The 144179-nt window shown below is 36.0% G+C and overlaps 1 protein-coding gene across 1 annotated transcript; it reads right to left on the bottom strand.

Annotated features, from left to right (window-relative positions):
* Window positions 1–28791: 28791 nt before the first annotated feature.
* On the bottom strand, window positions 28792–115620 carry LOC134540937 (protein giant-lens). The gene is made up of 4 exons (XM_063384051.1): window positions 115615–115620; window positions 115331–115507; window positions 86395–86619; window positions 28792–30069 (listed from the first exon to the last, which is right to left on the bottom strand). Exons 1-4 carry the CDS (start codon window positions 115618–115620, stop codon window positions 29860–29862), a joined length of 618 nt encoding a protein of 205 aa, XP_063240121.1. The 3' UTR covers window positions 28792–29859.
* Window positions 115621–144179: the final 28559 nt, after the last annotated feature.

A 144179-nucleotide genomic window follows, 5' to 3' on the forward strand; every position in this document is an offset into this window, starting at 1 on the left:
TGATTATAAGAATAGAAAAAAGAGGGATGCGTTTGAAAAAAATGCACAGCATTAGATATAACTGTCGCTGAAGTAGAAAAGAAAATTCACATCCTTAAATCCCAATTTCGACTGGAACAAAGAAAATTAGAAGAGAGTAAGAAAAGTGGCTGTTCCCCGAAGAAGTGCAGCTGGTTTGGATATGAGCCACTATTATTTCTTTTACAAGGAGATGAACGAAAAAAAACCCGAAACACTGATGGAAATGGAGTAGAAGATGTAAGTGAAAAAAAATTATTACAATGTATGTACAGTGGTAACGAAAACCGGGTTATTTATCAAAGACGTTATTTCAACAAAAATATAGGTAATAAAATAATAATTATTTTATTGCTGTTACTTTTTACTTTTATATAATTTTATAATTAATATTTAAATGTAAGAAGTAAATTATATTCTACAATTCCTAGCGCTTATCCCGATTTCTGTTTCCACTGTACATTTAAACTCATTTTAAAATTACATTTATTTGCTTATATGTAATTACAATAATATATATTATGTGCAAATACTGTTAATAAACTATAGTTTTAGTATTTTGTAGAATATCAGGATACTTGTAACAACAAAAATCCATGAGGTATTATGAGTAGGAAAATTGCCATGGAACTAATCATTCCGCAGACATAAAATAATCCCGTAATTCATCAAGAATTATCATTGCTTCGGTTATTGGCCTCCTGGGTGTATTCTGTAAAGGTATAAGGGCGTTGGAGTCCTCAACTTCTGCCCTCCATGTGCCGGGAATAAGATCATAGTCAGAATCCTCCGAATCAAATGTACCAAGAGGCGAGTATGAAGCACTTGAAGGTGCATTTCTTCGCAAAAAAAATTGTGTAAATAAATGCATGCCAAAGTTATACTTTCAAATTTGTTGGGATGCAAAGAAATAGCATTGAGAAGAATCCTAAACTTGGCACTCATTATGCCAAATACATTTTCAATTATTCTACTTGTCCTGCTCAGTCTGTACTTCAATACCCGTTCTGGAGATGAACGGCCAGGCTTGTGGCCAGGATATTGGTTCATAATGTTATCTGATAATGCAAATGCATCATCAGCAACTAAAACAAAAGGAACAGGTTTCTCTCTCGATTGTAGGACTTCTGCACCTGGCAGCTGTAACTTTCCTTTTTGCATATCTTTGTAAGTGATGTGTGTTTGAAGAACACACCACCATCAGAAATCCGTCCTTGACAGCCTACATATGCATATATGATGTAATTCGCGTCTGCAACAGCCGTCAGTACAATCCTGTATGAACCCTTATAATTGAAATACAAACTTCCACTATGCTCAGGCGCAATTATTCTTACATGTTTCCCATCAATACTTCCTATACAGTGGGCAAAATTGCATCTGTTTGAAAAATGCTGTACAATTGTTTTCCACTCATTGCTCGTTTTTGGCATCTGTAAAGAAAAAAAGATACCTTTAAAGCATATGGATTTATTATTAATATTATGTAAATTTGTGCTATTTAACTGGTTATATGATTATTTCCAGATTGTGTTGAGTGATGAAAATCAAAACGATACTGTTGACGTTGATGAACTTAAGACAATAGTGGAGAAAGGAGTGATTTAAGCTCAGGAAGCAGTGAATTTCGAACACCTAAATTGCCACTTGCTCATTGTTGTGGTGAGTGTTGGCTTGATTAATGTTCTGCGCATACCGGCCCATTCTGAAATTAAATTAAATGTTGTCTATAGGATTCTGGGCTATAGCAACTTCAAAATCACTCCTATCACAGCTTCGTAATTTATTTCCAACATGTTCTCCATAAGTGGAGAAGTTTTCACTTTAGGAAACACTGTCAGTGAGTGTTTTCATGCACTTATATGCTACCTTAATGGCTGCATCATCATTTTTTACTTTGGATGACCTTGACTTTGACATTGACCTTCGACCCTGACCTTGGTGTCCATCTTGGATCTGCCGTCTTGGATGATTTCTTCACGCCATTTGGTTTTCTGCTATTTTTAATTATGACATCACCATTGCAATTTCCGTTACGGCCGCCATCTTAATCAATCTTATTGATTATCCGATTTTAATGAAACAAATTCAAAAATTCCTAAAAAAATTCAATCAATAAAATGTTATTAAAAATATTTAAAAAACATATACTTACGCCATGGTGCTCGGAGTCTTTGGTTCAAACACAGCAAGGGCAAAAATAAAATAAAATGATGTTAGGTCCTTCCTCCACAAAAGCCACTGGCAGGCTAACCTCCCACCACTTATGTCAAGGTATATATATCGTCAACTAGTATGATGCTATGTCCGCCATCTTGAAAATCAGTAATTATTATACTATTTAAATAAAAAATTCTAAAATTTATAAAATATTAATTTATTAAAATTTATTAATTTATTACTTGAAAACCAACGTTGCACATACCGTTATGGTCGCCATCTTAGAAAATATTAATGTTGCATGTTTTATTATGCCCACCATCTTGGTTGAGTATGTTGTCATTGTTACACTTATCGTTACGCCCAACATATTGTATTCTATAAATGTTGCATATTTCGTTATGGCCGCCATCGTGAAAATCCGTAATTTTAAAGATAGATTTTCTGAAAAAAATCCCAAAATATTTAAAAATTTGTCTACTTCAAATGTTTAGTTAATTAAACGATTTCATAACTCGGTTCGATTCCCGGGAGTGTAAAACAATAATTTAATAAATTATAAAAAATTCTTGATAAAAAGTAATAGAAATGTCTTACACCACACCCGACATTTTTAATTATATAACCACTGTATCAATAATCATTAATAATGCCATCTTAAAAATCTTTATTTATTATCCGATGTATTTATAAAAATTCTAAAATTCACCAAATAAATAACTTATTAATATACTGATTGATTAGACAAATTCCCTTCCTTGGTTCGAACCTGGTAAGAGAAAAAAATAAAAACGACAGATTCTTTCTTCACGGAAGCTACCTGCAGACTGACCTCCCACCACCAATACCAAGGTATATCTCGTCAGCTGGTATGACGTGATGTTCGTCATCTTGTCTTCGTCCACTGGAGGCCACCATCTTGTTTTCGTGTGATAGAGTGTGCTAAAGCATGTTAGTGTAATTTTTGTTCACCATACCTTTGTCCTCGACTGTTGGGATTGAACTATGACCTTGACCATTCAAATTGACGTTGAACATTGACCTTGAACTTTGACCTTGAACTTGAATTTAAACTTGACCTTTGACCTTTGCCTTTGACCTTCACCATGACGACCATCTTAGATCCGCCATATTGTGTTCAGTACTCGATGCCAGGAGCGATAGTGAACATATATCACCTGCTAGAGGACATTGGCACCATTTTGTTTTCGTCTGCTAAAGGATGCCATCTGGTGTGTGTACTTGTCTGATAGAGTGCATTACCATCAGATTAGCTACATGGGAAAATGCAACCGACATATCGCAGTAGCTGCAAGGATACCGCGGTGATGAAGGCGAGCCATTCAGACCCGAACCAGATGCCGATATTACTGAAATGGTACCAATTACCGGTGTACTCTTATGCACATCGATGCATCGTTGTTGTATATAAAACCCTTTAGTTTCTGCCACGCTGCAGGGCCTTTGCATGTCTTCATGTGCGTTTTCATTTTATCTTTTCTGGCAAACTGCTTATGACATTTCTCACAACCAAACATATTGCGAAGATGATTCTTAGCACATTCTCTCTTCTCGTGTCGAAGAGCATTGCTGATGTTTGAGAAAATCTTGTCACAATAACGGCACCAATGTTCGTTAGTTGTTGTCGAATCACCAGCAATTGAAATCTCCATCAATGGCGAAACGACGTTCATCGAGGTTTCCTGTGCAGCCAGCACTGAAGTGGTTAAGCTCTCTTCCGCTGGTGGTACCACGACAGTTGAAGTCTCCTCTAGTGTTGACATCGACGTCGCTGACTTTAAGCTTTCCGTAGACGTTAGTACAACCTCCATTGAGTTTACCGTTAAAGGCGGTAAAGATACCATCGAGTTCACAACAACAGGTAATTACGCTACTTATGCACCAGATGAAACAAATTAGGTGATCCTTAGAACGTCAAAGGCAGTAACAAACTGAGAAAGCTACTGTCTAGGACTCACTTATATACATGCACCCGATGGAATAATATGCTAGTCAAATCAAGAACCATTTTACTATAATACACGATACAAAACAACATTAAATATAGAAACCATGTGAACAACAATTTCGATGCGGTGTGATACGATCTCGTCTCAGGAATTCGATCTCACCAATATACGCTAGGCTCCAAGAGCTCCAATTCGTGCCATCACATCCATTATAGTAGTATGTAAATGGGCATACTGGCACATGGCTTCTGGCTGAGGAGCGAGGAGACGGTCCGCCATATTGGATTGTGACGTCACGGCGGCCATCTTGGAGGAGTGTAACGGGACATAGCGTAACGGGACAAGTTTGACCTTGACCTTTGACCCTCAAAATTTTCCAAAATTGGGCAAAAATTGCCCAAAATTCCTCAAAATTTCCATTTCTGTGGAAAAAAATTCCGCCAAAAATTTTCAAAAAATTCCACAAATTAAAAATTTCTCTTTTCGAGGGAAAAATTCCCATTTCGAGGGAAAATTTCCCGTTTTTATTCTTCAAAAATCCCAGCGGCTAGAAATGTCCTGATAGAGGCTTAAGCATCCTTAACTCAAGCCTCAGTTAAGCCTCTGACGTCATCATGGATAATTACGTCACCGTTGCAATTTTCGCTACGGCCGCCATCATTACTTTTTTATTTATTATCCGATTTTAACGGAAATTTTTTTTAAAAATTATAAAAAAAATTCACTTAATAAATTTATAATAAATTTTTTATAAAAAACAAACATTTACGACACGGAGCTCGGAGTCCGCGGTTCGAACTCGGCGAAGGCAAAAAAAATAAAAATGGCGACCGATCCTTCCCCCCGTGGTGGCTGCTGACAGACTGACTCCCACCACCTTTTTTCAAAGCATATATAACAGCATCTAGTATGACGTCATGTCCGCCATCTTGTCCTCGTCTGCTGGAAGCCATCATCAGTGTATCGTCGGCGAGAGTGCGCTGACGCCATGTTAGTTTAATTCTTACCCGCTAGAGTTCAGTAATCATTTATTATTGCTGTGACACCCGACATCTTGTCATTTGGCCGCCATCTTGAAAATCCGTAATTATTTAGCTAGAATTTCGGGAAAAATTCCAAAATTCATTAAATAAATTTATAATCTATATACTGATTGATTAGGTCGACTAAGGTACTTGGTACGATCTAGGACGATGCAAAAAATATATAACATCAATTTAACATAATAGTAACAGGTTCGAGGAATTAAACAACACAAGTTCTATTACAAACATAATATTTATTACATAATTTCTATTCTACTACAGGATCATTTGCGAAAGCCAGCAATCTTATAATCATTTAGTTCCGCAGCGGTGTGAAATGACTAATTCTTAGCTCCAATCGGTTTATACTAGACAGAGTCCAGCCAGAACCTTTACAGACATAGTCCACCTCTTCTTGACAGAGTTTCTGGATACCGTTTTTAACAGTTTGCTTCACATCGTTAGAACTGTAAATTACTGCAGCCGATGTCTTGAATGCACACTTCTTCACTTTGTCATCGAACGGATATGGCTTTCCATATATACAGTCCAACCACAAGTTATATTTCAAAGGTCCGTTTGTTGCTACATCATCAGTAAGCTGATTGATTATGTCCTCTCTGATATCATCAAGAAAATTACAAATGTCTTTCGACTCACCTAACGTATTTAAATAATAGTAGTCTTTCAACGTTCCACGAAATGCAGACTGCGCCAAGTAGAATCCATTATCGTTCACTTGTAATGCGCCGAACACAGTCTTAGGTTTATTTTCATGTTCAGACGTCATAACAATCGGTTGCTGGGCATCGGTTTTCTTGCTTGTACGCCCACGAGCCTTCAACCTAAATCGAGGAGTCGAAATGTCGGCAGGTAGTTCAGCAGTAGGCACACGGACTTCACCTTTACAGTTTTTCGCATGTCGTCGCAAATTATCAATTCGAGTAAACCATTCATGACACTCATCACATCGAAACTTCATACGAGAAGGATTCTTCGTGCATTTGCTCCGATCATGTCTCCGTGCATCATGGGAAAATGCGAACGACGTATCACAGTAGCTGCAAGGATACCGTGGTGATGAAGACGAACCTTTCAGACCCGATCCAGATACTGACGTTGCCGCAGTTGCACCATCTCCAGGCATACTCTTATGCACATCGATGCATCGTTGTTGCGCCGAAACCTTTACTTTCTGCCGAACAGCAGGACCTTTGCATGCCTTCATGTGCGTTTTCATATTATCTTTTCTGGCAAACTGCTTATGACATTTCTCACAAAGAAACATTTTACGATATAGGTTCTTGGCACATTCTCTATTCTCATGTCGTCGAGCATTGCTGTTGTTTGAGAAAATCTTGTCGCAGTAACAGCACCGATGTTCGTTAGTTGTTGTCGATTCGGCATCCATTGAATTCTCCATTGATGGCGAACCAGCGTTCGCCGAGTTTCCCTGTGCAGCCAGCACTAGCGGCATTAAAGTCTCTTCTGCTGGCGGTACCACGTCTGTTGAAGTCTCCTCCAGTGTTGTCAGAGGCGTTGCCAACGGGATCTGCTCCAACATCGTCGACGCCGACGTCATGGTCCCCGTAGTCGATGGTACATCCTCCATCGAGTACGACGTTAAAATCGGTAAAGATGCCATCGAAGTCTCAAGAACAGGCAATTACACGACTTATGCACCAGAAGAAACAAACTAGGTGATCCTTACACCGCCGTCGTCAGAAACAAACTGAGCGTCCTGCTGTCTAGGACTCGCTTATATACATGCACCGTATGGAATAATACGCTAGTCAAATCAAGAACCATTTACAATAATACTAGAGTCAAATCTACAAATTAAAAAAAGAGGATCATTTTATCGAAAAAAATTCGATCTCTCCAATATACGCTAGGCTCCAAGAGCTACAATTCACGTCATCAGATCCATCTACATTTTGCTCCTATGCTTCAATTGACCATTAGCTTCAAGTGCTCCAACAGCTCCATCAGCTCCAACACGTAATGTACGCAATGTACGCGCAATACATGCAATTTACGTACAATAAATGTAATGATCACACAGTACACACAGGAAACGGGACGTACACACAGTACACACAGGAAACTGAACGTACACACAGCACACACAGGAAACGGAACGTACGCACAGTAGACACAGGAAACTGAATGTACACACAGTACACACAGGAAACGGAACGTACACACAGTACACACAGGAAACCGAACGTACACACACCAAACGGAACGTACACACAGGAAACTAAACGTACACACAGGAAATGGAACGTACACACAGGAAACTGAACGTACACACAGTACACACAGGAAACGGAACGTACACACAGAAAACGGAACGTACACACAGTACACACAGGAAACGTAACGAACACGTAATATTCACGCAATTGACGCACAGTACACGCAAAGTACACGCAATTTCCGCAAAGTACGCGCAATGTACGCAATGTACGCAATATATATGCAATGTACACACAATGACTACGCTTCGTTCGCGCAGGACAAAGCATTTAATGAAAACGAAGCACGTTTGGACGGAAATTCTATAAAACGAAAGCTCATTTAACGAAAAGGAGGCGCATTCTCTCGTTCATTCAACTTGGTAGGATGCGATCGTCAATGATAAGTTAGGATATAATATCTCCAACAGTCTATGAATCCAACAGTTTATATTTCCATTAGCCATCGACTCCAACCGTCATTGGCTCCAACAGTCATTGGCTCCAACAGTCATTGCCTCCAACAGTCATTGGTTCCAACAGCCTTTTGGTTCATCAGCTCCAATGATATTTGGTTAGAATGCTACGACTCTAAAAGACTATGAGACTACAATTCTACGAGTGTACAAGACTCCTCCAACTACCTTCAAGTGTACAAAGCTCCAACTACTTCAGCAGCATTATGTTATAAGATTACATGACTGCTTGTTTACATAGCTACAAGTCAACGAGGCTACTTGGCTACGTAGCTACAAGTCTACATGGCTACAATTGCGGCATCTGTCTTCGTCTGAATTTTCTCTTTGACTCCAACTGCTACAGCAGCATTATGTTATAATAGTACAAGGCTACTTGACTACGAAGCTACACAACTACAAGGCTCAAATTATCACATCTGTCTTCGTCGGCATTTTCTCTTTTGCTCCCACTGCTCCAACAGCATTATGTTATATGATTCCATAGATACTATGTTACGTAGGTACAGGTCTACGATGTTCCAATGCATCATGTTTACGAAGCTTCCAGAACACAAGGTTACGAGACTGCGAGGCTACAGGACTACGAAGCTTCCAGGACACGAGGCTACATGGCTACGAAACTACATGACTCTAACTGATTACAATAGCACCACTCAGTGGTGAGAGTTAGGTTATCTAATGCAAAGCAAATTGATACAAGTAGTTCTGGCTGTCATCAACAGATGTAGCCACGTGTTTCTTGAGGGTAAATATTAATTAGTTACTTTATGTGGGATGCGGGATGCTCACTAACGATCGCAAAAGAAGGAGGGCTTCGCTAGACATCATGGAGAAGGAAGTTCGTCTTACATGTTAATGCTTCGCTGATGTCTCTCATGGCATATTATTTGACTGAGTAATGGTTGTTTATTTCTTTAATTCCACCTGGTAAAATTATTGCAAGTGTCAAATTATTAGCAGAAATTCATTAATTAAATGTAACTCTGAATAAAATGACATGACTCATTAAGTAAATATCCTTCATGCAGAAATCGATTTCACACAAATAATCAGCAGCACTCGGAGAAAATTATTAGATGTCTAGCCAGGAATAACCAGAAGCACTTGGAGAAAAACATCAAATTATTAACAAGAATAATCAGGAGCACGCGGAGAAAACATAATGACAAGAATAAATGGGAGCACACGGAGAAAACCATACACATATTGAAAAGAATATTCAGGAGCAAACATAATAACAAGAATAATCGGGAGCACACGGAGAAAACCACCACGCGTTTTCTTTGATATCATAAAATTACATGGAAAAAAAATTAATAAATAACGAATAAATAATAAAAATTAAAAAATACAAAAATACATAAACAGATTCTGCTTGCTTGTGAATTTCTCATTGTTGAGCAAAGATATAGTTCTAGTACAAGCCAGAATCTGTTTATGAATTTTTGTATTTTTTAATTTTTATTATTTATTCGTTATTTATTAATTTTTTTTCCATGTAATTTTATGATATCAAAGAAAACGCGTGGTGGTTTTCTCCGTGTGCTCCCGATTATTCTTGTTATTATGTTTGCTCCTGAATATTCTTTTCAATATGTGTATGGTTTTCTCCGTGTGCTCCCATTTATTCTTGTCGTTATGTTTTCTCCGCGTGCTCCTGATTATTCTTGTTAATAATTTGATGTTTTTCTCCAAGTGCTTCTGGTTATTCCTGGCTAGACATCTAATAATTTTCTCCGAGTGCTGCTGATTATTTGTGTGAAATCGATTTCTGCATGAAGGATATTTACTTAATGAGTCATGTCATTTTATTCAGAGTTACATTTAATTAATGAATTTCTGCTAATAATTTGACACTTGCAATCATTTTACCAGGTGGAATTAAAGAAATAAACAACCATTACTCAGTCAAATAATATGCCATGAGAGACATCAGCGAAGCATTAACATGTAAGACGAACTTCCTTCTCCTTGATGTCTAGCGAAGCCCTCCTTTTTTTGCGATCGTTAGTGAGCATCCCGCATCCCACATAAAATAACTAATTAATATTTACCTGCAAGAAACACGTGGCTACATCTGTTGATGACAGCCAGAACTACTTGTATCAATTTGCTTTGCATTAGATAACCTAACTCTCACCACTGAGTGGTGCTATTGTAATCAGTTAGAGTCATGTAGTTTCGTAGCCATGTAGCCTCGTGTCCTGGAAGCTTCGTAGTCCTGTAGCCTCGCAGTCTCGTAACCTTGTGTTCTGGAAGCTTCGTAAACATGATGCATTGGAACATCGTAGACCTGTACCTACGTAACATAGTATCTATGGAATCATATAACATAATGCTGTTGGAGCAGTGGGAGCAAAAGAGAAAATGCCGACGAAGACAGATGTGATAACTTGAGCCTTGTAGTTGTGTAGCTTCGTAGTCAAGTAGCCATGTACTATTATAACATAATGCTGCTGTAGCAGTTGGAGTCAAAGAGAAAATTCAGACGAAGACAGATGTCGCAATTGTAGCCATGTAGACTTGTAGCTACGTAGCCAAGTAGCCTCGTTGACTTGTAGCTATGTAAACAAGCAGTCATGTAATCTTATAACATAATGCTGCTGAAGTAGTTGGAGCTTTGTACACTTGAAGGTAGTTGGAGGAGTCTTGTACACTCGTAGAATTGTAGTCTCATAGTCTTTTAGAGTCGTAGCATTCTAACCAAATATCATTGGAGCTGATGAACCAAAAGGCTGTTGGAACCAATGACTGTTGGAGGCAATGACTGTTGGAGCCAATGTCTGTTGGAGCCAATGACGGTTGGAGTCGATGGCTAATGGAAATATAAACTGTTGGATTCATAGACTGTTGGAGATATTATATCCTAACTTATCATTGACGATCGCATCCTACCAAGTTGAATGAACGAGAGAATGCGCCTCCTTTTCGTTAAATGAGCTTTCGTTTTATAGAATTTCCGTCCAAACGTGCTTCGTTTTCATTAAATGCTTTGTCCTGCGCGAACGAAGCGTAGTCATTGTGTGTACATTGCATATATATTGCGTACATTGCGTACATTGCGCGTACTTTGCGAAAATTGCGTGTACTTTGCGTGTACTGTGCGTCAATTGCGTGAATATTACGTGTTCGTTACGTTTCCTGTGTGTACTGTGTGTACGTTCCGTTTTCTGTGTGTACGTTCCGTTTCCTGTGTGTACTGTGGGTACGTTCAGTTTCCTGTGTGTACGTTCCATTTCCTGTGTGTACGTTTAGTTTCCTGTGTGTACGTTCCGTTTGGTGTGTGTACGTTCGGTTTCCTGTGTGTACTGTGTGTACGTTCCGTTTCCTGTGTGTACTGTGTGTACATTCAGTTTCCTGTGTCTACTGTGCGTACGTTCCGTTTCCTGTGTGTGCTGTGTGTACGTTCAGTTTCCTGTGTGTACTGTGTGTACGTCCCGTTTCCTGTGTGTACTGTGTGATCATTACATTTATTGTACGTAAATTGCATGTATTGCGCGTACATTGCGTACATTACGTGTTGGAGCTGATGGAGCTGTTGGAGCACTTGAAGCTAATGGTCAATTGAAGCATAGGAGCAAAATGTAGATGGATCTGATGACGTGAATTGTAGCTCTTGGAGCCTAGCGTATATTGGAGAGATCGAATTTTTTTCGATAAAATGATCCTCTTTTTTTAATTTGTAGATTTGACTCTAGTATTATTGTAAATGGTTCTTGATTTGACTAGCGTATTATTCCATACGGTGCATGTATATAAGCGAGTCCTAGACAGCAGGACGCTCAGTTTGTTTCTGACGACGGCGGTGTAAGGATCACCTAGTTTGTTTCTTCTGGTGCATAAGTCGTGTAATTGCCTGTTCTTGAGACTTCGATGGCATCTTTACCGATTTTAACGTCGTACTCGATGGAGGATGTACCATCGACTACGGGGACCATGACGTCGGCGTCGACGATGTTGGAGCAGATCCCGTTGGCAACGCCTCTGACAACACTGGAGGAGACTTCAACAGACGTGGTACCGCCAGCAGAAGAGACTTTAATGCCGCTAGTGCTGGCTGCACAGGGAAACTCGGCGAACGCTGGTTCGCCATCAATGGAGAATTCAATGGATGCCGAATCGACAACAACTAACGAACATCGGTGCTGTTACTGCGACAAGATTTTCTCAAACAACAGCAATGCTCGACGACATGAGAATAGAGAATGTGCCAAGAACCTATATCGTAAAATGTTTGTTTGTGAGAAATGTCATAAGCAGTTTGCCAGAAAAGATAATATGAAAACGCACATGAAGGCATGCAAAGGTCCTGCTGTTCGGCAGAAAGTAAAGGTTTCGGCGCAACAACGATGCATCGATGTGCATAAGAGTATGCCTGGAGATGGTGCAACTGCGGCAACGTCAGTATCTGGATCGGGTCTGAAAGGTTCGTCTTCATCACCACGGTATCCTTGCAGCTACTGTGATACGTCGTTCGCATTTTCCCATGATGCACGGAGACATGATCGGAGCAAATGCACGAAGAATCCTTCTCGTATGAAGTTTCGATGTGATGAGTGTCATGAATGGTTTACTCGAATTGATAATTTGCGACGACATGCGAAAAACTGTAAAGGTGAAGTCCGTGTGCCTACTGCTGAACTACCTGCCGACATTTCGACTCCTCGGTTTAGGTTGAAGGCTCGTGGGCGTACAAGCAAGAAAACCGATGCCCAGCAACCGATTGTTATGACGTCTGAACATGAAAATAAACCTAAGACTGTGTTCGGCGCATTACAAGTGAACGATAATGGATTCTACTTGGCGCAGTCTGCATTTCGTGGAACGTTGAAAGACTACTATTATTTAAATACGTTAGGTGAGTCGAAAGACATTTGTAATTTTCTTGATGATATCAGAGAGGACATAATCAATCAGCTTACTGATGATGTAGCAACAAACGGACCTTTGAAATATAACTTGTGGTTGGACTGTATATATGGAAAGCCATATCCGTTCGATGACAAAGTGAAGAAGTGTGCATTCAAGACATCGGCTGCAGTAATTTACAGTTCTAACGATGTGAAGCAAACTGTTAAAAACGGTATCCAGAAACTCTGTCAAGAAGAGGTGGACTATGTCTGTAAAGGTTCTGGCTGGACTCTGTCTAGTATAAACCGATTGGAGCTAAGAATTAGTCATTTCACACCGCTGCGGAACTAAATGATTATAAGATTGCTGGCTTTCGCAAATGATCCTGTAGTAGAATAGAAATTATGTAATTAATATTATGTTTGTAAAAGAACTTGTGGTGTTTAATTCCTCGAACCTGTTACTATTATGTTAAATTGATGTTATATATTTTTTGCATCGTCCTAGATCGTACCAAGTACCTTAGTCGACCTAATCAATCAGTATATAGATTATAAATTTATTTAATGAATTTTGGAATTTTTCCCGAAATTCTAGCTAAATAATTACGGATTTTCAAGATGGCGGCCAAATGACAAGATGTCGGGTGTCACAGCAATAATAAATGATTACTGCACTCTAGCGGGTAAGAATTAAACTAACATGGCGTCAGCGCACTCTCGCCGACGATACACTGATGATGGCTTCCAGCAGACGAGGACAAGATGGCGGACATGACGTCATACTAGATGCTGTTATATATGCTTTGAAAAAAGATGGTGGGAGTCAGTCTGTCAGCAGCCACCACGGGGGGAAGGATCGGTCGCCATTTTTATTTTTTTTGCCTTCGCCGAGTTCGAACCGCGGACTCCGAGCTCCGTGTCGTAAATGTTAGTTTTTTATAAAAAAATTATTATAAATTTATTAAGTGAATTTTTTTTTATAATTTTTAAAAAAAATTTCCGTTAAAATCGGATAATAAATAAAAAAGTAATGATGGCGGCCGTAGCGAAAATTGCAACGGTGACGTAATTATCCATGATGACGTCAGAGGCTTAACTGAGGCTTGAGTTAAGGATGCTTAAGCCTCTATCAGGACATTTCTAGCCGCTGGGATTTTTGAGGAATAAAAACGGGAAATTTTCCCTCGAAATGGGAATTTTTCCCTCGAAAAGAGAAATTTTTAATTTGTGGAATTTTTTGAAAATTTTTGGCGGAATTTTTTTCCACAGAAATGGAAATTTTGAGGAATTTTGGGCAATTTTTGCCCAATTTTGGAAAATTTTGAGGGTCAAAGGTCAAGGTCAAACTTGTCCCGTTACGCTATGTCCCGTTACACTCCTCCAAGATGGCCGCCGTGACGTCACAATCCAATATGGCGGACCGTCTCCTTGCTCCTCAGCCAGAAGCCATGTGCCAGTATGCCCATTTACATATTACTCATTATATTTAGATCCATAAATCCAAAGCTCCATAGCTCCAAAGATCCGACAGCTCCAAAGGCTCTAACTGCTCCAAATGCTCCTAAGCTCCATAGCTTCAAATGTAACGGTAAAGTCTGTGCGCCTACTGTTGAACTACCTGCAGAAATTTCGACTCCTCGCTTTAGATTGGAGACTAGTGAGTGTACGGGAAAAAAAACAGATGATCTGCAACCGTTTGCTGTGGCATCTGGACATGGAACAAAACCTAAGACTGTTTTCGATGCATTAAAGGTGAATGATAATGGCTTCTATTTGCGCAGTCTGCATTTCGTGGAAAATTGAAAGACTACTATTATCTAAATATGTTGAGTGAGTCGAAGGACCTTTGCACTGTTTGTGATGATATCAGACAGGACATAATCAATCAGCTTACTGATGACGTAGCAACAAACGTTTTATTAAAATATAACTTGTGGTGGAACTGTATGTATGGAAAGCCATATCCGTTCAATGACAAAGTGAAGAAGTGTGCATTCAAGACATCGGCTGCAGTGATTTACAGTTTTAACGATGAGAAGCAAACTGTTAACTAAGGTGTCCAGAAACTCAGTCATGAAGAGGTGGACCACTCTCAGTAAAGTTTCTGGCTGGTCTCTGTTTAGTATAAACTGTTTGGAGCTAAGAATTAGTCTTTTCACGCCTATGCAGACCTAAAAGATTATATAATCGCTAAATTTCGCCAGTGTTCCTGTAGGAGAATAGAAATTATGTAATAATTATTATGTTTGTAAAAGATTTAGTTGTGTTTTTTTTCTTCGAACCTGTCACTTTTGTGATATTTTAACATTAAATTAAATTTTTTCATCTTCCAGTAATCAAACCAAGGTTAGGAACTGATTGAATCAATCAGTATATTAGAAGTTATTTTTTTGATGAATTTTTAACTTTTTTCCTGAATTTCTATCGAAGTAATTACAAAATTCCTAGATGGTGCCAAAATTTCAAGATGGTGGCACATCAGTAATAAGAAATGATTACTGCACTCTAGCATGTAAAACTTAACTAATCTGATGGTAATGCACTCTATCAGACAAGTACAAACACAAGATGGCATCGTCCAGCAGACGAAAACAAGTTGGTGGCAATGTCCTCTATCGCTCCTGGTAGCGAGTACTGAACCCAGTAGGCAGATCTAAGATGGTCGTCAAAGTCAAGGTTAAAGGCCAAGATCAAAGGCAAAGGTAAAAAGTCAAGTTTAAAGTTCAAGTTCAAGGTCAAAGTTCAAGGTCAAAGTTTAAGGTTAAGGTTAAAGTCAAGGTTCAATGCCAGCAGTCAAGGTCAAGGGTATGGTGATCAAAAAATTACACTAACATTGCCTCAGCGAACTGTAGCTGACAAAATCAAGATGGTGGCCTCCAACGGACGAAGACAAGATGGCGAACATGATGTCATACCTGCTGACGATATATAACTTGGTATTGGTGGTGGGAGGTCAGAGTGGAGGTTGCTTCCGGGGAGAAGGATCTGTCGTTTTTTTTGTTTGTTTTTTTACTCTTATCGGGTTCGAAACAAGGAAGGGAATCGGTCTAATCAATCAGTATATTAATAAGTAATTTTTTTGGTGAATTATGGAATATTTTAAATTATATAGGATGGTAATAAAGATTTTCAAGATAGCATCTGTAATGATAATTGATGCATTGGTGTCATAATTCAAAATGTCGGGTGTGATGTAAGATGTTTCTTTAACTTTTTTAATTAGAATTTTTTAAATGTATTAATAAATTACTGGATTACTCTCGCCGGGAATCGAACCGAAGTCCGAAATCGTTTAATTAACTAAACATTTGAAGTAGGTAGGCAATTTTTAATAATTTTTTTTGGATTATTTTTTTTGGAATATTTTTTTTGGAATATCTAGTATTAAAATAACGGATTTTCGAAATGGTTGCCGTAACAAAACCCGAAACTTTTACCGAATCCAATATATTGGGCGTAATGAAAAGTGTAACGATGAAAACATACTTCATCAAGATGGCGGGTGTAACGAAACATTCAACGTTTATATAATCCAAAATGGCGAACGTTCGAAATATGCAATGGTGGTTTTCAAGTAATATATTATTAAATTTAATTATTTTTTATAAATTTTAGAATTTTTTTTATTAAAATCGGATAATAATTACTGACTTTCAAGATAGCAGACCTGAAGTAATACTATTTGACGATATATATATACCTTGGCATAAAATGTGGTAGGTCAGTTATGCCCGTGGCTTTTGTGGAGGAACGACCTAAAATCTTTTTTTTTTTTTTTTAGTTTTGCCCTTGCTGTGTTTGAACCGAGGACTCCGAGCTTCATGGCGTTAATATTTTTTTAAAATTATTTTTATTAAAACTTTATTAATTAAATTTTTATAAAATTTTTTGAATTTGTTTCATTAAAATCGGATCATAAATATTTTCAAGATGGTGGTCATAACGAAAATTGCAACGGTTACTTTATAATTAAAAATTTATGGAAACAAAATGGTGGAATGTTCGAGAAAACAAAATGGCGGCGATGACGTCTTCCAAGATGGCAGATCATAGATGGCCGTCAAGGTCAAGGATCTAGGTCAAGGTCATCCAAGATGGCCACCGTGACACCACAAATCCAAGATGGCGGTCGGCTCCAGGCTCCTCAGCCAGAAGTCTGTGCCAGGACATACTATTATTTACTACTACTATATTCTCACATACCTATATTCACACTAAAAATGTAAAAATAAACAAACTTTAAAAAATGTATATCTAACCGAGTTAAAAAAAATCCCTACACTAAAAATCGAAAATAAAAATTACAGATTGCATCCAAAATGCAACAATGCTCGTAATACTTTTTATTTATTTTTGTCTTATTTCTTTCAGTAGGCTCCACAAGATAATAATTACTTATTAAACAATATATGTATCTACATTTATAATTTATTCATACAATTACAATGTGGCAATTCCCTGTCCAAAACTATTTCCTACAATTTTAATAAAATATTATTATTCGTATGTGCTACCTACTGAAGTCGTGCCAAGCGCGAAACAAAATAAAACTAAAGATATAAACAGCTTAAATTCATACCATTATATAACTCCAACGAAATACCTAAATAAATATGTTGTTTTTGATTAAATATTAATCTACCTTAATAAATCTAAATAACTACGTATGTGAAACAGACGAAAGCAAACCTTATAAATAGCTTAAATTAATACTGGAATTAAAATCTATTGAAATACCTAAATATTTTGTTATTGATTAAATATCATCGTATAAATAGCTATGTGCAACAGTCATATTATGCAAATCTATTAAATACATTATTCGAGACGACCGTGAATGACATCTGCCTGCTCGTATCTGTCCGCTTGGGTTAACTCATAAAAAATTCAATCATTCGAGAAGACCATCAATGACATCTGCACGCTCGTGTCTGTCCGCTTGGGTTGTTTTGCTTACGAGACCGCCATACACGCTTACGCTAACACGCGCGAAGACACTTGCAAGGTAGCGGGAGCGGACTTAATCTATCTAACTACTACTTATTTGGCTTGTCACCGACTTCAAACCGATCAGTAGGTGCCACATACCAATAATAATATTTTATTAAAATTATAGGTATTAGTTTTGGACAAGAATTGCACATTGCAATTGTATAAATAAATCATAATTGTAGCTAGCTTGATTAATAAGTAATTATGATACTGCGTACTAGACGAAATAAGACAAAAATAAATACGATGTATTAGCTACGTGCTTTGTTTTATTTTGGATTAAAACTGTATTTTTTTTTCGCTTTTTAGTGTAGGGATTTTTTTTGAAGTTGGCTAGATATGTGAGTTAACAAAATTGGTTGTCTGTAAATCGGTTTACGGACGATAGTTTAACGTGACGTCATAACAAAACATTGATGAAATGATTGATCCAGAAGAAAATGAAACATCATATTCGTCCTGAGACTGAGCCGTAATAGGTATTTGCAACCAAACTTTTTAGGCATTAAAAATATTATATTTTTTGAGGAAGAATTTTTTTTTAATTTTTCTATCTTTTGTATGATAAAATCTACCTCCGCATACTTTTATGAATAAAATTGAATCATTTTTATTGAATTATCACTATTTTGTATGGATACAAAGAAGGAGTGAAATGAAATCTACAATTTAATTGATAAATTTACTTTTATTTGCATTCATTAATTCAAATATATTTATTACTTTTGCAGTGTCGCGCGCGCCGTATTTATTTTTACAAGTACAAAAATGAAGGTATCGCAGAGGCCGGGATTCGATCCGTCAACGTTTGGATTGGTAGTCAGTTCAGTTCAGTTCAGTTCAAAAGTGTTTATTTATGCATTAGTCAGCGATGCTAACCGCAGAGCAATGAGGCCATATTGAAAACAATTGTTTCAGATGTTATATATATATCTATCTATAAAAAAAGATTTTGTGTTGTGGAAGTTTTAAAAACGTATTTATACGCCATGTTTATTTATTATAGTGGTAGGCGGAAAATTAATAACCGTACCGATTGTGCTGAAAATCGGTGGACGATCGTTAAATTACATAATATTAATAATTCAAACGACGAAAATATGATTAAAAAGTCAAATCGATGGTTGTTCCAATTGAGTGGAAGAGAGATGCCACACATGCGTACAATGAGCATAACAGGACACATCCGTAGTGGGACATCCGTAGTGGGACAATGTGCGTTACGAGACACTTTATCGTGCGTGCAGCCGGCGTTCATCGATTTATTAGACGTTGTCACGTCAAAAGTTTGTTTATAATTTACTAGCTGCAGTACCCAGCGTTGCCCGGGCTGAACACAGGGTGAAGGGGAACTGTTTAGAGATCAGATGTAGTTAGTAATTTTCTTCTTAATTTGAATGTCAAGTGTGCAAAATAATTTATATCACTTTCAGATCCCGACAGACGTTTTTCTGCCAGTTTATAGTTATTTACCTGGTCTGTATGTAATCTAGACTCTATAAAGCAAAATAGAAAAAAAACTAAAAAATAAGGGATTACTAATATTGAAAAGATTCCATTATCTAGCTAATTCTCGGCATGCATTGCACTGCCTCATTCAGTTTGGTTTTGTAATATGTTTTAAGTAGTTACACATATACAAATAATCTATCCATGTCACTAAATATATATTTATCTCTATCTACATCTATAGTCCTATACATCTTTGTGTCTCTCTATCTCTTTTTATATCTTTATATCCACATATATACCTCACACTATCTCTATGTATTCTATACGAGGGTACTGATTGCTTCGTTATTAATATCACACGGGTGTTTTTTTACTTGTATGGGAAAATTAAGAATGATAAGGCATCTAGTGTGTGGCAACAATGTTAATTGGCAATAGGAAATAAACTTTTAGTGCCTGCGGCATTGTCACAACACACTTCGTACGTGTACTGCATGTTGTATCTAACCCCTTTCAACGCATTTGATTCTAAATTGGACTTTTAGTAAGGATCCCTAATGTTATTGATAATATAATACAGCCTTCCTTGATAAAAGTATTATCCAACACTGAAATAATTTTTAAAATCGGACGAATGGTTCCTGAGATTAGCGCGTTCAAACAAACAAACAAACTCTTCAGCTTTATAATATTAGTATAGTTTTCGTTTCATTGCAATAACATATCCATCAAACACACAAAACATATACCTACAATTTAAGTGAAAGCTTCTAGTGGTCGTTTTGAAGACACTTATATCATATTTATACTCAAGCCTTTGTTGTACCTAATCTCGAAGACAACAACAGAACTGTAATCGATCAATGCCAAATACTGTATATCAATATAATAGCCTATTAATACATGCTCTTTTTTTTCTTGAGGTGGGATCTTTATATAAGCGTTTTGGGACAGTGTTAATGTTGCACGCTGTGAGTGATAAAATTACTACGTGTTTATATTATTGTAACAAAAAAATTAGTTTTTTTTTAAAAATATTATTAAAGCTTAAAGATTTTGAATGTTTCTTCTGGTAAGTGAAATTATGAATAATTTGTATTTTTTTCTTTGAAATGGATCAATTTAAAGTACAACTGTAAAAGCTTTGTCAGAAATATTTCTGGCAAGTGTTTGTATTTATTTTGTATAGCCTAGGTTACAATTTCATGTGAAGATGAAAAAATAAATCTTTTAATTTTCTGCATTGCCATAGTAAAAAATTGTTAAGCATATGAAAATGTTCTCACAATAGTGTTATAGCTAAATGTTTTTAACGCTGATTATTTTTGTTCGATTTTAATATCTCACATTAATTTATAATATAAAAATGTACGGCAAAGATAAGATGAAAATAATAATTGTTATTAAATAAATTGGAAAATTTGGCAATATATTAATTTTTGTAGTCCCATCATAATACTTATTTCCTTAGTGGATGGTTTAACCCCTAAAAGGCATTTACTTTGCTTACCATCATCCCCACCATAAATATGTTCTAAAGGTAACATTTAAAAATGCTTTTTAAGAGCAGCTCAATTATTCAAATATTAAACAAATAATGCATTAAAATTTAGTAGTTATAGTGTATCTACGAAAACCTTTAAACTGTAAAAAAGTATTATTTAATGTATCTTAGGTCACTAGCTTCACTTCCAAAGAACCTAACAGACATAAAAATTGTTTACTTTAATTATACTTCCAACTACGTTTAGAATACCAATGTCCCAAGTAGTGACTATTGCAATGAATAAACTTAAATATAATGAAAAAGGAAACTAGACTTTGATTTCAGGAAAAAAACTTTTCATATTTTTCTAGTATATTTGATAACAATACAAATATAGTAAGGATTTAAATAGAGATTAAATTAAAATAATATTTACAAATTTGTTATTTTATTGAAAAGAATTTTAATTACACATGTATTAACATCACTGTAAGTAATTTAGATACATTTACAAACAGAAAATCACTGCTTTCTAACAACCCTTTAATAATAATCGTATACATCGTAAATGGTAGACAAATAATTTATTCTAATGTTAAAAAAATACAAAAAATACAAAATATTCACATCAGAATTTTTTTTTTGTTTAATACATTTTTTCATTCAAATAAAAATAACATTCATATCTTTGTCTTTTAAAAATCTTTCTCTGAAATATATATTTTACCCGTATCATTTCATACATGTTATTTACATTTATACACTCAAAAAATGTATAACCACCTACTGGCATTAACGTAAAACTAAACAAATAAGAATATTTTTGCACTGAAGCTAGTCAAATCTGGGAATGTCCTTCAAAACTAAGTGGACATAAAAGACGCGAAGATAGCAGTAAAGAACATAGCATGTTTGAATTTGTATCATTATAGAATTATTAATAGCAAATTGCGTTTTTTAAATAATGTTGTTAAAAATATTATTTCAGGAAATATCACACAATTACCTCGTTTACACACACATTTAATTGAAATTAATTAAATGGTTACATCTATAACGATAAAAGAAATCCTGGTGTAAAATTAAGATTTACATTGTAACGTTTATTTTATATATTACTATGTTTTTTAAAAATATTTGTAAAACATTATATCCATTTCGAAAATATTTTTACGTAAATAATAAAAAGAATTATTTTCAACTTTGATTACTTAGTGTGTACACAAAATACTGAGAAACCTTTTTCAACGAAAATTGTTCCTTCTTTGTTAGCCATCGTTGAAAATCAATGATTTCTTTTATGGTAGTCAGAGAATTGTTACTCAGGGATAAAGTATTATAATCACTTTTTAGTGGAACCAGTCATCGATTGCGCTATCTCACAAAGAGAATAATTTTTTGGCGTCAAAATTCGTATCCAGAAAGTATCACTTGCTGTGTGCTGTTTTACTATTCGTGGGTTTACGCTGTACTGAAGAGAATATAGATTGCTATAAATTATTACATCTTAATAATTAAATGACTGCTGTGTTTTTTTCTGACTTGCCAAATGTGTTGAGAAATAATTCAGGGCGTTTATTATAAAAATTAAAGTTTTCCTTTTAAAAATTAAAACCCTCCAGTTAAATACACGCATGTAGAAAAGAATGGCATAATACATTTTTATATTTAAGTTTTCTTGATGGTTGCGGGTAGCTTTCTCTGAATAAAAAAAATACTTTAATATTAACAACATGCAAAAACAAAAATGGTTTCTAGCTTTGCCAGATAAATTGAGATATTTAAAATGTTCGGATATAATGGTTGGGTTAAAAATATATATTGCGTTGTGAACTGTCTCATTTTAGAAATATTTTTGTGCTGCTTTGAAATTTGAATTTAGCGAAACTGTAAATGTGAAGAAAAAATTGATATCCTCAAAAATTGAAACCCAAGAGAAAACATTTGTTTTGCAATCTCATATTTTAATATTCATTCGTATGCAAACACAGTATGATAAACAAATATTGTATTTATGTCAAGAAATGAGCTTGGATTGAACGATGAAGGTACTGAATAAATTATTTGTCATAGTAAAGAATAAAACTTAGTTTTCCGGACATGCAAGCAAAAAAAACTTTAAATAGTTAATTTAATGAGCGATACAAACTGTTTTAAAATTTTAATATACTAGATAAAAATGATTATTATTAAAGCACTTAAAAGGCAATGAAAACAATAAATAAAAATTAATTGATTGCATTTGTTAGACACACATAAGGAACCATTACATTTTTTACCACAAATTAAATGTTTTTAAAATCATTATGATATGAATGATGAAATAATGTCACGTTTGTGTTGCTGGGCATATAAAAGCGGCATTTAGGTGGTTTTGTTAGAGTAAATGACAAAATCAAAACATTTCCTTAGAAAATTTGGCTAGTGAAGAAGCTAATAAATAAATTGCCTGGTTTGCAATAAGTACCTCGTTATAAATGATTTTAACAATATAACGTTATAACTACGGGCTAAAAATCCGTTAAATCTTTACAGAAATCATTTTGGCTTATAATGTGACAACATTATTAAACTGTATTACAATATCTAATTGCAGCTTGGTTTAAGGGTAGTATTTTTTTAACCTATATTTAAAAATTTTATAAGTAATGTCAGCTTTCATTCTCAATCGATTTTAAACTAATATTCTCTATGAAATGAAATACCATTATTTAAAAAATAAGTTTTTTCTTACTTTGTTCATATAGCACAAAAAAAAACTCAGAAACTCACAGAGGTACCAGAGTTTATAATTGTAGTCTTTCAAAAACTTAGTTTTATTCTGAGACATAAATAATATTTTTCGTGCGTTTTTCACATGGTTCCTGATAATTTTGACAGTTATATTTAGTGGCAGGCTTTTTTCGCAAAAAAAAGAATGTCACTGCAACAAGGTATACCCGCACCAGCTGTTTCTTCTTTGTGATTGGCAACTATCTGCGAGAGAAGTCGTTGCCATATTATGCCTAGCCACTCAGGACACATTTTTTCCCGCAATGAATTACTGTGATTGGTGTTGTAACCATAGAAATGTACCTGGAAGAAACTCAACCAGTCACGTAACACAAACGATGCTACAGTGTTTTTACTTTCAGCTAGATTTCTTGAGCCGACTATTTCTATTCAACATGATGTTTCTACTAGTTCCATTTTACGATATTTATTGTGAATGCTTTATTATAATTTATTTACTGTGGCAAATATGGGTCAGACTCGGGGGCTTCGAAAAAAACCATTTGTACACTGAAGTTTAGAACTCTCGGGTTGCCACTCGTTTTTAACTGTTATGTTACAATAGTAACTCAGGAAGTTTAATGTAATATAGACGCACGTTTTACCGATTTGTAGATCAATTCATTATATGTTTTTATTAAAAAAAATATCGACATACACTAGGTCTATAAAAAGTTTTTAAATAATCTTACTCTCCCTCCCCACCAAAAGACAAAAAACATTATGAACTTATAGTTTCTGTATTCTAACTCAACAAAATAAAACAGTTACTATTTCGTTTTTAAAACTTATAACATTTTTAAGGAAATAATCAATGAAAAATAAAAATATTTTGACTGTAATTATTTTTAAGTCTTCATTTCAAATAGTAAACTCTTTAATTGTGGATTCTAATTTTTTTTAATGTTGTTAAAAACAGAAAAATATGTACTGTTAATTCATGCCAACTTATAATGTTGCAGTGTTATTAAATAACCGGAAACAGAATTAAAATTTCTCTAACTGATCGATTTTATAAATTGTTTAATTTTCTTCGTCAAATGAAAGTCTGAGGATAAAACCTTCATATATATTCTGTTTGACTTAACTTGTTTGACACACTTGAAGTGCTGCTCACCGACTCAAGTGTAACCCGGGATAAAAATGGCATCCTTTCCATCTTTCCTCCTCACTTCTTAAACCTCTACTTTACTTGACTGCCGCAGCTACGTATGGGCAGTGGGGAGGATAAAAGTGATGGTACTTGTTGGTCTACCTGAAGTTAGCAGTATTGTATATTTTTCAATGAAATATGTACGTTCTTCCTTAGACGTTTCACGCAAGTCTGCTATCTTGTAAAAAAAATTATTTCAACCAAACTGTCAAAAATATTGTGTAATTTTAAATTAAAGTTTTGTGGCAGCAAAGTCTTTTCCGATATTAGTTTGATTTTATATTTAAATATGATGGTGTCCTTTTACTCCTCAGCTCATGTATATTAACTCCTGTGTACAAGTAAATATACTATTAAAATAGTAAAAGTACAATGGCTATGAGTTTCGTAAATATGTCATACTTTAACTCTGTGATACATAAAAGTGTGTGTGCGTGATGTGTATATTTACCACAACACTCAGTAAATTTTACTACATTGTGAAGTATATTTACATTCACAATGAACATTTTTATTTAAACTAAATCCTTAATAATTTTCATTTTTTAGATTAAAAGATTTATAATGAATAGCGTTTATTTTGTAGCGATTTTTAATTCATCACCTTTGATCGTTCATGTAAACCGCTTCTAAAAATCTGAATAACTTAGCGCAGTATCGGACGTTGAATGTTAGTCGAGAGTATTTACCTCTTGTCCATTGTGCACACAAACACGACACTGTGTAATGGGAATACCACTTTCTTAACCTAATGTAAATAAAAAGGGATTTGATCAGTAATTTGCAAAATATAATGTATTTATTGCAGTTCCTTGGTAGTCTTAATTTGCTGTGACAAATATTTGGCACTATTACAATGACTATGTCTGTACCTATAAGTACACTATACTTACTAAGAAATATTACCGGACACTTATTAATATATTACTTGTTTTATGTGTAATTTAATCCATACATCCAAATGTGTAATATAATTCGTTAGTTATTTTAATATACGAAGTACATTCGTGTATTTTTACCAGGTCGTGTAAAACAATTTGCTTTACTATAAACACTTTTCTAAAATTAAAACAATGCAAATAGTTTTACAAAATAATACTAAAATTATATATATATAATTTTAAGATTTTTGTTTATAACTTATGTTATTACATATAAAACAACGTTGCATTAGGAAGTTATAAAATAAATATATAACTGTAAAACTTCATAAACACGAAAAATCAAACTTCGTCAACTGAAGCGAAAGAAATTAATAGAAGGAGAGGAGAACATGTCATTGTCCCAGTTGATCTCTCAACGGAAAGAGCAGTATCTACTTCAGGAAGTCTGAAGCATCATATATAAAACAATAAACGAGGGAACTGTTAACAAAAACGAAACAAACTGTCTACAAACGTCAAATATTTTTAGGAATTCTTTCAGTTCTCTCCAGAGATGTGTAACATTTAACCTCGGTTACTAGCAAATTCATTTGATGTTATGTTGTAAATACAAATGTTTTACGATACTCGGGGACAAAATTTAACGTACAAATATTTTAAATAATCCCGATCGTAATAAATAAAGGCAATTTGTGTTTTCAAATACATTTCTGGACGCGAATCACGCGTAGGGTCCGCACCCACCACTAAAATTCTTTGACGGAGCATCCACGTCAACAATTGAATTATTTTATTAGAAAGCCGAAATTTTTTTACAATGTAATGAAACTGTTTCGATAAAAACGAAAAGCTATGAAAATATAATAACCCAGGCTTTGGACCTGATTTTCCACAAGGAGTTTAATTTAAATACTGCCCATATTGTAAATATACATTATTCAATTAATACTATAAAGATTCCTTTTGCCTTTATGAACTTTGGCTCGCGCAATCTGCCACATATTGGAGCACGGGGTTACACATTTCCGTTCCATGTGATTACCGTTCCTTTCACGAAATTACTCCTACCAAACCAAATGTCGTATACCAAGAGATATGACTTACACATCAAAAATTTTTATAGGTTTATTCAAAAGAAAACGTCAGATTGTATAGTACTAAGGTGAACAGTATAAGCATTGTATACCGTTAAAAATATGTACATACCTACGACTGAGAATTTGGGATCTACAATTTTGTGGTAAATAAATTATGATGTCGATAGGAAAACTTCAAGAAAATTAAAAAGAAACTTTTGATAAAAGTTCAAAAAAATTAAAATGTAGGAAGTTGTAATTATTTTGTACAAAATGTTGTTTCAGTATGTCGGGAATGGTACATAAGAATTATCAGGGACTGAGAAAGTCTTGAAAATAAAAGGCTTCCTTTGGTATGTTTGTACCTTAATGAAGTTTGATCATTTATAATTCCTAATCTTACGTTGAGCGAACTCTTGTAACATGAAGAGGTTCCTGGATTATAAAAATTACTTAGCGGGACAGTGGTGGAATATAGCATATCCTGGAGGGATGTAAGTAATTATGAATGGGCGCTGTGGAATTTATCAATTCAAAACAAAATCTGATGATCACCATAAAGATATAACTGTGATAATTTTACAAAATGGCGTGAGAAGCAGCTTAAGTATTTATCATCTATAGGGAAACTGCATCGATATTGTTAACAATATACGTTATTATTCTGTTCAGGAAAATAAACAGCTCGCATTACCTTCTGCGGTGAAAACTATAAAGGAATTTCTATAAATTAAAAACATTAAAATTCTCTTCAAAAAAATAAGTTGTGAATTGCCAGCTCGATTGAAGTAGTATCGCGCTTCTGTATGGTACCAAATATAAATTTTTTTTTTGGCACTCATTCACAAAAATTTAAGACTTACTCCTTATCAATGTGAACTAAGTTTACATAAACAACATATGGAGTTTAGTGAAATTTCATGAGGCTAGTAACAGTGTAGCCAAAATACCTTATTTGATTCTGTACTTACGAGCTAAGCAATACAAAGTAAAACCAAATAATATTCGGAAAAGAATTTCCAACATAAACAAGGTATACCTACTTTCCTCCCCACATTCCACAAAATGAGATTGCAGCGCTGTTTTGTGAGGGCTATGCTTGAGCTTGTCCAGCTGCACACTCAATATACCGTGTCCTACAACAGGTTGTGTCGCATGCTTTAAAATGTTCTTATTGCACATATGTCACACCTAAGGAACAAATGCGACCACCAGGCCCAATCCTACGACACATTATGTGACTGAAGCACAGAATGAAACCATTTATGTATTTTTGAGTTGCTACATATATCTCTTGATTCAGTTTATTTGAAAACTTAATAAAAACAAGACACTCAAAACTACATTAATAAAGCTAAGTATTTCACCAAACAGATGAAAGTAAAGGATCATTGCAGTGAATATACGTAAGTTTACGGTATGTGTATCTATATAGGCTATATGTATATATAATCTACTAGCTTTCTGTTTATATGCATGTTTGCTTCTGTATTATTACCGTACACATATGTAACAAAATTTGATTAACCCTAAGGATTTAAGTGATAAATTGACGCTTGTAAGCAAATACTACTCAAATTTACTCTTCATGTTAATTTTAAGACGTAAATAATAAATCATTGTAAAGACGAGTACAACAAAATACTAAGTTGGTAAAGGACCAACGGTAACCAAATTAGTAGAGACACGACAATTTCGTGGTTTCCGTGACATGTACGCTAAACTTGATAACAATATCCTGTCGTGAAGAAAATATCCTATAGTCTTGAATGACCTGAGTGTTAGGGACGAGAAAATTTTGATAGTTCGTTGGTAGCTGACCTGGGAGCCATCTCAACTGGATTGTTTCTGATAGATACTTCTTAGGTTGAGGAATTATCACCGGTCCAGCGTTCTCCAGGTAAACAGTGAGCCAGTAGCGAAATTAGCTTAAAGATATATGCATTTAGATTTTAGCCTCTCAAGAAATGAAACCACCAAAGTTTCCGGTATCTTCCTGAATGCAATTCGATCGTTCAGTTGCTGTTGGTTTTTATTTATTTAGACTATTTAAAGGCGTGTCATAAAACATGCGGCCTAATCGGAGACGTTGCAGAAGCATACAATCTTTTGAATTCCAATTTGACGTTGAATGAACACGCGAAATTTCCAAGTCTCTAATTCATTATGTTCTAAACCATGATTTTCTATTTGCTTCAAAAGGGAACAGGAGGTGGAAAAGAAATGACTAGTTTCTTTTTAATTTTGACAATACTAAAGCTTGTGTCCAAAAGATATCAAATGGGTGTTGACACAGCACCCCCAAAACGCTGTAAGCAGACATATTCGACTCTAAAAATTAAAACACTGTTCCTTCTATATTTTAAAATCTAAGTTTTAAAGTAGTAATTTCACTATCTTCAAAAAATGTTTATAAACCAACGATAGGACAAGCAAAGTTTTGAATTGATTCAAAATATATTATTTTTAATCGATAGAATCTTAGTCAATTATGTGCTTCTTCGCAATTAGTTTCCCTGAGTCTTTTTCCTTATAAATTAAAAAAGGTTAGATACCTTAAACAAACATTTGTATACCGCTTTTATATTTTATGTTTAAACACACACTCTGCCGTTTACAAGAGATTGCTGTACAATAAATCTACAAAGAACTAAAGTTCAACTATTAAATCTATCCGTTTAACTCGATTTTTAAATGACGTTTAGTTACGACTTTATGTATTGAGTCAAATCGTGGATTACGCTACAGCGAGGCTGGAAGCGCAGTGACTACCCCACGTGCCGCGTGGCGCTTGTTTATCATTCTGGGCAGAAAGCGTTCCGCTCATATGTGGGGAGTGGTAATGTGTGACACGTGATGCACACCCCACGCACAGTGAGGCACGCGAAGCAACAGCCACTGTAGAAGGTGAAAGACGTCTCTTGTGTCACATTGAGTCTGGATACGCAGTGCTCGCCCCACGCACAGCGAGGCGCGTGAAGCAAAAGCCACTGTATAAGGCGACAGATATCCACGGTAAGGCTGGAAACTCAGTGTCCACCCCACGCACTGTGAGGTATGTGAACTAACATTCACAGTGGACGGTAACAGTCATTGACGGTAAGGCTGGAAACTTGGTGCCCATCCAACGCGCTATGACGCACCATATAGTGTAGAAGGCGACAGTCATCTACTTTAAGGATAGAAACACAGCGCTCATAACATGCGCTGTGAGGTACGTGAAGGAACAGCCACTGTAAACAGCGACAGTCATCCAGGTAAAGCTGGAACTCGGTGCCCACCCCACGCGCGGGCAGGCCTCAGCGTGGCGTGCAATAGCCGCTGTAGACGCGGAAGGCGTCCCGTGGATAGGCGTGGCTCTGCACCACGTCTCGGTCTGTGTGGTGCACCGGGCACTCATGGCCCAGCGGACACTGGCACAGCGTGCTGACGTTCGCCTCGTCTACCAGACCCTGCCGCTTGCGCACCGTGAACAGGCGACACGGCTCTTTGCGGTGGCAGCGCAACCTCTGCAAGCACAACATTCCGGCATATTCAGGTATGTCCATGCTCTTCATATTTTATCAGTCAAATATGGATATATATATATTTTTGTATGATTAATAAAGCCTTTTAAGATAAATTATTATTAATAAGAAAATGTTTATTGCATAACACTTATATCACAAAATGTTGCATCAAATTAAAAAAAAATATGTTTTAATATTTTCCGTGTGAGTTATTTGCAGAATTCTTCCTATAACAAGAATATGAGAAATTTTACTTTCATAATAAAAGAGACCGGAAAAATTTACGGATTCATTTCGTGATAAGCTAAAATTCAAATAATTATACCTGTGTGCGCTTCACCGTTAATCTGGTGGTCTCTTGGCCTAATAAATACTATCAATAAATGGAGTATCGAATCACAATTTATCCAGTAGAGACGTCTTACATTTCAGCACCAATGCACGGTTGGCGTTGGTCCAATTATTCAGAGGATCTTGGAGTCCATCATAGAGATCATTTTATTCCCAGTCTTTAATAATACACCATAAATCTATAAATAAGTTCTTCATAAAATCTTAGGAGGAAACTTTTTAAATTAACTTTATGGCATCTAAGGATACAGCAAAAAACCAAAAATGGTAAAATTTGTCGGAACTATTTTTTTCTATCAACATGAATAAGGTATAGGACAGATGTGTGTATCGTGAAATGCTTACCTGTCATGCATGAAAGATTCATATATAATGAATATTTTCATCGTAATGTGAATGAGTTTTTATTTCCCCTACTCCCTAAAAGAATCACATAAATATGATCTCTGGACATTGAACACCACTTTTCTTAACATTAGTTATCTTCATGTTTATGAATTTAACGTGCATTGACGCATTATTGTTGACGTACTGTATGTAAAATAACGAAAAAGTATGCATATATATGAGCGTTAATATGGTAACTCCCAGAATTGAGATAGCAATTTATTAATCAGTGTGTAATGTAATAAATATCATCGCAATACTTTAAGAACACAATGAATATCTTATTGCAAGCGCTCTTTGTTCTCGTCACACGTGTGCTGAAGCAAGAGCTGCCGCGCGTTCGAAAACGTAAGGTAAGGACGTGCGTGGGCTACGACTTACAGGCCAACCGCTCTCAACTTTAAACTTGAAACCTTTCTTTAAATAATGTTTAAATTTATTTGTTTCACTGACAGCATTACGTCTATTTCATTATACTCATTTGGGGTTTGGGCGAAAGATAATCTTCCATTTCAAAACTCTAAAATATATACCCGGGACTCAAACCCAGAACTCTCGCACCGACGGAAGAGGACACTTCAACCGCAGAAAATAACGTGAGATGATGTAGGTACATCGAGTTGGAGATACAAATTTTTTCCCCGTTACCAGCCACTCAAGATGGAATTTTTTTAACGGGTGATGTGTGTTTTGCTTCCAGCGTAGTGTGTGTGTTATCACAATAAATTATGAATTGTGATAATGTTCCTCTCTGACAATTGTCACTTATATCGTCCTGTAGATGCATGACGAGTCGCGTATCTCAGGTCGTGCTTTCGATCCCAACCACCAACAACGGGATGAAACGTTTAATATAAATACTTATATTAATGTATAATAGATAATTGAATCCATTTATGTCATTGAAAATTTTATTATATGAATATTTATGTTAACATTCTAACGATCTTAATTTTATAATCAGCTGTGTGGGGACCCGCAGGCCGCGATTACAAGCGACGAGAGACGTGCCTTTGGACCTGGCAGCTCAGTGAGACCCTGATTATAAGCTCTGAGTCATTACCATTGGTTATAATCCAGGAGATATCCATCGCCTTAAGTCTTGGTATGTAACCGTTAGGCGTAAAACGCTGAAAAACATCAGAAAAACAGAGGTGTGTAAAAATTAATAAAAACAAAAAAACATTTTTCTCACATTCTAGAAAAAGAGTTTACCTACTTACACAATCTGTATGTATAATTTTTTAGGTTTTTTATTTTAATTTTATTGTACTTATTTATGTGGTCGCTTTCATGTAAATTGGCGGAGACTAGGGATTGAAGCCTTTAAAACTAAACTAAACCTAATAGTCCAATTAAACACGCCACACACATTCATCACTTTTTCAAAACTAAAACCCAGAACCCTTTGCCCGCATGTCGGTGCCACAACCTACTGAGCTACGAAGTTGGAATGATAGTATAAAACTTGAAAAAACCAATACGGAACAACTTCATCATTTTTGTGCGACAAATATTCCGTTGTTGTCACACCTATAAAAAATATAGCTGATAATATGTACGTTATTTACTTCGTTTTTTTAATGACAATATCACAGCTACGATATTAAAAACTAATTTATATTATTAGATATATTTTTTAACGATTTTAAATATATTATAGGAACTAGCCTTGTGCTCAATGGGAAAGTATTTGATCTGCATTATTTATAAATTTCAAAAATTTGGTACCTCTGACTTTTATTGAATAACAGAAGCCTATAAGTAGTATAATTGGTTCCTCTGGAAACAGGCTTCACGCTGTCGAGCCGGGAGCCGACCGCCATCTTGGATTTGTGACGTCACGGTGGTCATCTTGTGACCTTGACCGTTGAGCTTGAACTTTACCCCGGTGGCCATTTTGGATCCGCCATTTTGGATTTGGGTGCCATTTTGTTTTATGTCATCGCCGCCATGATGTTTTACGATCGCAGCCATTTTTTACTCTGGAACATTCCGCCATTTTGATTTATGATGTCACCGTTGCAATTATCGTTACGGCCGCCATCTTTAAAATCTTTATTACTTTCCGATATTAACGCAAAAAATTTAAAATTTATAAAAAATTTAATTTGTAAAATTTTAATACAAAATATTAAAAAAAACATAAATTTACGACACGGAGCTAGGAGTCCTCGGTTCGAACCCGGGGAGGACAGAAAAAAATTAAAATGGCGACAGGTTCTTTCCTCTCAGTGGCTGCTGGCAGACTGGCCCCAGCCACTTTGTTAATAGCATATATATCGTCAGGTAACATGACATCACGTCCGCCATCTTGTCTACGTTGCTGGAAGCCATCATCATTGTATCGTCGGCTAGAGTGCGCTGATGCCGTGTAATTTTAATTCTTACTAGCTAGAGTGCAGTAATCATTTATTATTACTGTGACACCCGCAATTTTGTCATTTGGACGCCATCTTGAAAATCTTTAATTTTAATGCTAGAGATGCTGGAAAAAGTTCAAAATTCATTAAATAAATTGGCAATAAATATACTGATTGATTCGATCGATTCCTGTCCTTCGTTCGGTCCCTGGATGATGCAAAACATTTAATTTTATATAAAAAATAATTTCAATAAATCATGATAAAAATCCTAAAAGATGCTTACAAACAACTACTACCATTATTGTATAAGCCTTTGCGACTGCCATCTTGGATATTTGTATTTATTGACCCATACATTTATAAAAAAAATGTATCATTAATCTACCTATAGAATCCATACTTGGTTTGATCCCTGGGTGATACAAAACATTTTTAATTTAAAAAAATACCACAGAAGTGACAGGTTTGAGAAAATATAAACACCACAAGTTCTTTTAAAAACAAATAATTGTATAACATAAATTCTACACTACAAATACAAAAAACACAGACAAATTACTAAAGTCTTTTGGATTTCTCGATTCAAACAGTCTTCTTCATGGACGAAGTAAGGTCTTTACATATCCGTAAATGTCTATTCAGTTTATCAGGTCGACATATTGGTAGACCACAATTTTAACACAAAGAAGAATTATCGACTTCATTAAAAGACAGCGATATAGTTCATGTCGTTGTGCACTATGAATATTTGCTAATGTTTTGTTACAAAATATACAACATTTTTCTGACGAATGTACAGCCAGTCTATCACAATTCCTGAGGTGAAGTTTTAATCTTCCATAGTGTATAAACTTGCTTAAACACCTGTTGCACTGATATTTAATGCGTTCAGAGTTATTATTACAATTTTGTATTACATAATCTCGTAATTTCAAATTTTTGATCTTCTCACAGTACGCGCAGTTGGGTGATGGAACACCGTTGGATGCTCCTTCCTTCATCAATGGCACTGGCACTGTTGACAACCATTCTAGCATTGCCGAAATGTTAACTTCTGAAGCCTTCGTGTTATGCTCTGCGGAAGATGTTGCACAAGTCGAAATCTCCTGTTGTGCCGAGAGAGTAGGTGTAGCTGTAGACGACGTTGTCATCGGGCTCTGCACTGTTGATGGTAGACCTTCGCTCCAGGTTGGTGTTGATAGTGGTAATGATGCAATCGAGTTCTCAATAATAGCTAGATACTGGGATATTTTGCTATACAAGTCTAACTATCCGATCCGTTCATCACTGCAGCCAGAGACGGACTGAAGTTCATATCACCAGGGTCTCACTTATATATTCTCATTAGCTGGTACAACACATGAGTCAAAACAATAACCATGTTCATTATACTCGCACTTTACTTTCTCGGAGCATTTTTTATAATGACGATGTAAGCTATCGAGACATGAAATTAGTTTATTACATTTTATACACTGAAACAGTATTCTTTGAGCATTATTCGGACAACCGCTTTTTTCATGTCTGCGCGCATTTGAAGTGATATTAAATGATGGACCACAATATTTGCACTGACACAATGAACGCTTTTCATTAATTGAAGTCAGGAATGCAGATGATGAAACTTCAGCTGATGGTGGAACAGCACGTATCGTTGTCTCCTCTGCAGTCGGTATCGGGATATCCACAGCTGTCGACACCGCTACCATTGAGATCTCCGCTGTCGTGGTCTCCTCTGCAGCCGGTATCGGGATCTCCAAACTCCATAATCTATGCTGCCATCGAGGTCCCCGCTGCTGATGGTAAACAGTCTATCCTGGTTGACATTGGAGCAGTAACTAAATCTCACGAAACTTACTAAAGAGAGCCGGTACATACTGGGGAACCACACATAACTTAGAAAGTCACAACTTAGAACTGTCATAACTTAGAAAACTTGGAAAAATCCACGTAACTTAGAAACACACAACTTAGAAAGATCATAACTTAGAAACACACAAATTAGAAACACACAACGCAGAACCACACAACTTAGAAACGTTATAACGTAGAAAGTCACAACTTAGAACTATCATAACTTAGAAACACACAACTTAGAACTGTCATAACTTAGAAACACGTAACTTAGAAACACGCAACGCAGAACCACACAACTTAGAAGTGTCATAACGTAGAAAGTCACAACTTAGAACGATCACAACTTAGAAACACACAACTTAGAACTGCCATAACATAGAAACACGTAACTTAGAAACACGCAACGCAGAACCACACAACTTAGAAACGTCGTAACGTAGAAAGTCACAACTTAGAACGATCACAACTTAGAAACACACAACTTAGAACTGTCATAACTTAGAAACACGTAACTTAGAAACACGCAACGCAGAACCACACAACTTAGAAACGTCGTAACGTAGAAAGTCACAACTTAGAACTATCACAAGTTAGAAACACACAAATTAGAACGATCATAACTTAGAAACACGTAACTTAGAAACACGCAACGCAGAACCACACAACTTAGAAACGTCGTAACGTAGAAAGTCACAACTTAGAACTATCACAAGTTAGAAACACACAAATTAGAACGATCATAACTTAGAAACACGTAACTTAGAAACACGCAACGCAGAACCACACAACTTAGAAACGTCGTAACGTAGAAAGTCTCAACTTAGAACTATCACAAGTTAGAAACACATAACTTGGAACGATCATAACTTAGAAACACGTAACTTAGAAACACATAACGCCGAATCACGTTACTTAGAATTTGAATGAGAAGGCGTAAATATTTTGAAAGGACTGTAGTGAGAAATATTTTTGTTTGCACTCACTGCATTCAGAGCTGCACTCTTGTGGCTAAATAGTTACTTTCGTGTTCAGTTTGGTTCTCTCTGTATAGATGGCTCTGTTAGTTCCACACACAGCTAAATTGCTCGCCACATCTGAACGACACGTTTATTTTATAACTGTTTTCAATGATTATGATTTAATTTGTGTTAGTAAAACAGTTTTTTTGTATAGCTATAATAAATTAAGTTGATTACATAATGAGCGTTGGGCTAAATTCACGTTTTAAAATAACTACAAGTAAAACCAAGAAGAAAAAAAATTGAATTAATATTCCCGGTTTCTATGACGTCACTGTTGACGGAAATTTAAAACTATATATATATATATATATATAAATTGAACTTGTATTATCTGTACTACTTTCGTTGTAGCGTCATTAGGTATTCTTCTCTCGAAGGTTACATTAGTGCCATTTATTTAATATAAAATTTTTACTTTTTTTTAAATGTAGCGTTAAACATAATCTTGAGAATATAAATACAGAATGTATGTAAAATAATCGCTAAAATTTTAATAAGTGAGAAATCACGTAATGTTGAGAAAGCAGAAACATTAATGTTCAGACGCAGGGTAGTTCTTAAATATTTTTAAAACATTTTTAGATTAAAAGCGTTGCAAATTTTATATATGAGGAACATAAAAAATTAATTTTTCCATTTCATAAAATTTATATCAAGGTACTATTTTCCTGTTGATTTCCGGGGCAATACTGCACAAGCAATGTTTACTGGGGATGCAGAAAACGTTTGGCCAGACAGCTGGTTCCAACATGACGGCTAGGTCATTGGAAAGATGGTAAAATATCAAGATTCATGAAATGATTTCGAACCTGAGCTTTCGCGTTTGCGCTACGTCGTTGTATTATACGTAGTGCATTTCCGAGTAACTCTCATTACTTGATGTGAGATAATGAAGTATTTTTATGGGAATTAGGTTTTAAATTTAAAAGTATGTATTTTATTACAAATTTTTTCTTTGTTACTGTGATTAATTTATTGTTTGCGTAACCTATTTTCATAGTTTTAAAATAAAATTCTATAACTATTTTCGTTTAATATACCTATTCATATCTTTAAATGAGTTACCCGTAGTTATTTATAACGATTTTTGACTAGTATTATAAAAATTTTGCATGGGTATTTTCCGTTTATATATTAATCATTACTTTGAATTAGTAACAGTTTAGGAAAAATTGCTGTTTCTTTTCTTCGGCTCGTAGAAGTTTCAATCGAGTTCATATTTCAGCGTGACTCATGTGGCTGAAAATGCGGGTCGATCTGCTCGGTGTGACCTGCGTTATGCCCTACGTCTAAATCAGAAATTTTACTATCTCTCGCGGACTTTCTTTTCCATCACGTAAGATTGCAGCGTATTATGTCTACAGACTTTTAAGTTTCCAATGTCTTAGTAAATAAGTTGAAATTTACGTACTACGGCATTTCCCCCCCCCCCCCCTTTTTTATAGTAAAGTGTAAACAAATTACGGTTTTTCATCAATTAATGATTACATTATTTTTTATTCCGTATTTCGCACAATAAACGTAAAAATTTAATATTATGTATTTTAATGGTTCTATGAAAAAAAATTCCCTTTTCTTAATCACTTTACTCTAAAAGTAAGAACTGTGTAAGGTGATTTGGACGAAAATTTTAAGCTACATTGCTTGCAACCAGATAATTATTTACTCGACTTTGAATTATCACTTTTACTAATTCATTGCCAAGTGCAAATAGGTGATTCACAAATGAGTTACTAATTGTTTTCTTGAGAAAAATGCTGTGACACATTTACTTAATTGAATGTCTGTGGTTGGTTATGTTATGTGTAGACCTACATTATATAAGTCTGTGGCTTTTTGCCTTATAGTGCTACACTCCATTAATTAGTAATTTGAACATTATTCACTTGTGTTGTTTTGTCATATTTTGACTCTTTTTTTTTGCAGCTGAAATTAACAGTAGGTAGGTCCTTTCCCTTGAAACACACAAAACTCCTTTTGATATATTTTTAAAGAATTCTTAACAAAAAAAAGTATTTATAATGAATAAGAAGTTCACGCCAGTATGCATTCAAAATAAACTTTTTTTCTAACATTCCATATGAGAAGTGTATAAATGTATGTCCGGAAACTGAAGTCGGTGCGTAGTGTGTTTGGAGTCCGCCATCTTGGATTGTGACATCACGGCGGCCATCTTGAATGACCTTGACTATGATCTCGCCGCCATATTGGAATCTACCATTTTGTTTCTGAAACTTTCCACCATCTTAAAATCGAATGCCCCAATTCGTTACGGCCGCAATCTGGTTTTTCCATTATCTTGTTTTTATCTGCCGGAAGTTGTCATCTTTATTTTCTTTCTTCCACTGGAGGTCGCCATCTTGGATTATGTAATGTCTACCATTTTTGTTTCTGCTATTTTTTCCTAGTGTGTGTCAGCTACTCTCTGTCTCATGTACATAAGTTCGATGTTCCATTACCTACTAATGAGGTTATGACCCTTATCGACATATAAAAATTTAATTTTTTATACTGTATACATTGGCAGTTAGGTGATTCGAACCATGGCAGTTGGGAACTCTGGATTAGAAACATACGCCTTTTACCACATGACCATCGAGACATTTAACAGACTGAGAATTATATAAGGTATATATAAAAAATCTCGCATATTCGGACTTGTAATTTTTTTCAATATGATGAAATAAAAATAGCAGAATTTGTTAGAGGGAACTGCCGCCATACTTGTTTTCAATTCACAATAATAGGAGCGCGAGTAGTAGGTAAGTATAGTTCATATGGTGGCAGGGGTGGGGGGAGGGGGAGCCGGGGAGCCACAGCGGTCATCTTGGATTACGTCACTTCCGGCGGCCATCTTGGATTACGTCACTTCCGGCGGCCATATTGGATTACGTCACTTCCGGTGGCCATTTTGTTTTATCCGCCATTTTGTTTTCTAGAACATTCCACCATTTTGAGTTTCGTCCGCCATCTTGAAAATCTTTATTTATTATCCGATTTTAATGAAAACAATTTAAAATTTAAAAAAAATTAAATAATCAAAATTTTAAAATAAAATTTAAAAAAAGATATTATTTAATAAAATTTTAATTAAAAAACCTACGCATCGAACACCCCACTCCTCTACATTACGAAAAAACCATCTAGCACCCCGCTCCTCTGTTACAATGACATCATCATCGAACACCCCACTCATTCCTGTTACAATTTTTCGTTACACCACATTCTTTATAATTAATTTATTATCAAAATAAAAAATATATACCATCGTTGTCTGCGGAGGCAGCCATCTTATTTAGTGGAGACCGCCATCTTGATTTCATCTGATGGATGTCGTCATCAGGTGTAGGTTTATAAAGTACGTTAGTGTATATAAGGCCGAGTTTCAACTCTCTACCAACATTTTTATGAACCTTATAAGCCAAAATACACAAAAATCCATTCATTTTGTTATAACCATCATTTTTTCATAAAGTCTTATCATTTATAGGTTTTAACTAAAATATATGTTATTAATACTATCGTTGTGGATGCGATAGTTAAAGTAATGATAATTTTAAAAACATTTATCACTCCATCTTAGCGGACCAGAAATTTTTCAGAGTCCTAACTCACAAGTAATATTCTCTTCTCATGTTTGCGTACTCGTGTTTTAAAAGCTGCATGGAAGCAGATATTTTAATGTTTGTGTATAATTACATTTCACCACTCTGTAAGACATTTATAAGTATCAGTACCTCGTGGGATATTGGTTCTATATTAAAAATAATAAACAATATGTAGGTAAAATTGTATTTACTAAATTAAGAACATATTTTACACAACGAAAATGGAGCAAAAACAAAAACTACACATCAAAAAACTGAAAATTTACAACAAAAATGGAAACTATACATCAAAAACATAAACTGTACAACAAAAATGGAAAACTGTACAACAAAAATGGAAACTGTACAGCAAAAACATAAACTGTACAAAAAAATGAAAACTATAAAACACAAAACAGAAAAACTATACAACAAATGGAAACAACTACCAAACTGCCAAACTATTTAAATCAAAAACTATTTTACAAAAAAAAAAAATTATTCGTCGCCTCCAACATATCCGTGGGGGACTGTGCAGATACCATCTTCGCAGATCAGTCGTTTGTCGTCCTCCCACGTGATGGCCAGCTTATTGCTATATTCACTGTATAGTATGTGCTGCCGGGAGCGAATAGCTCTTACACCAGCCCTCCTTGTGCGGTGGTCTTGCAGGGCATCCAGGTAGTCACTAAATGTGATGCGGTTTTTAACCACACATCGCTGGATACCCTTAGCCTTTTTTTCAACCCTGCCACCGCACCTGTAAGCGTAGAGTTTGGCACGTAAGCTTACAAACTCCTCCATCACTTCTCCCCCACATTCATCTTTGAATTTGCCAACAACTTTCTTGTTGATGGGGGAGAAGCAAGGGTGGTCGGAAGGGTAGCAGCTGGTGTCGAATTTAGCCATCAGTGTAGGGTCGGCTTTGAGGTCATGGTAGAAATCATCGGTTTGTATCTCGTATACGAAACTATCGGTGTCCATGTATGCCAGATGAATGTTTTCAGAGTATTTAGGCTTCATGGTATTATAATGAAAGTCGTACATGAGTGTTTTTGAGAGATCGAGAACGGCTAGTCCGGAATAGATCGGCTTATCGAAAATTATTGTTTCATGGTTCAGGTGTACAAGCGTCAAATTCGGTTCGTACATTGTGCGATCCTTGAAGGACGGGCGGCACACCAACTTCTTGAACCTCTTCTCAGAGCACACCAACTCCATTTTGAGCCTACGTCTCTTGTTCTCCATCAATTTTCCGAAGGTGGAGTTCACAGCCAACTTGAAGAACTCCTTCTCGAATTCGTTGGCTGCTGCTTTACGCTTGTTGGTGTTCAGTCGTATATAGGGCTCCAACCATGCCGACTGCTCAAACTGGAGGACTCGGTGTATCTTCGTCACTCTCAGCCCATGCGATACTGCTTGCTGGAGGTTTTTGTAGTGGACAATGTAGTGCTCTTTATTTTCCAGCGTTGTCATCAGCTTTGATTGTTTTGAGCCGGGAGGACATTGATTCACGGGGAGAAACGGAAGGTCTTTGTGACTTTCGTGGAGCTCGTGAGGGTACTCCACGTCACACTCAATTATGTAGCCAGTAGGTGAATTTTCCGGAATAGACATAACATCAATGGGCGTATCCGACCATTTGAAATGACGAATTGGAAGCGGCAGAGACATCGCCCACCCGTACAAATTATTTGCATCAATATACTCTAGGAATATGGATGGCTTGGAAGCATCATATGTCTCAGGCACATATGAATTATTCGCAACACAATGACGTTTGATGCTTTGTGCTACGCCTCCACGAATACCGGCTTCCACAAACATGTACATATCATAATCGGTAAGAAGCTCTAGCTGTACACCTGTGGTTCGAAGCATCGCGTCGAAAGCGAACCCTGGACAAGAAATGTAGTGAGACGGGTCTAGACTATATGTCTCCAAACATATGGAACGGAAATTCTCGAATACATCTGCTAGGATCAGAACATCCGTCTTTAGGTACAAGTCAGCGTACTCCCCCAAAGTAGCACACTGAAACTTGTTCCAGACTTTCATTGCGTGAGCGTAATCTGTCTCTGAAATCCCAGTATCAGTCAGACTATTGTAGAAATCATCGATGGGTGGAAGACTCGTATCATCCAAACGAGCAAAAGAATCCACAAAGTCGTAGGGGAAGACCCCCTTGCGGGTAACCAACTCCAACTCATCAGGAGCGAAAAACTCAGCAGTACTGACAAACTTGTCTGCAGGCAAGAACTCAGCGAGCGAAGCAAGACCCCGACTCATAAAACGGAATGTATCGACAAATTGAATGCTGAACTTATCATGCAACTTCTTGGAAAAAGTTATCAGCTTCTCTTCCGAATTAGGAATTATGAAAATGTCTTTAGTGTCGTACCCCAACTTCCTGATAATGAAGTTCTGGTCGTACGCCAGGTTGTGGAAGAACACAATCATCTTTTTCGGTCTGCGCCTGAGAAGGTTGCAGTCATTACATGCAGGTCCAATAAATTCGCCGGTGAAGTGATTATGATCACGAACTTTCTTTGCGACCCCTCCAAACTTTCCTCCACAGTAGCAACAACACCTTGCTTGCAGAAAAGCAGTGTTCTGTGCATGTGTGAGCGGAGTCATAGGAACAGACGTAGAAAAAATTTTCTGTACGTCATGTCCAATCTCCACAATGCGAGAAATGAACTTATCTTCTGCGTCACAACCGCGATACAATTCAGGCTGTGAAGGAAGTGAAGAAGTGAGGTGTGCTGGAATGACGGAGTTATCTGCTTTCACATAAATGCAGTAGCTGTACGCTTTATGCTTTTGGTACTGCAGCGTGTATGCTTCATCAGGATTCGGGTGACATGTATTGATTTTCTCCAGAATAGCTTCAAAGTCGCAATATACCACGATGGGCATCGTATCACTGTGATGGAAGTTTTTGAACTTCAGAACAGGTGGCTGGCCGTTTTCATCAAGCTGTGGCATCTCCATCCTAACAGCAGCATGCTGTTTGCAGAGCTCACGGTGTTTTTCCAAACACTGAAGACCAGTGAGCCCGCTAACCCTATCCTGATCATCATAATGCTTGAAGCATCTTTTACAAACATGAATAGCGTCGTGATGTGTAGTGAGTTGGGACCGAACCAGGGCAGAAAAATTAGTTATGTATGTGAAATGGGATGAATCGTCATTGACCAAGAGCAGAAGATCGAAATGATTTTCTTTTTCTTCAGGAGCGACTCGTGCAGGAACAACATTCAGATTCTCGTCGATGCTGTAGATGTTGATGGAGACTCCGGGGTTCTGTTTTTCAAACAGTGGTATTTGCTTGATTGGAGTACGAAACTCGATGTTCGTGAAGTTGAACTTCCCCTCTAAGTCATGGTAGTGCTGATTGACACGTTCAGGATTCCATCCTTCGACGTACTTGACCAGAATTGACCACTTGAAGCACATGTGGTCTTCGAGGTTTTGCGGATTTATCACTGCATATTTGTCTTTGATGGAAGTAGGCAGTTCGATGTAGGAGCTGGTACGGAGTGGATCGAGCTTGTTTATTCGTAGTTGAAGTCGCTTAACGGCCGACAAAGTCCATCCGGACCCCTTCCCCATGTAGTCTTCCTCCTCCTTGCAGATCTTTGAGATGGACTCGGTAACTGCCTCCTCCACCTCATGAACTGCGTAGAGGGGGACATTCATGGTTTTGAAGGCCCTCTTGTCTTCACTGACATCTACTGGTTTTTCATAGTCGCACTCGAGTACGATATTAAACTTCAGTGGTCCGTTCTCTTCAATATCCTCCACAAGTTGGTTTATTATTTTGTTCTTGATAGAGTCCAGGTACGTACAGATGTCCTTGGAAGAACTTGACGTATTTACTGCGACATATGTCTTCAAGTTACCCTTGAATCCCACTTCGGCGGTGATGAAGCCGTGGGTATTGGCCAAACCCGCGCCGGTCACCACCTTTGTTCGGCTGGTCGATGGTTTAGGCAGTACTGCTGGCTTAACTGCTAACATTCTCTGCTTCTTTGTTGGAGGTGGAGCAGGCCCCTTGCATACCTTGATGTGGGCTTTCAATTTGTCAGCCCTGGCGAACTCCTTAGCACAGTTGTCGCAGGTATGTGCTATGTGGTTTGGGTTGAGACCGCAAGCCGACTTCTCATGTCGTCTAGCAAAATCAGCACGGGCGAAGGCCTTATAGCAGAAGCTACACCGCATGCCTGATGTCGTAGCAACAGCTCCAGCACATGATGCAAGGTGCTGCTGCATCTTATCGCTGCGTGCGACCATCTTTCCACATAGGTGGCACTGCTGGTAGTCACGATGCTGGTTCTCGGCACACTGTCGCTCGTGCCGGTAGCAATTCTTAGATGCCGTGAAGGAGGCAGAGCATAAACGGCATTTCTGAACAGTAGACGCCATCATCACGACAATCGGTAGACTGGTCTCAATGTACGGAACACGCAACGGTAGCTCGACGCACGGAGAACTATAACAAAAGAATTAAGAATACAATGTAGCTAGATGTCAACACGAAAAAAGTTGCAAACATAACCTCAAAACTCTAGCCCTTAAGCCTACTAACCTAAACTGATAGCAATGTAACTAAATAAAAAAGTTGCAAAACATAACCTCAAAACTCTAGCCCTCAAGCTTACTAACCTAAACTGTTAGCAATGTTACTAAATAAAAAAGTTGCCTACATAACCTTAAAACTCTAGCCCTCAAGCTTACTAACCTAAACTACTAGCATTGTTACTAAGTAAAAAAAGTTGCAAACATAACCTCAAGGCTACTCCTTCATGTACAATCCTAAAAATGGTAGAATATTTAAATTACTGATAAAAGTTAAAGCTGAAAAATATTAAATGCTAACTAAAAATGATTGATTACATAACCTCAAAACTACTCTAATTCACATCCCAAAAATTCTAGAATATTTAAAGTAGATACTGATAAAAGTTTAAACTGAAAAAATTTCTGGTTACCTACATATAAGTGTACAGAGAAAAAAACTAGCTAGCTGATAACCTACAAAAAAGCTGAGAAACATTCAATGTTAACGAAACATGTAACATACCTCAGAAAAATATGAAGTGGAGCTGTAGAACACGAAGTAGCGTTGGCGGTAGAAATCGTGGTAGCAGCGAAACTCACACACGAACTAGCTCACTCAAACTCTAAGAACACACTGAAGCTCCGACAGCTAATCCCGGCCTTTTATAGCCTCGGACCTGCCTGTTCTTGGAAAAACCATTAGGAACAGAGTATTTTTGTTGTATCCGCCAATAGGAATGTAGTACATGGAAGTGCCATTGTCTTCGGGAAAACCCAGCATGACTCATGTTCATGTCGTAGCAGGTCTGTGAGGGGTGGGGTTAGAAATGTAACCTGACAGCCAAACATGGGAAACCACTCTCGCGTAAAACCACTAATGACCTAGGTGATTAGAGATTAGGGCGCGAGGCACTGCCTGCATCGTGACTCATCACTCAGGAATGTCGTCTCGCAGTGCTGAGGGGGCCCGAACAATATACTTGACCGTGCATGTCTGTAGCAGGTACATTAGTCCGCGACTTTGTGGCGCCATGAGGTTCTCAGGAATGTCTGAGCCTGCCACAAACAGCTCGTCAAAGTGTCATCACGAAGCACTCGAGCTGCAGTCATGACACGCATGCTACAACAGGCCCGCTAGTCACCGACTTCGTGGCGCCAATCTGATGCTCGGGTAGACAGGTAGCTAAATGATAATACTAGTAACGCAAGGAAATAAATAATCGGGTATGTTTAATACATTTATTTAAAAGTAAGAACACATTACAAAACTAAAACATTCAAAATTTATTCTACATTTATTATGACCAACATTCGTTTAAAAAATTATAGCATTTCATTGCGAACAATCAGTTGAACATCCACAGTATGACACAATTTGCTGATGTTCCAGGAACAACCCTTTTCACAACCATTTAAGGAGACATTCCTTTAAGCTCTCTTTTCATTGGTTAAATAAAACATCTCACTCTCTTCCCCTTTTACAATGATGCTGCTTCACCATTATGCTAAAATTCTGTAAGACCAAAAAAAAATTTTCTTCCCTTAAATCTTACGGTAGAAATTTCATCCTAGGTTGCTGTTACTACATCTAGAAATTAAAAATTATTTTATCTCATACAGGTTTTATTTACATGTTAGACTTAACCATCCTACCACACACACACACACACACACACACATACATGCACACACTTACACACACATGCGTGCACATGCGTGCACTGAGATGAAATACATACTTGCCCACATGTACTTTTATTTACAAAGGCAACATATTAAAACACATAATATTTAAATTTTGTGTAGATTGGATGGTACCAGACACCATACGGCAAAACGAGCGGACAACACTCGAGTCTTTACTAGGATTGGGCTGACGGATTGCCTCTGGAACGCCCCTGTTACCTTCAACGACTCAGAATTAATACTTTTATCAAGGAAGCCCAACGTATGGAGAACTATAACAGAAGTCTTAAGAAAACAATGTAGCTAGCCATTACATGAAAATGGTTGCATACATAACTTCAAACCTACAAACTACAGTTTCAACAAACCAATCCTTAAGTCAGCACTACCTTGCCCGAAAATAATCTAAAAAAAACACTAAAATGTTAAAGTACTGAAACTGACAAGTTACACAGAAGTAGTCAAAAAATATTCAAAGTCCTGCTAGGTAACTGGTAACTTTTACAAAATTTTAAGTACAGAGAAGCATTTAGCTGAAAAAAATTCAAAGTCCACACAACCCCCTCTCCAAACAAATGTTTAAGTATAGAGAAGCATTAAACTGAAAAATATTCAAAAGCCCTCACAGCTACATTTTCACACAAACGTTCAAGTACACAGAAGAAGCTAGCAGAAAAAAAAATGTTCAAAGTACTGATAGCTAAGAAAATTATTTAAAAGATCATATAGATAGCTATTTACAAAAGGAAAAAAAATGAATACAGAGCCTCAAATACACTCATTTACACGAAATCCAAAAATTTCACCCACAAACTACAACTAATCATACTACCCCTCAATATAACAAAGAAGCCACTTGCATGAAACCAACCAAACCTAAAAATTGTTACAATTTTAGCACAATACTTAGCTCATGTGCAGGTTTTCATAACAACTCCTGAGTTTCGGTAGGTCTGTGATGTGTGAAGTGGCATGGGGTAAAAAACATGTAGCAATCATGCAACAAGTATGATTAACCTCTACTATAGCTTGAACCAAGTACAACCACTATTGGCTTTGCCAATTAGAGATGGGGTCGCAAGGTACTTTCACAATCATGATTCAATAATGTCTGAGAGCCTGAGCTATCCACAACAGTCTCAAGCAATTCACGACATCGTGGACCCAAGAGTCCCTTAGCACACAGACATTATCTACACACACAGTTAAACTTCTACATGACAATACTTGACATGGTAAATGTTATAGGTAGTTATGAAAGGAAATATTTAGAAAAATTGAAATCTGATACTTTTTGGATTCAGAACATACACATACATGTGTGAAACTAAGCATGAGACTTGAGCGAAAACATTAGTAGCTCACGAGACATCTTGTGTAAATAACTTCATACCTACAAACCCACATTAAATCCATAATTCATAGTGATAAATTAACAAACCAACCAACAACACCATCAAATTAATCCGCACAATAGCATATTGCAGCTACCCCCACCACCCTTTGAATTCAATCTAACATAAAAATCACTCAAATACCACCAATGAAAAATTACAAGTCGAAAAATTATGCATGAGTTCAAGTATGGAGGTGATCTCATCCATGTCAGTATAGGTAGAAATAATCTGACTATGGTGGATTATTACCCCAGAATTCACTGAAAAATGCTATGTGAGAATCAATTTTATTTCTAAATATGGTCACATTCGTCAGTTCTAAGAGTGAACATTATGGAGGATGTATACTTAGTGTTCGCAAGAGAAGTAAGGATTCGATAGGTCTCAAGAGAAAAGCATCAGATTATTGTCAGGTAAAAAAGCAGAACACACAAAATTAAATTCTGACACAGTAAAGTTGAAGCAAAAGTAGAAATTCATCGAAATTTCACGTGAAAAAATAGGAGGACTCAGAGAAAACCATCAGGGAAAGATGTCGTTTATAAACATCATATATTATCAATTTTTTTTAAAAAAGTTCAAATTTAATCCTCTTAAGCAACACGAGAGTTCTGGCACAAGTGAGCTTGTGAACTCTTTGTTAAGCAACATGAGAGTTTTAGTACAAGTCAGCTTGTGAACTCTTTGCTTAAGAGGATTAAATTTGAACTTTTTTAAAAAAAATTGATAATATATGATGTTTATAAACGACATCTTTCCCTGATGGTTTTCTCTGAGTCCTCCTATTTTTTCACGTGAAATTTCGATGAATTTCTACTTTTGCTTCAACTTTACTGTGTCAGAATTTATTTTTGTGTGTTCTGCTTTTTTACCTGACAATAATCTGATGCTTTTCTCTTGAGACCTATCGAATCCTTACTTCTCTTGCGAACACTAAGTATACATCCTCCATAATGTTCACTCTTAGAACTGACGAATGTGACCATATTTAGAAATAAAATTGATTCTCACATAGCATTTTTCAGTGAATTCTGGGGTAATAATCCACCATAGTCAGATTATTTCTACCTATACTGACATGGATGAGATCACCTCCATACTTGAACTCATGCATAATTTTTCGACTTGTAATTTTTCATTGGTGGTATTTGAGTGATTTTTATGTTAGATTGAATTCAAAGAATGGTGGGGGTAGCTGCAATATGCTATTGTGCGGATTAATTTGATGGTGTTGTTGGTTGGTTTGTTAATTTATCACTATGAATTATGGATTTAATGTGGGTTTGTAGGTATGAAGTTATTTACACAAGATGTCTCGTGAGCTACTAATGTTTTCGCTCAAGTCTCATGCTTAGTTTCACACATGTATGTGTATGTTCTGAATCCAAAAAGTATCAGATTTCAATTTTTCTAACTATTTCCTTTCATAACTACCTATAACATTTACCATGTCAAGTATTGTCATGTAGAAGTTTAACTGTGTGTGTAGATAATGTCTGTGTGCTGAGGGACTCTTGGGTCCACGATGTCGTGAATTGCTTGAGACTGTTGTGGATAGCTCAGGCTCTCAGACATTATTGAATCATGATTGTGAAAGTACCTTGCGACCCCATCTCTAATTGGCAAAGCCAATAGTGGTTGTACTTGGTCCAAGCTATAGTAGAGGTTAATCATACTTGTTGCATGATTGCTACATGTTTTTTACCCCATGCCACTTCACACATCACAGACCTACCGAAACTCAGGAGTTGTTATGAAAACCTGCACATGAGCTAAGTATTGTGCTAAAATTGTAACAAATTTTAGGTTTGGTTGGTTTCAAGCAAGTGGCTTCTTTGTTATATTGAGGGGTAGTATGATTAGTTGTAGTTTGTGGGTGAAATTTTTGGATTTCGTGTAAATGAGTGTATTTGAGGCTCTGTATTCATTTTTTTTTCCTTTTGTAAATAGCTATCTATATGATCTTTTAAATAATTTTCTTAGCTATCAGTACTTTGAACATTTTTTTTTCTGCTAGCTTCTTCTGTGTACTTGAACTTTTGTGTGAAAATGTAGCTGTGAGGGCTTTTGAATATTTTTCAGTTTAATGCTTCTCTATACTTAAACATTTGTTTGGAGAGGGGGTTGTGTGGACTTTGAATTTTTTTCAGCTAAATGCTTCTCTGTACTTAAAATTTTGTAAAAGTTACCAGTTACCTAGCAGGACTTTGAATATTTTTTGACTACTTCTGTGTAACTTGTCAGTTTCAGTACTTTAACATTTTAGTGTTTTTTTTAGATTATTTTCGGGCAAGGTAGTGCTGACTTAAGGATTGGTTTGTTGAAACTGTAGTTTGTAGGTTTGAAGTTATGTATGCAACCATTTTCATGTAATGGCTAGCTACATTGTTTTCTTAAGACTTCTGTTATAGTTCTCCATACGTTGGGCTTCCTTGATAAAAGTATTAATTCTGAGTCGTTGAAGGTAACAGGGGCGTTCCAGAGGCAATCCGTCAGCCCAATCCTAGTAAAGACTCGAGTGTTGTCCGCTCGTTTTGCCGTATGGTGTCTGGTACCATCCAATCTACACAAAATTTAAATATTATGTGTTTTAATATGTTGCCTTTGTAAATAAAAGTACATGTGGGCAAGTATGTATTTCATCTCAGTGCACGCATGTGCACGCATGTGTGTGTAAGTGTGTGCATGTATGTGTGTGTGTGTGTGTGTGTGTGTGGTAGGATGGTTAAGTCTAACATGTAAATAAAACCTGTATGAGATAAAATAATTTTTAATTTCTAGATGTAGTAACAGCAACCTAGGATGAAATTTCTACCGTAAGATTTAAGGGAAGAAAATTTTTTTTTGGTCTTACAGAATTTTAGCATAATGGTGAAGCAGCATCATTGTAAAAGGGGAAGAGAGTGAGATGTTTTATTTAACCAATGAAAAGAGAGCTTAAAGGAATGTCTCCTTAAATGGTTGTGAAAAGGGTTGTTCCTGGAACATCAGCAAATTGTGTCATACTGTGGATGTTCAACTGATTGTTCGCAATGAAATGCTATAATTTTTTAAACGAATGTTGGTCATAATATATGTAGAATAAATTTTGAATGTTTTAGTTTTGTAATGTGTTCTTACTTTTAAATAAATGTATTAAACATACCCGATTATTTATTTCCTTGCGTTACTAGTATTATCATTTAGCTACCTGTCTACCCGAGCATCAGATTGGCGCCACGAAGTCGGTGACTAGCGGGCCTGTTGTAGCATGCGTGTCATGACTGCAGCTCGAGTGCTTCGTGATGACACTTTGACGAGCTGTTTGTGGCAGGCTCAGACATTCCTGAGAACCTCATGGCGCCACAAAGTCGCGGACTAATGTACCTGCTACAGACATGCACGGTCAAGTATATTGTTCGGGCCCCCTCAGCACTGCGAGACGACATTCCTGAGTGATGAGTCACGATGCAGGCAGTGCCTCGCGCCCTAATCTCTAATCACCTAGGTCATTAGTGGTTTTACGCGAGAGTGGTTTCCCATGTTTGGCTGTCAGGTTACATTTCTAACCCCACCCCTCACAGACCTGCTACGACATGAACATGAGTCATGCTGGGTTTTCCCGAAGACAATGGCACTTCCATGTACTACATTCCTATTGGCGGATACAACAAAAATACTCTGTTCCTAATGGTATTTCCAAGAACAGGCAGGTCCGAGGCTATAAAAGGCCGGGATTAGCTGTCGGAGCTTCAGTGTGTTCTTAGAGTTTGAGTGAGCTAGTTCGTGTGTGAGTTTCGCTGCTACCACGATTTCTACCGCCAACGCTACTTCGTGTTCTACAGCTCCACTTCATATTTTTCTGAGGTATGTTACATGTTTCGTTAACATTGAATGTTTCTCAGCTTTTTTGTAGGTTATCAGCTAGCTAGTTTTTTTCTCTGTACACTTATATGTAGGTAACCAGAAATTTTTTCAGTTTAAACTTTTATCAGTATCTACTTTAAATATTCTAGAATTTTTGGGATGTGAATTAGAGTAGTTTTGAGGTTATGTAATCAATCATTTTTAGTTAGCATTTAATATTTTTCAGCTTTAACTTTTATCAGTAATTTAAATATTCTACCATTTTTAGGATTGTACATGAAGAAGTAGCCTTGAGGTTATGTTTGCAACTTTTTTTACTTAGTAACAATGCTAGTAGTTTAGGTTAGTAAGCTTGAGGGCTAGAGTTTTAAGGTTATGTAGGCAACTTTTTTATTTAGTAACATTGCTAACAGTTTAGGTTAGTAAGCTTGAGGGCTAGAGTTTTGAGGTTATGTTTTGCAACTTTTTTATTTAGTTACATTGCTATCAGTTTAGGTTAGTAGGCTTAAGGGCTAGAGTTTTGAGGTTATGTTTGCAACTTTTTTCGTGTTGACATCTAGCTACATTGTATTCTTAATTCTTTTGTTATAGTTCTCCGTGCGTCGAGCTACCGTTGCGTGTTCCGTACGTTGAGACCAGTCTACCGATTGTCGTGATGATGGCGTCTACTGTTCAGAAATGCCGTTTATGCTCTGCCTCCTTCACGGCATCTAAGAATTGCTACCGGCACGAGCGACAGTGTGCCGAGAACCAGCATCGTGACTACCAGCAGTGCCACCTATGTGGAAAGATGGTCGCACGCAGCGATAAGATGCAGCAGCACCTTGCATCATGTGCTGGAGCTGTTGCTACGACATCAGGCATGCGGTGTAGCTTCTGCTATAAGGCCTTCGCCCGTGCTGATTTTGCTAGACGACATGAGAAGTCGGCTTGCGGTCTCAACCCAAACCACATAGCACATACCTGCGACAACTGTGCTAAGGAGTTCGCCAGGGCTGACAAATTGAAAGCCCACATCAAGGTATGCAAGGGGCCTGCTCCACCTCCAACAAAGAAGCAGAGAATGTTAGCAGTTAAGCCAGCAGTACTGCCTAAACCATCGACCAGCCGAACAAAGGTGGTGACCGGCGCGGGTTTGGCCAATACCCACGGCTTCATCACCGCCGAAGTGGGATTCAAGGGTAACTTGAAGACATATGTCGCAGTAAATACGTCAAGTTCTTCCAAGGACATCTGTACGTACCTGGACTCTATCAAGAACAAAATAATAAACCAACTTGTGGAGGATATTGAAGAGAACGGACCACTGAAGTTTAATATCGTACTCGAGTGCGACTATGAAAAACCAGTAGATGTCAGTGAAGACAAGAGGGCCTTCAAAACCATGAATGTCCCCCTCTACGCAGTTCATGAGGTGGAGGAGGCCGTTACCGAGTCCATCTCAAAGATCTGCAAGGAGGAGGAAGACTACATGGGGAAGGGGTCCGGACGGACTTTGTCGGCCGTTAAGCGACTTCAACTACGAATAAACAAGCTCGATCCACTCCGTACCAGCTCCTACATCGAACTGCCTACTTCCATCAAAGACAAATATGCAGTGATAAATCCGCAAAACCTCGAAGACCACATGTGCTTCAAGTGGTCAATTCTGGTCAAGTACGTCGAAGGATGGAATCCTGAACGTGTCAATCAGCGCTACCATGACTTAGAGGGGAAGTTCAACTTCACGAACATCGAGTTTCCTACTCCAATCAAGCAAATACCACTGTTTGAAAAACAGAACCCCGGAGTCTCCATCAACATCTACAGCATCGACGAGAATCTGAATGTTGTTCCTGCACGAGTCGCTCCTGAAGAAAAAGAAAATCATTTCGATCTTCTGCTCTTGGTCAATGACGATTCATCCCATTTCACATACATAACTAATTTTTCTGCCCTGGTTCGGTCCCAACTCACTACACATCACGACGCTATTCATGTTTGTAAAAGATGCTTCAAGCATTATGATGATCAGGATAGGGTTAGCGGGCTCACTGGTCTTCAGTGTTTGGAAAAACACCGTGAGCTCTGCAAACAGCATGCTGCTGTTAGGATGGAGATGCCACAGCTTGATGAAAACGGCCAGCCACCTGTTCTGAAGTTCAAAAACTTCCATCACAGTGATACGATGCCCATCGTGGTATATTGCGACTTTGAAGCTATTCTGGAGAAAATCAATACATGTCACCCGAATCCTGATGAAGCATACACGCTGCAGTACCAAAAGCATAAAGCGTACAGCTACTGCATTTATGTGAAAGCAGATAACTCCGTCATTCCAGCACACCTCACTTCTTCACTTCCTTCACAGCCTGAATTGTATCGCGGTTGTGACGCAGAAGATAAGTTCATTTCTCGCATTGTGGAGATTGGACATGACGTACAGAAAATTTTTTCTACGTCTGTTCCTATGACTCCGCTCACACATGCACAGAACACTGCTTTTCTGCAAGCAAGGTGTTGTTGCTACTGTGGAGGAAAGTTTGGAGGGGTCGCAAAGAAAGTTCGTGATCATAATCACTTCACCGGCGAATTTATTGGACCTGCATGTAATGACTGCAACCTTCTCAGGCGCAGACCGAAAAAGATGATTGTGTTCTTCCACAACCTGGCGTACGACCAGAACTTCATTATCAGGAAGTTGGGGTACGACACTAAAGACATTTTCATAATTCCTAATTCGGAAGAGAAGCTGATAACTTTTTCCAAGAAGTTGCATGATAAGTTCAGCATTCAATTTGTCGATACATTCCGTTTTATGAGTCGGGGTCTTGCTTCGCTCGCTGAGTTCTTGCCTGCAGACAAGTTTGTCAGTACTGCTGAGTTTTTCGCTCCTGATGAGTTGGAGTTGGTTACCCGCAAGGGGGTCTTCCCCTACGACTTTGTGGATTCTTTTGCTCGTTTGGATGATACGAGTCTTCCACCCATCGATGATTTCTACAATAGTCTGACTGATACTGGGATTTCAGAGACAGATTACGCTCACGCAATGAAAGTCTGGAACAAGTTTCAGTGTGCTACTTTGGGGGAGTACGCTGACTTGTACCTAAAGACGGATGTTCTGATCCTAGCAGATGTATTCGAGAATTTCCGTTCCATATGTTTGGAGACATATAGTCTAGACCCGTCTCACTACATTTCTTGTCCAGGGTTCGCTTTCGACGCGATGCTTCGAACCACAGGTGTACAGCTAGAGCTTCTTACCGATTATGATATGTACATGTTTGTGGAAGCCGGTATTCGTGGAGGCGTAGCACAAAGCATCAAACGTCATTGTGTTGCGAATAATTCATATGTGCCTGAGACATATGATGCTTCCAAGCCATCCATATTCCTAGAGTATATTGATGCAAATAATTTGTACGGGTGGGCGATGTCTCTGCCGCTTCCAATTCGTCATTTCAAATGGTCGGATACGCCCATTGATGTTATGTCTATTCCGGAAAATTCACCTACTGGCTACATAATTGAGTGTGACGTGGAGTACCCTCACGAGCTCCACGAAAGTCACAAAGACCTTCCGTTTCTCCCCGTGAATCAATGTCCTCCCGGCTCAAAACAATCAAAGCTGATGACAACGCTGGAAAATAAAGAGCACTACATTGTCCACTACAAAAACCTCCAGCAAGCAGTATCGCATGGGCTGAGAGTGACGAAGATACACCGAGTCCTCCAGTTTGAGCAGTCGGCATGGTTGGAGCCCTATATACGACTGAACACCAACAAGCGTAAAGCAGCAGCCAACGAATTCGAGAAGGAGTTCTTCAAGTTGGCTGTGAACTCCACCTTCGGAAAATTGATGGAGAACAAGAGACGTAGGCTCAAAATGGAGTTGGTGTGCTCTGAGAAGAGGTTCAAGAAGTTGGTGTGCCGCCCGTCCTTCAAGGATCGCACAATGTACGAACCGAATTTGACGCTTGTACACCTGAACCATGAAACAATAATTTTCGATAAGCCGATCTATTCCGGACTAGCCGTTCTCGATCTCTCAAAAACACTCATGTACGACTTTCATTATAATACCATGAAGCCTAAATACTCTGAAAACATTCATCTGGCATACATGGACACCGATAGTTTCGTATACGAGATACAAACCGATGATTTCTACCATGACCTCAAAGCCGACCCTACACTGATGGCTAAATTCGACACCAGCTGCTACCCTTCCGACCACCCTTGCTTCTCCCCCATCAACAAGAAAGTTGTTGGCAAATTCAAAGATGAATGTGGGGGAGAAGTGATGGAGGAGTTTGTAAGCTTACGTGCCAAACTCTACGCTTACAGGTGCGGTGGCAGGGTTGAAAAAAAGGCTAAGGGTATCCAGCGATGTGTGGTTAAAAACCGCTTCACATTTAGTGACTACCTGGATGCCCTGCAAGACCACCGCACAAGGAGGGCTGGTGTAAGAGCTATTCGCTCCCGGCAGCACATACTATACAGTGAATATAGCAATAAGCTGGCCATCACGTGGGAGGACGACAAACGACTGATCTGCGAAGATGGTATCTGCACAGTCCCCCACGGATATGTTGGAGGCGACGAATAATTTTTTTTTTTTGTAAAATAGTTTTTGATTTAAATAGTTTGGCAGTTTGGTAGTTGTTTCCATTTGTTGTATAGTTTTTCTGTTTTGTGTTTTATAGTTTTCATTTTTTTGTACAGTTTATGTTTTTGCTGTACAGTTTCCATTTTTGTTGTACAGTTTTCCATTTTTGTTGTACAGTTTATGTTTTTGATGTATAGTTTCCATTTTTGTTGTAAATTTTCAGTTTTTTGATGTGTAGTTTTTGTTTTTGCTCCATTTTCGTTGTGTAAAATATGTTCTTAATTTAGTAAATACAATTTTACCTACATATTGTTTATTATTTTTAATATAGAACCAATATCCCACGAGGTACTGATACTTATAAATGTCTTACAGAGTGGTGAAATGTAATTATACACAAACATTAAAATATCTGCTTCCATGCAGCTTTTAAAACACGAGTACGCAAACATGAGAAGAGAATATTACTTGTGAGTTAGGACTCTGAAAAATTTCTGGTCCGCTAAGATGGAGTGATAAATGTTTTTAAAATTATCATTACTTTAACTATCGCATCCACAACGATAGTATTAATAACATATATTTTAGTTAAAACCTATAAATGATAAGACTTTATGAAAAAATGATGGTTATAACAAAATGAATGGATTTTTGTGTATTTTGGCTTATAAGGTTCATAAAAATGTTGGTAGAGAGTTGAAACTCGGCCTTATATACACTAACGTACTTTATAAACCTACACCTGATGACGACATCCATCAGATGAAATCAAGATGGCGGTCTCCACTAAATAAGATGGCTGCCTCCGCAGACAACGATGGTATATATTTTTTATTTTGATAATAAATTAATTATAAAGAATGTGGTGTAACGAAAAATTGTAACAGGAATGAGTGGGGTGTTCGATGATGATGTCATTGTAACAGAGGAGCGGGGTGCTAGATGGTTTTTTCGTAATGTAGAGGAGTGGGGTGTTCGATGCGTAGGTTTTTAAATTAAAATTTTATTAAATAATATCTTTTTTTTAATTTTATTTTAAAATTTTGATTATTTAATTTTTTTTAAATTTTAAATTGTTTTCATTAAAATCGGATAATAAATAAAGATTTTCAAGATGGCGGACGAAACTCAAAATGGTGGAATGTTCTAGAAAACAAAATGGCGGATAAAACAAAATGGCCACCGGAAGTGACGTAATCCAATATGGCCGCCGGAAGTGACGTAATCCAAGATGGCCGCCGGAAGTGACGTAATCCAAGATGACCGCTGTGGCTCCCCGGCTCCCCCTCCCCCCTCCCCAGCCACCATATGAACTATACTTACCTACTGCGAGTGTCACGTAGTACACCAACCATATGCTAGAGGGCGCTGCCACCATCTTTGTTTTCAGTTCTTGCTACCAGGCACGTTAGTGTCCAGCCGTTTACTATAGAGCGCTACCGCTATGTTGGCAAGAGTGCAGGAGCATTTATTGCAACAATGTTTTCACTTCCGCTATCTTTTCGGACATCATAGCCGTCATATTGTAATTCTGTAATTATTAACCTATATATCCGGAAATTATTCCAAAAATTATAAAAAAATCTCCCACTAATGTTATGATTGACCCGATTGATTTAAGTCTTTGGTTCAATCCTTGACCAATACAAATAAAGTTTTAAGTTAAAAAATTAATTTAAAAAAATTAATTTAAAAATACAAAAAATATATATTTACTGTCCTGATCTATAAGCTTCCAGTGAGCCGCAGATGTAGGTTTGGTCGCCATATTGAAATTCTGTACTTATTAAATAAATAATCGAGAAAAAATCGACAAAATATTAGAAAATTAGCCAAATAATATATCGATTGAATCAATCGGTTTCAGTCCTCGGTTCGAACCTTGGTCGATAAAAAAAAAGGGATTTTAGACTAAAAAAATATATTTTTTATTTCTCTCTTTACCTTCTGACAATTGGATAGTTGGCCTTACAACGAAAAGTCTCTCTAGACAAGCGTCTCCACACCAAAAGGTTTGGAAACCCCTTCAGCTTACTCATGTACCATTTCGGGTATAGACAAAGTATCCCGAACCAAAAGATCTAATTCATCGGTTCTCAGCATACTGTTCGAACAGATCATTTACAATGTCAGCCTTGTAGGCCAAGCGTATCCGAACCACGATATATTCGTTTTCGATACTTGTTATGTTTTACTGATGATAATGACACTGCACCCGTTTAAGTCTCCTCTAGTATGTAAACGACGATGATAGACCTCCACAATGATCTATACTGACGATAGTCAGCATTACTGTTGTTGTAGGTGATAGGTCAGACTGAACTGAAGAACCTCCAATTGGTGATGGTACATACGTCATCAAGGTCTTCGTCGTTGTTGCGACTGCTACTGTCCAGTCCGAGTAAAGATTTTAATCAACATTTCTAAATTGCTCTGGCTTCCACAGCTCCAAATGGCTACGACGGCTACAATGGCTACAGCAGCTCCAACTGGCTACAACGGCTACAATGGCTCCAACTCTCTACAGCAGCTGCAACTGAATTTGGCTCCAATTGGTTTCAATAATATTTAGCCCGAAACTGTCTCGATTGCTGAGAAGGCTTTTTTGTTACTTATTATTTTGTTTGGTGACGATTATTGCATATTTTAGTTAGAAATTGTAGTGTGAGGAAACAATCTTAGGCGATAAATTAAAATACAAGAAATAAAACATTTTTTTTTTCAAAATACCAATTATAATTTATTTTTCAATAAAACACACTTGCAGGTAAAACAAGGCATTATTGTACTATCCCGTACATCTTAGTTCATGAAGTATAGTACATTTTTCTTTAGTGATGGATAAATTTTTAACATTTTGGGAAGCAAGTAGAAGTCTTAACCTATCGACAAAATTTTAGGATCTTCTCATGTTGTGTAATCAATCTCTTCTGCTGCTGCCGCCATCTTCTTTGTGCTTTTACTGCCAATTTCCTGAGAAACTCGATAGTCTTCTGTTTTAAAACCAGCCTCATAGTTATTATAATCATAATCGTCCCATTGATCATCACGGAAATGATCAGAATTAATAATTTTAACATGTTGCTTCCATCGTTTAGGTCTCAGTGTTTCATCACAATTGTCCATCTTGTAAGATTCAGGTGCTTCAGCTTGGTATTTGATCTTGAAAGGTTCAAGTGCGTCATCACGTTATTCGAACTTGTCAGCTTCAGATGCTTTTATATTGTTTTCAGTTCTGCAAAGATGACTTGAATTTACTATTGATATTTTTTTTAATTTCCATTAAATATGCTACTTTCTTCGTTAGCATTTAATTTCAAATCATTAACGAAATCTAGGATAGTGTTGTCTTTATTTCACTTTCTGTATGATGAAGCACCGTTCTTGTTATCATCAGTTAGCTTGGTTGTACAGATCTTGTGATGTTTATTCAAGATAAATTCGTCAAATAAATGATGCTGAGTGCAACTAAATAATTTTTAGTAATGTCCCAAAATACACTCGCTTCTCTTATGACGGTTAACATTTATTGCAAGGTAAATTTCTTGCTGCAATAACTACACTTGTGTCCGTTCGATAACGGCTACAGACATCGCTACGGAATCCATACTAGCTTCTGTGAATGTGGTCAGAAGCATACTGAGTGTTCCAAACTAAAACAGAAATTCAAGTAGGAATTGTATAATAATGCAAGTATAAAACATTCGTTATTTGTTATGTTTTAAGCGAGATGCGGGATGCTCACTCACGATCGGAATAGGAGAGCTTTGTTAGACCTCAAGCAGAAGGAGAATAGTCTTGCATGCTGTGGTTCTCAGCTGTTTTAATACATAGAAATCGACTCAGTGATAAATCTAATTTATGTGTGAGTTTCACCTGATTTAATTTGTAGTTGTAATTTGGTAATAGGAATTCACTAACTAAACGTAAAACTGAATACAATTGCATGTCTCATATCGAAAAAATGCTTGAAATGATTACCTACTTTTTAATGATTAACCAGAAGCACGCTAAGAAATTCAACAAAAGTTTTGACAGGAATAACCAGGAGTATAGGGAGAACACCAACAAAATGTTGTCAGGAATAAAAAGTGGCCGAGGTCAAAGTCAAGGTCAAGGCCGCTGTGAAGTCACAATCCAAGATGATGGACCTCAACCACACACAATGTACTGGCACCAGATGCCGGACATACATTTATATATTACTTGTATGCCACATCGGAATGTTTTAGGGGAAAATTACAGTGTAGCGGTTCCTGGAAAACAATTTGAATAGTAACTAAAGTTAAAGGTTAGTTAGGTTGCCTATATTAATTACATATAAAGTTTTACTTACGTACCAAATAAATATTACTACTGATGAATTTACGCAACGAATCCTCCACTTGACGGTTTTGTATTAGCCTTATTTACAAGAAGCTGTTATTTTATAAAATTACCATATTAGGAACCTATCCTAATTTTTTTTGTTACAATATAGATTTTATACTCCTTATATACGAATTCTAACCAAATGAATAGTGCCCAAACCGTCATCTAAGAATAATTAGTTCTTGAGTTTGGCTAGGTTAATTTTAGTTCTCAGTATATGTTCTTTAATACTAAGTGGGTTGAGTGTTGGAAAAACAAGTATGTTTTAACTGTGCGTAGCCTTGCTTTTGTGAATAACAAATTGTTTTGCAAACAGCCTTTCTGTTTTATTTGTACAAAACATTTATTTTAAGATATTTTCGTATGGTAAGCGTTCACTTGATTCGTTGTGAGGATGATTTTGACTTTCCACCAAAATCTATAGAATTGGTTGTAGGGAAAGTGGAAAATAAGTACATTTCATCGTAAACTATTTTAGTAATTTGATTGCTCTTGTATTATGTACTAGCTAGGCCCTGATTTCAGGAGCCAGCGCTCTGGGAAAATAATTTTTAGCCGCCCCCCTTTCTTTCCAGTTCCCCGCAAAAATAATAAAACTTTTCAAAGTCAAGCTTATTTATAATAAGTTTTAAAACAGCTTATTGTGCAACTAAATACTAAGGTTTTTCAAAGACAAAGGCTGTGTGTATTTTTTTAATTTAATAAATGCTTGTAGTATTTTTATACGGCTGTTATAGTTAACTTAATAAAATATGAGTTACAGTATACTATTATACGAATTTTAAATCTTTTTCTAAATTATTTTATTTAGTAATTTATATTTTTAGGCATTATTTCTCGTCCCTCAAACCTTTTTGTCCAATTTTTTTCGTACCACGAATTCTTTCGCCGCTCAAAAACTGGAAATCTGGGCGAATGCCTGGTTGACTCATATATAAATTGGAGCCTAGTACTAGTACATTTTGTGGATCTACAGTGATGAAATTACTAGAATATGAAGCGTAATACGAAGTTAGGTCATGATATGTAAACATATCAATGCCTGATTATTAACTATTCATGTATACTTGGTTTATAAACACTTATCATTTTTTCCTATTATCATCGAAATCTAAGGTAAAGCTGCCATCAACTGAACGATTTGTTTATAAGAAAATGGAAATTTTTTATTTTATTTTAAGTATCACTGATAGAACAATATCTTTGAAAATATGATTTTTTTACATCCGGTCATTCATATATGCTAATCCTGTATGTAACCTGTGGGTTGTTGTTTTTACACTGATTTTTTTGCAAGTTCTCGTAAAGCAAACGCAGTTGTGAATCATGGTAGTTGAAAGTGTAAACCTCCAATAGCGCTGGATTTCAGTAATTAATAAACAGAGTATGCGGTTGTTTTCAACGAGTTTATTTGAGAACTTTTAATATGTAGTTCGCTATTATAAGACATTATTTTCAATTTGCCTCCAGAATCATTACTTTGTTTTTAATTAAATTTAATTATATAATTATGTTTATATACATGTGTGTGTGCGTGTAGGCGTGTGTGTGTAAATCATGACCGTGGTTATTTTATCGTAACTCAACAAATTTTCAGTTAATTAATTTTTTTCGTAACCGGAAAAATTCAATCACTTCATTACCATTTGTTAAGTTTTAATGCACTGTGGAAGCAGCGAACGCATATTGAAACCTACATTTCTTGAAGTCCCATTACACATTGTGTAGCGGGCTTGAGCGGTAGACAAGTGGCACTTTTCACGTGGAAGAAGTGTGAAATACATGACAATTTAACAATTGGATGTAACTGTAGTAAATTATGTTTATGAAGTGACCACGGGCGTCTGAAATTAAATAAAATCAACAAGTATAATTTGGCTACACCTTAAGGTGTTCACTAGTTGGCAACAAGGCTAATGTTATAAACTTCGCAAGAAAAGCAAACGCACAGGACGCTACATGCAACAAGTGCAATAAAACTGCGGAAATTTATAGGTAAAATACGCCAGACGCTAGACATCACCGACCCTGCAACTTGAAACAATACAAATGTCGAAACAATTTACATTTGGCTTATTTCTATAAGTAACGTTAATTTTTATGTCAAAGTAAGCAATTATTTATAATTTCATTAAAAAATTTCATGTGCTTTGCCTGTTTGGTAGTTTCATAAGTGAAAACGTGAAACGTGCAATAAAAATAAAGTCGTTGGCTTCCATACAAATAACTTCAGTTTTTTCGGAACACGTTACACTAAATATGGAGGACAGAATTGCAAGATGTCTTGTGTGATTTTTAAAGGTTATTTGAAAACATTGTTATTTACCTTTTCTTGAGCTTCTTATCAGAAACTGATAAGACTCGGTCTCATTGGGGGCCATCCCTAAATAACGCCACGCGTTAAGGGGAGGGGAGGTGGTCGACGAAGTGTGACATTGTGTGACAAGAAGTAGGAGGCTACATAAGCTTCGTGATGTCACTTGTCCAAATATAAAATATTTAAATGCGAAACTTTAAATGTAAGCGAAAAACTTAGAAATATTACCAACATATCAATACGCCTATACGATTTAAGGTAATCAACTCATGAATGCGAAATTCAAAGAAGTTTTCGAGATTTGAAATTAGAGCGATTTATAGTATTAGCTGTGCAATATTTTAAAAATTTTGACTTGGATGCTATTTACATTGCCACAAATGCTCCGGGAAGAAGTGCATTCAACAGAGTTGAACGATAAATGGCCTATGTGTTCCTGACATTAACAACCAAAATGAGAACGAAATGCCTGCTATGCCAGTGATAAGCAATATAGAGGAGTGGGTTCAGAGTCCATGGACACAAGATGATTGAGTTTTGTATCTTTCATTGATATAATTATTAGTTTATCATTCTTTAAGTAGTTTCTTGTTTTGTCAATTTTAAGAAATGTTGATTTAATGTTATTTTGTTTAAAACATAGTTTTAATGAAAGTAAAAATAATTTTAAAACTGCTGTTTTAATTAAATTAGTTCAATATATAAAGTTGGAAAATTTGTGACGTCACACCATCTGTGACAAGTCCCGGGTGGGAGTGGGGGGCAAAAAATCATGATTCGTGTGACATAATTTATGGATGGCCCCTTGTAAGTGTACATGTGTATCTCTGAAAGCTCGTTGTTGTATTATCTGAAAGGGTGAAAAAATTCTATGTGTTAGAATACGATTGTAAAAAGTGAAAAAATTCAGATTTTTTTAATAACATTATTTAATGTGAAGGTTTAATTTTGGAAGTAACTTGAAACACTTCAACTAAAAAAAAAAATAATTTCCCCATAGAACTCAAGGAGACTGTATTGCGTTTTTTAAATATTTTGTGTTTGTGAATACTCGAATTATATTTCATACAAACCAGCACGAAAATCTGCGTAAGTTTCATTATGTCCTTTGTCTTGAGAATCCGTTTGCCCTAAAAATTGTTTCCCCACCACTTGGCAACTTCTCTCCCCTTCCCGAGTGACGCACGGGTTTACTGCCACACCCCATCCCAGCACATTTCAGGTATTCTTCTCCAAAGACCCTACGACCTTGAGTCCGGTATCTCAGGCGCCCCGCTGAGGCATCACAATGACAAGCCATACAGTACAATCTGCAAACATTTCCGTCGACAACAAGCAGTCGCTGTGCTCGTATACACAAGCATAAATATTCGTTCAACCTATTCATAAACAAAACTAAATTAATTTTTTTTTTTAATTTTAGTATCTGATTTCGGGAGGCATATATCTAATTTCCTTGAAAGAAATGTCAATGACTTAAACAAATATAGGTAAACGACTATGAAAAATAAACACAGGCCTGTCCCGTTCAATTAGCACTTTTATTCATTCATCCTACTAATATTAAAAATGCAAATTTGATTTTGATTGTTTGTTTGTTACGCTTTCACGCCTTAACTACTCAACCGATCATCATTAAATTTTGCATACACATTGTCAGGGGTACAGAAAAGGACATAGGATACCTATATTTCATCAAAGAATAAATTATAGTTTAATAAACTAAAATAAAACTTTAACAGCAAATATAACTAATATATCGCTGGGTGTAGTTATTTTTCGTTGCTATGAGCAATCCGTTAGCACGGAGAAAAGTTTCCATAACATAAATTGTATGTATATTTTTTTTACTGGCGAAAAATCTTATCAAATTTAAAAATCTAAACAAAAATTGGTGAAAGGGTCAACGGAATTCAAAAAATGAATAACCTAGAACCACCTACATGCGATCCCACTTCGAATGGTGATGGTCCCATACCGGTACGTTTAGTCGTGTTTACGTGATTGCACCTCAAAGCAGAAGAAATTTCATCATATATATATACTAGCTGCCCGACCCGGCTTCGCACGGCTATACTACAGGGAAAATAAGACCAAATCTCCCATTTACAGTAATAATAAATGAAATACCATGGCAATTGATTTATTACAATGTTTTTTTTTAATGTATAGGAGAGAAAACGAATAGCACCGATGGTTTCCCGACTCTCGAGCACGCAACGTACAACTGGTGTACCCGTACTTCGCTTCGGCAGTCTGCAGGCAGTACACTCTTGCGCCGCTCATTTTACATGCCCCTCCTTGTGGGTACGCCACTGCAGTGCCTCGAATGGAAAAAGAAAACAAAGCGATGCCCGTTGCCATGGAGACGAAGTAACCACTGTTGCACGGACTTAACCACCCTTGAGAGCTGATTTTCGGAAAACGTCATCCTGAGTAACATAAGGAACATTACTGTCAAGTTTCAAGTCTGTAGGATACCTATATACTTGGAAAAAAGAGCAATTTTTTATATTTAAATTTCCCGCAAAATATCAACGGTGATGAGGACAGCACTAACAATGACATAGTCGTTGCCATAGATACGAATAGCCGTTGCCATGGTGATTTTCTACCAATTCATCACAACATACACCTCTAAACCTCTAAAATTATCAGTGTTTCTCTACTATATTATGCATGTTTTATACATATAAACCTTATTCTTGAATCAATCTCTCTATTAAAAAAAATCGCATCAAAATCCGTTGCGTAGTTTTAAAGATCTAAGCATTCATAATGATAGACAGCGGGAAGCGACTTTGTTTTATACTATGTAAGATATAGATTACAAGCGGAGTTAATAAGGGATGTTAATTAACTGTAGGTAAAATTTAATATGGAGTGAAATCTTAAATTCGCGACAAGGCAGAAACTACTACTCTACTAACACAAACTTCGCTATTTATTTTCTTCTCCAACACTTAACCCTGATTTATATTGTGTAGTTTATTTCTTTTGTAAATATTTAACCTCTACCCGTATTGAACAACAACCTGAATTAAATGAGTTAATTATATTATTAATTAATTGAATTTAATAGTTTTGCTTCCTGTGTCGACCGACAACCTGAATTGAATGACAAAATCTACTTAAACGCGAGCTAACCGTGGGATAAAGCTAGGAAGTAGTAAATGTGATGGATATTATTTTTATTATATTTAAAGAAATGAATGTATTTGTATCATTTATTCATTTCTTATTCTACAAACTGCTGAAAATGTTTTATATATGCACATATATATTTACTTTATATATTTATATATATTTATTTACATATATATTTATATACATATATATTTACTTTATCTTAAGTGAAGTATAAACATACTTGTAAAACATTTATTTAATAAATTAGTTGTATAATTCTTTTTTTTTTTTAATTTTTAGACCAGATTTTTCTAATGAAAAAGGTGTGGGACTAAGTAAGTTGTATGGTTGGATCAGATTTAGCATGTTTTCTTTAAAGAAGCAGTACAAATAACTGATATCAAAATGAATGTAAAATTCGAACAATTTCTTATATTTAGTTTTTTAATTCAACTTTATTTAATTATTGCTGCAGAAATGTGATAATAATAACAGATGGACTGGGTTAACATTCAAAAGTGATGTTAACTTGTGAGAATTATAATATATCATATTTCAAAAGCACGTGTGCGCCACGTTCCGGTGCAACCATGCAGTAATAAAATAGTAAGTGAATCAATGAATTATTTTTTTAACACATTAAATAGTCATAATTGATTCTACACAAAAATATCACCAAGAAAGTATTGAAATACAAATTATTTTATTCCGTACTTAAATCGAAACTGAAATGTTAACACCACACATAATTTTACAACAACAAACATATTAAAAATGTAAATCTACTTAAATATTTGTTGTAAAGCCAATTTAATTAAAACGCCAAGGTTTGAACCGAGTAGGAATTTGAATAATTAAAACTTATTGGCAGTTTCTAAAGAGAAATGTGTGTAATACACCAAGGGCCTTTCACGACTGCAGTGAAGAAAGCATCGACAATTCAATAGCTGCGGTCAGTAGGAATAACACGGAATAGGGACTATACTAAAAATCAGTCAAATTAAAAGTCATGCTACAAAATAATTATGCTGTTGATAAAAACAAAACCTTTTAAGTGTTTTTTAAGGAATTTCCGAATAGAAAAAAACTTCACATAAAGAAAAAAATACTAATATAATATTAAGTAAACCTAATATATGCAGAAGAGGCATGTGAGGGGAGTATGTTTAAAATAATAGTTTTACAATTTATGAAACACGGAATTTGTCGCGTTGTCGAGGTGTATATAATGGCGTAAAGATCGTTTAACATGAAATAAAGGAAACTTTATTAAATTACCCCCTTCCCTTTCCTCTCTTCCAGAAGAATCTATGTAACAAATTAACGTCTCCGAGCAACGCGAAAGACAGACAGAAAAACTAATTTATTATTGTAATTGACAGAATTGATAAAAATGCATAGCAAAACAGGGTTTAAAATATATGCATTGATCTTAAAAGTAGAGAAACTTTAAAATATATATTTATTGTAAAGAAAGATGGTTTGATTAGTTAGCAAAACGTAGTTAGGTACACACTGATGGCTAGCGTCTCCCTTCTGAGCTCCGTGTGCGTGGCTGACAGCAAATAAAGACGAGACTACAATCGCATTACTTAATAAGGTGCATGTCAATGAAATATGGTAACGCTTTAGGCGTATAAGCTTGACAGGAGCAAGGCACTGAGACTAGGGATTGCAATACAGCTAAGTGGAATCCCGCAATCCCGCGGGATCCAGCATCATCTGAAGGCCTGGGGGATCCCGCACTACTTGTGGATCCATATCGTGAATTTGTTGACAAATCGCGCAAAATTCAGTCAAATTTGCCATAAAATGCATGCCCTTTTGTATGTTGTAAGTTAATCCAATTATATGTACAAATAAGGCGTTTATAAATTATTGATTTGTATAAACAAAAAATATGCGTCTTCTTGGTTAGAACTTTTGCAATTTTTTTTAATGATGTTACATTACATGACACTTGCGTTGCTTCTTGCAACAACTAAATCAGATTTTTTTTTGTTAAATGGGTATTCCTGTATTCACTTAAATATAGAACAAGAAAACAATGACGTTAAACTTTTTTCCCTACCTTAAAATATTTAAAATGAGACTATGTATATACCATACGTTGCCAAACATTTCTAAAAATAATTATTTGCATTAAAAGTTATGAAAGAATTTCATCATATGAGAATAATTGTCATTAATTTTTTTTAATTGTATGAAGATTTACCAGCATTCTTTATATTTTTATGACATGTTCAGTGAGATTGTAAAGTTAAAGAATAGAAAGAGTATTTGAACATAAAAGACTTCCTGCTTGCTGCGGAGGAGATCAGTCGCCTAATGGGCTTGGAAGTGTAAAGACAGCGGTGGATTTTTCGTTGTCTTCCCGAGGTTCAAATACCGTAATTGAATTAATTGACACTAATAATTTTTTTTCATGTGATTGGTTTCAAATACGTCTTAATTTAAGTTATATTTATAAATAGTTGTATGAAGAAAAGAGAATTAAAAAAGAATTCATAATTTTTGTAATTTATTTAATTTTTTTTTAATTTGAATCTTTCAGTTTAAGGGTAAAATTGGAATCTAGGATTCAAATGTCACTAGAAATATCAAATTCTACCTGAGTTATGGAACTTTATTAGATCTGTTATTTTTCTGTCAAAGTAATACGTCAAAGTCGGGTATAACCCAACTTTAACAACAATAACAACTCTAAATTATGTTTTCGACTCGCCAGACCCGCAGAAATTTGTTAGTCCATGAAAATGTTATGTAATTTTGTTCTCTTTTAATGTTAAAATATTCAAGTTAACCAACATGAAAATATCTGTTTAAATGCTACTTTCCTTATTCATATAATTTAAAGGAATTTTGTAACTGGTAAAAATTACGACAAAATTTTTGTGACTGCAGAAGTTCCGCTAATTATTTTGGCAACCAAAGCCAAGTACAAATTAAAAATACAGCAGTATGAATCAGTCCACCGGGAAATAACTTCAGGCAATATTTTGTATGGTTACGAAAAAATAAATACTTAAATTTGTTTTCAGGCTAATTTTTCATATAAAATTTTAAACAAAATTTTTAATTATGATGAGTCTAAAGAAATCGTTTTAAAATAGAATTCTGAAGTAGGGGCCTATTAAGCGTTAACACAAATAAATTATGGATAGTAAAAGTAAGCTCAGGAACAGTATAATTAATGTAAGGTTATAAAATTAGTTCTTAAAATAAAGACTCTCTTAAACAATTAACGTTATTGAGTTAAAATAAGATAGGATGGCTGGTCGCTACAGCAGTATCAAATATAATTTCGGAACACAACTCATAAACTTTGTACGTGTTTTTGGCATTGTTTCCTTGATTACTCAATACACGATCAAACTCTATTCGACAATCCGTTTGAAGTGTACAAAAGTATGTCGCTAAGATTTTTTTCTCATTTCCATTAGCCTACAACACAAACTCTAGATGATTTACTTACAAATAAAAAAATGGTTGAAGTAATATCTTGTAACGTGTAATGAAACCATTGAACTATCAAGTATATATTTTAAATTTGCATGATTATAAAGCCCTGCAGTAAATAATAAAATTTACATATACAAAAAAAAGCATATGAAATATGTTGATTTCAAACTTTTGTCAAAATATAGACCCGTAAGTCTGCTAAGTGTGTATTTATTATACCAAATTTTAAACTAAAATAATACTATTTAACTGTGAATTGCACATAATGAAAACTTAAAAAATGTTTCACTGTAAATGTATTGGCTAACTTTCTGTGTTGTATGGGATGATTATGCATTTTCTGTAAGACGTCGACTAGCCGTAATCATTAATGCATTTTATTACAAGTAATACTTCAGCGAACAAACATTATTATTGAACATTGGACTTTGAATTAATTTTTCCGTTTCACAAATGACAAATAAAGCGGAGCTTTATCAATAAAACGAAATAACATATAAATTTAAAATATTTGTTTTAATTACGCAGTTTAAAAACACGAAGAGTTATTTGGTGTTCACTTTTACAAAGAATAAACCAATCGTATTGTTCCCAGTTTTAAAACCATGCAATCAAAACTACCCATCAAGTTTTAGGCATTGCTAGCTAATTTAAATGGCCGTTATTTCCATCATATTGGTAATTGGATGTTACCTTTATTTTTTAGTTCAGTTCAAGTAATTTTTTGTTGGATTGCGCTTCAAATAATTTAGGCTATATTTTATACCATAGTTCAACTTTGTGTTTCAATTGGAGATAAGCTCATATTTGACTATTCTACAATTAATAATATATAAAATTTATTTCTCACAGATGTTCTTTGTTAAATGTACGTACTGTGTGGAAATGCCATAGTTAATAAAAAAAATTAAAAAATGTAGTATTTAAAGTAACCAATAGAAAGCACTCCTGGTAGAGATGGTTAGGTATTCATCTCCATCTAGCGGGCAAAGTGAGAACTATGTAGGGACTGCATGAAAGACCGTATGAAAACCTTCGCCACAAACAAGCAACCGAATGTTAACAATTCAAGATCCACACAACTTAGAAAAGTCATAACGTAGAAAATCATAACTTAGAACTATCATAACTTAGAAACACACAACTTAGAACTGTCATAACTTAGAAACACATAACTTAGAAACACACAACGCAGAACCACACAACTTAGAAACGTCGTAACGTAGAAAGTCACAACTTAGAACTATCACAAGTTAGAAACACATAACTTAGAACGATCATAACTTAGAAACACGTAACTTAGAAACACGCAACGCAGAACCACACAACTTAGAAACGCCATAACGTAGAAAGTCACAACTTAGAACGATCACAACTTAGAAACACACAACTTAGAACTGTCATAACTTAGAAACACGTAACTTAGAAACACGCAACGCAGAACCACACAACTTAGAAACGCCATAACGTAGAAAGTCACAACTTAGAACTATCACAACTTAGAAACACACAAATTAGAACTGTCACAACTTAGAAACACGTAACTTAGAAACACGCAACGTAGAACCACACAACTTAGAAACGTCGTAACGTAGAAAGTCACAACTTAGAACGATCACAACTTAGAAACACACAACTTAGAACTGTCATAACTTAGAAACACGTAACTTAGAAACACGCAACGCAGAACCACACAACTTAGAAACGTCGTAACGTAGAAAGTCACAACTTAGAACTATCACAAGCTAGAAACACACAACTTAGAACATTCATAATTTAGAAACACGTAACTTAGAAACACGCAACGCAGAACCACGCAACTTAGAAACGTCATAACGTAGAAAGTCATAACTTAGAACCGTCATAACTTAGAAAATTCTAAGTTATGTGTTTCTAAGTTGTGTGTTTCTAAGTTATGACAGCACCCCTACATACTGCACCGCGGCCAGAGGTGAACAGAGGGTCCAGTCGTCTGAACCTCGCTTATATACCCACAGTCTACTGGTATACTACATGAGACAAAATATTGCCTGTATTTAAAATTAATTTTTTTATGAGGTACCTTAAAATTATCGAAATAAAAAAAACAAGTTCTAGGTCAACACATTTATTTATAAAAACACAAGTTCAAGTTTTACACATTTATTTATAAAAATTACACAAATACACATTACGTTAAGCAATCAAGCATTTTCGCAAGCAAAGTCTTTAATGTCGCACGCACTGCCTCCTCGACTCCGGTTCCAACTGGTTCGCAGGTCACGGGATCAGGAACACAGGTTTCCAGCTGGTCATCTTCTGCGACGTCGACAACTCCGGCAAGACATGGTCGATGACGTCTGTAACCACGTATGCGCCTGGGCTTTGGCTCAGTGCTAGTTGGGACGGATTCACTGCCTGAACTTCGATGTCGTAACACACGCCGTTTGGACGTCTGCGTAGAATCATCACAGGTCGCAACTGGTTGCAACTCGCTCATGTTTGGTGTTGCACGTGCAGATGAGGCGACTACCTTAGCGATGCTAGCAGGAAGAATATTGTGTGTGGTCTCCTGTGATAGACGGCACAGTTTCCAGGTTCGCAACAATCTAACAGCTGCTGAGTCGGTTCGTAGGACACAGGAAAGTGCGCAAACCGCCAATGCTGAGCACCTCCATCACAGGTTTCTGTATATGTACGTAGATACCAGGAATCCCAGTAGCTGTACTCAACACTGCTGAAGCTAGGTCTTACGCTCACGTACACGTAAGCAGGATGAAACTTAAACATCTTCTTGCATGTCGAACGTCAACTGAAGGCACGTACGGATGTACGTCATTTATAAATGCAGGCTCCTAGTAACACTGTTTGTGCCATTTCTGCATAAACTGCGAGTTTGTACAGGCACAGACATGTTCAAACTTGTCGCGTGGCTGCACGTCGAATATTGTACTAAGCTTACGCAGGGAAGGACAGCCATAGACGGTCTGCATGTCTACAATTACAACTGACACATTACACAACTTGCTCAGCCATTTCTGTTGAGGTCCGGCAACGTAGATTATTTCGTTTTGAACTAGTAAATCTTCAATGATGTTTTTCACTTGGTGGTTTGGAATTTTTCATTCGTCCCACTCTAGTCCGTGATAATATTTACAAAGCCATTCATTCGACCGATTGCTTTTTTCGTCTAGTAGTTTCCAAGGATACGGAGGTCGGAAAGTGCAAGTTCGAGTCTTGCCTCCGGAGGTGACGCTAATTTCCTTGAGCCAGAATCCATTTTGACTCTGGAAACATGGCAGGTTGCAGTACATCTTGTCGCTAGCAATGCTCGGTCGTAACTAAATTATTATCGAAAACGAAACAGTATTTATGTCAGAATTTTCACAAGTTTGTCTTGACAATTGTACGACGCAAGCCGATCATGAAGTATCAGACGAAAAGCATAGGTGTTTGGTGGAATATTTCCGCTAGTCGTTATCTCGATCCTACAGTCGATTATGTTTGAATTTATTCGATCATACGGTTTGGAAACGTCAAACACCATTAACAGGGCATTGTTCTTGAAATTGTCGGGAATCAGTATAGGTGACTGTCTCCGCCCATAGTATGCTTGCTGAAACTTGGCGTACATTTGATATGCGAGAAGAAATCTTCCACTTTCAAAGACCATGTTCATGTCTACGTACGGATAACTTTCGCTGTTTAAAAATATTTTTACATTACGTATTTGACAGTTATCGAATAAGGAGCTACTTACTCCTGCATTGAGCTGTCTTCTGGTCTGAAGCCCGACGATGATGTATCTTGGTTTCTCCGTAGCGAAGCTGGACTTTACTATACAATTAATACGCTGACTATGAGGCAGGCCAGGATAAGTTTCCAGGCTCCAGGATCGGAATGGCACATCGAAGTTCTTGCCATTTTTTATGTTCTTCAACATCTTGACTCTTCAACGGTGCTCACTTGGATGTGTGGCAGCATCCACTCAATAGACTGTTGTGTAAGCGAGAAAACTTGAGGGTTTTCTGCAGCGGCGACAATTGCATTAATGTGTGTGTTGGCTAGAAGCAGTGCGAACGCTTGTTTCGAATTAATGATTATATGTTTGTAGTCCTCGGCGAATCCAAGAAGCATGGACAGAGGAACATAGACTTCGAACTTCCCTTTGGCATAAACCGGAAGCCTATATTCATCCTCGAGCGCCCAACCGGCCATCTTTGCAGCAGACAGTTCATTTGGCATGAGCGAAAGGTAATTTTTCTTAACAGATGGTATGCCTACATCTCTTGTCTGGTCTACCTCGACGCCATTGAGTACATATGTAATGCGCTTTATTAGGTGAAGAATACCATTGCAGGATATTGACGTCGTTGTCGGATGCGTACCATCCGCTTTTGTCAGCGTGCCTCTTATACGTAGAAATGACTGCGAAGGTAGAGTACAGATATCTTGGTGCTGTACAGCAATGCATACTTCTGATGGTAGTGTGTAAGGTCTGAGCAGGAAAGGCTGGTACTCGTGTAATTCCATTTTCGTAATGCTCTCATCAAAAATGACCGGATCTTCCACGTTGAGGATTTCGTCTTCCATATTTATTCGGCACTTTTCCAATACTAAGAAGATACTTTATGCTCTCAGGTGTTAATGCACCGATGTCTGGTAGAGAACTGGTCTTATTCACGACAATACGATTTCATTTATAACTGTTTGCTCTTACGAACTTTATGCCCATCGCTTCAAGTTCAGACGTAATGAAATTTCTTCGTCTTGAAAATTCACCAATCGTCCTCACTGGTCAACGATTCTGATGACTACTTCGTGTGCGCACTTCACAACGACTGGAACATAAATGATACTTTGCGGTACTTCGACCAGTTTATATCCTAGCGGGACCATCGGTGAAAACTCGTGCAGCATGTTGCTTAGTCTTCCGTTGAGATACGTTCCACTTGCCAAATAACATTTTATTCTTATGACATTCACAGGCAAAATGTTTACTGCGCGTGTAGATTAGTACGTCCTTCCTGTATCATACACCTTTGATTCGAATCCAAGCATCGTACCAATGGGCCCAAGTTTCATAAAGTCGAAATTTTCACTGCATGTTAGGATGCTTTTTTGAGTGTTTGGATTTCCACGCGGTTTAAAGTCTACATCCCTTGGTAACATACCCCTGATGCAATTTGCAATGTCGTCAATTTTGTAAGAGCCAACAGGTAACTGTATTTCATGAGCGGTCCCATCACATTTCAGGAAGCAGCTCTTGCAATTTTCTTCGTCGATATTCGGTATGGCATTATACGCTTGAAAATCTACGAGTCCGATACACCATTTTCCGTCTAAATCCAGAGGCGGAAAATGAACCGCCCGATGCTCAGATGCGTGATTTGTCACAATAAGTGTTATCGACATGACTAATAAATTTTCATCACTGCACAACCTTTAAGTAGCAATTGTTTATGTCAGCTTAATTTTTTTAGTTAAAAAGCGAAGACACAAGTGTCCGCAGTTTGTTTGATTAGGTGACTGTTCGGTTTCGTAATTGTAGAACAATGTAGTGGTTCGGCCCAGGTACTGTCGCAGTTCTGACGGAGGCCGTAAATTTCCAAAACTATCGTAGTACTCGGCCATTTTTCCAGACTTTACATAAGCCACCCAGTGCGTGCCTCGACCCGCCGACGTGTCTAAATAAATGATGGCACGTTCGCGCGTTTTTGACTTGCTGGGCAAAGTGTCTCGCATAAACACGCCGCGGAAATTTGGTTTTTTCAGTTTGCGTGCGTACCTGATCAAATCTTTATTGGTGAGCGGACGTTTCGGCAAAGAACTTAGGATTTTATCATTCGTTTCTTTCACATGCCTCGACCTGATTTGTGAGGTTGCAAGTAGAGTCCTGCACTATTTTTTTTACCGATGGCAATGGTTTCCATGCTGGCATTGTGTCGTTGTGCTTATTTTAACTGCTTGCGCTCATTCTTCGGAGTGTTGACTGCCCGTACTATACCGCTCGTTACACCGATGAGGCCGCCGAGAGCATCCAATGCAGGCAAAAGCAAAGGAAGAAATCATCCTATAATCTTTTTGTCGAGGGTCTGTAATTTTTGCTTGGCTTTTTGCACGCCTGCGCCAGTCTTGCGTTTGGTCTTGCGTGAGTTAGTCTTTGACTTTATGGAGCTGGCTCGACGAACACCCAGTCCTAATTTCGTCTTTGCCTTCATGAATTTGGAAATGCCCCAGGCTGCGATTTTCACTCCTAGTCCCGCGTTCGACGATTTACTTATATCTTAGGCTTCCTGTGCCCATATCTCGTCGCCCCGTTGCCTGGATTCCAGATCTTCGCTGAGCGAGTAGGTGATATCGTGCTGCTTGCACTTTTCGTTGAGAGAATTAATGCCCACGTCACCACGAGCTAACCTTTTCGCTAGTTTAGTGCCGGGGCCGCAGAATCTTTAGCCGGGAATGTGTAGCTCAAATGGTAGATTGTTTATCAGCGAGTTTACGAGTCCTGCACCGATGTGTTTTTTGTTCTTACCTCTTCGACTGATTGCGCACAACTTACCATAAAGTATAAATACGCTTCTTTTATACAATTTTTTGTCGGTACAATGCAAGTCGTCAAGCAAGAAGTGTGATTGCCCGTGCGCATAACGGAAAACGATGAAATTATCGGTTGTGAACACGACATGGCTTACTGTTGCCTTCTGCCGTACGATGCATAATGGCAGGTATGATCAACTGCGGCAAAACGTGCGTTCTACTGAGTTTATTAGAGGAGCCAAACGGTCTTAGGTTCGAAAATGTGTACCTCTATTCAAAATCGTTGCAACAGCCAAAATACCAGTGCCTAGCTACGGTTCTACAATCGGTGGATTGTCAGGAGTATTTTCCATTTAATGATAATGCGTATGTGGTACCTCCAAGCGAAACAAAAGCCAATTACGTGTTTGTTTTCGACGATGTAATGTGCGAGAAGCAAGGTATAATACAAGAGTACTTTTCCATGGGCATACATGCCAAGGTAGACTGTGTTTACCTGTGTCAGACGTACAGTTGTATTCCAAAACATCTCCTACGAGACAACGCAAATGTCATAGTACTTTTTCGCATGGACGAATTTAATTTACGTCACGCTTATGATGATCACGTAAACACCGACATGATATTCCAGGAATTCAAAGACATGTGCTCCTTGTGTTGGAAATAAGAACACGAATTCCTAGTTATAGTCAAAGACTGGCCTCTATATAATGGCAGGTACAGACAAGGTTTCGATCAGTTTATCGTCAAACATGAGTTATAGCATTTCGAAATTCGGTCGTAGCAGTCGAGACTTACGTACTGCTTCAAGTCTCATGACGACTTTATCCGCAAATACATTTCACTACTGGCTCAAAAAGTAGAAAGTGTGAAAAACGAATTACTAGATTATCTCGTTGCCATCGACCATCGTGTAGAAGCCTCGGATTCTCGCATTCGCGACATGATCGAATTATCGAATGCACAAAGACGTGATGATTTGAGGACTTTTCAAAGTAGTCTGAAAGCATTACTGTCTCACTTGTAAACAAATTCAGATTTAGCCAAACACAGGGAAAAAGTTTCTGCGAACGAATAAAAAAGTATAAAAGGAGGTCCTGCAATATGTTTTCAGCCAATACAATGTCGGAACTGGCCAGTGACCTTCATCGAGCTATACAGTCGGTTCGTGAAAAACATCTACTTGCTAGACGAACCAGACTTGCAAGTGAGATGGAAAATGAGGAGATATTTAAACCAATCACTAGTCGCCTCAACGAACTTAAAAATAAGGAAGAACCACCCATCAATGTGAAGACAGAAGTTGAAGATTAAATGCCGACTGTAAAGAAGAGAATGTATGAACCAGATCGAGAAGAAGAGGACTTAACGAGTACAGAGTCCATGCACAAGAAAAAAAATACTGAAAAAGGGATATCAAGTTAATGCAATGGTCCGACAATACCTGATATCGTTTACGAGCCGGAATAATGACACGACCTACGGAGTGTACAGAAAACATAATAGGTAATTCCTCGGTGCTAAAGAAATAGACTTTCTATCAGGAAATATCGTGCGCGTAGAAGCATTCAAAACGCGCGGGACTCCGGGTCTGTACGAATTGCTGTTTCGCAGGGAGCCTAAAGGATATTCTCACAAAGACTTACAAGAGTACAAAAAACTGCTAGAGCTAACCAATGCACATTTTCGCGATAACGATCCAGATAGTGGTGTATATAAAGACGAAGATTATGGAGAAAAAAAAACGACATTCTCGCTAATCTCTTCAGTGAACTAACAATACATGGTGAAGGTTTAAAAAAGCCAGAAAGTGATCAGATATTTGACACTGTATAATGGGACAACCCTAATGAATTAGTTGATCGTCTTAGAATTCTACATGCTTCGCTTAGTGTAAGAAACTATTCGCACATCAACGAAATAGTCTCCATACTTGAAGAACTGAGGGAACCCGGCTACATACAATGAGTCGAACCGGAATCGCTCGCGAACTTTATGCTCCTGATAGACGGAAATACCTTCGTTGCAAAGTCATAGTTCATGGAATTGATGATTTATTTCAGGCGGACCTTGTTGAGATGATACCGTATTCCCGATTGTATAAAGGTTTCAAGTACATGTTGACAGTCATCGATGTTTATAGCAAGTTCTCTTGGGCTAGACCTGTAAAATCAAAGACTGCAACTGAAGTAGCCAAGGCCATGAACAATATTTTGCGGGATGGACGTGTACCGTCCCGCTTGCAAACAGACCTCGGGAAAGAATTCTACAATTCAACATTCAAGGCTTTGATGAAGTATGGCATCAAAACTACTCTACATTAAGTAATGTCGAAGTCTCCGTTGTCGAAAGGTTTAACAGAACTTTCCGTTCTAAAATGTGGCGACAGTTCACAGCTAACGGAAATTACAAGTGACTTGACATCTTGCCGAAACTAATAAGCGTGTATAATTCCATGGTGCATTCTACCACAAAAATAAAGTCAAAGGACGTAACGGACAATCGTCTGCTTCAAACAGTGTTTTCCAACACGAAGAAGAAATATCCACGAAAGCGTAAAGCTAACGTCGGTGACATTGTGCGAATCTCCAAGCAGAAAGGTATCTTCGAGAAAGGTTTCACTGCGAACTGGAGACCTGAACTTTTCCGTGTGACACATGTTCGTGAATCAGAGCCTAGGACCTACTATCTCGAAGATTTGGACCACAAACCTATCCACGGCGGCTTCTATGCCGAAGAGATTCAGCCTACATTGTATCCCGATACATACTTGGTGGAGAATATTATAAAACGAAGAAAAGGACGGTCCTATGTCAAGTGGTGGGGCTTTCCACCTCGCTTAAATTCGTGGGTGGCTGATGTAGAAATTGAGAAATCCGCAAGGCTTTAGAATATTTTCTGTGTTATTTTTTTGTTCTTGTAGTAGTGTAAAATTTATGTAATACAATTATTTGTTTTTTAAAAGAACTTGTGTTTTTTTCTCAAACCTGTCACTTTTCTGGTATTTTTATAAAATTAATGTCATTTTGTATCACCCAGGGATCAAACAGAGTATCGATTCTATAGGTAGATTAATGATTGATTTTTTTTATTAATTTATGGGTCAATAAATACAAATATCCAAGACGGCAGTCGTAATGGCTTATAGAATGATGGTAGTAGTTGATTTTAAGCCTCTTTTAGGATTTTTATCATGATTTATTGAAATTATTTTTTATATAAAATTAAATGTTTTGCATCATCCAGGGACCGAACGAAGAACAGGAATCGATCGAATCAATCAGTATATTTATTGCCAATTTATTTAATGAATTTTGAACTTTTTCCAGCATCTCTAGCATTAAAATTACGGATTTTCAAGATGGCGTCCAAATGTCAAGATGGCGGGTGTCACAGTAATAATAAATGATTACTGCACTCTAGCGGGTAAGAATTAAACTAACATGGCATCAGCGCACTCTAGGCGACGATACAATGATGATGGCTTCCAACAACGTAGACAAGATGGCGGTCGTGACGTCATGTTACCTGACGATATATATGCTATTAACAAAGTGGTGGGGGCCAGTCTGCCAGCTGCCACTGTGAGGAAAGGCCCTGTCGCTATTTTAATTTTTTTCTGCCCTCCCCGTGTTCGAACCGAGGACTCCGAGCTCAGTGTCGTAAATTTATGTTTTTTAATATTTTTTATTAAAATTTTACTAATTAGAATTTTTATAAATTTTGAATTTTTTCATTAAAATCGGAAAGTAATAAAGATTTTAAAGATGGCGGCCGTAACGATAATTGCAATGGTGACATCATAAATCAAAATGGCGGAATGTTCCAGAATACAAAATGGCTGCGATCGTAAAACATCATGGCGGCGATGACATAAAACAAAATGGCACCCAAATCCAAAATGGCGGATCCAAAATGGCCGCCGGGGTCAAGGTCAATGGTAAAGGTCACAATATGGCCGCCATGACATCACAAATCCAAGATGGCGGTCGGCTCCCGGCTCCACAGCCTGAAGCCTGTTTCCGGAGGAACCAATATAATACTACTCCTATACACCAAATTCCACATTTTAAACTCCTCCCCTACTAAGGGAATTGGCTCAAAGACAATGACCTAATGTGGTGATTTTTAGTCTTCCTCACCCCGTGGCCTGCTAGCTCCTCTTCACCATCATATCCCGTGTCCTGTTAGTGAATCAACATCCTTCACATGTGCTTGTACTGATGAGTCTTTTTTTCTGGTGGGTTTCCGTATGACATTTTGTGAATGTAATTGTTTTCAAACAGTAAATAGTTACTTTTCTATATTATTATGTCTTCGAGTAATTTCAAGCACAAATATAGGGTGCAAAAACGGAAGTTAAAAGCTGTTACAGTTGCAAAGTAAGCTATAGGCAGGCTGAATATTACAAAGTTTTGTGTTGATGACAGTGTTTAAAGTGACAGTTTAACTACTTTTAATACTACTGATGACACTGCGACGGTGTCTAATTAATTATTGGTTGAAACGGATGAAAATACACACAAAACTTCCTCTGAGGTAGTGGTAATTACGAAAACGACATTTCAACTGACGAGAGTCCTAACAATAAAATTAATTTTAGATTTGAATTACCCCGGCACATGGCCAGAAATAATTAATGATACTTATCGCTAGAATATTGTTGACGTGACAACGTCTAATAAATCGATGAACGCTGGCTGCACGCACGAAAAATTGTCCCACTACGGATGTTTATGCATGCGTGGCATCGCTCTGGTATGTTGCGGACGGTACAGAGAACTCGGCCGGCACGTGGCGGCGTACTGTTTCGAGGTTATTGTTGTGCACCGCGCCACGGGAGTATATTCGCAAGGAAATGGCGTTCTTACAAGTACGTATTATTTTAATTACTAGTGTAAATCAGTATATTTAAACAGTGTTGTATGAGTATTGTTTTAGCTGTGTAATTAAATATTTATTGCTGGTATGATACTTTTCATGCTTTAGGTTGACATTGGTAATTATTTGTCATGAGTTATTATTTGATCAACTAAATGACACACCTTATTATAGTTATGAGCCCACGAGCGTGTAAATATTTCGAGTCCAACAGAGAATATGCTAAATAAAAGAAATTCAAACAAATATCGTGCGTGGAATAATATTAATTTATACAATCTGAAAACTTATTCCTATATATGGTCTCGTGGCCGTGTGGTTAGAATGGATGACTTCCAATCTAAAGGTCATCGGTTTGAATCTCGGCAGCTGCGAAATTATTTTTGTACTTGTAAAAATAAATACGGCGCACGCAACATTTTAAAAGTAATAAATATATTTGAATTAATAATTGCAAATAAAAGTAATTTTATTAATTAAATTGTACAGTTCATTTCACTCCTTCTTTGTAGCCATACAAAATAGTGATAATTCAATAAAATTGATTCAATTTTATTCATAAAAGTGGGCAGAGGAAGATTTTATCATACAAAAATAGAAAAATTAAAAAAATTCTTTCTCAAAGAATATAATATTTTTAATGCCTAAATGGTTTGGTTGCAAAAACCTATTACGGCTCAGTCTCAGGCCGAATATGATATTTCATTTTCTTCTGGATCAATCATTTCATCAATGTTTTTTTATGACGTTGTCACGTTAAACTATCGTCCGTAAACCGACTTTACAGACCACCATTTTTTTTTTTCAAATTTATATCAAATTTAGAGAATAATGTTGTCAAGCTAAGACATTCCCTTAAGACAGAACAGACACTTCGTTGCATTGCCTGTGCTCTTTCTGCTAATGGCCCAAAAAGTAGCAAATTTGCAAACATAGGATTTTCTCCGGCTCCTATTTCCACAGAAAATAATGTAAAATAAACTTCCCGAGCACTAAAACAGCAATTACCATCGTAAGTCCTTCTTGCAATGGAAATCTCTCATTTCACTTTTAATTCAAAAGGTATTGACAGTGGTCTTCAAAAACAAATTTTGAATGTAGTGCAAAAGCGGAAAGAAGTTTTACAACGAATTTTATACTGGACACTCTTTCTATCATCAAAGGGGTTGCCTTTCCAAGGAGATAATGTATTAATTGGTGAAGCAAATAATGGTAATTTTCTCGGGACTTTGGAGTTAATATGAAAATACGATAAAATCACCAAGGAGCACTTGGCTTAGGCAATTGCAAAGAAAAAAACATGAGACGACAAGCCCAATAATTAGTTTGTATGAGTCTTAATGAGTAAATTTCACTTTGCGTTGAAAAAGTTTTAAAAGTTTAACTTGAAGAAAGGCAAGAAGTAATTTATCATGGGGTAGTTGTTAATACATCAACTGATACATTGCATCAAGAACAAAATGTGTTTATTTGAAAATATGTCATTCAAAATGAAGACTCTAAGCAAATGAAACGAAAAAGGTGGAGAAGGTATTACTAATGAAAATTTAAATATCTTAGCGGAAAATAATATCCCTCTTGAGGCCTGCAGGGCTCAAGGTTACGATGGAGGATCAAACATGTGTGGAAAAGTCAAAGGAATAAAATCAGGAAACGGTGTATTCTTTTTTCACACATAGCCCTACAAAATTGAATATTTTGACTTCTGAAGTGCCGTTTTCGCTAAACAAAAAAAATAATAAAACCACAAACAAGGTGGTACGAAATATGAAGCCGTAGTTCCCTTTGAAAAGAACTACCCAGGACTATTAAAGGCCTAAGAACGAGTATTAACTGAGTTGAAATCAAGCGTAAAAAAAAGTATACAATAAAGTTAATGGTTTTAAAGAAATATTTTTCTTCTTTTCAAGGCCTTTGTGTAACAGTAATTTTGTTCAAAGTGTTAGACTGCATCAATGAAAAGAGTGTAATAATTCAGTTGCAGTGTATTTCTCTGGACATTGAAGTGAAACTGATTAACGATATGATGAAAGACAAACTGCGACTAAGAAATTCGTGGGAAGACATCATCAGTGAGTCGCGTTTAGTGGTGGAATCATACAACATACCATCTACGTTTCCAAAATTAAGAAATCGCCCTCAATTTTAAAACAACTAATACAGAAGAAGAAAAAAATCATTTTAAAACTAGTATTGTGTGTAGAGCTTTATTTTAAATTATCTCAAGACAATATTTGAAGCTACCAATACACTCACTTCAACCCAGTTCTTGAAATAAGATCTATGGAAGACAGTGATTTGAGAGCTAAGGCTTAAATTTTAGTCACAATGTATAAGACTGTTTTGTCAGTAAACTTTACTGACGAAATTGTACAACTAAAACATGTATTATTTTCAGTGTTTCAAGTTGAGAAAAGTATTGTTTCAAGTGACCCGCTTGAATTGTTAAATTCAATCCATGAAAAACAATTAGAATCTATGTTCATAAAAGTCTGTATTGCATTACGAATCTTTTGTACTGTTGCCCCCGTATAGGGGAATCAAGGGAGTTAGTTAAAGTGACGCAAGAAAACTGTGTTGTGATAGTAGCAACTTGTACTGACATGAAATAATGCAAGAGAACAATAAAACATGTTAATACGATACACTGAAGTTGTCTTCGAATATTAATATTCGTTCTTGGACTTAACTCGCTTGAATATACCAGCTGGCTGTCAACAAAAAAATAAAAACAGTTCGTATAATACATAAAATGACAGCATTATTAATTGTTACGAAGGAATAGGAAATATCTTTAAATTTATTAAGCTCGGTTTACTCTGTTAAACAATAGCATGTCACAATATACGTTAAATAAATAAATAAATAAATATATATATATAGGGGAAAATACAAGAGAAAATCATGTCCTTATTTGGTATGTAAAAGGGTGGGGCCTTACTAAGCGTGGAGGGAGGCCAGAACGTGGCATGAACTGGGGTATACGTGAATGGAATAGATCAGGTATGCAAGGTAAATGGTTTCAGGTACACAGACATTTTATTCAAATTCAAAATTAATTCTAAAAACATTACGTTAACATTTCTGATAATGTTATGTGAAAACAATGCAAAGCTGAATACATAAATTGAGAACAATTTCTGACAAAGCGAGTTAGTTGACAATTATAATTTTAATGGGTAAGCCGGCTACACTGTAAGCGATCCAAACAACGATCGTCAAAAAGAGACAATGCGCAGTTAACTCGAAACACAAGCATTGCCACGAATGAAGTTATATTACAAAATTAAATTTCAAAACTACTGCAAAGTGCAGGTACAAGAAAGAAAGAAGTTAAATTATTCTTTAAAAAACTTTAACAAACAAATACGTGCGACGACGTCTCAGGGGGAGACAGTTACAAACAGAAAAACGGAAGCGAAGATGAAGTTAAATTTAATGCAATAATCCAAACAATTTTTGATGGTGGCGGTCGAAAAGGAATTTAGACAGAACAAATTCAAGAACGAATGACTCTACATTAGGGTGAGGGCCACCGCCTCACTGACGACTCAAACCAGCTTACATTTCTCCCCTGAGGTCGCACACGCACGAAGTTCAACTAGAAGCTCTCGGACTACGTGCTAGTAGAATTACAACAGATCAGCTACTGCTGACAACCGAGCCTGACTAAGTAAACCAGTAGAAGAAGGCCCTCAACATGGTTGCCACTGAATTTATAAGCTCGCGCCGCAGCACACGTATGCGCCGATCAAGTGGAGGGGGAAACGAGTAAAAATTGAACATCACTAGGAAGGGGAAAGGGAGGGAGAAGGAGGACGGGAACGGAGTGCCGGAGGCCCGCGACGGCGCGCGCAGTTTTGAATCTAGCGAACCCAACCGCTACAGGATTACCAAATTTTTTTAATATTTTTTTATAATTATAGTCTCAAGTTCAAGGCTGCCTTGTGGCATCCAACAAAATTTACATGTTGAAAACCCCTCGTGTTACCGGGTCCAATACGGCCGGACACTCGCCTCAACAGTCTTTGGGTTGTCCTGTCCCGGGCGTCGCTCGCCGAGTCGCCACTGTAGGTTGTGCACCGGCAATACAGCGCCCTGCTTCTCTAACGACGCCGTGGATGGACTTCGTCGGTGCTCTGTTGTCCAGGAACCTGAAGTTCCCTTGACAACCACGAAGAAAGTTGCGAATGGCAGGCCACGAATCCCCTTGGCTGGGCTCCCTCGATGTCAGCACCTGGCACACTCACTCCAGTGTATCGTAACTTCCGAGGGAACATTCCTATACAATGGGCGTGTCAATACTGGTGTACACAAGTTTAATTTTAGAGTTGTCACACACTGCCTTTGTTTGCCTGCCTCTGTCTGACCACACGGTCACCTACATGAACTTGCCCGTCATATTGCCCCCTGCTCTTGTCCGACTCTGTCTCGGACACGCTATTACCAAGTGCAATTTTCAACAACTTTTACAAACAGTATCTTGGTCGCTACACAGTTGAAACTCTACTCGTTGTTGAATTTATTTGGCACTTAGACGCTGACCATCTCGTAACACTCCAGCGCTGCTCCTTGCGATTTGGACTAAGTCCGACTGACGACGAAAAATAACGAAGTCCAGCTTACCCTTCGCAGAGGATAAGTCCCATACCGGAGTTCGGTATTCGTTCGGGCAGAGTGACGGTCTTCTTGGTGGTCCAGGCAGGGTGGCGGCAGGTCTTGTTGTGGCGGTGCAGCGCTTCCACTGGTTGCCAATGTTCTGCTGATAGAGGTCGGGGGTTTATATACCCCTCGGGCCACCATCTTCTATGTTCTCTGACCATCCATAACCTCGTGGTAACTCCTACTTCACTCTGGATGGTCGGTGAGGAGGGAGGAAGGTTATGTGATCAGTCACATGACCACTTCTCAGTCACGTGGTTACCCCCTCCACTGCCTGGCTCTGGATGGGGTGCGAGCGCGCTCGTTCAAGTACAGCGCCTGTGGGGTTGGACACCCGCTACTCAGGCACATAGTGCGGGTGGCAGTCACTTCAGACGCAAGTGTCACTTCAGGTGATCGTTTTGGGACGCGTAGCTACAACAGCAGTACAATACCAGTTACCGTTGCATCAGCAGAACGAGCATTTAGTCAGCTAGGAAACTTATTAAAAACATGGCAATGTTCATCAATAACCCAAGAACATTTTAATTCACTTAGAGTGTTGGCAATCGAACACCACATTGCATAAAGCCTTGACTTAATAAATGAAAAATTCTCAATGATCAAAGCCATAAAAATTTTAACTTTATATTTTCATAAACACTACAATATAAGGTTTAATGAATGTACACTTATATATGCATTTATAAAATTGGATGTTTGTATACATGACGTTGACAAACAGACACCGTTTGACAGATCACCATAAGAGTAAGCACAACGAAGTGTTTTTTTTAAATGGAGAAGGTTTCTATGCTATCCATTTTTGTATCTCTCCACTAGATGGCACTGCAGAACATCAACTTCTATATCGTTCAACCGATCGTTATAAGTAAATTCAATTTTATAACAAAAAATTATAGGTCACTGACAAAGTGAGCGAGTGTGTGTCATTTTTCTATGTCCGCCACACGGCCATATAGTAAAATTTGGCAACTTCATATCCTTCTTCTTAACAAGACCCGTCCACTTAGTGAAGCTCGCGGCAGCTAAAAAACTAACGGCTCTAATAAGAGTTTAGTTTTGAACTGTACCAAAAAATGGCCCGAGTGACACCGGATACTGCAGCTAATATTGTGAACTAACTATTAATAATAAAAATGAATCATTTATTGCTTTCATTTTCCGAACGTAAGTGTAAAGAGGGTTGCCATCATATAATAAAGGACATTATTTAACTACCAACAAGTAATGGTAAAGCAGTTGTAGTGTCACTCCATCCCTCTAGCTGTGCTGGCCGGTATCAGCGCCCAGTGTGCTTGCTGCAACGCAGTCTGCAGCGGGTGTATACTCACGCTCTGCGGCGAGCAGGCGAAGGAGTACTGGAGTCGGGGACTGGCGGCTGGTGCGGGGGCGGTGGCTGGAGGCAGCGAGCGCTGCCCCACCAGGTAGGCGACCGCCCCCCGGGGGCAGCGACAGTGCACCAGCTGCTGCGTCGTGTTGTCCGCCTCCGCCACAACTGTCCATGTCACGTCCGTGAAGAAGCGGCAGCGTGGCAGCTCGCGTACCGGCGAGCACAGCTGTAGCACAGACCATGGAGGATGTGGAAACTGCAACGAGCCCGCACCATAGAACAATGATTGGGTAGACGGCGCACGCGTATTAGACAGTGCGAGATTATTTCCCAACAAAAGAGAAAAAAAATACTTGGTCAAGACCAACATAGGTACATAGTTTATTAAATTCAAAAGTTTAAAAATTTTTGTTTGTCCTAGTTTCAGTTTTATGTTCTTGGTATTTAGTGAATGATATAATAAAATATTTGTAACGGGCCGTATGCGCTTTTGGTTCCGTTTACTATTATGACGGTCTTGTAAACATTAAAACTGGTGAGTAATGTTGTGACTCACCACCTAGTATAATATTAGAGAATAGAATACTTATGTATTTCCGACGCCTAAAGTCGTAGTGTGGTTTGATTGCATGTTCGCCATCTTGGATTATGACGACACAGCGGCCATCTTGTATTGCCTTAAACTTAACCTTCAAAATTTACCAAACATTACTTAAAATTACTAATAATTTACTCTAAATTCACCTAAATTCACCAAAATGTGTGTTAAGGTGAAAAAAAATTCAAACAAACAATATCAAAAAATAGAAAAAAAAAGGAATTTCCATTTTTGAGGTAAAATTTCCCGTTTTGAGTGAAAATTTACCATTTTAGTCCTCAAATGTGCCAGCACCTTGAAAAATGTGCAAAGCGCTTTAAGTCCGCATCTACAAGCCGCCATAAGCCGCCGAGGTCATCACCTTGATAATTGGGATGCCATGGCTGCCATTATGAATTATTACGTAACCGTTGCAATTATCGTTACGTTCTTAACCTCGAAAATCCGTATTTTCATGCTGAAAAATCAGGAAAAAATTTCAAAACCACTATTAACGTTATTCCTAACTCACATTTCAATATTCAAAAAAATTTGCCTGTTCGTCTGTTTGTGTGTTTGTATGTTGTTGTTTTTTCTGCCTGTTTGTTCTGGCATCACTCAAAAACTACTGAACGTATTTTAATGAAACTTTTTTTAATAATAGGGTATTTGCCTAATTCTATCTATAGGCTATATTTATTTATACAATATTTCCGGGGAAGGGCCTGTCTTCTGCCCCTTCCCCCAAAGCTTCCAAAAATCCTGGCTACGCCCATGGTACATATATGTGTTAACAACATCATATGTAGTTACACGCATTAGTGCACGGTAAACACAAAAGATGTGAAGTAAAATTTTTGTGACTTCAATGTTGAATCATGCAGTTTGATTAATGATTTTACATGTTAAAAATATTTAAAGGCATATGATGATAGCCTACACGGATATCTCTAGTCTAAAACTCTATATTATTTTTAATTTGATAATCATATACTACTGCAAGTAATGTAAAGAGATAATAAATAAATGACTAAAATTTATTGACCCATGTTGCAGTCGGAAGTCACTAGACTCGCATTACAGAGAACACAGGTCAAATCCCAGCTGGCTATAGTCATTGGGATTTTTTACGAATTCCGGAAATGAACCAGAAATTGCTAGGACGGTTCCTTACTGTAGATCGTATCTGATTCCCTTCACAGTGTCACTCATATGTGCTTTGTGTTATGCCGTCTGCAATGACCTCACTGTTAACCTGTTTGTGAGCAAGAAAGTAGGCCCTATTTCAGTATAAGATGAAAAATTATTTTACACTTTATTTAACATACATAATAATGATTTAAAGAGTTTCATTAATAGATATTCCGAAATATTTTCAATGAACCAGTGCATTACTGTATTTCGAAATTGTCTCGTAGTCATTCATTAAATCAAAAGCTAAGTTCATAACTATTTAATAAATAAACCTTAACTGCAAACTTTAATCCGGTTCAAGAAAACAATTTGTGTTTATGGTCCATTGTATTCACAAAGCTATTTTTCAGATTCAGGCAGTGCAACAGATTGGAAAATGATATTATTTTTTTTAACACAAATTTATGTGTGTTAAATGGCGCTCCTGGTAGCGAGTACTGAAAAAAGGATGGTGAATTCAAGATGGTCACTGGGGTCAAGGTCAAGATCAAGGTCAAATTTCAGAGCAAGGTTCGGTGTCAAGGTCAAAGTTCAAGGTCACGTTCCAAGTCCAAGGTCAATGTGAAAGGTCAAAGTCAGAGGTCAAGACTAGCAGTCAAAGTGTAGGTCAAGGTCAAGCATCAAGAGAAAAGGTCAATTTAAATGGTCAGGGTAAGGTAAGATTCCAAGGTCAAAGATCAATGTCAAAGGTCAAAACCTACAGTCAATGTCGAGGTCAAAGGTCTAGTGGACAAAAATTAAACTAACATGGTGGTAGCGCACTCTAGCAGACGAAAACCAGATGGCAGATTGTGGCCTCCAGCAGACGAAAACAAGATGGTGGAGGTGATGTCATATAAGCTGTCGATATATATATATATATATATATAACTTGGCATTAGTGGTGGGAGCTTAGTCTGGCGGCGGCTGGATCTGCCATATTTTATTTTGGTCCTGACTAGGTTAGAACCATAGACGTAAGTGCGTGTTATAATAATTATTTAAATTTCAATTAATAAATTTTTTATAATTAAAAAAAATTCCGAACTTATAGCATAAAAATTGTGGATTTTCAATATAGTGAATGTATCGACGAAAAGTGCAACGTTCGAAATCCAAGATGGCGGGCGTAATTAAAAGTGCAACAATGACGTCATACAATACAATATGTCATGAATAACGAAATGTGCAACGTTTCTAGAAGCCAAGATGGTGTCTTTAACAATATGTGCTACAGTGTTTTTAAATATTTTAAATTAAAATTTGATTACTTTTTTTATATATATATATTTTTTAATTTTACCCGATATTCTTACTAAAAAATAACGGATTATCAAGATGGCGGCCAAAACGAAAATTTCTACAGTTAGGTCATAATTAAAAATGGCAGTAATGGTATCCTAATGTTTAAGGTATTGACCTCGGAGGCTTAGGGGATGCTGTAGATATGGATTCTTAAGCACCATTACCGACTTTTCAAGCAATCGGCATTTTTGAGCACTAAAACGGGAAATTTTCCAGCAAAACAAGAATTTTCCCCCCGAAATAGAGAATTTTTAGATTTTTTTTAAAATTTGATTCATTTTTGAGGAATTTTGAGGAATTTTGAGTCGAATAAGGCCGCCATTACGTCAAAATCCAAAATGGCGGTCGGCTCCTCCTGCGGAAGCCTGGATCAGGAGCCCCTATTATATATCTACTACTTTCAAATTATATTTATTTTATTGTTCTTTTTATGTTGATCAGTGTGATAATCAGAAAGTAAAATAAAATTAGTTTAACTGCCAACTCAGATGGTGCAATATTTTAATAACTTAACCTTCGGTTATTGAGGAATTGTGACTTTAGGTCATAGGGATAAGGTCAAACCACTGGATAGCATATATTTAAACTAGTGACCTGGAGTTAGCAAATGAATTAGAATGACACTACTTTGTATGCGGCTTTTGGTTGCATGATAATTGCATGAAAGTAGGTATTGAGTTTGTGTTTTAAATAATCAATCAGTTATGTAAACTATGGTATAATTTTAAACCTTCCAAGTGTTTTTTTTATTTGAAAGTAGACGTGTAATATAACGCTAGATGATTGTGCACCGAAGTTTAAGACGCCGATACCTGCACGACTATAATGGGCTCCAAACCACATGGCACCGTCTATGTGCTCGTTCATATAAGGCATGCCGGAGCCTTGGATCGAGCCCACGAACCTCGCCAACTAAATGTGACGTGCTCAGTTATCCAGCCAATTTAATTTATAAGTGCGCTTAAAGGAAATGGAGGGCGTAGTCAAGTCCGTCTGCCTAGAGCCAGAATATTTAGACAAAATGTTAAAAACTTGATTTTCTTACAAATACATATATCTATTTTAATAATTTAAACAGTAAGTCATTTTATTTAATTGGTAATTTTTTTCCATATAATAATGCACTTCACGAGCAGCATAAAATAAACACAGAATGGTTAAATTTATGGTCATTGAATATACATAATACTAGATAATGCCCGGCATGCGTTGCAATGCCTCAATCAATTTTGTTTTGTAATTTTTTAAACGTATACTAAGCAACTCTCTTTATCTCTCTAATTCTCTATCTCTCTATGTATATCTCTATAACTCTCTCTATCTTTCTATTTATATCTCTATCTCTCTATATCTTTCTACATATATATCTCTATATATCTTTCTAGCGGACCCGACAAACATTGTCCTGCCCAAATGTACTTTTTGTGAGATATGGATATGGCGGTAACTATTTCTACGCTGGACATTTTGTATCTTCTCATTATACATACCCCTCCTCTTGGGCACGCCACTGCCGTTACCAAAAACCTTTCCCGTGGTTACGCAGAAGGCAACAACAATGCAAAAGCCCGTTGCCATGGAGGCTAATTATCAACAATGCTTAGTTTTTTTGCTTTTAAAGCGTGTTTTTTAAGTTTTTTCTTAACTCAGAATCGAGATAAAATATCCAATTGTGAATCTAAACCATCCTCGAATCCCCGTGAACTCACACAAAAAATTTCATCAAAATCGTTCCAGCCGTCTAGGAGGAGTTCAGTGACATACACACGCACACAAGAAATATATATATAAAGACTAGATAATGCCCGGCATGCATTGCAATGCCTCAATCGATTTTTTTTTTGTAATTTTTTTAACGTATACTAAGCATCTCTCTTTATCTCTCTAATTCTCTATCTCTCTATGTATATCTCTATAACTCTCTCTATCTTTCTATTTATATCTCTATCTCTCTATATCTTTCTACATATATATCTCTATATATCTTTCTAGCGGACCCGACAAACATTGTCCTGCCCAAATGTACTTTTTGTGAGATATGGATATGGCGGTAACTATTTCTACGCTGGACATGTTGTATCTTCTCATTATACATACCTCTCCTCTTGGGCACGCCCCTGCCGTTACCAAAAACCTTTCCCATGGTTACGCAGAAGGCAACAACAATGCATAAGCCCGTTGCCATGGAGGCTAATTATCAACAATGCTTAGTTTTTTTGCTTTTAAAGCGTGTATTATTAGTTTTTCTTAACTCAGAATCGAGATAAAATATCCAATTGTGAATCTAAACCATCCTCGAATCCCCGTGAACTCACACACAAAATTTCATCAAAATCGCGTACAAACAGACAGACAGAAAAAGTACTGTTTTATTATAGTAAGATAGATAGATTATTCTTACATGTTCGCATCCATTCAGTATATGAAAAATCAGCATGCATAGCCCCACACCTATAACTATACGTATCTGCTGCCCACGACATTTCCGCATGGAATTTTGTATTATCTTGTACCATTTAGAAATTTAAATATTATAACATAACAGTTGATACAGTTGTAGTAGTTTTCTTATGTTCACAACTGATAATTTTTCTCACCTCTATTTCAGTCTTTGCAATAAAAATATGCTACTACCTAAATTTTGAGTAAATATGTTTCTACTTTCAAATGTAATGACAGGAAGACACTTCATAAAATGTCTTTGTAAACCACATTTACTGTTTTTTCCGTCTCGAGCTAGAATGTAAAGATTGTCTGCATTACTGACCCGCGAGCAAGCTACATATATTTAAGAGAGAGAGAGAGTGAGAGAAAGACACCTATTGAATGTCTATTTAACTAATTTTTTTATGAGAGCATATTTTCATTAAATAAATCATGAAATCATTCAACGATAAAAGCTGTTTATTTAATTAAGCGGACGGGTTCGCTCCAAGGAGAAAATTGACGCGGCGAGACCTCGTGGACATAGAGAAATGACACACACTCACTATTTGTGTGGCTATGAAACATGATTTTTTTCTGCAATTTAAATTGTAATATACAAAAAGGGTATTGAAAGTTGAAACAAATATGGCGACACTTTAAACTGTCAGGATCTTTATTTTTTTCTTACTCTTTACTTAGTTCCTTACAATAGCAAAACTTAAAGGCTTCTAATAATGCGTTGCAATTTTTGCTTTTAAAGCGTGTTTTTTTTTTAGTTTTTCTTAACTCAGAATCGAGATAAAATATCCAATTGTGAATCTAATCCATCCTCGAATCCCCGTGAACTCACGCACAAAATTTCATCAAAATCGGTCCAGCCGTCTAGGAGGAGTTCAGTGACATACACACGCACACAAGAAATATATATATAAAGATATAGTAGCTTTCTTTAAACACTTAAAAAAACAAAATTACAAGCAGCGGCAGTGTAAGGATTTATCTTTCGTAAGTATAAATTTTTTCTTAAGAACTTCAAATTATGGAAGGGCTCTTTAGGGTACTCAGATAGAATTAAATTATTTTTCACGCACGAGAGTTTTAAAATCATCCCGGGGGTGGACCACTCACCTCCCCCCCCCCCCCCCCCTTCTTTTTGCTCGGGAGTATCTTTTCCACATATATAGCTACATATATGTGTGTTTTAAGACTATAATATTGACGTTACTTTAAGTGCTAACAGCGATATGTTTATTTTAATTCTAAATTAATATCAACACTTAAAAACGGAACAAACACATCATAAATCAAGGTGTTTAAATAAAAACTGTAACCAACGATGCACACTGTTGGTTCAGCATTTTGTTTGTATATACATAAGCTTGAACACTTTCAATTAATATCTTATTTCTGGTTTAATTGAAATAAGAAATCTAAGTAGCTAGACAATGAGTCATTTATATATAACTAGCTGACCCGACAGATATTGTCCTGTCCAGATTTCAAATAATTTGTTTGTGATCATTTTGTGAATTTGTGAAAAGATATTGGAAACGTGTAAACGAAGTAAAGATGAGGGAAAAAAAATGATTTTTGAAAGATCGTTGGACTTATTAACGATTGTGGCCATGGATATTGAATATGAGAATGAGTACATTCAGAAGTACGCCAAATTGTAAATGTTATATGCGAGATTAATTCTATCGGCACCGCTGAAATGCTGAAAATGTGTTAGGAATGCATGCAATAGTTCAACGAACGAAATATATAAATAAATATCAGGCTATGTATAAAATTATATGCTTCACAAATTGTCAGTTGAGCGGAGATTTTTCCATTAAACGAAAAAACATACAACTTTAAAATACGCAATTAAAAACGATAACGTATAATTCGATATTTACTATGACAAACGATAAGACCAGGAGTATGGTCCCAGTTATACAAACCATGCAATAACAGCTACCCAGTAAGTTTGGGTTGCTGGGAAACTATTGATCTGAATTTAGATTCACTATTAATAATTTTTTTTAGATTATTAGCTATTTTAAATGGCCGTTAGTTCCACTATATTAATATTGACCTGCTAATTTCATTTTAAAATTAATTTCATGTAGATTTTTGTAAGAAATTGCTTTAAATACTATAAGCTAATCTTTTAAGCTCATAGTTTTCCTTTTTTATTGGAGAAAAGTTATTTTTTGCTGTGCATAATGTATATAATACATAATATGTACTTCTTACAGTCGCATATGCACGTACGATGCGGGAATGCTATATCTTTATATATATATTTCTTGTGTGCGTGTGTATGTCACTGAACTCCTCCTAGACTGCTGGACCGATTTCGATGAAATTTTGTGTGTGAGTTCACGGGGATTCGAGGGTGGTTTAGATTCACAATTGGATATTTTATCTCGATTCTGAGTTAAGAAAAACTAAAAAAAAACACGCTTTAAAAGCAAAAATTGCAACGCATTATTAGAAGCCTTTAAGTTTTGCTATTGTAAGGAACTAAGTAAAGAGTAAGAAAAAATAAAGATCCTGACAGTTTATAGCGTCGCCATATTTGTTTCAATTTTCAATACCCTTTTTGTATTTATTACAATTTAAATTGCAGAAAAAAATAATGTTTCATAGCCACACAAATAGTGAGGATGGTTTAGATTCACAATTGGATATTTTATCTCGATTCTGAGTTAAGAAAAACTAAAAAAAACACGCTTTAAAAGCAAAAATTGCAACGCATTAATAGAAGCCATTAAGTTTTGCTATTGTAAGGAACTAAGTAGAGAGTAAGAAAAAAATAAAGATCCTGACAGTTTATAGTGTCGCCATATTTGTTTCAATTTTCAATACCCTTTTTGTATATTACAATTTAAATTGCAGAAAAAAATCATGTTTCATAGCCACACAAATAGTGAGTGTGTGTCATTTCTCTATGTCCACGAGGTCTCGCCGCGTCAATTTTCTCCTTGGAGAGAACCCGTCCACTTAGTTAAATAAACAGCTTTTATCGTTGAATGATTTCATGATTTATTTAATGAAAATATGCTCTCATAAATAAATTAGTTAGATAGACATTCAATAGGTGTCATTCTCTCACTCTCTCTCTCTCTCTGAAATGTATGTAGCTTGCTCGCGGGTCAGTAATGCAGACATTCATTACATTCTAGCTCGAGACGGAAAAAACAGTAAATGTGGTTTACAAAGACATTTTATGAAGAGTCTTCCCGTCATTACATTTGAAAGTAGAAACATATTTACTCAAAATTTAGGTAGTAACATATTTTTATTGCAAAGACTGAAATAGAGGTGAGAAAAATTATCATTTGTGAACATAAGAAAACTACTACAACTGTATCAACTGTTATGTTATAATGTTTAAATTTCTAAATGGTGAAAGATAATACAAAATTCCATGCGGAAAAAGTCGTGGGCAAAAGATACGTATAGTTATAGGTGTAGGGCTATGCATGCTGATTTTTCACATACTGCATGGATGCGAACATGTAAGAATAATCTATCTATCTTACTATAATAAAACAGTACTTTTTCTGTCTGCCTGTTTGTACGCGATTTTGATGAAATTTTGTGTGTGAGTTCACGGGGATTCGAGGATGGTTTAGATTCACAATTGGATATTTTATCTCGATTCTGAGTTAAGAAAAACTAAAAATACACGCTTTAAAAGCAAAAAAACTAAGCATTGTTGATAATTAGCCTCCATGGCAACGGGCTTTTGCATTGTTGTTGCCTTCTGCGTAACCATGGGAAAGGTTTTTGGTAACGGCAGTGGCGTGCCCAAGAGGAGGGGTATGTATAATGAGAAGATACAAAATGTCCAGCGTAGAAATACTTACCGCCATATCCATATCTCACAAAAAGTACATTTGGGCAGGACAATGTCTGTCGGGTCCGCTAGAAAGATATATAGAGAGATAGAGATATAAATAGAAAGAAAGAGAGAGTTATAGAGATATACATAGAGAGATAGAGAATTAGAGAGATAAAGAGAGATGCTTAGTATACGTTAAAAAAATTACAAAAAAAAAATGATTGAGTCATTGCAACGCATGCCGGGCATTATCTAGTGTTTATATATAAACAAGGTTATAAATAGTCCTGCTGTAAGTCACCAATAGAGAGCATTAGTGGTCAAGATGGGTATTCATCTCCCCCTAGCAGTCGAAATGAGAACTACGTAGGGACTGATTGAAAAACCTTATGAAAACTTTCCCCTAAAACTACCAACGAATATTCACCATTCAAGATCCACTGAAATAAGAAATATTATAACTTCGAAAATCATAACTTAGAACTATCACAACTTGGAAACCAAACTTAGAACTGACATAACTTAGAAACACATGACTTAGAACACACAACGCTGAACCACAAAACTTAGAAAAGTCATAACTTAGAAAATGATATATTATGTGTTTCTAAGCAATGTTTTCTAAGTTGTGTTTCTAGGTTATGAGAGTACCCCAAGAGCCGTTACCATGTTGCAACATCCGGAAAATGTGTATAAGGTTTTTTTTCGTTTTATGTTCAATAGTCCCCAAAACCACCGTCAGTTCAAAACTTTTAATAAATATATAAATTTTTTTCCGAAAACGATAACTGCCATAATTTGGAAAATCACTTCCGAACATATATATAAAATAAAGTAATGGAAAATTTCGGTTCAGTTTGTTAATGGGCAAAATGCGCCCAAAAGAGTATAAATGGGGGAGATTTATTGAAAAACATAAAAATCGCTATAACTCCAATAATATGACGAATATGCATCCGACTGAACGTATTAGGAATAAAACAATAATCTTTTATCTCAATAAATCTTTGATACGACCAATCATAACTGCAAAGGGTGGTAAAAATAAGGGTTAGAGGACAAAGAAAAATCCCCCTTCGTTAGCACACTATCGAATCTGTTCAAATTGTTTGTTAATTTATAATTTTTATTTAACTATTTTGTTTGAAACAATTTATGATAAGAAGAATCATTGCTGCAATTAGTTGAAAAACACAAGAGTAAAATTTAAAAAAATATATATATCATAATATCCGTACAATTTACATTATTAAATATTTCTAATTTATTGTAAAACCATAAATTATTATAACCACTTTCGTCAGAAACAAATTTTATACGACTTACCATTACTACATGAGAAGGAATAAACGGACGTTGAATGACAAATAAATTCATAACTCCCTTAGTAGGCACACAATCAAATCCGTTCGAATTGTTTGTGCACCTTATAAATATCTGAAACTTTTACGAGAAACAATTTTCGATACAACCAACCATTGCTGCAAAGCGTGGATCAAAAGGGATTAAAATAAAATAAAAATAATTCCCTTAATAGGCATACCATCAAACCCGGTTACATTGTTGGTAAATCTTATAATTTTTATCCAAAACTTTAATCTGAATCAATTTTTGACAAAAGAAAACCATAACTTCAAGGGGTTGATAAAATCTAGGGTTGAAATAAGAAAATAAATAAAACATATCTACCGCCTAACTTTCAAATCCATTGTTATTTAAGTTTATTTATTTTTTAATATTGTCTAAAACTTTTGACTAAGTAACTTACTTCAAGGGGTGGAAATGAAAAGGGTTCAAAGACAAAAAGTAATAACTGTCAAATCCAATGTAATTTATTTTAAATACCCAAACTTTATTTAAAACCTTTATATTAGTGAAAGGGATGAAAAATAGTATTTTAGGGGAACAAATTGTATATCTAACTTAGTAGGCATAATATTAAATTCATTCTTAGCTATTCAATGCTGAATGCATTGAGTTAAAAACATTAAAGTATTTTCGCTGCATGGAATAAGCAAAAATTTGAATCGATCATTTTAGAATATTCGAGAACATATAGGATGTTATAAGATCTTAAAATGTTCCAGCAGATTATAGAAGCTTCCAAAACATTTCCAAAATAATAGGTACTTCAAAATCTACCTACGCCCATAGGCTGTGATGAAATAGATTACGAATTTACTATTTCTGTCCCAAAATATTAATTTAAAGAGAGATTTTGTCCGTAAAGGATTATAATTATTTTTTTATATTTAACAACATTTGACTATGCTAAAAATCAACAAATAAATTTAGAGAGATTAGTGTTTCACGACAAACCCATGCATGTGTCTGACTATGAAACTTGTGCTTTAAAAGAAAGGGCTTAACTTCTTCGGGCACGGAGGTTGAATGTTAAATCACCCAGGCCAACTTGAAGATTTGAAGACATTACGTTTTATTTTATTTTTGTTAAATTTTTATCATGCTTATGCGTGTGTGTTTGTATGCATTTGTATTTGAAAGATTGGATAAAATTGACTCACAAATTCAAATCAATATTTTGTCATTTTTAAAACGTTTAATATTATACTTCATAATCAACATTTGTATTGATTTAGGTTGTTGATTAGTCCCTGATATTTTACTAAGGTGAGTTCTGTCACACAATGTTGATATTTTCTTTTTCTCATCATTTCTATTAGTTAAGGGTTATTTCTGTCAATTCAACAACAAACCTTTCTTGATTTATTATGCTGTCATGAATATTCTCAAGAGATATTTACTAAGTGGAATATACCTTTATGCTGTAAAGAGTGGTGCAAGTGTGTGTAGCTCTTATCACTTGCGTATCTTTATATATCCATTTCAAAATAAATTTGTAAACCATTTGTAAATAATTAGTTTATATCTGATGAAAATACTTGTGACAGAACAACAAAAACAATAGAGGTAAAGAATTAAAATTACATCGTTAGACCTTTAATTAATACTATTGAAAAACTTACTTTAACAAAACAAATGTTTTAAAAGAATACTTTATATTTCGATTCGAACCATAATTCAACGATGTTTACAACTGTGAAATAATTTAGTCTATTTAATAGAATTCTTAATTTAATTACATAATTTCTTCAATGTAATAAATAATTTCTCTGTAAATTTGTATTAATAAATCAAATTAATTATATCAATAAAACTATTAACATATTTTATTCTTATATGATACCTGTAATATCGTAATTATTAAAAATAAAATTCTAGTTTTATTTTAAAATTATTTAATGCTAAAAATTTTGTCAAATATCATATTAAGGTTTTAAGTATCGCTCTATTTTTATGAATAAAAATCACATTCGCTTGTTTAAAAAAAAATTTTGTGCGCCAAAGGAAAGGGGAATCTTATTTTAAATACCATAAATTAATACAAATTTTTAACGCGTGATTTAATTACTTTGAATAAATGTTTTCTTAAAAATATATAATCGTTAGTTATAACTACAATTTGATTTTTCTGTACATAGTATATTGTAAAAAATTTACACTTGGTTCACACTTTCAAGGTTTGGGGGAAGTTGACAGTCCAACACATCTTTCTTTTGGAGTGAAATGAAGGCATAACTACTTGCCGAAATAGAAAGAATAATAATGTAAAGGGCGTTTGAAAGTGCTCAGTTAACGTTGAAGCAGTTGTAGCTACACACCTGTCCCCTATTAAATGTTTTTTGTACGTCTCTTCGACGGAAACACCTGGTGTACCGACGTCATTATTGTGTTCTAGGAAACCCAGCCACAAGCAACATCACCGCAATGGCGGTTGTCTTTCTAAGAACGTAAACAAAAGAATAACCAAAAGACACTTACGAGAAGCAAGTCAGTAGTTCGTTGCTCTCACCCAGCGAGAATAAAATATAATATGGGAATATGGTTATGCTGAAAAAGCCTGTGAATTTTAATGGCCGTTGTTTATAAAGGGCTATGGGCATTCACTTAAGGTAAATAAGGCCATAGTAATAGAAAAACATTTTAAAAACTATAAACTTTACATAAACAAAACAGGACCCTGAATGAAAGCAAAATGTTACACCAGTCCGTGAAAAAGTGACATTGTCGCTAAAGTGTCTATACTGAAGTTCGTGTTTATCAAGGTATCATTCAATCACATTTATTATGTTATGTTTTACGTCTTTTAATCGAGGTACTTAGAGACGGTAGCCCTCAATATTACAAATAATTATATATGGTGGAAGGAATCTCTAGTATTCAATGTACCATCATAATATTCGCTTATGGAGAAATTTTAAGAACCTATGGGCAATCAGAATCATGATAATCGTACTAGAGCTTACGAAAATGAGCCCTCAGTTATGAGAGTCCCTGGTCTCAACCTTTCGTCGCCGTACTCCGCTAAACAAAGTGAAATTTATTGTCTCTTACATGATACGATTACGGACTGAGGAAAAATTCACTAGTTCAATGACCTTTAAGGTATAGTAGACAGACCTCTGTATAGTCTAGTAAATAACGCCAGTTCGTTGATTGATGACTTGTAAACAATCTGAACTGGAATATTTCTGTTTGGATACTTATTTTATTGAGGATTTTTCATTGGCCCAGAGCCCTCCATGTATCAGAGAGCCAATAGCGAAAGAGGCTCAAAGATATGTGTGTGCCTGTCGCGAAATAAAACCGCGAATTTTTCCGGTCTCAAGACATTTTTGATTTGCAGGTATTCATTAGGTAGCAAAGTATACTCGTAACACATAAGTAGGCCTACGTATGAAACTCCTCCAACTTCTTTATTGGGTAATGTTACCACTTAAAAGGATCCAGTATTAAAACGACATTCAACCCTAACCTGGAATTTAAATGATACCCAAAATAATTTTGCCACTATTCAGGAGGAATAGCTAGGGGTCTACAATCAGGTACGGGATAGACTGGTTGTACAACATGTCAAACGAAGAGATTTATTACTTAAACGATTACTATGAATTGAGACATTTGAGAAATATTGACATGTGAATTTAATTTCCTTCTCCTTGATGACTAACGAAGCCTATCTTATCTTGCGATAGTGAATGAGTATCGTACATCCCACATTAAAATAAATCATATTTACCTCCAAACAACATGTGGCGACATATTTTGTTGATAAGCTGAATTACTTGGCCTAGAGTTTTTTTAAATTGAATATTAACTCTCGCTGATGGATTACTCAAATTTTTGTTCAAGTATCTGTTACTAAAAAAAAAATCTCAGTTTGCATATGGTATTAGTCCCAGAAACTAATATGAATCAAGTTCGCTGCCTATAGTTGTATCAAAAGGACACCGCTGTAGATACTGCAGCAAGGAGTTTGTCCTGAGAAGAAAGGTTGAAAATACGAGAATGACTGTGTTAAAAACCCACTATGAAAAATAATAAGTTGTGTTCGGTGTAGCAAGATGTTGACGCGAAGTGAGAGCTTAAAAAGACACGCCAGAACATGAAAAGTCGAGCCCACTTACAAGATACGGTACAACGATGAAGCTACTATTCTTAAAAATAATGTTCTGCCTGAAGGTAATAATTTTCCTTATATTGATCGTATTTATGTTCATAGATCTCCTAATCTCGAAAAAAGAACATAAATTGAATTACGTTGATGGTTTAAGGAAGACTGAAGAGAATGGAAGTGAGAATACATTTAAGCCCACATCAATTAGATCCTCCAGGAAGCTTGTAGACGATGAAGAAGCTTTGATGTCATCAATATCGAAAACATTGACTTTTATGATGATGGCGAGAGTGACTTTGAGGCTGGTAACAAGACCAAACACTTTGATGAAACACCTAAAGCTGCCAAGATCGAAGACTGTGATGAAGCCCTGAGACCAAACGACACATTAAATAAGTTATTCTGATCAAGTTAACAATGATCACTGAAACAATGGTGATACTAACAATATTAACATCAAATATTTCAGAAAGATGAAAGCAGTAGAAGAGATTGATTGTACATCATGGGAAGGTCCTAACATTTTGTATCGTCTGAGACTACTGATGGCTTGGTTTTCGGGCGGGGAGCTACTCGCACCTAAACGAAGTAGCCATAATTCTCAAAGAACTGAGTAAAGCTGGCTACAAACAATAATGACCTGTTTTACTTGCATTTCAATAAAATTAAATAAATTAATTATAATTTGGCTTTCAAATTTCAATTTCTGCTTTTAAGACATAGTTCTCGTAATACAGATACTATTATTTTAATGTGCTTCCTTTTTCTGAATGTACTTCCAAATTTTTAATTATACATTCATTTTTACTTCCTTTTTTGATTCTGCTCACAATTAAGCTTCCGATTGTGCTTCCTTTTGCACTTTTTTTATTTATTTCCAATTGTACTTCCATTATACTTTCCCTTTTTATTGTACTTCCGATTTTACTTCCACTTGTGCTTTTTTTTTGATTGTGCTTCCCATTTATGTTCCTTTTTTCATTGGTTTTCCAATTTTGCTTAACTTTCGTTGATTATTTTTCCAAAAGTGCTTTTTTTTCATTGATTGTGCTACCAATTTTGCTACCGTTTGGTTGATTATGCTTACAATTGTTCGTCCTTTTTTAAATGTGCTTCGTTTATGTTGTTTGTGGTTACAAGTGTGCTTACTTTTCATTTATTGTAAACCATTAAGTCTGTACTCAGAACATGAATGGCCTCATTGTTCGGAGATACCTGGTCTAAACGTCTGACATTGGACATGGTCTGTTTAAAATGTTCACCGAGTATCATAGATAAATACCTTTTAGTTCAGAGACGCATGGCATATACTAAAAACATTGTACAAGAACTAGATGAAATATATTTCAAGTATCGAAAAATTAGACTTCCATGGTAGACACAGTGATAACGTGTTTATTTTGTAGGACAGGTATATTTTATAGGGTCGTTTTTCGTAGAGAAACATTATGTTATGGGAAACATGAAAAAAATTTATTTAAAGCTTAAGTTACTCTTATTACTGACAGAGAATCAAACCAAGAACGAAAATCTAGAGAGTCTATCTTACGTTAATAGACGAAATTATTGGTGATTTTGAGAATTTTTTTCAAAATATAGGTTAATTATTACGAATTTTCAATATGGTTGCCAATATGTCATCAACGGCTTACTGGAGGCTGGTTGACTACTAAAATAAGCTTCCTTTGCGTTTTTTCACCATAGTTTATTGATTAAATTGTTTTTACCTAAAATTACCATTTTGGCATTGACTATGGATTGAACCCAAGACAGGAATCGATCGAATCAATTAAATAATTTAAAAACAAATATATATTTGTACAATTTTCCGAATTCATAGCTAAATAATTACAGATTTCCAAGATGGGGCTTAAATGTCGAGATGGTGGATAGCCTAACAGTTGACGGTTAATAAATGATTCCTGCACACTGGTGTTCAAAAATTAAACTAATATGACGGCAAAGCACTATGGCAGACGATGCGTATGCTAGCGCTCATGGCATCGATTACTGAAAACAGTATGTTGGCAGCACTCTCTTGTAGGTTATGTGTGTTAACTAGGGCTCCTGGTAGTATGTATTAAAAAAAAATTGGGCAGTTCTGTCTCGAATAGACGATGATATCATTCCTTCAAGTTAAATAAAATACAAGGCTGAATATGTGTGTTATTTTTATTTCATCTTAATTAATTCTCGGACGTAAATGTCTCGATGGCAGTACGGTCAAAGGCGCAGGTTTTTTTTCAACCAAGTTGTTTGGGCTGTAATGGTTAGTATCACAAAGTTTCAATGTATTTTGAATAAAATTAATTTTCTTGTGTCGATAAGTACCGTAATATTAGTAGGTAATGGAACATCGGTTTTATGTGCATGAGAGAGAGTGATGCTGATATTTTCTAGGAACAAACAGCTGATACAAAGATTACGGAATCCAAGATGGCCGCCTCCAGCAGAACAGTGAAAAAACCTGATGGTGCCCGTGATATCATTCAAGATGACGGCCATGAGCAGACGACAACAATATGGCGGCTCTGTGGTCATATTAAAAAAATAGTGGCTGTGACTTTAGATCCATGATGACAGACATACTATTAGAATTCAAGATGATAGCCATAACGAAAATTTCAACATTCAGGGTTTTGCGTGCTCAATGCCAAGATGGCATAATTCAGTTCAAAGTCAGACTTCAATTTCACGGTCAATTTCAAGGTAATGGTCATGGTAAAGTTCAAAGTAAAGGTCAAAGGTGGAGGTCTAAGGTCAATGTCAAAAGTAAAAGTCATTCACAATGGCCATAGTGACTTCAGCACGGTCGGTCATTAACTGGCTGTTGGTTCCTCGCTCCTGGACCATGGCTTAGAAGAAACTTTCCTATACTACATCTAGTACAAACCAGATTTTTTGTAATTTTTTGTGTTTTTCTTATTTTTATATATTTTTCTTTGTGATTCACTGATTAAGATTAAGAAAACATATTTTGGTTTTCTGTGTGTGCTCCTGATTATTCCTACCAACATTTTGTTTGTTATCTCAGTGTGCTTCTGATTATTCTTGTGAATATTTTGTTGGTTTTTCCCGTGTGCTTCTGATTATTCGTGTCAATGTTTTGTTGGTTTTCTCCTTGAAATCATGATTACTCCTGTCAATATTTTGTCGATTTCTTCAAGTGCATCTGATCATTCATGGTAAGGCTTCTGTTTGTTTTTTCCGTGTGCTCCTGGTTATTCTTCGCGAGACTTATTCCGATGTTCTCCGTGTGTTTCTCTTTATTTATGATAAATCTATCTCTGCATGAAGAACATTTACCTAATAAGACAGGCAATTTTATTCAGAGTTACATTTTATTATGAATTTCTGTTACTTAATAAGCACTTGCAATATTTTTATCAAGTAGAATTCAAATAGCAAAATACCCGTTACACATTAAAATAATAAGCTTTAAGACGGGTGAGAATCAATGTCATGCAAGACGAACATCCTTCTCCTGGATGTCTAGCGAAGCCATCCTTCTCTTGCCAACGTGAGTGAACATTGTGCAACTGATATGAAAAACATATAATAGTTACATGCAACATATGTCGACATCTGTTTTTGAAAAGCAGAAATACTTGTCTATTCGTCTTTCAAAATGAGAAATTAACACTCAATGAAGAAATATTAAAAATTCTATTTAATTAAATGTTCAAAATTACAATCTCAGTTTGCATCTGGTATTAGTCACAGAAGCTAACATGGGTCCCGGATCGTTTCCTATAGCTGTATCAAAAGTACACCACTGTATTACTTTATAAAGGAGTATATCCTAAAAAGGAATACTAGACGTCACGAGAAGAATGATTGAGTAAAAAATCCAATATGCAAAATTTAAAGCGGTGATCGACTTAAAATGTTGTTTACACGAATTGATAGCTTAAAAAGATACGGCATAACTTGTAAAGCCAAGCCCACTTACGAAATAGAGGACATCGATTAAGCTACTACACAAGGCAGAGTGTGCTGCATGATGAAAATAATTATTCTTGTATTGAACGTGATTATGTTCATAGTTCTCTTGATCTCGACAAAGAACATAATTTGAAGGATGCTGATGGTTTAAAGAAGACTGAAACTAATTGAAGTATCATCACGGTGAAAAGTTAGAATATATTCAAACCCATATCAAGTAGAATTTCCATACTTTGGAATTATGATGGACACATAAAAAGTAAGCTTTTAGACGATGAAGAAGCATCAACGTCATTGATTTCGAATACTTTTAGTAAACCTGACTTCTACGATTATGGCGATAGTGACTTAGAGGCTGATGACAAAACCAAACACTGTGATGAGCACCTAAAGCTGGCAATATCAAAGAAAGTGATGAATCCCTGAGACCAAAACGATGGAAACGTCGTGATAAAATTAATTTTTCTGATAAAGCTTACGATTATCACTGGGACAATATTTATCTTAAAAATTTATATTAAAAACATGCAAGTAAGATGATAGCAGCAGAAGAGATCGTTTACACATCATGGGAAGTTTCTAACATATAGATCTAACGTCTGAGACTACGGATGAATTCGGTTAGGGCAGAAAACTATTCGCATCTCAACAAAGTAGCCACGTACTCAAAGAACTGAGGGAAGTTGGCTACATACAATGACTTGTTTTACCTGCACTTGTATAAAATTTTAAAGAAATTGTGTTTTATTTTAAAAGTAATTGTTTTATTACACCAAATCAGATTTCTAACTAAGATATCGCTCGACACTACTTGATCATTGTGTTCATTAATTGTTTATTGCGTGTTCGGTGGGTAAGGTGTGTGCATTGTGTGTTCGGGGTGGCATTTCATGTCAATTGCGTGTCCTTTCTGTCGATTGTGTGTACATTGTGTGCCCTTTGCGTGTTCATTATATGTTCGGTCTGTACATTGCGTGTTAATTACGTGTTCTTTTTGTACTTTGCGTGTCCATTGCTTGTCCACTGTGTACAATGCGTGTCCATTCTGTAAATTGCATATTAATTACATGTTCGTTGTGTGCATTAAGGTTCATTGCGTGTTAGGTGTGTACATTGTGTGTTCTTTGAATGTTAAGTTCGTGTATTTCATAGTGTATTTCATATTCATTGTGTATTCGGTCTGTGCATTGTGTGTTCTTTGCATGTTCTGTGTGTGCAATTCATGTTCTTTGCGTGACAAGTGTTTGTATTGCATGTTCATTGCGTGTTCATTATATGTATTGTGTGTTCTTTTCTTTTCTTGAATGTGTGTCGTTTCCTTAAATATGTTTAGTCAAGACTACAGTTATGTCATGATTGGCCTCGTGGTTCGAAGAAGCCTGGTTTCTTACGAAAGATATTGAACATCAACTGTTTAAATGGTTCGCGAGTATCGACAAAAAAAATACCTCTTGGTTCGGATACGCTTGACCTGTATGAATATTTGTTGTTTCATGTTATTCATGGTGATGTTTTTTTTATGGCACTTGTTTTCTCTTCGATTCTGGTCATTGCACTACAAAATTTTTTGGGGCGCAAATTTTTCTTTGGAATGATGGTTTTCTACTCTCGTTCCATTTTTCGTACTTTGAGGCGAGTCCAACAATTACTTTCGTGTACCACGTGATAATTTCAGTGACTTTTTACGTGTTAGCGTCACGGCCGGGGACCGAGGCCTGTGCGCTGCGTGCTGAGACCATGTGGTCGGTCACTTGACACTTCTGTAAGCATGCGAATCTCTCCTCGCGCGCTGGCAGGCGGAGCTCTAGCTCGGCTTCGTCCAGCCTCTGTCTCTAGCCAAGAGAATGTTTTAAACATTTTGTGGTTATCGATATTGTATTTAAGTACTTTGACTAGTCGTATGTGAATAATTTAAACTTCACTTGTATTGGAATTTATTTTTCTACATGAGGCAAGAAAAAAATACAGATTTGACGGGTTGGTAACGAACATGTGGTTTACTACATGAGTGCCTGGAACTTGGCGTGCATGCTAACTCCTGTTGTTTCAAGTTATATATTTTTATTTTTGTTAATGTATCCCGGGCATTAGACTGTTGAATATTTAATTAATTCTGTACTGACTTGTATTGAACCATAGATATTAACTGATAGAATCAATCATATTTTAAAAAGTGACTTTTTTGATGAATTTTTTTTTTCCGGATTCCTAGCTTAATAATTAAATAATTTCAAACTGGCGCTCGAAAGTTATTATGACGGGTGCCCTGGCAACAAGTAATTACGGCAATCTAGTGGGTAAAATTTAATATAATATGACGGCAACGTCTTTCAGCTGATGAAAATGGAATGGCGGCCTCCGGTATACTGAAACAAGATAGCTGCCACGACGTCATACTAGCTGACATAATATCTGTCTTAGTATAAGTGGTGGGATGTCAGTCTGTCAGTGGCTTCTGTGGAGGAATGATCCGTTACCATTTTTAATCGTATGCCCTAACCAGTTTTAAACCCAGTGCGTTTTTATAATTTTTACTATTAACATAATCATATAATTTTTAATTATTTTTAAATTTGTATCAGTAAATAATTACGGGTTTTCAAGACAGTGGCCTTAACGAAAAGTGCAACGATGGTGGCTGCTTCCAAGGTCAAGTTCAAATCTTTCCTTCAGAGGCTTATTTGATGTTAGGACAGGGAATTTTCGCATCTGGCCTTTTTTTGAAGACTTAAATTTTGGTTATTTTCCCAAAAAAAAACGGGAATTTTTCCTTGATATAGTGAAATATTTAATTTTCATATTTTTTTTGTATTTTTTGCCGAATATTAAGCCTATAAACTGGCGAAATTTTGGCAAAATTGTGACCATTTTTGGCACATGTTGAGTATTTTTTATTTGCAATATTTGGCAAATTTTAAAAGTCAGTGTCTAAGGTCATGTCAAGTTCATTCAAGGTGGCCGTCGTGAGGTCACAATTCAAGATGTCACCGACACTGCCAACACCGCCTGGCGAACACTGTTTCAGGAGCGGCCAGTATATATACTGCTCTTTAATACAATCACTGTTGCAAGAACGTCTAGTTTTACAGTTATTAAGTATTTCTTATAACACTAACTTACTGAACCAAAATTAATTTTAGTTACGATAACTAACGTAACCAAACCTAACCTACTATCTAAAAAAAAAGAACATTTATTTATTACAATAATCGAATCTATCCTAACTTTTACTCCGGTAAACTCTGGAACTGTTTAATTTCTGTTGGTAGTTTTAACAACTGTGAACTAAAGCGAATATTTTAGAAGACAGTAGTAGTGTAGAATAGGGCTCCGGACACAGGCCTGTGGTGCCGGTGCCAAGATCCGCCATCTGGGATTATGACGTCACGACGGCCAATTTCGGTGTCGAATTTCCTCAAACTTCCTCAAAATAACACAAAATGACTCAAAATTCCTAAAAAAAATTACGTTTTCGAGGGAAAAATTACCGTTTTGGGGGAAATTTTCTGATTTTAGTCCTCAAAAATGCCAACGGTAGGGGAAAGTCCTCTAACTCTGGACAGTTAACATTTTTCGTTTATAGTAATTTAATTAACAGGTGTTTAAATAAGTATTATATACCAGATATCTTCGAACAAATATTTAATAATATTACTCATTCAATAAACAAAAACTCTAATGCAATTAGTGAAAACACTCAGTTAAAATTATTGAGTTATTTTCTTATTTCTCGAGATTGACGGATAGTATCGGACAGTTAAAAAATTTGTCAAAAATTTGTGTACATTATTTAAGTACTTTATATATACAGGATCATAATACATTGAATGTGTTTCGAAATCTCGGGGACACATATAAATAATATGCTAGAGCTTTTTAAGCAGTATAAAGTTATAAAAACTTAGCTGTTTTATGTGAAAACGTTTTCAAAACTGCACGACGTTATTTCAATTTACAATAAGAGTGTATAAATATAAGAAAATGGTGTAATAAGTCGATAAAATATTTCTTGATTTCACAGAATATCCAGCATAAAAATATACCCCCCAAAAAAAATTAGACGATGTTCTTAAGTTTATCACATCTGTCACATTTATAAAATAATGGTGCTCCTTTAACACTTGCACAGTTTTCATGGGCCCATTCTTTACACGCACAGCATTGGATCCAATCTTCTTCAAAACTTTCTCCACATAATATGCAGATTGTTTCCTGTACACTTGACTGTGATGATGTTGCAAAGGCATCGATTTTGAATGATTTCTTGTACTTCAGACGCTTTCTTGTTTCCTTCTCAACTGTCTCATTGTTAAAGACCTGCAAAATTCGCGGTTTCGATGGCCTTCAGGATAGACTGCACATACCCCTGTACACTCGGGCAAATAACGCACGTTCATTGGCTGCTGACTTGTTAGTCGTCTCAGCTGGTTTATCTGTGATTCGATCCTTCTTTGGTTGAGGGTTTATAACTGGTTGAGATTCGTCCAGATGAACAGTAAGCCAATAGCAAAATTATCTAAGAGGTATATGTGTTTGAATTCTAGCCAATCACCGAATGAATCCGCGAATTTTGCAGGTCTCTATTCATTGTGCTTAGCCTGCAGGGCTTCTTTAAATGGAGTTGATGTAAGAATTTCACTTCTCTGCATCTTCCTTTACCTACTTTGAATCCTGCGTTTGCTGGCATCTGGGAGAGGTGAGAATTTTTCTAAAATAGTTAAAGGGTTCACTAATTAACCTGAACCTGGAGTTGGTTCCACATGGGATGGTGCTGAACTGGACTGTGTGGCATACATTCCATTTTCTTGGCTGGTCGACGGATTTTTCACTGGGTCATTTTGGAAGATAGAAAATTCAAATCTGAAAATACACCCGAGTTGAATGGATGGATGCCTGTACACTAGAATCCTTTCAGAGCGATCTCCAGACGACAAACCTTGGTGTAGGCAGAACTTGCCAACTCTGCAATGTCGTATTCATTAATACGCAGTCCAGGATTCTTTCTCATCCATGCGGAACATGCTTCTGCGTACGCCCCTATAAAAGGTTTCATGAATGACCTGTCGAGAGGTTGCAGCCTATGAGTGGTGTGGGGAGGTGTTGATAGCATGTGGATATGCTGCGATCTAGCATACACAATGACGTCCAGTTCCTTATGACTGCAGTGGCCGTCGAGGACGAGAAGTGTGGGACTTTGCTTCGTTGGATGTGCGTGCTTAGGAAAGTGTTTTAACCATGCCAAAAAAAATGTTCTGCATTAATCCAGCTATTTGGCTGAGTGACTCCGAATCTCTCACCAGGAGCACTAATCATAAGCATTTGATTCATTTTTTGTCGAGGGAAGATAAACATAGGTTGAATGAAGTGGCCCGTAGCACTCATGCAGAACACTAATGTTACGTTTCTACCTCTGTCCCGAGAAATTAGTTTCCCAACTTGTCGTTTTTCTTTCACTGAAATCACTTTGCTGTTTTCATGGAGAGAAGATATTCCCGTCTCATCCGCATTATTAACACGGGAAGGTGGGAAAGAATATTTATCGAACAATTGACCTAGTTTGTCATAAAATATAGCAACTTGAGCCATATTAAAACCCACTGCTCGCATTATGTTGGTAGATTCTGCAGTTCTCAATGACAATTCTACATGCCTCTTCATGAAATCGTAGTAGAAGTTTTTCCCTGCAAGTATTTTCTCTCAATTTAACCTATGGGGCAGATTCAAAGCAGCAGCCAAATCATACGCTAGCTTCAGGAACTCTTTTCTGGTGAGAGGCATAAGTATATCATCTAACTGTTTGATGTGAGGGATTAATTGTTCCTCGTAACTATCTGAAAATCTCTTCTCAAACCAGCCTAATTTTGATGAGATCTGAATTTCCCCTCCACTTTTAATTCGCATTAATCGGTTCTGTGAAGTGCTCTTTGGAACATTAAAAGTTATTGCAGCTTCTCGTACACTTAAACTATTAGCCAACACATTGTTCACAGCCAGCTTCATATCGTATTCGGACCATTTGCCTCTTCTTTTCGCATAATTTTTGTCTTTCGACATGCTTGAAATTTATATAATCTGCAAATAGAAAACCTATTTCATGTCTGAACACATTAAAGGCCCATGTAAAATTAGCAAGTGGTTTCTCTTACTAGCTACAGTAAAAATAAATGCTTTAATTTCAAATTATTAGTAACGTCTTCAACACGCATGTTAAATTATATAACATTCATAATTGGATTGTACCACTCCTTTAAGTGACGATTATAAACTCAATAACAAAAATATGTAACGAAAACTACTTTTCAAAACAATTAGAGATACTCTCGTAACCAACATTTGTAAATCATGCAAATTGTTGCTAATGCTTACTAAACACAAATCTCGTTATTGAAAAAATAATCAGGAATTTGTAAACGAGCCTTAAACCAGTTACATATGTGTCTGTAAACAGAACACTTATATTTATGTGTCTTAATACATAAAATAGAGTACCTATGTATGTGTCCGGTACTACAGGACAAAGGGCCTGTTGGCTAATTGTGTGTCCGATACTAGAGGACATTAAGTGTCCGGTGCTACCGGATCCACATGCGACCAAGTTAATTCTCGCCATTAGATAAAAACCGTTAGATTTCCACTAAAAATCAATGAATATGTTATTCAGACTATAATAATTACCTGAACACAGTTTAGAAACAATCCATTCAACTAATTCCGGGTAGTTCAATTTCAAATCTTGACTTGGGTAGAAACATAAACAATGATATTCACAAAAACGCCCACAGTCTGGTCACAGCTCGAGGAACTAACACACTATGCCGGAACATTTGTGTACTGTGTACTGGAAGGAACATTTAAGACTCACCCTGCATTATGTTGATACCTAGCGGGATTTTCGTGAACTCTTATGTGTCCGATGCTAGAGGCCGTCTAATTCTAGAGGACTTTCCCCTAATTAATGTCCGTATTAAGGCCTAAGAATATATATCTACAGCCTATGATAAATCTCTTACGTCAGCTTAGATAATGATTTCACCGTTGCAATTTTCGTTACGGCCGCCATTGTAAAAATTCCGTCATTTTTATGCTATAAAATAGAGAAAAAAAAGAAAATTTATAAAAATATAATTAATCAAATTTTATTAAATTATTATTTAAAAAACGCATGTACACCATGGAGCTCTGAGTCCTCGGTTCGAAACCGGTCAGAACAATAAAATTAACAATGATAACTGATCCTACCTCCATGGAAGCCGCTGACAGACTGGCCTCCAATCATTTATGCCAATGTATATAAATCGCCAGCTAGTATGACGTTATGTCCGCCATATTGCTTTCGTTTGCTGGAGGCAGCCATCTTATTTTCGTCTGTTAGAGTGCGCTACCACCATTTAGGTAAAATTTTTGTCTACTACAGTACAGTATTCATTTATTATTATTGATGCGCACGCCATCTTTAAAATTGGGTGCCATTTTGGAAATTTGTAATTATTCAGCTAGAAATTTCGGGAAAAATTACAAAATTATTTTTAAAAAATCAGCAATTAATAAACTTCTCAGTTTAATAAGATCCTTTTGCGTCTCTCAGGGATAGAACCATGGGGTTCTATCCCTGAGAGACGCAAAAAAATTATTTAATAAAAAATAACAATTTAGATAAATAATATTAAAAATCGTAAAAGCAGATTTGTTTTCATGCCAATCGGCCTCCAGGAAGCTGTTATGACCGCCATTTAAAATCTCATAAAAATTAACCTAGAATTTCGGGAAAAAAATCAGAAAATCATTATATAAAATAAATTATTAATTTACTGATTGATTCGATCGTCTTGGTCCAATACTTGATCAATAGTTAAATAAAAAATGACAGGTTCGATAAATAAAACACCGTAGAAGTACAAACAAATATTATGTAATTTCTACTTTACTACAGAAACACTTGCGAAAGATAACCATTTAATAAACTTTTAGTCCTCCATTGGCGTGAAATGACTAATTCTAAGCTACAATCGGTTTATACTAGACAGATACCAGCCAGATCCTTTACTGACATAGTCTTCCTCTTCTTGGCAGAGTTTCTGGACGTGTTTAACCGTTTTCTTCACATCGTCAGAACTGTAAATTACAGCAGCCGATGTCTTGAAGGCACACTTCTGCACTTTGTCGTCGAACGGATATGGCTTACCAAATAAACAGTCCAATTACAAGTTATATTTCAAAGGACCGTTTGTTGCTACGTCATCAGTAAGCTGATTGATTATGTTCTGTCTGATATAGTCAAGAAAAGTACAAATTCTTTCGACTCACTAAACGTATTTAGATAATAGTAATCTTTCAGTGTTCCACGAAATGTAGACTGCGCCAAGTAGAACCCATAATCATTCACCTGTAATGCACCGAACACTGACTTAGGTTTACTTTCATGTCCAGACGTCATAGTAATCGGTTGGTGCACATCTGTTTTTTTTTCTTGTACGCTCACGAGTCACCAACCTAAACCTAGGAGTCGAAAAGTCTGCCGGTAGTTTAACCGTAGGCACACGGACTTCACCTTTAAAGTTTTTCGTATTTCGTTGCAAATTATCAATTCGAGTAAACCATACATGGAACTCACCGCAGTGTAAATTCATACGAAAAGGATTCTTCGTACATTTACTCCTCTCGTGTCTCCTTTCATCATGAGCAAACGTCATATCGCAGTAACCGCAAGGATGTCTAGTCATTGAAAACGAACCAGATGCTGATGTGAATGCGATTGTACCAATTCCTGGTTTACTCTTATGCACATAAATCATTCGCTCTTGTATAGTAACCTTTCTTTTTTGACGCGCAGCAAGGCTTTTGCATGTCTTCAAGTGATGTTTCAAATTAACATTTTTTGTAAATTGCTTGCGACACTTTTTGGAGGCAAACATTTTACGAGAAAGATTCTTAGAATATTGTTTCTAAAAATTCTATAAACGTCACTTAGGTTTACACATTTACGCGAAACATGCAGCGAGATGAAAATTGTTTAGTAATTAAGTTTGCCAAGACTCCCACATTTTAATTCTTAACTTGAAAAAATTAAACTTAACCTGAATCTTTGCCAAAGAGTTAGGAATTGATATATGCGCGCTTTCAGCAGCAACATAAACATAACTGAAAATCGCATGCTAGCTTAGTAAGAAATGGCATACGCACTAAACATACAGCTTTAACCGTTGAGGACGCCATGTTTTTCGATACTTTTCCGCAGCAAAACAACATATCGCTCACAGAAGAGAGAAAATGTTTCTTGTTATTACAGTCTATGGCCATGGATTACAAAGAAGTGAACATTGGTCCGATTGTGTTGTCATGTCTACAACAATGCTATGATGGCCTGGCTTGGTAGAATTTTGATGAATTTTAATTTTTTCAGGGGTTCAAATTTAAAAATTTTACCTTTTCGAAACTTTCCAATCAGTTGTGGGGCTGTATCTAACTACTGTCAAAATCTTGAGATTCTAGCTGCTCGTTTGTAAGTGGGTTAGAATTTGTGTAGATGAGTAAGCCAGTGAGTCGCTCATCGAGGTGTATAATTTGGATACTAAACAGTCTGAATTCGAACGAAAAACTTCAGCTACAGGTTCATCACCACCAGATAAATTGAAAACGTGTACGACTTATGGTCTAAAGAGCACCCTAAGGCTGGTATACGTATTTTAATTTTGAACTGAAAAACAGTTTTATTGCAATTAATAGAGAAAGTATTTAAGGTGAAAAACTGATCGTTTGGAACATGTTTAAATTAAATAATTATAAAACCACCGCGGATTTTGTCGTTGTAGCAAAAATATTTCGTTGAAATAATTGGGAGTACAAATACGCCACAAAAAAATGTTTGCAAAATGAAGGTGTAACTCATAATTATTTCAATGAAATAATTTGCTACGGCAACCCAATCCGCGCTGGTTGTATAATTCCGTTCAGTTAAACATAATCCATGCGCTCAGTGTTCTATGTTAAATATTACGCTATTATTTACAATAAAATATTGCTTAGCTCCAACTTCAAAGACGTATACAACCTTAGGGAAGCAATTTAGTCCGTAAGTTGAGTTAAGTTTTCAAAATATATTGCCACGATGAACCTGCAGACGAAGTTTGGTTGGTGTAATTCATACTCAGCCTGTATATCTAAGCGATCGTGTCACGTGTAAAGCCTGAGCGCTGTACCTTTAAAAGGCGGTTCTTGTCGGCGACGGTGCGGCCATCTGCAGTGCCGGTCCCTGACGGGCACTGCCTGCCGCTCGGGCAGCGACACAGCCGCTCCGCCCAGGGCCGCGCGTACAGGTCGACCCGGCTGCACACCGCACGTGGGCCCGCGCACTGGGGCAGGTCGTCCTCGGAGCTCTGCAAGCACAGTCTTCTCCGCTAACTGCACCTCAATGACTGCACATCAGTTAAAACTGATCCTGAATCAGAGAAATCTACACTGTTAGAAATTACAGTAAATTTACGGACATTCCAACGAAGAAACACCCGTAGATAAACTGAACGCTCTTCGTTTTTCTGTAAAACGTAATCTCCGTAAAATTACGGTGGCATTAGAGAGAGAGAAATAACTGTGCTGTCGCCCCTCTCTCTCATTCACCGTTTAGTGCCCTCTGCGCATGCGCGTAATTTACTTCGGCGTACTTCGGCCTACTTCGTGAACTATCATTTGTTTTTTTCCCATGCATTCCGTGTTTTGTTTTGTTGCTGTTTCTTAATTCGCATATATATGGAATTGTTCAAAAGATATTCCTAGTGATTTTATATTAATTATTATTGAAATAAAGTTTACTGCTTTTAAGATTGATAAAATACCTGCTATATGTAATGAAAAAATATCTGATTCTAGAAGTTGACCGTGGTCAGCCATGTGTGGAAGAAGAGAGCAATTAATTTTTCGAAGTTTTATACAAACGGAAGAATTTTGTGAGTCCATGCGCAAGGTAAGTTCAATTAGAGTATCTGTTTTTATTTAAATAAATTATATTATATATATTTATATATATATATATATAAGTTTTTTATACCACCAATAATATAACCAGGTTAAGCGCACGCAAGACACGCAAGTTTCGGTAAATATGTAATTTAGAAAAAAAATTTTAAAAATCCGAAAATACTTTTATAATTATGCATATTATGCTCTTTCACTTCCTCTTTTCATTAAACCCGGTGGAGATAAGAAATTCCAAATACTTTAGGAGATATCGAATTTTTTAATTTTCATAGTTGGGCGATATTTGTTAAAAAAAATTTAAAAATTCCGAAAATACTTTTATTTTATGCTCTTTAACCAAAAATGCAACTTTTATTCAACTTACAATCTTTATTTATTGTTCTACCTGAAGTTCAAGATCTAATGATGTACTTAATTGAAACAGTAAGCATTGTGTACCACAGGGTCAAAATGTACAGTTTAATGCCATCAAGATGAAGGGCTCAACTTAGATACGCGATACGGAACTTTTACCATTAAAATGAACACCTTGAAGTATCAAATGTCAGCTTAGAAAATGATTTGAAAACAAGTCAGGAAGTAAAAAAAAAATAGCCTTTTGAAAGTTTTTTTTCTTAGGAAAGTATACTTCAGTATTATCTAAGCATGTATTCTTTCCTTTAATTTATTATGCTTGCACATATTCAAAACATAGTATGAAATGAACATTAACAACGTACTTTCTGATGAACAAAATTTGTTTCTGGATTTATTAATGTAATTTTTATGTACTAATGGATTTTATTTTGGGACTATGAACTTTTTTTATGCATGCACTTAAAAGCTTTTGTTTCGTACTAATTTACCCAACCAAAATTGACAAAAATGGTGTTAAAATAATGTTTATTGTTTCCTAGCCTCCCGCTGTACTCTGTTGGCAATGTGCTAAAGCAGGTGCTCTTCAGAAAGTAAAAAAATATAATTTTGAGATTTCTACTTTTGTATTCCTCTCATGTTTAGCATTATTAAAAATTGCAATTTAAAAAATGCTGTTGTAATTGGTATAGTGCATTCATATGGAAAAAAGTTCATCATTCACTCATAAGAAATATGTTCATCGTTCCAGAATAAAATCTAAAACACGTAAGTCACGAAAATAAATGCAGAAAAGGATTTGGCTTTCTTTAAGTATGTTGAATTGTTCATCACATTCTTTTAATTTTTTGAAATATGTTGTTAATATATTAAATTAAAGAAATAAATTTTATTTCAGTAATTCTGAAGGAGAGATGCTTTCATTCCTGAAAACAAAAGTTTTAAAACTGCTTTTTTTTTAAATTATTTTCGTGTTTTCGATACAATTTCTACGAGGGTGAGGAATAGGTTATGTAATCTACAATAAAAATGGCTGCAAATTGGTGTGAATAGGGGTCACATTAGTTTGTGAAAAACATTAAAAATAATAACCTGTGTTTTTCTGCACCTTCTTACCGGTAACCCTGCTGAGATCTGACTGTAAGAGGAAAATGTTAATAATTCTCTTAAATAAATTTTTTCGATTAGGTCAGCTACATTATTAATGTAACCGAATGATTATAACCAACTTTTCATCTAAGTTAATTTTTGCCTGGTTTCCCAAAATTCACTACTCTCCATAATTACCTTGTTGTAAGAATTAATGTACAGCAATTTAAATAACTCAATCAATATTTGTTTCATGGTAATATATCAGAACTAGCCATTTCCCTCGACTTCAAAGGTCTTAAAATTTAACAAGTTTTCAGAAATCAGGGGATAAAAAGGAAGCTCTTTTATGATAATATTAATATTGACAATTTTACAGATTTAAAGTATGGCTGATTACATAAGAAACCTTTCACTTTTGATTTTGATTCCTAGACCTGTACACTGAGCATCTGTGCATCTAGTCCTCTCAAAAACACTTAACTTCCTCCAGAAAAACCTTACTTTTACTGGAAAAACCTTTACAATATTAAAACCACAACCAAATAGGACAGGGGTGCCAAGCACCTGAAGAAAATTAAAATTAGGGGTAGACTGAAGGTCAAATTAATCTCACCGTGCCCCTGGGGCCGGTTCCCTACCTCAAAAAGTGGGAGGTTAAAACTAAGTTTAAAGGGGACCTAGTCCCCACAAGTCACTGACTTAATACAGCTAAGTGAATTTAAGTGAGAAGTTAGATCTAGTCTGCCTGTACCTACATCAAATTAATACAAAAAAACTTGTATAGACTATGTTTTCAGGAAGCCTAGCTCCCTGCGGTCCTTAAATAAATTCAAACTTAACCTATGCACTTAAACTATAATTCGGTGAACCTGGGAAGTAGCCCCTTCCTAACTTTACTTAGATACATAATAATAATTTTTATAGGCAGGTTGCCTGTTCCGAAGTTAACCCAGTTATAGCTGCCTGTTCCGAAGTTAACCCAGTCATAGCTGCCCTCCACCTGCTACTTTAAGTGCCTCAGAACTGCATTCCTAACAAAGCTATTATTATTAACTAGTAGGTAAGAACATGTTATTCTTATAAATTTAATACTTCACCATCTTCATAAAGTAACAACTAATAACAATTAAACCAATTTTAAAATTGTAATATTGAAACAAGTATTATAAAAAATGTTGCCTAGGTGTATAGTAAATGTATAATTTCGCTGTGGGTATTTCAAGTAAAATAGGACCACACAATACAAAAATCTGCTTTCTTAACACCATCATTTTTTTAAAATATCACCATGAAATATTGATACAATTTGGGACATGCCCCATTGTTGGTCATAAGAAACCTTAAATTTGGACAAAAACATTCATTTACAAAAAAAAGATGAACATGCAAACACAGAAAACAAGCTAAAATGAGCCAATGTAAAAAAAAAAACAGAATTCTTCTGTATTTTTTGTGCTGTTGAAGTTTTAATTCTTGGCACTACCTGCTTTTATTTTGTTTTCTGTGTGTTTGCACATGAATTTATTTTAATTTTTCTCAGTTATTTTCAGGTTTCTTATGACATACAGTCATACAGCTATGGTTTATGTCGATAAAAAAAATTTTTAATCAATCTTACCCAATGCAGTAACCATTCAAAGACTGAACCATGAAATCTTGTCTTCATCTATGAGGTATATATTAATACATTAATTAGTAGTGAGTTGTGTATGTATGTAGGCTACACACAAAAAAAAAACTACAAATGAAAAGATACATTGAAATTTTGGCATTACTTTATAAAAAATGTAATTTACCTCCACAACCATTCTGATCCCTAAACAACTAAGTAACTTTATGTAACTATAATACATAACACTATACTTGGTATAACAACCAAGTTTAATTATATATAATAACACTGATTTACCTATCCCATTATTTGTTTATTTATTTTATAATTATAAATAAATGATTTTTTTCTCTTCTTTTTACATTTTGGTGTATTTTTTTTCTTTTGTATTACTTATATTTATTCAAGCCCTTCCCATTTACTTTATTTTATAATAAATTTGCATCTAAACAACACTGCCCATGTTATTAAAAAAAATTGCCAGTTGCACCCATTGTAGCCATAACTATACATCCCCCACCCATGATCCAGTTCTACCAACATAAAATACCTACTCCCTGGCTTAGAATAACTTTCCACTGATAGCCTAACTTTAAACTAAATTAACTTTACTGATTACCTGCCGCTTTGTTAATTTCTGCCAACTAGAGAGGCCTGAACAACCTACATTTTTTTTTTTTTTTTCCCATATTTTGTTTTCCCAATTATGTTGAATTTCCTTCTTGTTTCTGCTAAATTCTTTTTTTGCCTTCCCTGCTGCCTCCCACTTATTATAATCTTCATAACCATAACAACCGAGTTAAATAATATACATACCATAACTTTTTAATTTATTTTTAATTGTTTTCAACCTTATCATTGCTTTTTTTTACAAGCAGACTTTTTTCACATACTTTATTTTATAGTAAATTTAATCTTTAACAACCCTGCCAATGTTATTAGAAAAAATTGCCAGTTTCATCCGTCGTAGCCATTACTTTACCTCTCCCCCACCCATGATTCAGTTCCACGTACATAAATATATATGATAAATGCTGTTCTGCTAAAGTCTGCCAACTAAACAGTCTGACCAATCAGCACTAATATTATTATTTACCTCAATTTGCTTTACTTTTCTTTTAACTCTTGTGCTGCTCTTATATTTTGTTTCTGTTAAATTCTAAAGTTTTGACACCCCATGCTACCTTCTGCTCACAAAAACTGGACAATAACTACATAAACACCAAAGTTTTAATCCAACCACACTCCACCCAGTTAAAATAAAACCTACACAATTCCAACCAAACCTTTGCCCCCCCCCCCCCCCCTCCAGCGTCTTAAAAATAATAATGATAATAATAATAATAATAATTGCAATCAACTTCACCTTTTTCATTGTTTTATTTTCTTTATTATTAAGTACCTTGCCCCGCCATCTGAGGGTGAGCACATTTGACCAGACCTCGGAGAGACCCACAAATCTTGGACACCAGGATGTATTGAAGTTCCTACAAGCCCCAGCCAGGGTACAGTCATGTACGCTGCGACCCCCTTCTCCCCAGCCAACTCCAGGAAGTGGTACGACAGGGGCCGGAGCCTATTAGTTAACCTGACTGTTAAATCTTTCTGAATGCTGGCCTACAGTTAATGCACAAGCCCTGTTGTATGGTTGTATGCAGGGCTGAACCGGGTAGGGGTGTCTTTCCCACTCCTCATTAAGTTTTTAAATAATTAGGGGAGTGAAGTTAATTATAATGTTCAATTTGCCATTTTGGCCAGGCATTATTTCAAAAAGCAAACACCAGATAAAATTAAGATAAAAAGGGTGGCAGCCTTTGAGGGCACTAAAAGTCTGCTCATGGCAGACCCTTTCACCCAGACACCTCAGGTCAGTCCTGTACACAAACCAAGTGATGCTAGATGTTAATTCAGCAGAGTAAACATGCCAAAGCAAGGAAAAATCTTGTGTGCAAGCATTCAGTTATTGCAGTGGAGAAATTGGAGTTAAAAGTTGAGAGCAGACATTGGCACTGGCCTAATCTTTTTGCAAATCTAAGCATGCCTTAAGTATCTCATGTTATACTTTGGAAAGAAAAATAAATACTAGTACATAGAACCCTTGCCAATATACATAAGGTCTAACCCTCACAAACTTAAAAAAATTCAGACCTGCAAAAGAAAAAACAAACAAAAACTGAGCAAATAAAAACTTTCAAAAAAGAAAAGTATTGGTTTGCTTGAAGAGCTTGCATGATGCTTAAAGAATGGTGTCTAATACCCTCAAAGCTTAAGATATTTCAAGTACAGATATAAAATTTGGCCAATAGCTGATGGTTAAAAATATGAACAGCTAAACATTGTAAAACTAATTGATGGTAAACAAAGTGTCTAACACCCACAAGACTTTACCTCAGATGATGGGGCATGCTACTTAATAATAAAGAAAATAAAACAATAAAAAAGGTTAAGTTGATTGCAATTATTATTTTTTTTTAAAAAGTTTGAGGGGGGGGGGGGGACACAAGTTTGGTTGGAATTGTGTAGGTTTTATTTTAACTGGGTGGAGTGTGGTTGGATTAAAATTTTGTGGTCATGTAGTTATCGTCTAGTTTTTATGACCAGAAGGTAGCATGGGGTGTAAAAACATTAGAATTTAACAGAAACAAAACATTATGGAAGCACAAGAGTTAAAACAAAAGTAAAGCAAATTTAGGTAAATAATAATAATGCTGTTTGGTCAGACTGTTTAGTTGGCAGACTTTAGCAGAACAGCAGGTAATATTATATATTTATGTAGGTGGAACTGAATCATGGGTGGGGGAGAGGTAAAGTAATGGCTACGACGGGTGAAACTGGCAATTTTTTCTAATAACATTGGCAGGGTTGTTAAGGATTAAATTTACTATAAAATAAAGTATGTGAAAAAAGTCTTCTTGTAAAAAAAAGCAATGATAAGGTAAAACAAAAATAAATTAAAAAGTTATGGGATGAACAAATCAGGTTGTTGTATATTATTTAACTCGGTTGTTATGGTTATGAAGAATATAATAAGTGGGAGGCAGCAGGGAAGGAAAAAACAGTAAAATTTAGCAGAAACAAGATGCAAATTCAACATAATTGGGAAAACAAAATATAGGAAAACAAAAAAAAAAAATGTAAGTTGTTCAGGCCTCTTCAGTTGGCAGAAATTAACAAAGCGGCAGGTAATCAGTAAAGTTAATTTAGTTTAAAGTTAGGCTATCAGTGGAAAGTTATTCTAAGCCAGGGGTAGGTATTTTATGTTGGTAGAACTGGATCATGGGTGGAAAATTATGGTGTTAAGAAAGCAGAATTTTGTGGCCTTATTTTACTTGAAATACCCATAGCGAAAATGTCACAGTTACTATACACCTAGACAACATTTTTTATAATTTTTGTTTCAATATTACAATTTCAAAATTGTTTTAATTTTTATTAGCTGTTACTTTATGAAGATGGTGAAGTATTAAATTTACACTAAACTTGATATAGTTAAAAATATATGTTGGTACATATGAGACACACACCATTTGACCGATCATCATGTAAGTTTGCATATCAAAGTGTTTTTTCATGGAGAGGGTTTTTTATGCTATCCATTTTAGAAACTCTTCACCAGACAGCACTGTAGCACATAAACTTCTTGACTTTTCAACCATCACCATGGGTGAATTCATTTTTATATCAGAAAATCATAGATCATAGACGTACAAACAGTAATTGTATGTAATTTCTCAGTGTCCACCACACTTGTCATATAGCGCTATCCATTTTCATGTAACTCATGGATAATATATCACCCTCTTTTTGGGGTTACCCAGATACTGCAGCTAATTAATTTATATTATAGAAGTTGTATTTGTTTATTCCAAATAATTATATATATTGCTAAGAACAAATTTTAAAAATGGGGGCAACCATTGATCGTAGTATGTACCTACCAGGATCAGTAATTTAATATGTTCATGATAAAAGCATGATCAATCAAATTAGGTAAATAATTTTTATAATCAAATTAGTACATTCAGATTGTTACCAACTACTTACAAAATCTCTGACATACATTGCATACAAATTAAGGAATTAAATTTCAATGTTATTGGTAAAGTTTTCTTAAAATATTATTTTATTTAAGTAATTGACTTGTATTTTTAAATCAAATGATGTATTGGCTCCACGTTGTGTTATTTTTAATTGCAATTCATCATATAACCTTGTTCCTTTTATGCATACTTTTTGTTTTCTATTATTTCTATTTTGTTTCAATACAGCTTGTGTTCGCTTATAGTATTTTTTAGGACATGAGGCAAAATGCATATTTTTCAGGAATGTGTGCTTAGTTTATACTTATTGGTACTAATTCTCAGTGAGATATTAAACTAGGTTTATTTTTCCTCTTATTCCAAGTCTCCTGCACAGATTTAGATAATAAATAATCAGCTTTTGGGGTTTTTAACATTGCTGAACTGTATACGAAAAGGAAATTTAACAAACCATAAAATCATTTGAAGCCATTTAATTGTGGAAAAAGGCATGACAGTAAATAAATAATGTTACAAAATACTATACACATTACTGGTATTAATTAATAATAAATTAACTTTTTATTTTTCTGAATGTTAAATGATTCATTGTTAGAATATCTGATTTTATCATGCAATTGGCAATGGTTAAAAAAGTTTTATTGTGTCTGAATTTCAATATAGTTCTTTTGTCTTCCGGTTATCAAATTTACTTTCCTGTATGCGATGCCATTATGTTCCTCTGTGATGGAATCCATGGTGACTGTGGTCATCACTGAGAAAACTGTACTTATATGGCGAGGGTTGGGACAGAAGTAGTACCTAGTAGTTTGACTTTCATGATATTGTTGTAGCTTCCCATCGTAGGCAATTTTATTTTTACTGCTAGACTTTTGAATTTTTGCTCCTCAATATATTTAAAGTATTTTGTTCTTGTTTTCCTTGTGTGCCTTTAAGATTGCATAAATTTATATGTACTTGAAATAAGTTGCAAAAAAAAATTTTTAGAATTGAGAGGTAAAACATTTACAAGGATTGGTGGAAAACATGCATTAACTATTTGCCTAAAATGGCTCTCTCTTTCTATACTCTTATTCAATGAATGTGAACTTGCAGGTTTTTTTTGTAAGTTTTGTGGTTTTTAATGAGTTGTATGGTATTATTGTTTTCCAGGGCCATCTCCCTACCTGTCTCGGAAGTTTATCTTATTTGTGGACAAGAAAATGTCCCTAGAAACATCAGACATAGTAAGTGCTGTCTGTAGTATTTGCTGCATTTTTTATTTTTAATATTCAATATCCTATTGCAGTGGCAAAAGCATTGGTATTAATTCAAAGGTACTGTATAAATACTAATTAGTATTATAATCAGGAGTTGTGTGTTAATGTGAAATATTATCACTGAAAATTTAAGAAATGATGTTACTGAGCATTAGGAAAACCAGGTATAAGTTATTTGTGGTTCTCAAATCTAAATACAAATTTCATTTAATTGCAGCTGGCTAATTTTAATGGATGTTGGCAATAATATTGATGAACTAAAATTACATTTTATAAACTAAAAAACATGCTTTCATTTAATATGAACTAAAAAGTAAAAATAATCTTTAAATTTTAGTTTGTTGTTTAACAGCTACAGAATTAATTGCAACTATGTATCACAAATTTTTTTAATAAGCTTAAAATAAGAATCACTAAACAAACAAAACAATTAACTTTAATGAAAAAAAGGCTGGGGTACTCTCTTTTTATCATTTTATAAACCTTGCCGGAACGAATAAACACTAGAGGTAAACAATTTCTGACAATTGATATCAATCACCCTACGCCTTTTTTAAAATTAAAATTAATTGTTTTGGTTTATTTCTTGAATCTTATTTTTAACTTGTTTAAAAAATTTCGTAAAACAGAGTTGTAGTTCATTCTGTCGCTGTTAAACAACATACTACTTAAAAAAATTTTTTAATTAATTTTTGATTAATGTAAAAATGAAAGTGTTTTATTAATTTTTAAAACTATAATTTTATTTGTTACTTGTTAGTTAAAATTGAATTATTTTTTTTATAAATTCCTCGAAATGGTTACAAAAATGTTTTCAAAGTTCCGAAAATTTGGGGGGCAATCGACCCCTCACCCACCAAGGAGGTGCAATAGTGCCCGAAGGCCCCGGAAGCACATAAAATTAATGTACTTTCATTGTCTCGACCTTAAAAAATCGGGTTCTAATGGCATTTTCTCTGAGGGGGATATTGGATTGGGAAACTGAACACTCCGAATGGCTTGGAAACATTACAAATCAAAAAATAATCAATGTTTGTAATTTAAAAATTTTTTGGGCTTAGCCCCTCCCCCTCAACCCAATTGAGGGGGCAGTCGACCTTGGACAAATTAATCTCCCACCATGCCCCGGACATATGGATATATAAAAAGCATGGTTATTTCTCATAGCACCAAAGTAGTGTTTTTGTTTGCATATGTTACCTCACACTTCTGGTCATGAAAAAAATTGTTGTATTGTCTTCTGAATTACATATACTTGCAAAGTTTCAAATCCATAGGACAATTAGAATCAAAATAAACAACGTATCTTCATTGTCTAGACTTTTAAAAAATCAGGGGCAAATAACTTCTCTCCTGAGGGGGGGGGGGGGGGAGTTTGAGGACCCTGAATGGCTTGGAAACACTCCAAATCAAAAGAGAATCCATTTTAAAAAATTTTGGGTTTTGAAATTTCCCCCCCCCCCTTCCTTTTTCCACAATTAAGAGGGGGGGGGGGCAGTTGACTTCGGATAAATTTCCCACCATGTCCCGGACTTATGGATATACAAAAAGCATGGTTATTGCCCATATAAAGAAAGTTGTTTTTTTCCCTTGCCCCTCCCCACTTTTGATTTTTGTGTCAGTCATTAAATTATTGTATTGCCACCCAGATTACATATACTTGCAAAGTTTAAAAGTGACATTACAATTAGAAGTAGGTTGAATTTGACTTTCAAGTTTTAACTACACAGTTAGTTACAAGTGAAACTAATGTGTTAAAAAAAACACTCTAAAGGATTGATTTTATCAAGAATATCTATTTCTTAATACATATAACTGTTAATGTGAAATTTTGGGCCAAGTATAAGTCCCCCACAGAAATATAACTGAAATAGCTCCTAAATATTTTATAAACTAAGCATCCCTGTTAAATTTTAAAGTTTTTAACGTATAATTAAGCACAATAAATCATATTTATAATTTAAAAGCTTACAATTCTCTGTACAAAATATGCACAAGATTTAATATAGTAAAAATTTTATAAACTTTTATTTACAAACTAGTCATTTAAAAATACTAGTCTAAGATCTAGTTTTCACTAACAGATAGTTGCATGTATTTAATAAAGTTTTAAACACAATATTATATAAATATAAATGTTAGTAATACTTTTATTCTGTTACAGTTATTGTGTTCCTATCATTGACAGTCATGCATGACACAATTAATTTGAACCAAGAAACCGTAACATATTATAATTGTTCGATAAATTTTGATTCAAATGTGGGTAATTAAATTTAACCATTGATATATACATAATGAATAAATATTAAACTTGGAAGCTGTGATTTATAATTATAACTCTTCACACATATGTGGTGAGTATCGTTGGAACAAACTCATACCCCGAAATGACCGACATTTGTGAGTACCAAGTTTCACTAAAGTAATCTGGAGTTCATTATTAAATGGAAGATCCAGTAACGTTAAAAATATTATTTTATCATGAGATTTACCTTGCCTGCTTACATACCAAGTGTCCTTCTGTAGATAAAACACGTACATAAATTTTAACACTTTCAAATTTCAAGGTTTTACATTAAACATTTTTACAAACCTACATGACTTTCATATACTATTGTTAAGATACACAAAGTTAATAATTTAAAAATCTAATCAAAACACTATTTTCTAATGCCAATTTGTAAACAAATAAACAAGCTATATTTAAATAAAAATTACCCTATAAAAATTTATTAATATAACATTTTGGACATGTATTTACAAGTGAAAAACATAGTAAAGATATTTTATTTTATAACTAATGCTGATTTATTTTTAACACAGCCAGTAACACACAATTTCCATTACATAATTGTAATCAACTAAAAATGTTATAATAGGTAACTTTGGTATTTTTTTCAGAAGGAACTGAATAGTGTAGAGTAGCAACTCACAGTATAATATTTGGTTGTTTTTTTATGATTCTGGAGGAATTGCACAAATCGTTGTATATCTCACATTGCTGATCTGGTCTCAGACAACATGCAAAATAAAGCCACACAACATTTAGCCCCAATTGCCTGTTGTATATTCCAGAGTCTGAAGATGGTGTCATTGCAACTATCACTCGAAAGTAGTAGGTGCAATTGGATTTCTTCAAAGTAATTGTTCTGGGGAGATTGTGCAGTGCTTTTAGGAAAGGATATGCTATGTCTGAAGGATTTTTCACAACCGAAGAATTAACAACTTCAATCACTAAATGTTGCTCAGAATCAGTGACTGTAATTGTCTTCAGGCCACCACAGTTTTCTGAACACTCTACCTCTATATCGGTTAGTAATTGATCAACATAAATTGTCAGGTTATTTACAGAGTGGGTCTCCATAGCTATATAAATTACTGCTTTTTCAATTATTCTATTTGCCATGCATTTGGTGTTTGTTTATACAAATGTTTCAGTGAATGAAGGAAATTTTGCTAAAAGTCTACTGGCCATCGAATTGCAGTTGAAATTGAGTTAATTTCTATTAACTTTTTTGACAGAGAAGAATATGAGCAGAGAGATTGTAAAACATGAGCTCTACATTTGTAAGACCCAGACGGGATAGTATTATGTGATAGGTTTTCAACAATCTTAACAAGAGGGATATTCTTATTTCCTGCTATGAACTCTTTGAAACGTGCACTGTCGGTGTAAGATGTAGCTAACACCTAAAGAAAAGAATCGAACGCGCATGTGTTAGTTAAAACAACTTTATTTCCATGCAGGAAATATGGCTTTCAGGCTGTTGGCTCTGTTGCCATTTTTAAGTAAGCCTACTGGAAGCGCAGCATAGAATGTCGTGGACGTACCTGGCTCTGTAAATTCATTGCTAGGTTCCAAATACGAAAATCATCGTCTCTTTTTCGGTGGAAGTGAAACCAGCCCTCTCCAATTTTCTTTTGCAGTGTCTTCGTGAATATCTATATTAGAAGTGGAGCTATTTTCTTTAGTGTATAATGTATGGACACTACCATTCTTTACACAATTCACGCATATACGTTTATCACCATACCCTTCTTCAGAACTTTCATATGGGAGTAAACATTCAGTAAATGCAACATGGACAGGAATGCCGTAGACATAACAAGTGTGAGCAACTGTTGGCAAATCACTTCTGGCACATGCAAAGCTTTTATTGGGTTCATTATTGATGAGCGTACCTATGTTATGCATCAATCGCCAATGTGTTTTCAGTACTTAATTTTTTTTTATTTCCAACTTTCTTTGTTTTGTTTTTCTTTACATCGGATGATAAAAGTAGTTGTTCAATATAATCATGAGATGCTTGTTTGTCTACATGCTTGAACATGTTTTTGCATGGTATATTCGCTGCGACTAACTTCATTTCACCATCAACAGATTTCAGATGTATTTCCAGAAATTAGTCCCCAGTCGTTGGCAGACGTACGTTCTGAAAATTACGGTGCTTAATGTCGTTGAATATGCTTTCTACTGAAGCACTTGAAGCTGTCAAAGAACCATACCAAAAAATTGGCACCATTAAGGCAGACCACAAAGGTAGAAACTTTAACATTTTTATAATGACTGTTACAATTTCTAGTAAGAAATATATATTGTCATGGTCACCTTCATTATTGACCTTACCGTGAACTTCTGCCGCAATTTTAAGTGACCATTTGGTGAAATAAGTGGTAATTCCTTGTGTATTTGAAACACTTAAAAAAACTGCTTTCTCTTGGTTCACTTTCGTCAAATAAAATAATTTATATTGTTGCTTGTAATGCTGGGTTTGGTCCTGTTATAAATATATTTTTTAAAGCATTGTTTGCGTTTTCACTCTTTTCAAATGTGATTGCACTCGTTCCTTCTGTTTCGCTAAGTGCTACTGTAAAAATGTTCTCCAGTACAATTTTAACATCATTAATATTGGCGCTTTGAACCATCAGGGCTGAACTTCGTATATAGAAATGTCTAACCCTTTTTGGCTTGCCGTGAAGGGAAGGTAAATTTGCTATTTTTCATGTGTGCGCTACATCACAACGTACGAAACAGTCAGGAATTTCATAATAGTCGGAACAAAAAATGCTGTTTAAACAGTTTTCCACGTATTTTGCAGGAGAACCGAATTGAGTGAAGCTTTTTACTAGTCCAGACAGAAGGGCTAGTGAGTGATCACTGATAGTTTCTTTTGGAGTCGGAGCACCACTTCGTAGCCAAGTTTGTAGGAAATGTTGAACTCTCAAATTGTGATGACTTTCTGAAAGCGTGTTTGCAACTGTGTTCTGCAAACCAGCTGTAGAGTCATGAACTGCAACAGAATACAGGTACACTACACCTGAAACATTTCCAAACGGGCGCTGAAGTTTACTAACTAACCCCCTGTTGCATCTATCATAATTGATGGGTTTGAACTAATTTTGCAGTACTCTTGGTATACAAAAAGTTGTGCTGGTGTCCATTAATAAACATTATACTGCATTATACTACATTTCCACTATACTGCTGTGATACTCAGCTGAATATTTAAGTTTACCAATAGCCAATCAAAGGATATCATCAATGCGCCTTGATGGCACTGAAGCATAAATGATTTCATATATTTTTAAATACTTTTGTAAACGTTTAGGTACATACTTTCTCATATGTATGCATACTTTTATCTTCTTTATCATAATTTCGCAACTCGTAATTCGCAACTCTAAAGCTGGGTCCGTATATTAACATTAAAATTGTGACAGTATGTACAGACATTTCCAATAGAGTTAATATCATATTTTTTTAGCTATAATAAAAAATTGATTCATTCTTATAATCCCTTTAAGACATTGTCATGCACTAGAATATCTACACACAACACATAATAACAAGTCTTCCAGACAGGGACAAACTGTGAAATTTGGGGCACAAGCTGAGCAAAAATCACAGAAAAAAATTATATATTGATAGCTCATTAACCAGACTAGCAAAAGCACTTGAATTTGCGGCACAAACTAGCACAAACTGAGAACAAACCACTGACAAAAATAATCGAGATCTACGGGGGGAGGGGTTAATGTCGCCCCCCCCCCCCACTTTAATTAATAGCTCATTAACCAGACTAGCACAAACTCTAATATTTGCGGGACAAACTGAGCACAAACCACTGACAAAATTTGATCGAGATCGGCGGAGGTGGGGGGGCTGGCGACATGCACCTTTGGGATCTTCCATTGGTGATCCCTTCTCCCTGAGTACTTCCCTCATTTCTGACATTAATTTTTCCTTAAAAACTTTTCCTAAAAATACAGTAAATTTTTATTGAATTTAATCCCTTGAATTATAAATCATTGCTAGATACAATATTTTATTTTTTTATTTTTAAGACGATTTAAATTTTGAAACAGGAGACTTTGATGTCATTGTTAATTAATTTTATACATAAAGGTGGTATGTTTTACAACAATTAATACATAATAAATACATACTTCAATATTTATTAATCCTATTTTGACTAATATAGGATGCACTTTTTTATAAAATAATTATTTAATAAGTATGCCTTAAACAGAACTATTCTGAATAAAAATAAATTTACAAGGGATTGTGTGTTTTGTAAATGTTCAAACATCAGGAGTTTAAAAATGAGTTACTAATAGGAGATGATAGCACAAATAAAGTAAAATTAAATTTTTGTGATGTATTTTGATGCTATATTTTGCAACAAGCTTTACGCTGACAAAATGATATTATTTGAATGAATATATTTACATTTTTGTGATTTACTGAAGTTTTGCTAAAATATTGATTGCTTTCTAAATGATATTTGGAGATTAATGACAATTCATGTTTGATGTTTCATGGTGAATTGATATGCTTTCTGGTTTCATCCAAATTTACCATATCTTGTCCGTAATCATTGCTAAAACACTAATTGTTAACAGTTTTGATTTTCAAGATTTTGAATACTTAATTTCCTTCAAAAATGCTTGTTGAAACATATATTTTTTTTTCCTATTTTGAATTTATCTACCTCTTAAAATAGAATGAATGTTTTTGTATCATGAAACTCATCCTGCAAGCAATGAAATGATTTTAAGCTTTCTTATCATAATAAAATAAATGGCAACCTAAATGAGTGTACCCCAAAAAAAATTGAAAGAAAAAAATGTTCTTGTAACTGTAACATTATCAAAAAGTGCTTGAGCATTATGCGAGATTGCATGTGATTTTGATTGAAATCATGTGCATTTAAGTCTGAAACATACTATCTAACAGGTGTTATTTGCCTTACTTTATTAATTAGCAAAACTAATTATGAAGTGGGCTTACATAGGTACGTGTAGTCAGCAAACTTATTTGACTAAATGTATATGTTTTTTGATAGAAATCTGACATATAGAGGATGAGTCTGAATGTGACTGAAAACTTGGGCTTTATTTTCCACATACTTTTGTGATTTGTTGCTACCCCTAATTATTTCAGGAAATATTTACAACAGTGACACAATTCATGGTTGTTGTTTAACTCATACCCAGTGTTTCATCTTAAATACTTTCACTATTATTTACAATAAAAATATTGTTCAGCCCCAAACACTATGACGTATACAAGCCTTGAAGAAAGTCAGAACATAAGTCGTACAAAGGTTATTTTGTCGTGATGAACCTGCAGCTGATATTTGTTGGTCAGATACAGACACATCCTGTACAAAAACTTGTTTTTATTTATGTATAATCATAGTACGTTATATGACAATGTGCCTAGTACATAAATACATATGACACTTTTAATCACGTGCCAATGTGGTGAATAAACAGGTGTGTGCTTGCTCTGTCAGCTATGAAAACACATTTTTTGTCTTTCAGTATCATTAATTGCAAGTCTTATTTGACAAACACTTTTCTGTACAACCCACATTTTATTTGGATAGATAATTTTATATTTATTTTTATCAGTTTATACAACATTCCACTGATAGTTATAAATTATGCTTTTATTATTTTTCAGGTCCATTATGAAGATTAATCCTACTGTATAAAAAAAGCATCAAGGAAACCCCAGAGTTGGAACTTTGAAGAAAGTGACAGATACAATTACTAAAATTGTTGAATTGTCAAAGCTGTTGGATGATTTGTACATGCAGATTTGTGTGGTGTTTCAAGATTATATATTTTTTTTAATTATTGTGACTAAACAATTCTAATATGAATATTTTACATTTATATTTATTTAAAATATTGGCTTATATTAACAATGCATTTTGTAAATAAATATTTATAAAGGTATAGCTCATTTATTTATTTTAATTTTTGAAAAATTTACCAGCACATAAACAAAGGAACTATGTGCTACAATTATGGTTCTTATGTCTTACAATGGCATATTCTGTACGTTAATCAACTAGCAGTGCTGCTAAATATTATGTTTTTTTTGTTGTTTAATGTTTCAATTTTGTAACAGAAACTATGTCTCCTGAGCAAAACTTATTGTGGGAATTTTTAGCAAAAAACTTCGGGATTTACATATCATTATAAGCTCTATTGGTGTGTTTTTGCACTAAAATAATAATAAATACAGTAAATGGATATTTATTCAAAACTAGATGATTTAAGTACAATGTATCTATACTTTTTATTACTTCACAAGTTAACATACTTTTTCATTGTAGTATAAACACTAGTCCTACTTCCTACAAATATATAAACTTAAAAATTTTAAGGTTCATATGCATTTCAATTGTGTCTTTTACACTTAACCAATTTGGTTACAGTTTGATACATAGGTAGCCCATATACTGGATTAACACAATTGCTATAGAGTAACTTCTCATTAAAAAGTATCCAAAAAACCCATACTTTGGTACTTTTTAATACTTTATGCCTCTAAGTGTGTTGCTCTGTAATGATTTTTCACTAATAAAAAATTCCACCCATCAGGGAGGGGTGATAAGTATCATAAAAATACCTCACAATTAGGCTAAATGAAGCATAAGGCAAGATTGGGTATCCTACTAATCTTTAAATTATGTAATTTTTTGAGTTTAAAAGTTTATTACGTAATGAAGTCTTTGCTACTTACCTGATTTTGATAAAATTTAAAACAGGATTCCTATCTTCTAGATTATAGTCTAACAAATAATGGAGTTAATGTAAGAATGTGAGTAAATAGAATATATTTAACTATGACATTTTATCATATTTAGATAAAGAATACAATTTTTTTAATTGGGAAGAAGTCAGGGCTTAGTATATTCTAAATGGCTCCTTCTGACTTCTTATACATGCGACAAAATAAGAGATTTTATGTAACTGGATTTTCCACACAAAACCCTCAATATACACTGTACATGATTAAAATTCCACCTCTAAATTGGGTTTATAATAGAAAATGGTAGAAAGTAATTTATTGGGTGTGAATTGTAAAATGTCCACCAAGTAAAACATGTAGAGGCTTAGAGTTATGTTTTTGATCCAAAAGTAAGCTATATAGTTATTATAAGCACAAACATTAAGAGTGCTATGTATGTAATTGCATTCTAAAATAGCATGACTTTACTGTAATTATACTGGTTACAAATTACCCAGAGAATTTCATAAATTAACATGTACTACACCATGGAAAATAACTTTATCTTTGTAAATTTTACATCAAGTGCTGTAAACATAACGGTAAAACCATATTTTTATGCTACGGAGTTTCAGTAATTTTTACAGAACTTTTGTAAATTTGAGGAACAATCTGTATGTGAATATTACGAAGTTATCGTATATCTACTGCATTGGTTTTGAAATTTACAAATAATCTGTATTTGAATTTCACAATGTACTTGTATTTTTACAGTATTAATTGTAAAATTTACTAAGAATACATTTTTTAGTATTACGAAGTACCGGTATATTTACGGCATTGGTCGTGAAATTTACGAAGAATCCATATCTGAGAATTATAAAGTACTAGTATATCTACGGCATTGGTAATGAAGTTTACGAAGAATCCGTATCTGAGTTTTACGAAGTACTAGTATATTTACGGCATTGGTCGTGATATTTACGAAGAATCCGTATCTGAGTTTTACGAAGTACTAGTATATTTACGACATTGGTCGTGAAATTTACGAAGAATCCATATCTGAGTTTTACGAAGTACTAGTATATTTACGGCATTGGTCGTGAAATTTACGAAGAATCCGTTTTTGAGTTTTACGAAGTACTAGTATATTTACGGCATTGGTCGTGAAATTTACGGGGATTTAGTTTTTTTTTCCCTAATGAAGTAACCGTAAATTTACGATGATCACCGGAGAATTTTTTTCCGGTACTTTTCGTTAATTTACGGTAAAAATTTTTAACAGTGTAACTACACGTCAATTCAAACTACTCCTAAATCAGATAAATATATCTACACGTCAATTTAAAATGCACATGAATCACCTCAGTTGAAACTAGTAGGGGCATCGAAGGAGTACTGGGACAAATGTAAACATTGCCGAATGTAAACACCGCGCCAGTACTCCCTAAGGGCCGCCATCTTGTTTCATAGGGGTCGCCATTGTTGTTGACAATGGTTACCAGGATGCGTCACCGTCGCAGCCACTGGGGGCCGCCATCTTGTTTATGTTTGCTGGAGGCTGCCATATTAGTTCAACCTTTGGTTACAGCTGCTTGCCACCGTCGCTCCGAAGGCAGCAATTGTATACAAAAAACCTGCGCGGTGTGGGGATTCGATCCGTGGGACACAGCAATGTCGAGGTTACAAGGCAGACACCTTAACCACTAGACCACGAGATCAGTTGGGAAGACTAGAATTAAATAAGGAAGATATGCTTAAAAGGCGGCATACCGCCAATGTTTAATTTTTAAAAAAAAACTTAAATAATGCAGCCATACTAGCTATGTCTATAAACCCCCACCACTCCACAATCGCCGCCATGTTTAAAATTCGAAAAAAAATATGCATAAGCCGCCATATTTAAATTTCCAAAAATAAACAAAATATTGCTATGTTTATTTTCCAAAAATCATTTACCGCTATGCTTAAACCACCATGTTGTATGCTTAAACCGCCATATTTAATTTATAACCGCCATGTGTAATTTCCAAAAAAGAAATTATCCTTAAGTTGTTATTTTAAATTCCGAAAAATATATAAAATGCCGCCATGTTGTATGCTTAAAACAATTGATGCCATTTTTGAATTTCGAAAAAAATATGCTTAAATAATGCAGCCATACTATCTATGTCTATAAACCCCCACCACTCCACAATCACCAACATGTTTAAATTTCGAAAAAATTATGCTTATATTTCTATGTTTAATTTTCAAAAAAAAGAAATGTTGCGATATTTAAATTTAGAAAAGAAATAAAATACCGCCATGTTGTATGCTTAAAGCAAACCCACACCCTAATTATGCCTAAATAAAAAACCGCCATGTTTTATGCTTAAAACAATTGACGTCATGTTTAATTTCCAACCGCCATATTTTAAAATTTCCAAAAAAAATCATTTACCGCTATGCTTAAAATCCCCGCCATACTAGCTATGACTAAATACAAATACCTGAGAGCAACATAACCTCAAAACCCCGCGCACAGAGAGCGAGATGTTGTCCGCTGAGACTCCACGCATAAAATGAGCAATAATAATTCCCACATCATATTATATATTCAAAAGCATAATAAGGTAATTAAATATTTAAAATATAAATTTTACCAACACTGTGAAGGGAAGAGAAGCCGGCTCGTGTAACATAAAAATGCTTAAGTGTTAGCACAAGAACAAATAGCACTGACTCTCTGCCAGTGGCATAAGCATAGTTAAAATTTATAATATTGCGAAGACAGAAAAAATAAGCATAATTAAAAAAAATGTAGACCACCGTTTGATAGTAATAAGCATAGAAATGTATTAAGCATAGTTAGGACCCCTACAGATAACACGTAGCATTAAGTAATAAACATATTTAAAATAAAATTGTAGGAACGCTCAGCTGCCGCACAATCGCCAGAAACAAATTACGTGTGTTACCGAGGTAATAAAAATAATAATAACAACAGTACTAGCCATCCAAATAGTGCTCAGCAACATGTACCAATAAGAATACATAAAAAAACTCACCAGAACGCACCCCGCCCACCCCGGCGACGTGTTATGATAAGTAAATAATGGTCATAAATGTAAATTTAAATAAATTATTGAACAAACGTTGTGTAAGGAGCTGCAAGCATGTTCGCGCACCGGTAGCCGTGCCGCGTCTGCGGGACCTGTTAACAGCATAACGTCAGTGAAAGTGTTTACCACAGTGAACACAGGGCCGGAACAACGCCCGAGGGGGAAGGAGGAGAAAGTTGTTATTGTCACCAGTCCAGTCCCGGATACCGACTCCGACGGTCAAGACACATCCTACCATTGAATATCACCGGCATTAATCCACGTCTTTACGGACACGGGAAACCCCTTCCACGACACTAGGAAATGTTCGCCACACTTTTTGTGAATTTTATTCACTAAATAATTGTCAGGGTACGCAGTTACTTGAATCTCAGGACCATAAAAGTCGCCTTTAATTTCATTACCATCCTAATCACTCAAATGAAACACACGTGGAAAACTATGCGTAACTTTGACTACTCTGAAAACCTCATGCGACCACCTCGGTTTGAATCCCTTCTCAAACATCGTCTCGTGTTTTGCTATATGTACGTAGAAACCCACATGAGCCTTTAACCTTCTAGGATAAATTTTCTTAACATATCTGTAAAGTGTTTGTAGCAAAGAGTTATCCCTCACAGCATTCGGAGCCATGCCTATAGTGCGGTGGAACCTATTATTGTAGACAGAAGGTAATTTCGGTAAATGTGTAAGCCACTTATAGTTTCCTTGTGCCAAGAACTCACAGTAAAGCATATCCTTTAATGTTATATTAAAATGTTCTACAACAGATGCCTTGACTTCGCTATAAATAGAGTAATGATTAATTGCATACTTTTGCATTAAGGCCTAAAAATGTTTATTGCAAAATTCCGCTCCAGCATCGCTTTGAATATTCTTAAAACTTCCCGCCTCATTTAAAATACTTTTCATGGCCGTAGTGACTAATATTCCTGTCTTTCGTTTAACTGAAACCGCATAAGCACGTTTGCTATAAACATCTATAGCAGTAAGGATGTATTTGAAACCGCTATTTATCCTGCTGTATGGAATCATCTCCACCAAATCAACCTGTAATAAATCGCGAAGCCCATAGGTCAACACAGGTCTATGAGAAAAAATTCTGCGAACTTCACGATGCATTTCATTAGCAATCCCACATTGTGCGACACTCATTATGCAATATATCCCACTTCCTTCAACTCTTCAAGAATAGATATCACCTGGTTGCTATGTCCGGTATGGCCAGCAGCTTGCGAGGCCATTAGTAATCTGAGGCGAGCAACAATCTGGTTTGGGTTTTCCCAATAAACAAATTGCTTTGTGCATTGCAAATCCAATGTTTTCTGTAACAAACCACTTCCTCGCTGAGGTGAGTCAATATTCGGAAACAATCCTTTAATGATATCAAACTTTGCATGCGTTTCGCTTTAATAACGTTTTGTCATAGGATTGTTTCTTTTATAATAAGCATTTGTAATATCTAGTAAATGTCCGTATTGTTTTAAGGCGGACCCTGAGTAGGTGTGCAGCAATCGGCGGAACAATAATTTGAATAAGCCAGGAGCAGGCTGTATCAATTCTTCATTGATGCGAATTAAATTATCATCGTGAAAAAATACTTCCGTATCCCCTAAGAACCAACAGTTGTTGCATTTATATAGACCGTAGGTCCCATCACCCGAGCGAAGGTTGTAGCTCCGTAAATAATTTTGTACTTAACCCAATGAATCACTCATAGCATCGCGATGTATACTAGTGTCAGAATCATACCATCACTCATTACCGGTTCTGGCTTCACCTCCGAAGACTCTTGTTTCGGAACAATATGATGTTGCGGGATAGACTGCACAAGCGACGAGACTTGTCCAAGCTTATCCAACGTGAATTAACAGTCTTCAACATTTCCTGATTAATCGCATCCCTCTCCATTCGCGCTCGCTTAGCCAAAATATATTTAACAAGTATGTTCCGTATGACATGCTCTAAAGCGTTTGCCTCGGCCGACATGACTGAAGATAACCATACAGCATAAAGCCTTTTTATATACAAAATGTCTAGGGCTATGTATTTTTAGGAGGTGGTCTCTGAGGTGTGGGTCGCTTAGCAACAGTCCTCGCAGTCGATGCAGAAACCAATCCATCAACACCATTCTTAACAACACCAATAGTACGAGCAAATTGAGAAACCCGTTGCGAAATATCAGCGCTACTAGCGGTAAGTTTCAATATCAGTTCCGCCAAGATATTTTTTTTCTAACATCCTTTACCTTTTCTATAATAGTATTATCAAATAGATCGAGTTTATTTTCCAACAAATTAACACACATATCACCCAACTTTGTTGGCAGTACCGACAGACGAGAATTGATTTGATACACAGACCGCTGTTTCTTCACCTCCATATTCCGTAAAAACTCGACAATACCAACCTGCACATCCCGTACATTGATTAACGATGCATTGAGCTTAGTAAACCGACACAACAGCTTCTCTGTCACCGTGCGAGTGATTACACCCGCGACCGAGTCAATATAATGTTTACTCGCACCATCCCCAGCATCCTTAGGCATACCCACACGCTTTAAAAGTTTTCCGCCTAAATCGCAATTCCCATCACGATCGCGAGATTTACAACGAGTCAAGCTGACGTTTCAGAGGACCACCTCCAAACTTGGATACGCTGTAGGACATCATTTAATGACTCGCTAAAATAAAATGATCAAAACCACAATGATAACTGTCATTAAGTAAAGGATAATCCTTTACAATAACAAGAAAACCATGATCATAATTCCAACACAAGAAGCACATATCCTTAAATGTGCGAAATTCCATATCACTGTTTACATGATCATCCTAGGCATGTCGCAAATTAATCATATCCATGTGGAAAAGCACGATAACATTCGCATTATCCCGAAGCAAATGTTTAGGTATTCTGCCATAAGTTTGACCTAGGTAAAAACAATCATCATGGGCATGGTTACCCATCGAAAAATACTGCTGTATAATTCCTTGTTTCTCACACATTCAATCGTCAAACACAAACACTGAATTGGCCCTGGCCTCGCTAGGAGGTATCACATCAGCAATTTTCATGTACGGGAAAAATCCCAAACCTTCCACCGCTCTAAGATTCGTAGCCAACCGTTGATACTTTGGTTGTTGCAGCGAGTTTGAATATAGATACACATTCTCGAACCGAAGACCATTTGGTTCCTTGAGTAAACTAAGTAAGACAGACATTTTTCCGCATTCTGACCGACACTAAAACATCTTAATGTCAAGGTAATAAAGAACCATGCCGCGACTTGCGAGCACTGGCTTCAACAGCCTGTGTAATCCACACAGGCAGTGACTCGCGCTGTGGCACTACTTCCATCACGCAACTAAACAGAAAACTATTAAAACAGCATACTTATACCAACTCGAATCAGTATAGTGTTATGGGTTGTACACGAAAGAAGGTACAAAGAGGTGGAGGAATAATAAACTCTGTTATTAACAAGCTGCCAGTAGAATTACATCTGCCAGGAAATCATTTCTGCGGTCCGGGAACGAAACTCACCAAGAGGCTTGCATGCGGTGATACTTGTGTCAATTCCCTTGACAAGGCGTGTCGTCTCCACGATATAAGCTATTCTAAAAGTGACAGACACATAGCCGACAGTATATTAGCGAACCAAGCCGCACAAATAGCAAAGAACGCCGTAACCAAATTCGGTGAAAATATTGCAGCGTGGGTAGTCAATAAGATAATGAGAGTAAAATGTAAGATTGGCGGCGGTGTCTCAACAAAGAAAAATCGCGCGATAAAAGGCGGGCTATTACCTTTCATCTTCCCAACGCTGGCAGCGCTAGGCAGTTTGATAGGTGGAGCGGCGGGTATAGCCAAGACCTTGAACACGGCTAAACATCAGGTAGAATGTTAAGCCAGAACGCACAGCACAATAGTAAATTGCGGGCGCTTGCAAAAAACGGTTCGGGTCTATACCTGTGTTCCTACCCAAAGTCAGGGGAGGGGTCAAGCGGAGAAGAAGGAATAGGGGCGGGAAAAGGAAATGAGGATACTGAGTAACCTGCCAAAGCGAGCCCTTACCACCACAGATCTAAAGACAGCAATTAGGAAATTAAAAAATCCACATTTTAGAAATGTGTTTATGAAGGATAAATTACCCACAAAAACATATCACAATGAGAGCTGTATTATTAATTTAGATACGAGTAAGGGACCCGGAATGCATTGGGTAGCGTATGCCAAGGCTGGTCATACGGCTCAGTATTACGATAGTTTTGGAGACCTGCCACCCCCTTTAGAAATGCAGCGATACCTGTGCGGCTGCAAAATAACATATAATTACGATAGACAGCAAAAGTTAAATTTATTCAACTGCGGTCACTTATGCATAAAGTTTCTCATCTCGGTATATAAGAAGCATCAACCATAGCACTCGCAGTTGAACCTGCTTCGAAAGAACATGTCCATCATGCTAATACAAAGTGGAAACACATCGGAACTGTGTTCAACACACTTCCCACCGATCGACGTAAGTGATGGGTTATGGCAACTCACTCTTGTCGATTTTACCAAATACAATTTTATCCCGAACATGGACGAAAACAACCGGATTTTCAGGTACCAGCTGAAGAATGAAGAGATGGCGCAAGAGATTAAATTACATATAGGTTCCTACGAAGTCTTAGACATTGAAACATATATTAAACACCTACCCACAGACGTAATGTTTTCGTTGAAAGGTAATCCAAATACTCTACAATGCGTATTGCACAGCAATGCACAAATCGACTGCACTGGCGACTGCTCTCTAGCCCCGATGCTTGGATTCGAACCGGAAGTCTATGAGGCGAATATAATTCACGAGTCGACCCAGCCTGTAAACGTGATGCCGGTAAATGTGATTAGAATCACGGCGAATATCATTGGCCACAGCTTCCTTAATGGAAAACCAAACAGTACGATACACGAATTTTCCCCGAACTTTCCTCCAGGATATAAGCTCAGTGATACGCCTCAAACACTCATTTACAGTCTGGTTACCATGCGACAAATACGAGAGTTGGTTATTAGAGATGTGGACAAGAACGGTAAATTAATCAACTTTAGAAACAAGGTGATTACCTTACGCTTACATTTGAAAAACGTATGGGGGTAAAATACTTTGGTTTGCATAAAGGGGAGGGGGTGAACAAGCATAGAGCCAGTACGAAAGCAAACATCAAGCGGTTAACACCTGTCAAAGTGAGGTTCCTAGAAAAATTAGGTTTCAAGGTATTTCCAAATGGAATATAGTATACTCGATGTTCAACAGTCACCACAGTTTGAGGATGCAGTCTCATAATGTGAAATGCACACGTACAAACCATATATTGCGGGACTGTACGAGCCAAGTTCCGAGATAGTTATAGCAATACAAAACTCTGACGTGTATACGCACATTGCTAAATCGTTTCTGCGAATTCGCGGTGCATACTCGAAACCAAACGGGCAAAAACCAGACAATGTAAAAATTGTAAACAATGGTATTCTACATATGATAAATCGAATATCATTCAAACTTACTGGTGTGACAATCAACGAGGTACGCGAAGTTGGAATTGTGACAACGGTGAATGCATCCCACTGAACCAGTTGCTAGGTTTTGCAGAAGACTACAAACAAATATTAATAAATTGTAAACAAACGCTAGTTATAATCACCGCAAACAGTTATATTAACGCTATAATGGACACAAGCGATCAGCCACAGCAAGTGACATTAAGTTTGCAATCTATGGACTGGCTTGTTCCGCATGTAACGGTAAGCCCCGCCCAGCGCACACGACTGTTGAAAATGATTGAAAAAGGCTGCGACATAGATATGGCTTTCAGATCGTGAGGAGTAGAAGTTTACCCGAGTTTACCACCATTACAGAGTGTCAGTTGGGCTGTAAAATCTAGCTTGTCTAGCGAACGCCCTTGTTATATAATAGTGGCATTTCAAACCAGCAGACATAATGTTCTAGCTGCAAACAAATATAAATTCGATCATTGTAATTTACAAAATATCAAGGTCTATCTTAATTCCAAGGCGTATCCATATTCGGACCTAGCAATAAACTTAACGAATGGTTACTACCTACTTGCATATAATATGTAATCAGACTTTCAAGCAAGCTACTATGGTAGACTAAATACACCTCTACTTGACTCGGAGGGATTTAAAGATAAAGCCCCTCTCTTTGTATTCGATGTGTCACGTCAAAACGAAAAACTAACCTCAACCATCATAGATTGTAAAATAGACATTACCACAGCAACAATATACCGCCGCTAACACAGGCATATGCCATTATTCTACACGATAGATTAGTATCGTACAACACGAGGGATCAAAGTATTAAAATAATGAGCTAAACGCGATGTATGTTCAGTCATGTCTCAGCTACCATGGCGAAGTATGTTAACCTTCAAGGCTTCATCTCACAGCACGGGTTTATCGTAAAGGAAGTTAGCATTGCAGACTTGGAAGGGAATGTTTTTACGTGCTCATTTCAACTACCATTTGCGTGGGAAAATTTAATTAGAAAGCATCAAAGAACAAATATATGGCTTACCAACAACTTCCACAATCTGAAATGGGAAGACGGAATATTTCCCTACACAAGTCTGCCAAACATATTGGCGGCGCACCTGAGTGGAACTATAATGGTCGCCAGGGCCAAACAGAAACGTTGGCTAACTAAACATTGTCGCAAACATGTTCGCATAGTGGACATTCAAAGTGAATATGGCTGCCCATCATTAAAGATATTAGATAAATCGTACAGCAACAACCACAGAGGCACAAGACTGGTATTGTCGCGCCACCTCGCAGTGCTGCTCAGAGCCTGGATGGTTGAAAACATTGCCGGGAACAATGAGAAAGCGGAAATGTCAGAGGAGGAGGGGTAGGCTCCAAGGTCGCAGCAAGCGGCGAGAGCATAAAAACAATAACAGGGGACGACGAGATGTCGGTATAAATATAGCTCGGTGGTCCAGAGCTAACCAGTAAACGGTAGGCCACACCCGTTGGGAATGACGTTTGACCCAACAGCACACTACCTGCAGGTAATGCCGGGCTTCCGCCGCGTGCAGTGTGTCACCCCGGATGGTCAGTTTCAGCTACATGTATGCAACTTTGATCATCATTGTGTGAGTGACTGCGAAGAGGAGAACAGAGACATCCTCAAGACGCCCTGCAAGCTGTCAGACTGTGTCGTACACAATATAAGGCCAGATACTACTTTCCCCACAATGATAGAAGAACTTAAGGCAGCAGCCGACATGGAAACTATAAGTTCAGTCCCCGATTATTCCTCCGTAACGCGTGAACTGACACGCATCACAAAGCCAGAGACTATCGTTCCTTGGGTAGAGAGGTGCGGTGGATTTATTCACTGTACCGTATATGGTAATCATAGATGGTACACATCGTGCAGCTTCCTACAGTGTAGACTCAACCGCTTCAAACCCCTTGTGTAAAATGCTACTTAACCGCAAACCATGCCGGACTCTGAGCGAAGCGGTCGCAGCAAGACTTAATGTTGGGCGCTGGGATGAAG

The sequence above is a fragment of the Bacillus rossius genome, chromosome 1 (genome assembly GCF_032445375.1).
Source record: "Bacillus rossius redtenbacheri isolate Brsri chromosome 1, Brsri_v3, whole genome shotgun sequence".
Taxonomy (NCBI): domain Eukaryota; kingdom Metazoa; phylum Arthropoda; class Insecta; order Phasmatodea; family Bacillidae; genus Bacillus; species Bacillus rossius.

Bases quoted from the DNA above. Each gene is read 5' to 3' on its own strand.
- LOC134540937 (XM_063384051.1), bottom strand. The intron at 86,620-115,330 runs GTACAGCGCTCA...TCTGTGCTACAG, and splicing joins ACAAGAACCGCCTTTTAAAG to CTGTGCTCGCCGGTACGCGA. The intron at 30,070-86,394 runs GTGAGTATACAC...TTGTGCTTGCAG, and splicing joins TCGCCTGCTCGCCGCAGAGC to AGGTTGCGCTGCCACCGCAA.